The sequence below is a fragment of the Centroberyx gerrardi genome, chromosome 7, assembly GCF_048128805.1.
Source record: "Centroberyx gerrardi isolate f3 chromosome 7, fCenGer3.hap1.cur.20231027, whole genome shotgun sequence".
Classification (NCBI taxonomy): Eukaryota; Metazoa; Chordata; class Actinopteri; order Beryciformes; family Berycidae; genus Centroberyx; species Centroberyx gerrardi.
Window position 1 is genome coordinate 17,487,743 of NC_136003.1, and position 130,251 is coordinate 17,617,993.

The 130,251-nt window shown below is 43.0% G+C and overlaps 11 protein-coding genes across 15 annotated transcripts; 6 read left to right on the forward strand and 5 right to left on the reverse strand.

Moving 5' to 3' along the window:
• Nucleotides 1–478: 478 nt before the first annotated feature.
• Nucleotides 479–32,409, reverse strand: cyth3b (cytohesin 3b). Of its 3 annotated transcripts, none has more exons than XM_078284563.1 (13): nt 32,085–32,409; nt 14,324–14,406; nt 14,035–14,099; nt 13,113–13,179; nt 12,767–12,885; nt 12,226–12,306; nt 11,806–11,918; nt 10,064–10,212; nt 9,063–9,174; nt 5,875–5,951; nt 4,669–4,740; nt 4,335–4,489; nt 479–2,643 (listed from the first exon to the last, which is right to left on the reverse strand). In XM_078284563.1, exons 1-13 carry the CDS (start codon nt 32,101–32,103, stop codon nt 2,571–2,573), a joined length of 1,185 nt encoding a protein of 394 aa, XP_078140689.1. In that variant the 5' UTR covers nt 32,104–32,409; the 3' UTR covers nt 479–2,570. The 3 variants fall into 3 exon arrangements, with proteins under 3 accessions (XP_078140689.1, XP_071766542.1, XP_078140690.1); XM_071910441.2 differs by lacking the exon at nt 32,085–32,409 and adding an exon at nt 18,844–19,090; XM_078284564.1 differs by lacking the exons at nt 479–2,643; nt 32,085–32,409 and adding an exon at nt 18,844–19,090 and having other exon boundaries at nt 4,331–4,489.
• A 10,212-nt stretch (nt 32,410–42,621) lies between these two features.
• smim10l3 (small integral membrane protein 10 like 3) lies at nt 42,622–44,641 on the reverse strand. The gene is made up of 2 exons (XM_071910456.2): nt 44,293–44,641; nt 42,622–43,753 (listed from the first exon to the last, which is right to left on the reverse strand). The coding sequence occupies exons 1-2, from the start codon at nt 44,470–44,472 to the stop codon at nt 43,733–43,735; spliced, it is 201 nt and encodes a 66-aa protein (XP_071766557.1). The 5' UTR covers nt 44,473–44,641; the 3' UTR covers nt 42,622–43,732.
• Nucleotides 44,642–45,004: 363 nt separating this feature from the next.
• On the forward strand, nt 45,005–50,414 carry rac1b (Rac family small GTPase 1b). Its single transcript, XM_071910455.2, has 6 exons — nt 45,005–45,345; nt 46,545–46,616; nt 47,204–47,321; nt 47,590–47,652; nt 48,362–48,521; nt 48,625–50,414. Exons 1-6 carry the CDS (start codon nt 45,311–45,313, stop codon nt 48,753–48,755), a joined length of 579 nt encoding a protein of 192 aa, XP_071766556.1. The 5' UTR covers nt 45,005–45,310; the 3' UTR covers nt 48,756–50,414.
• A 150-nt stretch (nt 50,415–50,564) lies between these two features.
• Nucleotides 50,565–53,457, reverse strand: LOC139920447 (winged helix repair factor 1). 2 transcript variants are annotated; one of them, XM_071910453.2, is made up of 7 exons: nt 53,356–53,457; nt 52,789–52,884; nt 52,558–52,700; nt 52,234–52,469; nt 51,674–51,771; nt 51,373–51,520; nt 50,565–50,842 (listed from the first exon to the last, which is right to left on the reverse strand). In XM_071910453.2, the coding sequence occupies exons 2-7, from the start codon at nt 52,880–52,882 to the stop codon at nt 50,797–50,799; spliced, it is 765 nt and encodes a 254-aa protein (XP_071766554.2). In that variant the 5' UTR covers nt 52,883–52,884; nt 53,356–53,457; the 3' UTR covers nt 50,565–50,796. The 2 variants fall into 2 exon arrangements, with proteins under 2 accessions (XP_071766554.2, XP_071766553.2); XM_071910452.2 differs by having other exon boundaries at nt 50,566–50,842; nt 52,558–52,703.
• Nucleotides 53,458–53,528: 71 nt separating this feature from the next.
• Nucleotides 53,529–56,872, forward strand: dxo (decapping exoribonuclease). 2 transcript variants are annotated; one of them, XM_071910463.2, is made up of 7 exons: nt 53,529–53,763; nt 54,245–54,720; nt 54,887–55,113; nt 55,400–55,619; nt 55,753–55,888; nt 56,094–56,188; nt 56,308–56,872. In XM_071910463.2, exons 2-7 carry the CDS (start codon nt 54,251–54,253, stop codon nt 56,444–56,446), a joined length of 1,287 nt encoding a protein of 428 aa, XP_071766564.2. In that variant the 5' UTR covers nt 53,529–53,763; nt 54,245–54,250; the 3' UTR covers nt 56,447–56,872. The 2 variants fall into 2 exon arrangements, with proteins under 2 accessions (XP_071766564.2, XP_071766565.2); XM_071910464.2 differs by having other exon boundaries at nt 53,703–53,708; nt 54,249–54,720.
• A 1,434-nt stretch (nt 56,873–58,306) lies between these two features.
• On the reverse strand, nt 58,307–63,622 carry slc25a17l (solute carrier family 25 member 17-like). The gene is made up of 9 exons (XM_071910448.2): nt 63,312–63,622; nt 63,080–63,140; nt 62,758–62,824; nt 62,285–62,439; nt 62,028–62,144; nt 61,791–61,936; nt 61,007–61,102; nt 60,033–60,115; nt 58,307–59,917 (listed from the first exon to the last, which is right to left on the reverse strand). Exons 1-9 carry the CDS (start codon nt 63,384–63,386, stop codon nt 59,770–59,772), a joined length of 948 nt encoding a protein of 315 aa, XP_071766549.1. The 5' UTR covers nt 63,387–63,622; the 3' UTR covers nt 58,307–59,769.
• Nucleotides 63,623–65,246: 1,624 nt separating this feature from the next.
• anks4b (ankyrin repeat and sterile alpha motif domain containing 4B) lies at nt 65,247–67,807 on the forward strand. The gene is made up of 2 exons (XM_071910466.2): nt 65,247–65,407; nt 66,667–67,807. Exons 1-2 carry the CDS (start codon nt 65,247–65,249, stop codon nt 67,805–67,807), a joined length of 1,302 nt encoding a protein of 433 aa, XP_071766567.2.
• Nucleotides 67,808–71,106: 3,299 nt separating this feature from the next.
• Nucleotides 71,107–79,160, forward strand: LOC139920457 (kelch-like protein 24). Its single transcript, XM_071910465.2, has 12 exons — nt 71,107–71,148; nt 71,647–71,961; nt 72,212–72,346; nt 72,434–72,625; nt 73,214–73,357; nt 75,031–75,217; nt 76,943–77,089; nt 77,298–77,426; nt 77,814–77,990; nt 78,166–78,312; nt 78,480–78,645; nt 78,811–79,160. The coding sequence occupies exons 2-12, from the start codon at nt 71,668–71,670 to the stop codon at nt 78,977–78,979; spliced, it is 1,887 nt and encodes a 628-aa protein (XP_071766566.1). The 5' UTR covers nt 71,107–71,148; nt 71,647–71,667; the 3' UTR covers nt 78,980–79,160.
• Nucleotides 79,161–80,567: 1,407 nt separating this feature from the next.
• On the reverse strand, nt 80,568–83,752 carry snu13a (SNU13 homolog, small nuclear ribonucleoprotein a (U4/U6.U5)). Its single transcript, XM_071910461.2, has 3 exons — nt 83,616–83,752; nt 81,762–81,882; nt 80,568–81,280 (listed from the first exon to the last, which is right to left on the reverse strand). Exons 1-3 carry the CDS (start codon nt 83,616–83,618, stop codon nt 81,018–81,020), a joined length of 387 nt encoding a protein of 128 aa, XP_071766562.1. The 5' UTR covers nt 83,619–83,752; the 3' UTR covers nt 80,568–81,017.
• A 336-nt stretch (nt 83,753–84,088) lies between these two features.
• On the forward strand, nt 84,089–92,148 carry uqcrc2a (ubiquinol-cytochrome c reductase core protein 2a). Its single transcript, XM_071910450.2, has 14 exons — nt 84,089–84,197; nt 85,428–85,529; nt 86,154–86,303; nt 86,786–86,850; nt 87,004–87,060; nt 88,075–88,199; nt 88,386–88,483; nt 88,734–88,791; nt 89,416–89,511; nt 89,893–90,092; nt 90,300–90,380; nt 90,498–90,574; nt 91,049–91,202; nt 91,807–92,148. Exons 1-14 carry the CDS (start codon nt 84,165–84,167, stop codon nt 91,888–91,890), a joined length of 1,380 nt encoding a protein of 459 aa, XP_071766551.2. The 5' UTR covers nt 84,089–84,164; the 3' UTR covers nt 91,891–92,148.
• Nucleotides 92,149–94,736: 2,588 nt separating this feature from the next.
• On the forward strand, nt 94,737–114,969 carry mosmoa (modulator of smoothened a). Its single transcript, XM_071910460.2, has 3 exons — nt 94,737–95,419; nt 105,138–105,350; nt 112,312–114,969. Exons 1-3 carry the CDS (start codon nt 95,314–95,316, stop codon nt 112,494–112,496), a joined length of 504 nt encoding a protein of 167 aa, XP_071766561.1. The 5' UTR covers nt 94,737–95,313; the 3' UTR covers nt 112,497–114,969.
• The last annotated feature ends 15,282 nt before the right edge of the window (nt 114,970–130,251 follow it).

A 130,251-nucleotide genomic window follows, 5' to 3' on the forward strand; every position in this document is an offset into this window, starting at 1 on the left:
CTCCACTTTGGGCTTCAATGTCTTAACTAATTGTATTTGGAAACAAAGGTGAGTCAGAGTAGTCCAGTTCATCAGGAGCAACATGTAAAGATCTAAATGGGCTGCTGATGTGGACACTTTCCTCTCTTGCTGTAGTAGATTTTTGCCTCATATGTTGTTCCCTGATAATACCAGTAGAGGGCGCTCCCCCCTCAGTCATTCTCTTCCACAGCTCCCCCCAGCCGGATCTCCCACAGGAACCCAGGATGTTTTCCTTTCCTTGCCTTCATTTTCCTGTCTTTTTTTACCATGTAGTATTCAGGTACAATTACAACCCACTGCTCTGCATGAAGAGTGTTTTAAATGCCTGCGCGATGTCAAAAAGCTCGCCACAATGTCTCATGATGAATATCTGGATAATTCATTAGTGATAGCTCATTACTTATGCAAATATGTAGGTCAAGACCAGCATCAATAATAAATACACCATACATCTGCTGTAAGCTTTATGTATACTTTATGTAGATACACGTAATGTACAACGTGACCAATAGCTTTTACAGAGAATATAAAAGTTAATGTAACTATAGCCCACACAGGGCAGTAGAAGGTAATATTCTGCCCCAACCACAGGGCTTTCATTTTATTTTACAATCACATAGAAAACTACTGGTTTAGACTTAATAGTTTGTTGACATCATCATTACTGATATATTACCATCATCATCACTGATATTACTGTACTATCATCATCATCATTGAAATTACATCAGCACCATCTTCACTGTAATCATCATCAGAAATGCAAACATCTTCCTCAATCATCGGTCATGGCTTTTTTTTTATCATCATCACAGTTATTGTCCATTACAGCACCACTATTATTATTATCATCATCATCATCATCATCATCACCACCATCATCATCATCCTCCTCATATATTTTCTTATGATTATGTTTAAGGCTTTTGTAAAGAAGACCCCAAACTTCAGCTGATGCAAAGTTCTGCCAGTAGGCTCAAACATGTTACACAGAGTGTGCATACGACAACAAAAAGAGACCAAAAACCTATACATTATATATACATACATAACTTAAGCATATATTGTTTAACATTTACGGGTAGCATTAAACCATTTCACAAATGAAAATAAATACAAAAAGATAGTCGGTTATATTTTTCTCAAAGAAGAACACAAAAAGCAAGCAAGAATCTGTAGGATTACAAACCAAATGCATACAGGATCACATCAATACATCGACCTTCACTGACATAGGCCAACATGTTTGGACCTTGAGAGACTTGAACAGAAAAGCTTAATCTGACTGGTACCCTATTGGATAATTGCATAGGCATAGACAAAACCTACCTTTGAGACTGTAAAGAGTTTCTCTATTGAAAGGGCTTTCAGTCCAAAAGTAAGTTTCATGTTAAGCCTAGGCAACAGCCCCTTTACTACTCAACTAAAATAAAAGTATGCACATTTCAAAATTCTGTGCTCCACACAAATAAATGAAATCAGCCCAGCTGACTCAAGACTGTAATGCTTTGTCTGAACCTAAAATCAACCTAAATCTAACCCAGCACTGTTTTCTGAGGTTTTTCTGAGCAGAGCTTCTGTCATGGCACCTGGGGAGAAGACTTCAGCACCAGAGTGAGATGATGACATGGTCCAGGTGAGGTTATACTGCAATCTTCGTCTCGACTTCCCCACCTCCTCCCAACTTTCTCTCCCCTCTGTCCCTCTCTCTCTCACTCTTTCCATCTCTCTCTCCCCCCCTCCTTCGTTCCCCCACAATCTCTATTCATCCATGCCTTTCATCTCTGAAGAGGGACCGTCTTGCCCCTGCCTAAATGATTACAAACATACATCTGAACTCTGATTTTAGATCACAACATAATCTTTTCATAAAGCACAGTGGGAGGGAATGCTTATATCACTTATACACCCATACTGTAAATGCTGTATGCACTGACAAGATGCACACTGCTGCATACTCACAGAGAAAACATACACACATGTACAAACATATCTCAAACATATTGGTCTATAATACCTCACATGCATGCATGTGCACCTGAAAAATGGCAGTTGTGCTTTAGGAAGACCTAGAGACACATGGTATGAATGTAAGAGGGGGAGGTAGGGGAGTGTATGGGATGGTAAGAGCGGAGGGGAGCAAACAGGAGACAGGAGACTATTTCATATCAGCACACGCTGGCTGGCTGGTCTTGTGAAGGGTTGTTCATATGCTGGTCCACTGTGTATTAATATTGGGTCCACTAATCTGTGTGTCCTGGAGCTTTGCTGTCCACTCAGTAGTGTGTCATGTCTCCCCGGCTCCGAGTGCCCGGGACTTGGAGATAGTCCAGGGGAGGGATTGAGGTTTGCCTTCAAGATCGGAGTCTGCACTGGAGGAATACATCACCGAGGTTGCCAGTCATTTCTGTGGCGAATCCAGCTTTGCGGGACCAGGCTTATGTGTGTGTGTGTGTGTGTGTGGTTTATGTTATGTGTGCATGAAGTGGGGCAGGAAAGGGAGAAAGACGGAGGGGTTGGAGGTTGCACGTGGAGAAGATTGTCCCTCTTCACTTCTTGTTGGCGATGCGTCTCTTCCTGGTGGCCAACATGTCGTAGAAGGGGTCTCTGCTAATGCTGGCCCTGGAGAAGCCAATCAAAGGACAGCAACGAAATAAATAATAAGGCCACATGAGAGGAGGGTCTTGAGCATCTTTGATATGGAAATGTAGGCACATTTATACAAACCCCTGCCTTAACTAGATCAAAAAAAGAAAAAAAAGAAAAAAGTTTGTGCAGTGACCTAGTTTGGTTTCCATGGTTTCTGAAGAGAACCCCCTCCGTTCCCCTCCACCCCCCCAGTTTTTCCTTGGTACTCTGGTTCCATCACTCTGAGTTTCGCTGGAACCTCTCACTGATTCCCCACTCTAGAACTCTGCCAAGCACGTAGTAAAACACACACACACACACACACACACACACACACACACACAATTGCACACACTCTCACACACACTCTCTCCCGCCTGCCGTTGTGCAGGTTTATAGGTCTGAATGAGGGAAAACAATAGTGCTCAAGATTATTGACTCTTCGGCTTTCTCTCGCTCCCTTTTTAGGACGAGGGAAAGGCACTCTGTACAATGAGAGCGAGTGAGTCAGGAAGCCATTTGGGCTCTACTGAGGAGCCCAGTTTCACGGCTGCTAAATCCTGTTAGCACCAGCACAAAGCAAGAAGCGGCTCAACCCCCCACTGCGGGTTTCTCCGATTCCCTTTACACTGCCACGCGCTGAAGAATGGATCTGTATACGATGACTATTCCCCTCTTTCGTACGGCTTATTGTCATTTTCCACAACCTAATTTCCTGAAACAAAAACTCTGTAGGGTGCTGTAGATTCATTGAAGCATAGAGACAGATCAAATCCAACCAGGAAAGGATGCCATGACTCATATGAAATGCCATTTCCTCCATTGCCATCCATGCAAAATATGTGAATACCAAACCTAATATGTTCAATGGAATGGAAAAGTATGAGATATACAAATATAGAAATCTGTAGCCTACCAATGCATTGGATGAAGTTATGGCCCACTTTCTCCACTGACCCAGATGCCCACCCACACCCCCAAAATAAGGTATTTTATACAAAGCTCTAAAATTGTGACTAAAGATAAGCAGATAACGCACTGCGACTATAACCATCTCCATGCTAGCAAGAGGAGAAAATGATGATTTCCATAAAAAGCCTTTTATCTCCCCAGACCCCGAGTGCTCTTGGACCCCTCTGGTGAAGCGCATGCTGCTGCTCGTTAGCCTCCGTGGCTGCTAACGCATTAGCCCAGTTTGGAGCTGCCTCTCCTAGCTGGGTCTGCTGGGTCTGCTGGCTCACCCCCCGGGGTGCTATAAGCAGTGACTAATCCCCCGTCATTTCCCCAGTGAATACTCTTTCAGAATATATAGAGAGAGGGGGGGGGGGGGGGGGGGGGGGGGGATTGCACTATATTACAGTACACAAGCAACCAACTCTGTTCTGCTGAGCCAACTCTCTTTGACATTGCACCATCTTCTATGCAGGCAATTACATAGCATCCAATATTCAGGTCACTGACAGCGAGGTTATTACTGTAAGAGTTATGTGTGGTATCTGACATCTGCGACCATACTTTTTATGTCTATATCGCCCGTATCACTGTCTATTAAATATCCTATTGGCATACACTGCAACGCATCTGATACAGATTAAGTATGCAGAAAACCCGTATCAGTGTCCTTCCTGGGTCTTTTCTGGTAATGTCATGGTTCTTGTGTGAAGGCTACTTGTGAGGAGTCTTACTTGATGGATTTGATCCACTCCTCCTTCTCCTCCGGCGTGGGCGCTGATATCCTGTACACCACGTGGTTTCCCTCGACGACACGCCCATCCGCCTCCGTCTTGCAGGCTTTGATCACCTGGCCCTTGTGATTGGGGTTGTAGAGCTCAAAGCAGTTCTGGAGGGGGGGAGAAAGGTGGGGACGAAATGATCAACTGCAGGAAAAGTTGCTGTCAGGTAATTAGGTTCGACAGCACAATGAACAAGATCTGTCGTTCTAATGTTAACCATCTTTAAACATGGTAATTGAGAACAAGATGCTTGTGTGTATGATGTCTCTAATGAAGCAACACTCACTGGTTTCCTGGGCTCCTCCACCTCCCTGATGCTGAGATTCTCCAGAGGAATGATCCCACGAGGCTCCTTGTCCTGAGGGAGACAGGGACGAGAAAGAGAGACATGAAAAACAACAACCGAGTGAAGAGGAGGGGAGAGAGCAATTAAAGAAAGAAAGAAAGAAAGAAAGAAAGAAAGAAAGGAGGAGGAATGTATAGATGAGAGGAGCATCAATGGGAGAGAAAGAAGGGAGAGGGAGGAAAAAGAAAAGACAAGAGAGAAACATGAAAAGAGACATGAAGTGATACATTAAAGAAACATGAAAGAGAAAGATGACAGAGGATGAGACAAAGAGATAGAGAGACAGAAAGAGAAAAGGAAAGAAAAGAGGAGAGGAGAGAGAGTGTGTGTGTGTGTGGGTGAGGAAGTGAGGTAGAGACAGAGAGGAGAAAATACACTGTGACATGTTTTGCAACCTTGAACCCCCCCCGCCACCCCCACTCACACACACACACACACACACACACACACACACACACAGTGTTGGGAGCAGATAATGTGTGTGTGGAGCGGGCCGACCAGAGGACGGGACATAATGATAGTGTCCTGCAGGATAATACCAGGGTTGAGGGAGGACAGTGCTGATCTAGCAGCAAGCAGGGATGGAAAGGCAAATGCACTGATAAAAATCTCAAAGGGACACGCATACAAACTCACTGCTACAGAAAAGAATACAGATAGACAAACACACACACACACACACACATACACTACCAGACAAACATTTGGACACACCACATTTTCTTTATTTTTTACTATTTTCCACATTGTAGAATAACAGTAAAGACATCAAAACTATGAAATAACACAAATGGAATTATGCAGTGACCAAAAAAGTGTCAAACAAATCAAAACTATCTTATATTTTAGATTCTTTAAAGTAGCCACTCTTTGCCTTGATGGAAAGGCAAAGGCTTTGGGAAGAGATTCATACATAGGCATCAACTTCACTATTTATATTTGTCTAAGAAACACATTTCAAGCATTTAAGCAGAAGCCTTTAGATCAAAATGTCTTTAAGAGAATGAAAAACATAGTACATTCACTCAGGTGCGTCCAAACCTTTGACTGGTAGTGTACATACTGACACAGATGGTTGAGAGCAGGCACAGTAACGATCTGTAACAGGTATTACCGTGACAACACGGTCTTTGATGCCAGACTTACTGTCGTGTATTCAAAGTAGTAGAGGCAGTTGTCAGTCAGGATGAACCACCTTCTCTTCCAGGTTTTCACTCGGCCCCCTGACAGGAAGAGGAAGAGGAGACAGGAAGTGACACAATGGCCGCAGTGACAGACTGGCGGCCCGTCAGGAAGACTCCACCAAGACCCGGGACATGTGACTCTGTTGATTCTCATGTGCTATTCAAATTATATAGAGAGGGATTCTGTTTTTAATGAATTGATGTTTCCATTGCCATTTGGCTTTATGAGACTTTGTAAAAACTAAAAATGTTTAGATGAGAAAAATGTAGTATTTTAACTTTTGGTTCAATGTACTGTAGATTTAGTATCAAAGAGATAATGTACCTCTGACATTTTCACATGACCTCGTCTTTGACACGGTCACATGGTTGATCACAGGTCGCCCTTATCACACCTGCACTTAATTAGTGAATTGATGGTCAAACCTAAAGAACCTCTCATGTTTTTACTTGCCTAAATTATGAATAAAAACAGATCAGCAATCTGAACAAGTCCTTGTTGGATTGGATTGGATACTGTATGGCGATATTATCAATAGTACCAAGAATCAATATTTGGTGTGCTGTATTGTTATTATCATTGTGGCTGGAGGTTCAAATGTAAAGCAGAAGACAAGCAGAAGAATAGTGTTTAAAATGTGATCCACTTTGTGTTCGTGCATGTAGAAAACACCACCAATCAACCACCAGTATCTCTCCCAACTCCCAGCTTCGTTAAATGATGACTCACGCAACTGATAAATTATTACTGACTTTGCCTATTCATTTTTAAAGGCAACAGGATAAAACCCTATTGGATCTCAGGAGAGGAGAGCACACAGCACTTGATATGAACCTAACTTGGCACCTAAAGCACCCCTGAAGGAACACACACACACTCACACACACACACACACACACACACACACACACACATATGCAAACACACACACGTGCACAGACACACAGACAAACACACGCACGCCTAACCCCAGAGCAAGTTCAGCATCTCACGTGTTAGCTTGTGCAAACTACATCCAAAAAAGCGGAGAGGGGGGCAGGCACAAAACTCCAACACTTTGGTCTGTAACAGAATTCCCCCTCTGGCAGCGGACTCAGCCTGACTGCAGAGCCTTGTGTTGGAGGAAAACACCGCTTGGTTCAGAGAGGTAAGGCCCGGACACCGAGGAAGCTCTCCTGCTGGGAGACGTATGGACAGTATCTGCATGCAGGCAAGCAGAAAGCCACATACCTACACTTGCACGCACATACACACGCGCAAGCACATTCTGCTGGTTTCCTGTGTGTGTGTGTGTGTGTTTGTGTGTGTGTGTGTGTGTGAGGCTTTGACCTAACATTCCTGATTAGTTCCTCACTATACTACCCATGCCTTAGGGAAGTGTTTGTAGGACAACACTTCTGCTTCCAACACTTTTCACTGCATTTCTTCCCCGTTCCCATTCCGCCTCACATGAGTCTATATGGGCCAAACATAATTACCAACGCTCTGGGTTTCCTTTACATTTCAATAGACTCTGGCTATTGAATTAGCGTGGCCAAAACCCTAATTTCCGCTCCGCATAACGAGAGATTTGCTATAAAAAAAAAGGCATTTATTCCTCCGTATCCCCCAGGGTTTATTTTTAGAGAGTCAAATTAGAAATATTACAGTGAGAACTCGTGCGGGAAATGGCTCCAGGGAGGAACCGTACTAGAATGTAATCATGTTGGGTCTGTAAGCCACACTGGGGCTATTTGCATTCATACGTACTGGGTTAGATGAGACTACAGAGACGTTACATAGAGCTGCGGGAATGTGCAGGTCAAAGCCAGGTGTGTGTGTGTGTGAGTGAGAAAGAGAAAGAGAGAGAAAAGTCTGACCTCAGCCACCTGCAGTGAGTTTGCGCTGTCACCTTTGACAATTAATAGCCAGGCTATTATAATGTATGTTTTAAAAATACGAGAGAGAGAGAGAGAGAGAGAGAGAGAGAGAGAGAGAGAGAGAGAGAGAGAGAGAGAGAGAGAGAGAGACAGAGGGAGAGAGAGAGAGAGAGAGAGAGAGAGAGAGAGAGAGAGGTGAAAAGTAACTAGGTGTGTAAGCACTACTGAACAACAGGAAGAAACATATTAAAAGTTATAGTGTGGAAAGGGGAGCGAGGGAGGAAGGGAGCTTCAAATCAAAAACACATGCAAACAAACAAGAACATAAGCCAACACACATGAAGCAATACAGAGTAGAAACAAGACCCAAAACTCTATTATCTCACTGGGAAAGCATAACACCCCTGGTACACACACACACACACACACACACACACACACACATTCCTTTCCAAGCTGCCTTGGTTCCTTCGTGAGTAGTGCATTGTGGGAAAATGTGTGATCAACACTGCCCTCCATAATGGCAGTGCCATGGCAACTGGACCGCTTCACACCGTTGAAACAGTATGTAACCTGTCGTGAACCTGCTGTTTTATTAAAATCACTGGTTAGAAAATTTCATTGTCAGATCAGTCTGGATTTTACAATAAATGTCTCATTGCATCCTTTAGCGCGGTGGTTCTCCCACAGGGTCGCGAGATAATTCTGGGGGGTCACGAGATGATTTATGGGATAAGAAAAAAACATATTTCTATCATTCAAATTCATGGTCATAGGTATTTTTTCAGTTTTTTCTCAAATTTTTGCTTTTTTCTTGTGAAATACTGATTAGTCTTCAGCCTCTAGGCCTTCTCTGACATCAAATGAAACAACCTGAAAAGGGAAAATCATTCTCTGGTTGGACTGTATCAACCTTTATGAAAAGCATAGCTGTGGTCACTCAAATCTGTATATATCTGATATTACACACTGCACATTCTGAACGCCTCAAATACCAATCTAGTTGAAGTTCCAAGCGACAGTGCTTCAATCTGATTAAATTTTAAATCGGCAATTTTAAAATTTAACCAGTGACAATCTAGTCCCTGGTGTCTAAAACGTGATACCTCTCCTCCAGGCGAGATGGTGAGAGTGACACGATCCTTACAGAGTCTCTATCCTGCACTACGTACCTTAGTGAAAAAAACAAGCCACAGATTTAGAGAGAAGAAATGCAAGAGTAACCAAATAAAGTCAATCAGGATGTCTTGCATTCTGTCGGCTGGGGAATGTGCGGCGCTAGTCACTAACCTAATTTGAGCAGCCAGCCCTCTCTGTCTGGGTTGAAAAACGTGTGCGTCAGGTCATTCCCATCATCCTCTGGGATCTTAAAGGGTTCGCTCTTAATGCTCTCATATAGATTCTGGAAAGAGAGAAACAGGGCGAGAGAGAAACAGGGCGAGAGAGAGAGAGAGAGAGAGAGAGAGAGAGAGACAACAAACGGGGAGAAGAGGGAAGACACTGTGAAACAGCAAAGCATCAGTGCACATAACACTTTGAGATGAGCCCACACATCTCCCTGCATCTCCAAATACTCATCGCAGCCTTCAGATTAAGGGCGCATAAAACATGACATTGACAGATTCTATTTCAGTCTTGGAAAGGGAAAGTGAGAAACGCTATAATGATTCATGCCTCAAATGACTCGGGGAGCGGGTTTGGGTAAAAAGCATGAAAGTGTGATCGTGAGAGAGTGTATAACAAAGAGCTAGTTTTCCAAAGTTGTACCCTTTTGTACCTAACTGAAGCCAGGGGCACTTTGGTACAGACTTCACCCTACAGTATGTGGGTAGAGCGACTTTTTTTTTTTTTTTTCTATGAGAGATCGTGGAAGATTGTTAGCATCAGTATCTGGGGAGAAGATCTCATTCGGCTGAGCTGCAATATCTCAATTACTGAAGCATGACTACTTTATCTGCTTCACATAGAGGGAAAACTTCCAGCAGGTCTCTCTCTCTCTCTCTCTCTCTCTCTCTCTCTCTGTCTGTCTGACTCTCTCTCCACACAACACACTGACTGTGAGCTTTTTGTACTGAATCATAGCGTGCATTAGAACTGGCAATTTAAATGAATTTTAATTGTTATATAATGTTAATGTATGTCATGTAGGCTGCCATGTTTTTTATATTCAAGGACTTTAACGTATCAACCGTGACAATGATGCATTTTTTTTAGATGTTTTTTGTTTTTCCTATACATTGCATACATTCGTCAAAACTACCCGACTCACTACACTGAGCCGGCACTCTCACCCTGAGTAGCTCCTCTGGGAGGTCTCCCCCCTCGTTGATCCCTCTGTTCATGGAGATGAAGCGCTCCACAGGGGGCTTGTCTCTGACGTTGGGATTGTGCAGGCTGGTGTTCAGCATAATGATGGCAAATGATAGCACATAGCAGGTGTCTGCGGAGGACAAGACACACAGCGTCACTGATAAACATACGTATATAAAATACAGCATGGGCCTATGTGTTTATATGAATGCATGTCCCAATATAAAGTGTATGGATTAGTGTGGAAGTCTAGCTCATTGGTCTATGATATCATCCCTTCAAAGATTATTCACATATTCTCAGAATTAAAAAGAAAATCCACCCTAAAACAACATTTCCAAAAAGTTATTCCAGTGATCTTTGACAATGCAATCCATATTCATGATCACTGATATGAGCGGCTCTATCAAAGCTGGAAACATCTGAACTAACTCTCATCTGCGGTCATCAAAAGACACTTTCTTTGCATTTTCACAAATCTAGACCGAATTGTGAAATCCTGCATTGATTCCAAATTCTGATTCAACGCACCTCACCTCTATAGGAGCAGTGGCCGCACAGTCAAAGGTACTTAAGTCATTTATTCTAATGCCATTGGCTGAGATGGACAACAGGAATGATTTGTGATGAATCGGACAGCAGTCCATCAACAGATCTCCTCACTGACAAATTTATGACTTTGTCTAATAAAAGTGAGAAATTAATCAGTGAAGAGCCCCATGTTCTAGAACACACACACGCACAAACACTCTCTCTCACACACACACACACACACACACACACACTCTCACACACACACACACACACGCATAGCCCCATCCAAGGCTCTGTGACATTGCAGTCAGTGTGTCCCGGACACTTTGTGCAGTCATTCCTGTTCATGAACAGACATACACACACACACACACACACACACATGATCCACCGCTATGTGATTCCATATCATAACTCCTGTTAACCACCCTTCAAATGCACCTCATCCATCCACACACCTGCACACACTTGCTGCCCCAGTCAACATGCTACACACCATAACTCATGACCCAGCACGCCTCACAGCACCGATCCTGAGAGACGACCAATAACTAAGTCTGGGTGTGTCACCACTGCACCACATTAATATTCATGACCTGAGCTGCCACCAGCATCCTCATCAAGTCTCTGCTGGTCACCACAGGGACAGGAGACCAAGTGCGACTGGCCAAGACTGCTATTGACCAGTGATCAATTTCATTACCACTACTGGAGACACAAATACTGATTACACAGCAATTAGCCACCTAGCTGCTAACCATGGCAGGAATAGGAGAAGTAATTGGACTGGATGGTCCAGTCAAGTTCAGACTGATAGCGTACAAGAGGAAACCTCAAAGGAATTGTGTGAAAGAAGAGTTTAAGAGAGAGTTAGGATGTAGTCAGGAAGTGTTTTACACATCAACAACAACCACATCTGAAGAGATGCACTCTGTGGAACGTTTACTGTCCTACAGCAAGAGGTTTAGGAGAAGCTTCAGTGGTGTGGCCACATGCTAAAGATTTATATGGGCCAAGACGGGTCCCGCTGTAATGAGGGAAGACAGGTCGCCTGCTGCATTGATCTGAGGCTGGGGTGGTCTGGCTGGCCCACGCTCTTTATGAATGTTATCTGTCCTGGGGACCCTGTCTGAGACTGCCTCATATATCTGCCGCAGTGTGTGTGTGTGCGGGTGTGTGTGTGTAGTACCTGTGGACTGGAAGACGCCGGGATTGCATTGGCAGTACCTGGAGGCGAAGGCCTCCATCATACGATCAATCTTCTGGGCCTCGCCAGGAAGTCTGAAGCTCCACAGAAACTGCCTACAACAGCAGAGAGAGAGAGAGAGAGAGAGAGAGAGAGAGAGAGATTTTAATGAGATATCATGAAATATTGATATTGTGCAAATCCATTTCACAATCTATGGATATTCATGAAAGAACCTATAGAATAGTTTAAAGATAGCCATTACCCTGAAGGTTTTTAATGTTTCAAAGAGATGATAAACATAAACATAAAATCATCACATTGGAGACTTTGTTTCCAGCAGTCAATAAACACTCTGTTTACTGACACTTCAACAGGATACTATCTTCAGAAGAAACAGCATGAGACCGAGTACCAGCTCACCTTAAGGCTTGTACGAGGTTGAGGTCTGCAAACTCATGAAGCTCCACAAACGCCTGGAGGACCTTGATGTTAAAGTCATCCCTGGGGGAGAGGAGGGACATGAAAAACTATTTACACTGTCTTTCCATTCAAATGGAAAAAGAAGAAAACAGATATTCCACACACCCAGTCAATATGGAATTTATTTGGAAAACGTGCTGCAGTGTACATTGACAATTTCATGCATTTTGGGGGTCAAGGTGGAAAGGAAAATTGGGCGGCCAAGTCACAGCACCAGTGTGTTGGCTGAGCCAAGGGGCATGAAAGCCGTGTTGTTTTGACAGTCCCATCCCCACTGATTTCACTCCGATAAGAACCACATGTAGGTTCAGCTCTTTTACTGGCATGCTCTCCCGCCGCCGCTCTGCTCCATAAATCCAGACTACCAATTTCCTGGGGCTTTATGCCCATGTCTGAGCACAACCAGCGTAGATCTGACACAGAGATGGGGAGAGGAAAAAGAAAGGTGGAAGGAAAACAGAGGGAGAATTGGAGAGCTCACCGTTCCCCTAAGTAGTCCCCGATGACTGTTTTGTTGAGGCCCTCGCCTTTGTAGAGGAACTGTGCTATGTCCTCCGGGGTGTGCTGGAGAAGATCGTTCTCCAAGAGAAACTGGATCCCCTGTTATAAGAAAACACACACACACATACATGAAGAGCACACATCTACACCTCAGTCACCCGTTTTAGGCAGATTCATAGCATTACTTTTGTCCTTCTGGATGAATTGTGCATATTTTAAAACCTCATTCTTCAATCAAATTTCCAAGAGCATCATAAAAAGGAGGGTCAGTGTAATTAGCACTATCTTTTATTGATTCTGACAGACAGTTTGGGACAAGGCCCGACCTTTTTGGGGTCCATGTTGAACTTCTTCCTCCCCATGGCAATCTGTTTGTTTCTTTGCGTCGTTTTGCTGTAATGAAGGAGCACAGAAATGTCTATCACGTGACAGTTAAGGGTGTGGCGTTGTCACCAGACTGTTGTGTGTGTTCAGTGGGTCAGCTGTCAGGTTGTGTTGGTTTAGTCCAGGACGCGCCATGTCTTTGTTAATTTACTACTGTGTGAGCTTAATGACTGAGTTTGACGTGAGCTGTAAACAGGAAAAACAGGTAATACGTTATACATGGTTGCATGTGATGTAGCATGACTTCTATGGTACTTGTGCGTTTATAGAAAGGACTTAAAGGGGCATTCAATCTAGATTACATTTGACTCCCCTCAGTTTTAACCCACCCTTCAGCCATTTTGAAGAATTTTTAGTGCAGTTAACATTAGTCTACTTCAAAAGACATTTTGCATGTACCCCACAGGGAAAACTCCACCTGTGTGTGTGTGTTTGTGTGTGTGTTCCCTACTCTTCCTGTGTGCCTAAAATAGCCGAGCCCCTCTGCCAGCTGCACCTGAGACACACACAGCCTGACACACTGTCTCACTCCACCTCGTCAACCAATCAGATGAAAGCCTCTCAATAGAGAGTGTTTAGCAAATGTTTAGTCGAGGGACTGCCCCGCTTCACTCCGCAAACAAAGGGGGATTAACACACACACACACACACACACACACACACACACACACACACACACACACACACACACACACAAGGACAGGTGTGAGGCTCAATGGGGAAGCGACTGTATGGCTAAACGGCTTAGAGAAGGGGAAGAGACAAAAGACAGAATGAACAGTTGATGGTTTCTGCAGGGAGACAGAGAGAAAAGAAGGACGGAGCAGAGGGACAATAAAGGCGGTGACGACAGGAGGAACTCACCTCTCCCCCACACAGGTTAGCTGCTCGATCTCAGTCATTACCTCTGCAATCTCAAACTTCAACCGCTGCAGAGCAAAGGACAGGATATTGGCTCAGTACATTTTGTGTTTCATCCATTCCAATAAACAGACAGACAGAGGCCAACACAGCCCAACCCCGAAGTAAGGAATGAACACTGATTGGGATTTATAAGCTGCTCATTTGATATGGACATGCCATTTAATCGTGGGCAATCAAACAAACAAAAAACAGCGTGTTTCTTCCATTTCTTCCCATAATTGTTACTCACTTCAATATCATCCAGAAGCTCTTTTTTCCTGCGTCGTATGTTGGACAGCTCATCTCTCTCCTCCAAAGACAGGTCTTCAGGTACTGGAAATGATTAAAAAAAAGAGAGAAAGAGAGTGTGTGTGTGAGAGAGAGAGAGAGAGAGAGAGAGGGAGAGAGGGAGAGTTGTGTGAATGGACTAAATACATTCACCAACCAACCAATCAGAGAGTCGCACGGATTAAGCTGGCGGCGATTTCTGCATACCTATTCAATGAATCCGTCCCAATGACATTACTCATGACCTAAATTGTTACGCTTAAGGTACAATAGGCAGAGGCGTGACAGATCACAGATTCAGGGTCAGGTTCATGGATTCCCTGTCCTGGCCCACTGTAACTGCACGGGAAATTATCTACCAAAGGGAGCAGTTGTTGGAAGCGGGTTCCACCAAGCCACATACAAAGAAGGAATTTATTCACGAGAATTATCTGCCAGGCGAAATGAAACCGCAGAAACTTCCCCCTTGCAAAGAGATCTCCTCCATAAATTACGCCCTGTGTGTTTGACACACACACACCCTACCGCCGAGCATCTGGTGAAGCCCGCATCTTCAAATATTAGTTTTCTGATGGCCGACCCCTCGTCCATTCCTCATTTGGGGTAATTAACACCGCGGAGAGAGCGGCGTACCACACAACATACATGTTTTACTGCACAGCAGCTCTGCAGAGCACACACAACGCTTCTACTGTATATACACACACACACAGGTGAGCACACATGAATCTACATGTACACACACTGCTCACAAGCCCGTATGCATACATAAATCACGCCGCCGCACGCTGACATTTATTTTATTCTACAAGGTGGGTCCCCAGAGCCACCTACTTATCCTTCATTTAACCGTGCCACGTCAAGCTCTCCCCCGGACCCTCGGAGGACCTCCCCCTCTCTCCTCCACACATCAGAAAACGGCAATCCATTTGAGAGCAAGCTCACAGGAACTAGGTCATTTTCACATGGAGCCGTAGCAGATTGTGCTTCTCCTACACTGTTCTTCTCTCTCACACACACACACACACTGGCACACACACACACTAACACACACCCCCTCTATCTCTCTCTTTGTCCGCATCCACCCTAGTGCTTGAAGTGGGGGTGAGAGCAGATTCAAATCCCCCAACTGAATCATACCGCTAAGCAGCTTTGCAATTCAGACATTTCCCCGTTGTTTTTTTTCCCCCCACACTGTAAATAATGGAGGGAAAGAAGTGAAGTTGTTTTCTCTTCTCTCCACGCCCCCTCTCTGTCTTGCTCAGTGAGACAAAGTGACAGGAGCACGGACCATTAGGTTATTAGGTTGTGGGGGCACGGTGCTCATGCTCACTGACGGCTCCTTATCACAGGCGAGCAGCCAGTCATGAGACCACGAGCCCAGATGGGTGAAGATGGCTTTCATAAATGTGTGATCATCTCTCTCACACGCCGATGCTCACACAGCATCCACCGACTTTTACGAAAATTAAGCCAAATAAGAGAGAGAGAGAGAGGAGACAGAAAGGGAGCTGAGTGTTAAGCAAAAGAAACTTAGCAGTAAAGACATTTGAAAGAGATAATGAACATTTTAAAAAGTGACGGCAAAGGGGACAGAATGGGATTTATAAAAAGAGAAAAAAAAGTTGGGAACGAGAGAGAGATGGAGAGAGAAACAGAGAGACAAAGCCAGAAAAAGATGCTCCCAATGCCAAATAGGAAAGAAAAGGAAGGGAAAGAGTCAAGAGTGATGAAGAAACGGATGACAGCCCACAAAACATCCTAGCTCTCTCTGTCTCTGTCGCTCTCTTCCCCTGGTTTTCGTTAAGCAGCCTCATAAAGCGGTGATTGTGGAGCGAGAGGAGGCCCCCGCAGGCAGCCTACGTCTGTAATGCGCAAAACGCTAGCTCCATCCCTCCTCCACTCTGCCTGAAAGAGCCAGCTTGGACCAGAGAATGGGACAAATTGTCTGGGATAGATGGCCGCTGCGTTGGGTGACAAATCCCCCCCCACCCCCGCTGTGTGTTTTCTAGCATGTGGAAAACGCAGAGTAATCTGATATCATTGTGGATGCAACTACTACTGTACTACTGAGTCTGGACATCTGCTGCATTATACATGAACGTCTAGTGAGGAATCTGTGAGTGAGTGAGTGTGTGTATGTGTGTGTGTGTGTGTGTGTGTGTGTGTGTGTGTGTGTGTGTGTGCATATTCCCATAGAGAACTGCCTTCCTGAAAAAAATCCATATTAGGCTATGGACAAACACTCCATACTTAACCCCAGGCATCGCCATATAGATTACCAATACAGCACCACTCTGCCTATTTCATATTATGGCTTGAGGGTTCCAGGCTTCCCAGTAACAATCAATACATCATAATAATAGTTTAAACTTTGATGCTTAGCTCTTTTTCACTGGTCTTCAAGCTCCGTATGGAACAGTAACTGCCATTGTGTTGAGCTTTGCTTCTACAGACACTTAGTCCAGACTTTTCTCCAAAGGGAAGGGCATTGAGTTTGAGTTTGTGCCCTCCCATTTCCTTTCTCACCATCACTTTCTTCTTCTTCTTCTCCTGGCTCTCTCCTCCCCAGCCACCCGTAACCAGCGGGGTCACCACGATCTCCAGGGGTCAGGGAGAGGGTTAATGAGGTCAGAGAGCCCCGTCTAGTCAGGGTCACTAAGGTACGGTCGCTTAAACGCACCGTGACCAGGCATGTCCGCAATTACTGCACACCATGACAGGGTTCCCACCCAAATGAGACTTTATAGATTAAGTCGTTTATATATTTCTATATAGAGAAAGGTCCTATTGTTAGAAGGGTTAGTTAATCATGAATGAGTTGAACATGAATGAGTTGTCTTCAAAGTGCACTAAAGTCACCCAGTTGGATAAATTTATCAAATTCCAGTTCGGTTTCACAGCATTCACTGTCAGTTCTGCTCGCTAGTTAGTATACAATCCGCTGTCATCAATCTGGTAGCTTCTGACTATGCAGTTACATCTTATGACTCCATGACAACTGTAACTTATGACTTGACCTGCCCCAGTCAGTCACAGCGGTCACAACAAGGAAATCAGAGATCACATGCAAATTATTCACGCCATTGATAACAGAGCCTGTTTTTCAACTCCGCTCATGATGCACTCTTGCGCTGATACGATCTGAATGACATTCTTTGTTGCAGTCAGTGATCACTGTCTGGGTTCCAGGCAAAAAAACACAACCATTACTGATTGTTTTTTTTAGACATAGCGGAACGAGCGATGCTGACTGCTGCCCAAGCTAACCTTGCCCATCTGTGATTGAACCTTTAGACCCCAATCGCCTGATAGCAGAAAACTACTCAGGGTTTTGAATAATGTATTACGGTCTTGTTCCTCATTCCACCCCGCATGAGAATCTAGGACCGGCCCTGACAGACAGTCCAGACGGGAAGACCTCAGCCCTGGGACAGTTCACTGACGGATGTTTCTGGAGATAGGGGGAGAGATTGGGATCTGATCCACGTGCCTGACGGGCCGCTATTGGCAGATCGCTAAATCAAATGGCTAAATCCCATCGACGGTCACGCCTTCCCAACCTCCTTGGCACGGAGAGCAGCAGAGAAGCTGGACTTGCATACTGATCCCCCTGTTATATTGCGTGGAGGAGACAGAGTCGACAGGAGGGCATGTTTGTTCCTCATGATATGGTTACCTGGTTTATAATGAAAACTGCTCATGATGGCAGATAAGGTGCCAGCTGATTATACTGGAAAAGCACTAGAAACCTTTGATGTTTTCTAACTGATACACCACATTTTAACTACTTTAACTCAAATCTTAACCGTTACACTAATCTTATTCTAAACAAGACCCTTGATCGAGGACAAATTAGCTCATCTGCCTGCTAAAAACTTCAATCAGCACAACCCGTATTGTCCTTTCCAGAGTGACAATCTTGTGTCCAGAGTGATGAGAGCAAACCAACAGCAAACAGAGCCGGCGGAACACTTCCTGATTTTCTCCAGGTTTGCAGCGGGACAATGGAGAGGATGTCTGCTGTGATTAGGACCGCCGGCCCTGGTCTGCCCGTAACAATGGTAACCACACAAACATGGGCAGGGCAGTAGCTGTTCCCATCGCGGGCTAATTAAGGAGCACTTACACAAGTTCAGGACACAACCCATTAGCAGCATTATGGTGCTGCAATCGCTGCAAATACGTGCAACCCAGCTGAGTTAGGAATGATGTAAGTAGGTTGGATAAGTGTGTCAGGTTCTGTGACACGCCAACAAACAAACCCCATAGGGCTGATGTTAACATTTACTTCAGCCTACAACTTTTCTGTCAACATAGCATTGTGCAGTAGGTGAGAATAAGATATCTACTTCTTACTCAAGAAATAAACCCTGCATAATTAAGGCAATACACATTCTTATACTGAATACAGCTCAAAACATTATTATAGCTCTTTATCTTTGCCAGGACAGTTTTCTATTTCCTGAATAAAATACATACCACATCGCCCATTCCTCTGCCCTGGTCCCATGACTGACATTCCATCAGTAAGGATGTCTGTGTCCTTCTGTTGGTCAGTAAGGGTCAGTACTGTAGGTCAGTAGTCTGGTATAACTTCACACTAACACTGCTTTTAGCAGCTTGGTTCCCTCTCAGGTACAGGTGCAATTGTGGCTGGTAGGTAATTCTTTTTCTTCTAGCCTTACTTTGCCTACTTGCAGCTCCCAAGCATGCACAAACAAACAGGAACATGCCCATACACATACACACACACACACACACACACACACACACACACACTTTCTTTGACAGTTCCTGCCTCTTGACAGATGACGGTAGTGTTATGGAAATAGCCCACATTCCTCTGACTGCAACCACCCAGTCTGGTCCAACCAGCCCTCTGTACATCTCCACTAGTTTCTATCCATTTCTTTCATTTCTTCACTTTTTCTACAACTCTTACACTGTGCTCTTCTTCTACATCTCTCTCTCACAGAGTAAGCGGAAATCATTTTCCTTGTTATGTTTTTGAGGAGACATTCTCTCTCTGTCTCTCACTTTCACTCTCTCTGTCCCTCTCTCCCTCTCTTACACACACACACACACACACACACACACAAACACACACACACACACACACAAATGCACACAGCTGCATCAGCTCCTTTCCATCTTTCACCTGGAGAAAACTCTGCTCTACCATCAGCCCACCTAATAAAGAAATCAAACCACCAAAAGGCCCATCTTCACTTCGTAAAGCCTGTTGGATATTTATTACCCTCATCTCCTGGTCCCATAGTGGGGATGATGGGGTTTTGGCCTGCATTTCTCATCAAATCGGCAGCTGTGAGTGCACTCGTCTTAAATACTACAGTCCATTCACTCTAAGAGCATCAGCTACAACTTTTATGAGGCTGGAGTAGCAGCCACTCCGGTGCATAGTGCTTAGGTTACTGTCCACTTCACTGAGCCTCCTCTATAGTTAGTCATTTTCACAAAACACTATGTTGAGGTCCCATCCTCACTATTGCAGACCTCAGCTTCTGTAATTTTCACTGCTTCATATCTTTGTCTATGCCACTTTAATTCTTTAAAAGCTTTACATATCAGGAGTGACAGACCCAGGTTCACTGAAAAAGGACCGACAAAATAGAAAATGGGGACTGCCAACCTAAATACACCTACTGCATATGCTGGCAAAAACACTAGCTTGGAGTACAGACTTGTGATGGAGAAGAGAGAGGATTTCATATAATTGTTTTATTGAATGGATTCTGCTCAGAAGAGCCAAAATCTTCTCGTCCGTCAAGATCATTACCCTCCAAGAAGTCCTATCCTGAGATTTATAAAGATTAGCAAGATTAAGCTATGCCCTGGCCTCGCCGCTCTCCCACTTTATCACTGCACCCTCGTGACTCTGGCATTAGTACCAGTACCTAGTAGTGCCAAACCAAGCACATTTCAATTCACTCCCAAATTAATATCTTGGATGCTCTGTTCGGACACCTCAATCCCCCCCCCCCCATCAGTTCCTCTGTATTCCACTTTCACAGAAGTCAATTGAGGTCAATTGCCCCATTGTAAATCAGGAACCGTGATAAGGAGGGAGTCAAGAACCATAAAAACATAAGAGGTTGGAAACACTCACTGTCATCTGTAGAAATGGAAACAACAACTTCCCACTCGTCTCCGCAGGACGGACTAAAGCTGCTAAACCCTTCAGCCTGGTAAAGAAATCTCTGATGTGAAAGCATGCTGCTGTCCTTGGATTCAGCACTGGGTGAAAAATACCTGAATTAAGACAATATCTTGGAGAGCATGAATCAGCAACTCCTTTTTTATTGATGTAGCCTATGTGAAAAATATGTGAACATTTACTGGCTTGCATTTCAGTGATTTTCAATAAGAATTTGTCAGCTTTTGTCACCTAATGCTGACAACAAATGGGCCTGTTTCTACTGTTTGGCTCTGCCCTTAAAGTCGAGATGAAACGGCATTTCGAGAGTATCTAACTTCCGTATCGTGACGTATTTCCGAGTGAAACAGGAAAGACAGGCGGGACATAATGTTGGGAGGAATTTGATTTGAACGTTGAAAAGTGGGTGTGTCATAACACCCGAAGACACACCGAAGTACCATGCTGTTGCTAGCTAGCTAACTAATGAATCTTAGCCTCTTAGCTCTGTGCGCTAAAAGTTGAAGATTGATTGATGGGTGGATGTCATGATATTATTGGTTGAAATTAGTTACGGGCATGCTTACGTAAGCACACGGCATATTTTGTTTTACAGGAAGAAAACATGATTGAATTTTGATATAAGAATACAATGAAATAGATTTTTGGTATTTTTTTTGGCATATATTGTTAAATAGGTGCACAGTATGACCGGGGATGTGATCTAAAAGGGTTAAAAAGGCATTTTTCATTTCATCTCGTCTTTAAGAAACTGTCTGCCGAATATGTTGTTTTCCAAGTCTGCAGCAGTCACTTGTTGGTAGTGTTCGCTGTCATCTCAGAAGAGGCATCCAAAACATTCTCTCTATGAAAATTAGATTACAAATCAGAGGTTACATCAAACACAACATCGCCGTTTGATTCTCCAAAGCATCAAAGAGCCTATAACACAATCACTTGGAGCGTGAAAGTCTCTTCATAGCATCCACCAGTCACAATCACTTATTCATGGAGAAGCGCTGCGTTTGCCAAATTTCACTCTCAAAGAAACACTTCCTCTTACCCCTTGGATTTGAAAAGCAGCCTCTAATTGGTCTATTTTTGGGTCATCATATGTCATGATCCTCGGACAAATTAGATTAGCGGTTTTGGCAGCGGGGTCCCTTGTTCTTTATCTTTGCTCAATTACGGGCCTGACTGCCAGTGGAGTTGTCTTTCATTGTCATTGTTGATCTTCACTTCACGTATTATTTCCTCTACAGCAAAGCACTGGATTATTCCTACTAAATGCACATTTTTACTGAAACTGATTTTTGCCAGATTTTTGCATGTTTTGCGACCGATAAATGATCCGGCCATCTGTCTGTCTGCCATCTGTCGACTGCAGAAACCGAGACCTTTCCTTATCTTATCGCACAGTCTCCATCCTGCTCAGACTCCCGCCTCTGTTCCCAAGGAGAAAGCAGAGAACTTTAGGAGGAGGATGGTGATCTTGACAGCCTGCCCTTCAAACCTATACACGATTTGTAAGAAAGAGATAGTCAATGTGTACAATTCAGACTAGCCTGCATTCTGAATATTGCAGCTTTGTTTTTTCTCTCAACATTGTTGCACATAATGTCCTTTTTAATCTCACATTCAGTCTAGACCAGAGCTTTCCTAATTGACCAAGGATTCCACTGTTACACAATGACACCAACTCACAAGCTGGAAATCATGCACATGTGGGTGTATTTGGCCTAACTAAGCCCCGAGGACTTTTCAGTGTGCTGGGTGTAAGGCAAGCTGTGGTGAGATAGCAGCTATGTAAAGTAGCACAGCTCCCTATTGCTTTAACTGCAATCTCCACAATGTCACCCTTCCCTACAGCCATGCATCACTGATCACAGGACAGCCTGATCTCTGGATAAGGCTGTTTAAGGCACTGTAAAACTGCTCTTGGAAACCTGATAGAGCGGATAACGAGCCGGAGAACTACACAATAATCTAAAAGTTATCATTTACAATTATGTTCCCACATTTCATTTTGTTTCCCACTTCTACAAATGGTTAGTTTTCAGTATCTGATGGGCTATTATTAACTAACTTAACTTCAAAAACAGTTTGGGTTTTGACTGAAGCGAGCAAGTCGTCTGCGAGGATCTATATTCTGTCGATAAGCACAAGGACTCCAGAAACTCATAGCGGGGCCTCTGTGGGAACCCGAACCCCCACAGTCCTGTGTGACTCACTCAGGAAATAACTGGAGTGTCTCACCGGGCAAAAGTCTGATATGGAGGCCCCGAGCAGACAGAACCTGCATGTGACAGAGACACAAAGACCGCGGAGGAGGCAGCAGCATTGACTGAGCTGTTTATACTGGATTCAGGCCTTCCAGAGAGAATATCTGGAAAAGAGTAGGGCAGAGATAGAGGGACAGCGAGAGAGAGAGAGAGAGAGAGAGAGAGAGAGAGAGAGAGCAAAAGTGAGCAGGAGGCAGAGAGACGCTCCAGCTGCCAAGTAGGACTCTACTCCTGCTTTTGTTGTTGCGAGACAGCAGGAAAGAGAAGAGGCGGAGGAGAGAGAGAGAGAGAGAGAGAGAGAGAGAGAGAGAGAGAGAGAGAGAGAGAGAGAGAGAGAGAGAGGAAGAGAGAGAGAGAGAGAGATAGTTCATAGCATAGTTGAGACACTGAGCCAGAATCACTTTATTACACAGAATATGTGGGTGGTTCAGGTCAGACCATCACTCTTTCTCCAATTTCTGTGTAAAGGGGTTTTCCAGCTTGTGAGTTTCTCTACACAGAAGCCTTTTATTCACTCTCTTCCCTTCAATCTCACTCGCAGCACTGGAGCAATGAGGAGAGGTTCACATCTATGCTGTTTCTTGCATCAGCTCCACAGAGGAGCAGACTCTTGTTTTTCCTACTGATGCAGCTACAAGTCAGATGAAGACCTAAAGCATAACCCTTGGCGCCTTAGTATGGCATTGATGGTTCAATTCATTTGTGAAGTCGCTAAATGACCAACACCCAGTTGACAGTTGATAGAAGGTATGAATGACATTGCACCAATACTCAATCAATACTTCACTATTTCAGAATTTCCCTTTATTTGCATGAAATCAATTTGGCATGGGTCAAGTATTTTGGGGAGAAATAAAATGTCAGCCCCCTGAAGCTTAAAAGTAATATAGAAGCACAAGCTTTGATGCATAATCAATGTTGTTGCAGTGTAGCAAGATAGTGATCCGTCACCGCTAGACGTCATCCAGCCAGGATCAGTAGCGATTAAAGCTTTCTTAGCTCTTAGAGGTTTCTTACCAAAAAGAATCACTCCATTATCAATATATGGTAGAATACCTAACACTTAAAAAATAACTTTACTTTCTTTTTCAACACCCATCCTTGCTTGCTAAGTGGTTACTAGGTGGTTATTAGGTGGTTACTGCTAGGCCTACTAATTACCCCTTCAGAAATTAAACTTCTACATATACCCCCTAAGCTTATAGCCTTAAGCTCATAGCCCCCTAAGCTCATAGCCAGCTGTAAGCTAGGCTGATAATAGCTGAATACAGGGGAAAAGCTGACATGAAGGAGATATGAAAATAGCACCAGGGCAGACATGATAGGCCTGGCCAGCATACAGGATAAGGAATATGATCCTGGGCTTCCTGTTCAAATAGATCCAATTAGATAAAACCGTCACTGTTACAGCGTTTCCCATTTCGCTCATTTGAATAAGAACTGTTCTCATTTGAAAACTAACCGATTGGTTTCCTCATAGGTAAAGCAGAATATCTCTGGTAGGCACGTGATGAGTGCTGGAAATCCAAAGTCTGAACATGAGACTATGCACATATATGGCCTCCTGACAGCTTGCAGCACTATGACAGCCACATGTCCTCTGGGGTCTGGAGGAATGGAGAGCTGCTGATGTTTTCCATATCACAGCTCCACTTTTCCCTGAGGGAGAACAATAAGCACTCCTCATTTCTTTGGTTTAGGGATTTTTCAGTCCATTTCATGTTAAGATTCATGATGTAGCGTGTGGTTGACATTTGCATAGAATTGTGGTTGCTTTGAGGCTTTCTTTCACAGGTACATGCATATGGTCGACCCAAACACCCAGTTCTCTGAGTCCTTCTCTGTGAATATTGTGGAACCCTTGTTCCAGCCACAGCGAGTAACCTGAGCTTCCCTCCGGACATTATCAAGAGAAACTGACAAAAATACACAAAGCTTTTTGCAAGGTTCTCTGCAGTGCATGTATACTCTCCGACGATGATAGAAATGCAATATGACAGAGGTCAAAAAAGAGATTAAATATGTGTGTGAAGGAACCTGTACTTAAGAGCTACTGTAAATCTCTGACCATCTAAGATACCCCCAGGGCCACTTTGAGTGTGTGTGTGTGTGTGTGTGTGTGTGTGTGTGTGTGTGTGTGTGTGTGTGTGTGTGTGTGTGCGTGTGTGCAATACAGTGGTCACGACCCACTTAAGGCCACACTGTATTATCAATCATATGCGATCATCATCTCTGAGTGCAATGACATTGATGCATCCTGAGTTATGGGTTATGGGTATGAGAGTGTGGACAGAGAAAGGAGAGAGAGAGAGAGAAAGTGTGTGTGTATGTGTGTGTGTGTGTGTGTGGATACAATAGCCATCCTATCTCTGACCACTCTCCGTACACCGAAAGAAAAACAGTACAGATGGATTCAAAGGTCAGGGCAAAATGGAAAAGACCCTCAAAACTGAGGAGAAAAGAGCAGAAAATCTGGTGACACACCGTTCTATAAATCACATCCACAGATTGTTCCACTGACAGGAATAGAAAACACACAAGGGGATGGTATCTCTCTTTTTCCGCTCTTCTTTTTCTTTCTGGGCTGTCTTTCTGTCATGTTTGTATCCTGTTTATACGCGCGTGCGTGTGTTTGAGTGTGTGTGTTTGTGTGTGTGTGTATTTCCAGGGCTCCAATAGGGAAGTGACAGCCAGCAGCCCGAGCCCCTGACCTATAATCCACTAACTGTCATCCGTATCCCTCCCCACTTGATCTCTCCCATTTGTCTACGCACAGAGAGGGCTCGCAGCCCACACTAATCCTCTGTGTGAGCACACACGCACACACACCAATGCACACTCAACCACTCATATACACATACATGCCTGCATACACCATATAGTGGAAGTGGGGAAAACGTGAGGTATACACAGCTGGGCTGAGCCCTGCGCCACTAACCTACTTTGAGCATACTCATCCTACTATACACACTGCAGCATCCGCTTCCCTCTCAATCTTAGACTTACACATGTCTCTCTCTCTCTGAACCTGTGCCATCGCTGCTCCTCTCCGTCTCCATCTCTCTCTTATACATATCCAAACAGACTTACTGTACAAACACAGGCACTGACACAAGCATACACACACATACACATGTATATACACACTGACAGGTTGATCAAGAGCCCGTGTGTCACACGGTCATCCTGCTGTGCATCTTTGCAGCATTGCACTGTGACAAACAGAACAGCGCTGCCACTCTGAATAGCACAAAGCCTGTGTGGGGAACACGGAAGGAAAAGAGCACGACTGCAACAACCTGAGCTCTCTTCACAGCACCAGCGGAGCAGTCACAGCTCATCCCCTCTCCCTATGAAACAAGAATGAATTTTGCATGATGCAGCAGCATCTTACAGCGAAAAAAATAAAAAAAAGGAAGGGGGGGCGAGGGGGGACAGGGAAACAGTTGCCCAGTTTGCAAAAACGTTACGGCACGGACAGAGGATGTGCTGTAGTGGTTTACTGACACATTGACCCCAGAATAAGCCATTGAGCATTACAAATCCCTTCTTAAGAACCGGGTTGGCATTGGAGTGGCAGTGCCACGAGCCTCAGGGGGGGACAAGAGGGCTGGAAGAGGCTGGAGGCTGGCCAGATGCTCTACACACACACACACACACACACACACACACACACAGTGGAATGGGACAGAGCAACTCAAAAGTAGAGTGGACTATAGCTCTGCACTGGAACTGGGATTTTGTTGGTTTACTAGCATTCAGTAGCACACTGGGAGGAAGCATTAGGCCAACAGAAAAGGCTGGATAAGTGCGGCCTGTAGTAGAAGACTGAGACAGAGCTGGTGGGAGAACAAGAGGATAGCTGGAAAGGGAGATTCAGTGGTCCATAGCGACAGAACGATCAATATGTCTGCATGCATTCATTCCATGCAGGAATGGAGTAATATCACCCTATGAGTCCAGCAAAGTCAAAACTGATCAAAGGATTATATGACAAGTCACATGGACGGATGCAGGGCGATGATCAGAAGGTTAAACTTGTTTATTGAAAGATATTGTGTCTCTCTTAAACCGATGTAGGAGGAAACAGCAGGCTAGAGGAGAGTGTTGTGTTTCCAGTGTGAAGGACTGGACGTACTGGCAGCCAGAGGGGGATACACCTTTTTCCTGCATCTTCAGCAGGTCTAACAATCTGTGATCCCTTACATAATTGTTCCAACCCTGCCTTTTCCTGTCCACTCTACTCGGCCTCCTCTTCCCTTTCCGAACGGCCTGCACCACACACACACACACACACACACACACACACACACACACTAATGGAAGCCATGAACCCAGAGTTCCACAAAGACCTGAGCGGAGCAGGACGTTCTTTGCCTGAAATTCGTTTCAGCACATGACTTACGGCTCCTGGGACCTTCAGCACGCACTTACTTTTCCTTCCAAAGAGGAGAAAAATAGCTCCGCTCGATTTGCCTCACGCCTCCAACATTCCCCCCTCCGCAAGCCCCTCAACAGGCTTAACACCACAAAGTCTGATTCTAATCTGTGTCTTTTTTCAGCTGTAGACCTTTACTGCGTAGCACTGTCTGTTAAGCAAAGAGGAAACTAGACTTGGGAGAAATCGGACGCTTTATTGAAAACCCCTGTGTACTGTCTGCTCCAACAGTCTTGCCGCCAACGTCACAGACACTTAGAAAAGTACGCCAAACCCCCTTTTTAAGGCTGAGAAAACAGAGCGGAGGTCCAAGAGGATTTGCAAACGAGACCCCTGTTCGGTTGAAGCTTGTCTCCACACGGCTCTTACTGATGCCACTAGATCCTGTAGCTGAATCTGTCCAAATCCCAAATCCTGCCCCGAAAGACAGACAGTTGACCTCCATGTGGGTCAGTTTGTCCTGTAATCTTCTCGGGTCAAACTTTAAGCACTGAGGCGATGTCGTGGGTGAACACAGTGTGCTATCTGATATTCTGGGAGGTCGGCCTCAACAAGGGCCCTCTGTGTTCAGTGATCTTTCTGTCAAAGAGAAACACGCTGGCGTTCTCTACCTTCACCTCCCACCCAATCGCATCCATCGCTCTCTCTCTTTGTCTTACACACAGACACACACACACACAGACCATAATCTATACAGATTAGTCAATGCCATATCCTGTCTATCGCCCCCATCTACTTCCCACAGCAGTCATTGAGCCATGGCAAACCGGCCTGCCTGTGCATGGCCGGCAGTGCATGAGGCCACTGAGACCGCACAGCAGTCAAAACAGAGAGAATACACTCACCTCTGACAGAGGTGAGTCACACTGGGCCCACTGAGTCAGAGAGAGAGAGAGAGAGAGAGAGAGAGAGAGAGAGAGAGAGAGAGAGAGAGAGAGAGAGAGAGAGAGAGAGAGAGAGAGAGAGAGAGAGAGAGAGAGAGAGATCGACAAGTCTTGCTACCTGGTAACCCTTAGGCAAGGATAGAGGCACAAACAATGGTGACTGCAACAGATACTGATGATATCAGTAGTACACACACACACCATCCCACTGGTAACCTCTAGAGTGAAAGATAAATATGTGGGCAGTTGTACTGGAGTAAATCATGTTGTGTATATTGAGATATCTCTCAATCTAAATATCGAGAAGTGGTGGGAGGGAATTCCACAAAGGGGAGGGTGTAAGTGCAGGGAAAGCATAAAACGCTTTTGAAGGTAGTTTTGATCTGCGCCTCACAAGGTAAAATCCACACCGCACCCCTTTCAAAGGCTTCAGGGGAAGCACAGACCAGATGTGAATAAATGTAAGTCGTGCACAATGTCATCTCTGTACAGCTAGCTTCCTACCGCCAAGGGGTTTCTGCTAGCTAAGCGTGACTTGTTCTAGCTCCAGCCGGTCACTGAATCATGCTCCATGAACACTTCAAGACGCCCCTCTCTTAGCCACTTCACAGAGGGCGGGCTGTGGGGAAAACCATTCCAAAGACCAAAACATCAACACAAATCCTGAACATACCAGAAAGCTGTCTGGCCCTGTCCTGTAAGCCTGTGGCAGGCACACGAGTGGCTGTGAGCTCCCCAAACCCGGGGTGTGTGTCTCTCCTCGCCTCAGCTGGGCTGCAGTGTGCCATAACCCCATAGACCACACACACACACACACATGCACACACACACACACTAATACACACACTGAGCTGCCAAGTAAAAAGGCTGGTTTTCACAGTGAGTAAACAGGGCGGTCTGTGGCCAAACACACAAGCCGTCACAAGGCGTGCTGCGAGCCCAGTGTCTAGCATGAATGCTCTGATTCATACCATATGGGTATCACTCATCTAGTCTCCAATGAATACTCTTTTCTATAGACAGGAGAGGACTGTCGCATCACAAACTAACAAAACTGACACTCAAAACAAACGCAAAGCAAATGGAAAGGGGAGAGGTCTACATTTGATTTGAGTATTGCCAGTCAAGGCCAGACATGCAAGATGATAATGTGTTGAGCAAAGCTACACTGGTCTAGCAGTCAGACGGGCTTAGCGCTGCTTTGTGGCCTTTTGCTGGCCCATTGTCCAATGAGCAGCCATTGTGCCCCATTGCAGAAAGCATTGTATTGTTGACTGTCATGCGTGTCAGATGGATTACTATGGGCCCATTTTCTCTAAGCTTTGTACAGTATGGCCTACTGTGCGAAGAAGAGACCCTGCGTTCTTCCATGAGGCTACAGAAAAGCAGCTGATATCAGTGAAATACAAAAAGAGACACTGGAAAAGAAAGAAACCAAGAAGAGGCAGACAGAGGAGAAAGAAGGAAGGGAATCAAATGAAAAGAAAGGCCCTGCGTGTGAAAGGTACTGGTTTTAAGTCTATTTTTCCAGCGCAGACAAGATTTCATGCAGGTAAAAGGGAACAAAAATATTTGGAGAGAGATGGAAAAGAAATTGAAACGGAGTCCTGATGAAAAGTGAATGGTTTGGATGGAAGGCCAGAGACAGCGCAGCAGACGAGTAGCTGCTCAGTGAGTTAATCATGACAGAATAGAGGGAGTTTTATTGAAAGTAACTCCCGTAATACACTGGAGAATTGATTCAAGAAGAATATTTGGTCCACCCCCACTCTCCCTCTCCGTCTTTCACTGGCAGAGCTCCACACCTCTTTGGCCATTCTCCAACTTCGCTCCGTCTCTCTGAATCGCTGCCATCACTCTGGCACATCATCCCCCCCCCCGCCCCTCATTCCCTCTCAGACACCTCACCATCGTTGCTACTACGACTCGTCTCACTCTCTGTGGTCACACATTTTTTTCCCATCCATACGCCTTTCACACTTTCTGTTTTCACCTCAATATCCCATTCTGTCCGCCACTTTCTGTCCTCTCTCTCTCGACTTGCGGCCTGGCAGTGTGTGTGTGTGTGTGTGTGTGTGTATGTGTGTATGTGTCCCCCCGTGCGAGGCATGGGTGTGAGCCATTGATCAGCGGGGCACAGCGGGAACCTTGTCGACCGACCCGCACCCGCCCGCCACATCACATCACACGCCATATCACACTGAGTAGATCCATGCCTGTAATCCCAACCGGCACGATCACTCAGCCTTCGACTTTGTTCTGCTACTCCTGAGAGCCCACCTCTGCTGTGCGCTTGTGTGTGTGTGTGTAGGTGCGTGTGGGTGTGTGTGGGTGGGTGTGCGCTAAAAACACACATTCTAACTTGTTCTAATAAACAGTAGCAATTTGCGGATACTCTTTCCAGACCAAACACCAGTACAAAATCTAGGAGCGCTTAAGCCACCCCCCCCCCTGCAGGCAGACTCACACACACACACACAGCATAACACATCCAGGACACTATTTATTCCAGACGAGCAGAGAGACTGTGGCATAAATCGCTGACACACACTTACACCTGCTCACACGCACACAGACACACACACACACACACACTTATCAGGGTCATGATCCATCCATCTATCTATCTTCACTGCAGACAGAGCCACAAGGGAAAGAGGATAATGTGTATTTGTACTTGCATGTGTATGTGAACGACATGATTGCGTGTGAATGTCAATGTGCATGCATGCATCGATGCATATGGGTGTATGTGTGTGTGTGTGTGTGTGTGTTCATCCCCTCCTGGCTGTTGTCAGTTATCTCTGGTTGGCATCACAGGACCATATGTCTGTCTGTGGGGCTGTGGTGACGTGTGCCACCGCTGGAGGCCCGGCCCGCCTCACACAGCACAATGACAGCTTTGTGCCCGTGCGCCATGCATGCTACACTCCAACAAAATAGCCACATCCTGGAGCTCCGCGAGCAGTGAGCATGCGGGTCTAAATATCACAGATCACAGAAGAGGAGACGACTGGATCAACGGCGTCTGACCTGCAGGGTGCTATCTGTTGATTAAATCCTGACGAAGAGTTTGTGATTTTGTTCACAGCAGTTTATGATTAAAGGGCAGCTGAGTTGGTGGAGTTTGCTGAACCACGGGGGTGGCGATGGAGTCCGCACACTCATATAGCAGTGGTGGAGCTGTGCCAACACATTCTTCAAATAAACTATTGCTCAGCTTTTGTCATGAGTCAATAAACGAGTCCATTTCGTGGCTACGCTTGGCTGACTGTGAGAGACCTGTTGGGCCAGCGGCACATAAGCCCACAGTTGACAAAGGCATAGACTGACAGAAGTGAACTGGCCCGGGTAAGTATAGGGAGCGCTCGCCCTGTAGTAGTGTGACACTGATGCATCGTCAGTCATCATGCCTATCCATTCAAGGGAGATAACCATGTGGAGTCTTCTCAGCATCCTCTATGTAGGTCAATCCATACATCCTGCATTAGCCTTAACACATCTAGGAGGTTACAGAGGACACAAGACAGTCTCCTGAAACCATAACACAACGTGAGTAAAGGGGTCACTGCCCACCTAACTTCATAGCAGTGATCTCTAGCAGAAAATGCTGATGTGGGAAAGATGATAGTGTGTGACTGTGGGGAGATGAGGTGAATGTTGCTGCGTGTGGCAGCCTATGCTTGGGATACAACTCTGTCACCTATAACTCCATGCCAAGTGTAAACTACTACTACTATGACTATGATTGATGAAAATTATACAGCCGTAGTCCATCACAATGACATGCGTTATTATTATTATTATTGTTGTTATTATCATTATTATTAGGCTATTGTTATTATTCAGAAAAAGCCCAGTATAAAAGCACATGTCTGCAGCCATACAATGAGCTGGTTCTTAGTATTGTATAAAAAATACATGTCACCGGCATGATATGAATGGCACTGAATGAATCCTACCTTGATTGTCCTCGTCCATGGCTGCAACCTATAAATCAAGATCCCCAAATTCGTGTTACGGTCACAGAAACTTCCGTTGTGCGAAACGATGTCTAATTTTTGGCAAATGCGCGTCCTAATTTCTAGGACGCATTTGGTACATGGGTTGTCTCACAGGCAGCGTCTTCTTTTGGAGAATATTGTGGCCATTTGCACTTCAATCGCAACGCAATCCCTCCGGCTCCTCGTCAGCAGCGTATTTCAGACGCAACTGTACGAGCTGTGTCTTTTTTTTTTCCCCACAGTGGTCGAGCGTGTTATCGTTATCCCTCCAAATACGCCTTCACTCCACTAGTATCGGGAGAGTAGTTGATCCAGCTGCGTCAAGCTAGCTACACATAGCCAGAGTAATACAGGAAGTAAGGCGATGTCTGGCTTCAAAATAAAAGCATTACGCCTACTCACTCAAAGTTTTTTTGCGACACACGTGCGTCAATAAGGTTTTTTATTTTGAAAGTTGTGATTGGAAGTGTTGTTTTGTATTGTGTGTGGCTTGACACTGGTGGTTTATCCCATCCCAGCTCCGCTACACAGCCCGTCCTGCGCGTCAGCATTCATCACAGATCAGCCCTCACGTGACTGGAGGCAATAGTGAGATTACTCCAACGAAAAATCAATAGGCCTATAATATTGCTATAATACTCCTATAGGGACTTATAGTGTGTCTGTTGTAGCCTACTCAATAGTGAAATTACTTAATTTTAAGGTCACTATAATATTCATATGACATATTCTACATAGTTTATACTATTGTAGGATTACTATAGTTCTTTTTTATTTAGGTGTTTACATTAATTGCTAGCAAATACCAAGATCTGGTACCTCCACAACCGTTTCTGAATACAACTCAGTGTATTTAAACAAAGGGCTGAACTTAGTAGCCTAATTGCAGCAGTACACAGAGAGCCACTCTGCACCATGCACATCATAAAGTAGCCTATGTTACAGACACTGTGGCTGGCCTCTCCAGCAGGTTTGATTCACATCTGCTGCAATGTTAATTGGTACAGTGACTTGAATCCCACCAGCTGTCTGTATCGGTACAATGACGGGTCAAAGGTCTCCCTACTGCTGGAAAGTAAACTATAGTGTAGTCAATATGGTTTTTGAGTGCCAATCTGTCCCAACTGTCCAAACATGATTTATAGAATTAATCAAAATGAGTTTTTGTAAGAAATTGTAAATTGTGGAAATCCAACTACCAACCAATCAAAAACATCAAAGAGTAATTTCAGATGAAGTAAAACATGGCTGTACAAAGGTACAATGCGTTGCCATCCTTGTTCATGAGGACTTCTGGACAAGACTCTTACATAAGCAGAGAGAGCCAGCAGATTAGTGAGTAGGTAGTGGAATGGAGAAGACACACATACAGACACGCACACACACACACACACACACACTTGCAGAGCTTATTTCTACAACACGCGGTTTCAATTATAGCATTCCTGCCTCCGCAGAGAAGGAGGGGGTCTCACTTCCTGTGCACATTACTCCAATGGTCAAGAATGAACAGATGTTTTAATGTATTCATTGATTTGTTTATTCGTAGGCGTCTCCATTGGACAAATGTTTCATTCTCAATCCTCTGCTTTAAACAAAGAGACATATTCCAGACATAACATGAACAGTTCTCCCAACACTCTCCAATACAGCTGCGACTTTGGAGCAAGAAGACAAAGCATCCACATCACAAGGCTGCAACTTCACAATGCATTTGTTTGTCTGGGCAGAAGAAGTAGGGGCAGATGTTTTGCCTCCTTTGTCATATCAGATTAGATTTGATGGCTAACATTGTAGATTTTATAGTTAACTCTTACTGCAATAATATGCAAAACTGAACAATATTATTATTTATAATGCACATTATCATTACACTGCAGTAGGGGGCATACTGGCAGCTCAATGCGATGTGATGTTGTTGGTTCACCTCCAGCTCCCATCCTGCCACAGTATATCGCATGTAATTTCCTGATTTTTCTCCACTGTACACTGAAACAGAATGCCTTCTTCAGATTAGGTTCACTTTGCCATCTTCAAAAAAAAAAAAAATCAATGGAAAAATGGCATACACAGACACTGAGTGAGTCATTTTCTGCCAGTTCACATCAGCAGGGCCCCAGTAGGCTATTACACAATCAACAGAACCCACTGGATTCAGAGTGATCCAGTCTGGTGCGGTCTGGTGCCGGATGACGACCTCTCACGTCGCAGCAAGAGAAACTGGGGACCTACAGCAAGCGCCCCCCCCCCCCCCCCCCCCCCCACACACACACACACATACACACTCACACCCCTAAAGTTACACCTGGATAAACGCACCGCCTGCACGGCCTCAAGGTAGGGGGTGGCTGCGAATATATCAGCCAGGATCCAGCTAGTTGGCTATGAATATCCAGACAGTCTGTTTGTTTTCTCTGCACTGTGGCATATGGGCGTAGGTCGTGATGACCTAACCGCGTGTTTTAAAAGGAACTTAATTCCTGTCGCTTAACACAGTGAAGAGAAAGAGGAGAAGGTCCTGAGAGAGTGTGAAAATGTGTGCGTCGGATTTGTGGGGGAGTTTCAATCCGGTGGCGAGTGGAAAAGAGAGAGCGCAGGGAAATAGGGAGAGTGTTCAGAGTGTTCAGTGGGAGGTAAGTAGGGTACAGCTCCTCCAGTTTGAGGGTGGAGGGGGGATGGGGGGGTGGTGTTCCTGTTTGGGCCCCAGAAGGCCCATCCAGCGCAGGAACCTCTGTGTTTTCTTAAGAGTTTTCCTCTCTTCAGTTTCACTAGTTAGGAGTTTTACATAGGAGGTGGATAGAGGCAAAGCAGTTAGCACACAGAGCAAGCCATGATTTGAATATTTTCTGTGCTACAAGTAGAAAATAGGTCATATGCATAATCTTGGTGGTAGCTTAGGGAATACAGTTAGACAAATACAGGGTTACTGTCCATTTCTGTCAATGCTGGACCCGGTCAAGCACAGAATCCTAATTGAAAGTCGGAGTAAGTTGCAAAAAAAAAAAAAGCAATTAAATTTCTTTCTCTCTGTCACACACACACACAATGTTGTACTCCACATAAATGTCATGCTAATGTGTTTATGAGTCACAGTCATAACAGAAACCTCTCAGTGTGGCCCAGATATCCTCGGTGATGAGAGGGAATGTAAGCATGCGGTCGCAGTATTTCCAGCTCCAAACTAAACTAAATATATGTTTGGCTCAGTGCAGAGTGTGTTGGAGTCAACTATAAACCAAACATATAGTAGTAAGTAATAAATATGACACCCATCCCACCCCAAGCCATAGAGCGAAGGCCACAATGTCATCCAAACAAAAAGTCTGATTTAAAGCGAACATGTGCGGGGCTTTCGGGCTGTCTGGGTCTCTCTCTCTCTCTCTTTCTCTCTCTCTCTCTCTCTCCCGTGTGCCGCTGTGGGTGCATAATACCCCCAGGGAGGCACACGTCTGGCAGATTAGGCCGACCATCATAGGAAACGTCTGTGGGACTCCTGACCGACTTCACGTGACCTGATTGAGCAGTGAGAGAGAGAGATGCACCACTTCATATGCTCCAGTCTCCACGGCAATGCCCAGGGGCTGATTACCTCTTCCCTCAAAGCTGCTGACCCCCCCCCCCTGCCCCACACACACACACACAACCAAATAAGCATCCCATCCCATCCCATCCCTACCCCCTCATCCTCTACCTTCACCCACCCCCACCCCCCCCAAAAAAATCACTCACTTCATAGTGTAATCAAGTGGAATCACATTCCATAGCATTGACCCCCTTAAGCGTGCGCCCTCCCCCTCCGCTCTGCCCCGTGAACATCGAAGGGAATTTAGGGGCCAGTGAGAAAAGCTCCTGTCCAGACAGATCCAGCCAACAGAATGTTTGGGAGGAAATTGGGGTTTACTGATGCTGTCTCTTAGATGGAGAAACAACATAATAGAGAACTTATTCGTTTTTGGAGCATGCTGCACTGTATTTATTGAGTTGAGGGACAGAAGAGGTGGCATAATGCGTTTTACCGCTTCGATAAAGGTAAATACGATTTTAGCTGCTTGCATGATAATGATGACCGCACGTGGGATATTGCAGTAGAACTTGGGTGGAGTAGGAGGTGACATTTATTCCCTTCTGTGATGCTGGGGAGTTCCCAGTCCATCTTCCCCGAATGTGTTTGTACCTCAAACCGGGCGCAAAGAGCAGGGGGAGGGGGCATTCCGATCTGGGGGTTGTGACACATCCTTCCTGTTGTGGGGGTCAATCTTCGGGAGTGGGTGGGTGTGTGTGTGTGGGTGTGTGTGTGTGTGTGTGTGTGACAGAGGTCACAGGAAGCAGAGCGCAGCAGGATTTCCTCCCTCACTTTGGTTTGATATCCAACTCCACATCTCCGCCACCTCTTTCCTGCCGCCATCAGATTGGAGGGCAAATTTGATCGGATTTGTTAGATCCAAGGCCCCATATGAGTGGAGTCTTTATTTGGACTCTGTCTGCTGTGCACAAAGGCAGCAGTGTATGTCCAAGAACGTGCCGGTAAGTAAAGCCGCGTGTGTGTGTGTGTGTGTGTGTGTGTGTGTGTGTGTGTGTGATCTAGATTCCTCTTACATAACCAGGTGTCAACTAGAACCTCCTCACCCCAGGAATTTCCCTTCTGATCATATTGCATTCTCTAGCTTTACAAAGGTTTTACAATCCCATACAAACAATATGCACATAGCATGTCATTCTGTTATACTCTGGCTCTTCCATCATGAAATGAAAGGAAAATGACCTAATCCATGTGAATGATTATCAATAGACAGATTCTGTGCAATCTGGACACTGTATGACGGCATATGGGAGAGCAGGGGAACGCAGGATAGAGGATCAAACAATCACATGAGATACTAACATGATCGTCCCATGATCACATGATCGTCCCACCAAACGTCACCAGCTGAACTATGATCCTTTAATACCTATCTGCAGTATATGAATTTAAGCTGTGAGGCCGAAAGCTGTTATTCTACATTGAATTCATATTGGTATTATGTATTCATATTTGTTTGTATTACTGTATGAATTATTGTATGTATTATATTGGTGCTACTACAAAACATTTCTCCTCACACAACAGGGGTAATATTTTCAGTTTTTGTGATAGTCCAGCGTAAATCTTATTTACCATTCCAATCATTGTAATGCATAATGCCAATAAATCAAATGGAACAGTTATTCTTGCTGCTTTTTGCTGTTGTGCACAATACAACACTCCACCTCTCCAGCAAATGACAGCTGGGATGTACAAAATAAAAAAAGAAAAAACCACAATAAAACCTCATATCATGAAAACAGAAAAAGGTCATCATACTAACACCTTGTAAAATAGGTGCAGATTTGAATGCTCTTTTGCTTGTATGACCTATTTCAGTCCCACATGTTGGCTAGAGTAAATATAACACCACAAATCTCCCTCCTCCTCCTCCTCCTCATCTCTCTCTCTCTCTCTCTCTCTCTCCTGCTCCCCCCTCTTCTCCTCCCCCACTCCTTTGATTCAGTTTCGAGGTCAGCTTGGAGTGCATCTCAGCACCTGATCTCATCCATGTTAACGCTTTGCATATGCCTCTCTTTCCCGGTTAACAGTATGTAAATGCAAGGTCTAGATCCGGTCTATTTAAATAACCATAAAGAGGACCTATATTCACATTAACTTTCCCTGCTGCAAAAGCAGTTTCAAACCGCAGCATCCACTTTAAGCTCATACTGAGGCAGGGATCATACGCAATCACAGTTTAAAGACTAATGCATCAGAGCTGAAAAAGTGGATTAATGTTTGATTACATTTAGCAGTAGTAATCCATTCTCTATGCATGGACTTGGAATATTAATGTGTGTCATTTAGAAATGCACATGACTGGCTACCAGTCATGCTGATGGACATCATGTCCCAATACTGGAAATGGTCTGATGCTGTTTGTTAAGCAAATAACAAACAAACAACAGTCAGAGACTCATGAGAGGGGAAGACAGACAGGTCTGTCTCTGTCTCTCCCTCAGATCCCACTTTGTGTTCTAGCATGCACAGTCTTTAAATAAAGAGGTTTCCTACACTCACACCAATAACCAAGTCAATTCAAGCTTACACATGGTTTATTATTTCTTTTTTTTTTATCCTTTATTTACACAGGTAGTCCTACTGAGATGAAAAACCTCTTTGTCAAGGGAGAGCTGGCCAGATAAGCAGCATCAAGACAAACATCACACAACAATGCACAGAAGGAAAATATAATCAAACTCATATAGAAGAAAGAGAGAGCAAAGAAAAAATATAACCACAAGTGGCTATTGAGAGGTCCAAGCCCATGGGCCAAACACACACACACACACACACACACACACACACACACACACACACACACTGATACCTGAGATATCACAATCTGCAGAACTGCCAATTTGTCCTCAAAGCAACATTATAGAGCAAATGCAATCTGACACACTTTGGAACCCCTTCGCAAATTCCTATGGGACGTTTTATTGCTCTGGCACTAAATGTTTAGGTTTGCACATCTTTGCTGTCAGCTTCATTTGTGCTAAAATTCACCAGAATAGCCATGATGTAGGCAGCTGAAATATGCAACGTGTAAAAATTGGTGGTGTTTTTACAAGATTGATTTGATGGTGGTGCTATGGAGCACGACCATATGGTCTGACACACTTTGAGGCCCACCCCAAACATGAATTTAATTAATTTAATTAATTTATCATAAGTTTTGTTGCTCTAGCTTTTAGCATATAAAAAATATGCCTCTGTACATCTTTGGTGTCAACTTGTCACAGCCAAACACTTTGGATTTTCAAAATGCTGTTTAATAGCTGTAATGTAGGAAGTCCATGTATGCTGAGCGCAAAATTTCATGCCGATTGGACCAACTTTGTGAGAAATGCTTTTGCATAAATTTCAGAATGGTGGAAAAACTGTCATGGCCAAAATGAAAACCAGGATGTGCAATGGATTTGTCTTGAGCCAACGAACCTGAGGAAAAAGTGTTTGATTTTGCAACATTTAGTTCAGGAGTTATTGGCTAAATGTAAAGTAGCTTGTTATAGCGCCACCAACTGGCTGATTGGTACATTTTTTTTATTTGGCCTATAGTGGGAGAGATTTGAAACCTATCCACCAAATTTGGTAGCTCTGGGATTTACAGTTTATGAGCTTCAGATCATTTTATGGCAGAAAAAGAAGAAGCAGGTCAACTCAACTTTCTTGACTAAACAAAGCAAAGACAGCTCCATATTGAGTCTGCCAGAAGATCCTTCATTATCAGGTTTATGAGGTTTGAGAATTTCGATTTGACAATGTTTTTAAAACAATGTGTAAGCTTTGGAAAAAAGACTCAGCCAGACTCCGCTGTTTACCATCCATAATAAAAGAGAGGCAGTTTCCCTCATCTTACATGGAGTTTAAAACACAACATTAAACACAGAAGAGCTCATCTGTACTTGCACACACATTCAGATGAGTACAGTCCACGTACTATTTTTGTGGCCTAGAAGTCTGGTCTTTAATCCAACCTGGATAGAGGTAATATCACTAATGGACTGGTTCAAATAGTGAAATTCACAGTCAAATGAAGCCAAATTAACCACATGCAACATTCCACACAGATAAATTGTTAAAAGTTTCAGAATAATGCGTATGCAAGGGAGTTATACATACATCAAGTATACTGCATTGCAGGTTTAATTGAATCCCTGCCATATCCGTTTGCAATATGATTATCACTCTTTCACACACCATCAAATAAAACACATGCGAGCTGCTGCTGCCATAAATGCCAAAGGCTAGAACACTGTGGCATAATCTTTATTCTACATCCCCCTTTTTTTTCTGAGGGTACAAATGGTGGTTGGCTGACAACAGGGTAAAGATAACCCGACTTATCCTTCATCTATAGATCTCTCTCTGTTTCTGCCAGTCCTCTATGTTAACCCTATTAATACATTTTCCTGTGGCAAATCCCACAGAAATAAATCCTCTTTTTCCGGGAAGGGGGGGCGGGCAGGAAGGTTTGTCACATGGAGAATTTGCAGTTGCCTTGGCAACCCCTGATGATTTTACACAGGAGCCTGGCATTGGATTGACTGGTTGGGAAGTTTGCTGGGGACATTTCGTGCTGAGAGAGGGTGTCAGCAGTTTGAAAATCTACTTAAAAGAAGTGCACACCCAAGAGAAGTGCCAAATAGGCCTGACGACAAATACTCACCCTCTCCTACAACACAGACATGGATCACAAAGTTGTTGTTTTTGTTTTGTTTGGAGACAAAAGACAAAACAGATGCAAATGAATAAAAGAGTGTTAAGTCTACACTTCACTTCTAGGAGTAGCCATTTGAACTCTATGACTTGAAGTAAAATCCATGTAAAATTCTAAAACATGTCAACTGCAGCCCATTTAAATCGATGTGGGGGAGTAAAAAATGACACTAAAAACCAGGGAAAATGAGACAGCAGAATTAGCAGTACAGCAACATACCATATAGCAACTTTGCTTTACATTTACTGGATTGGTGATAGACTAGACAGACATTCTTGTGTTATACGTGCATTTTCATTGCACCTTCATTACCTCTGTAATTCCCCCGCGTCAGCCCATATCCTCTTCAAAGGACCTGACAGCTGATGATGCCTGTTTTCAACAGATGGGAAGGAGGATCTGTGTGCTGTGATGGCCTGCTTCCCCCGTGTGGACAAATCTGGAGCTACAGCTGAACCGCCTTCTAGGAAAGTATCAGGACAGTGTCTGAGCGTCAGGTGCTTCAGCTCCATCTTTAGGCATGTCATCATTGTTCACATTTGCAAAATATCCAGCCAGGCTGAACTCACCAAAGTGGGACTTGGCAGAGAAGCAGATGTAATCAAATCAGTTGATCCACCATATGAACAATCCATAGATGAATACTCTCAAGTTCATATGATAAACAACAAAGCCTGCACTTTACAAAAGATCACAAGCTAAAAGATACTGAATACTCACTCTGAAAATTGAAGATTTTCAGAAGTGAAAAGTTACCTCAAAGAATCTTTAGTGGTTCTTCATTTGTGGAAGGGCATTCAGGCTCTAGGTTTCTAAAGGAAGCATACTGAATTACATGGTAATAATCAAGGATATAATTGTATGCACAGTGCCATGGGAAGACGTGGTAGATGAGGAAAATGAGAGGAAGAAACTTGGGTACAGAAGTCAGCGAGGCTGGAAAGCCAGGGTAGTGAAGGAGAGGAACACCCTGGAGAAGTTGGGTGCTGTGGATTTGTACCCACATCCTCTATAGTTTACTCAGGGAGTTAGAGATCCGTGGTCCAGGACTACGACAGGCCACAAAGACAGCTTCTTGAGCTAAGAAAAAAATGCAGCCAGTAGCTCCGATTGAACAGAAAGGACACCATTTGGGGTCCAAAGTAGGAGTTATATGATTGCATAGCTATGGTAGCAGAAGAGGGTATTCATACATGGTTTTCAGCTCTTGGTGTAACTAAAAGATAATAGCTAACTCTTTTCTGCCTGTGATTGTTGATACAGTTCAGTTTTTGAACTGCTGAGTGGGATATTTCAAACCAGAAAGGTCAGCCATCCCATTAGCCTTTTGTTGCTGAGACCAATGGAGAGGCTAGAAATGATCATATCAAATATCATGGAAATTCCGCTTTAGTATGTCTGACACGTTGCCAATAGCTGTAATAATCTTGCTTGTGAGGCTAGGTGTCTCTGATATTGTCAATTCAAATGCACTCACATTTTTCACTGAGACATGAGCAGCAAAGCATTAAGATGGCCTTTGAACAAAAAACAATGTTAGACCAGTGATGATGATGCACACCAGTACTGGAGAGGTGCTGAAAGGTGAAAAAGTCTTCTTCAGGGTATTTTCGCAAATACCCTGAAGAAGACTTTTGTTGAAACGTTGGCTATAATAAATTGTTTGCATTTGAGGCTACCAGTGTGCGACCTCTCCATCCACTCCTGTGCAGTCATATAAATGACCAAAACATTCCACTGTTATATATGTGCAAGTCACATTTGAACAGGTTCTTATAGAAACCTTTTGGATCTATAAAGGTGCCCTAATGTCCCTGAAGCACACCCAAAAACACTGCAGGGGCACTTACAAGAAGCCCACCACCCAAGAGGTTCTGTAAGGAACAACAAGGTAGTTAAAGACAGCTTTGGGTTCTTCAGGGCACCTCATGTACTTCAAAGCATCAAATCTCAAGCAGAAAATGCCAAATGACTATATGAAACCAAAAGGAAAAACAAGCTCTCTGATAACTTCTGATGTCACTTTAGCAAACCTGGAAAATGTGAACACTAATTGATCATTTAATGTAATCATCCAAATTAAAAATAAACAAGTAATTCTAAGCAGTAACTGTGTGTTGAATTTGTGTGTCCCAATGAATCTGAAGGGTAAAAATAATTCAACTGTTAGTCCCCAATAGAGAAAAGGCCGAGAAGAGAATTTATTTCATAAATTTATTAGTTCCCAAGTTCAATTATCCGTACCCTTAATTCAGTAACTTCAAAACCCCACAAATATATCACAGAAATAGAAACATGGAACAAAATGTAGCAAACAAAAACAAATCATTTTGAAGGTAGCATTTCTCTAACGCCACCTTTCTAGTGCCACTGATATGCAGATACACAAAAGTGAGTGTGACAACCTGTGTAAGAACACAAAGACATGCAGTGATTCCTTTTGTGACTGCACAACACATACTGACAGACAAGTAGTGAGGGCAAAGGCCTCTCTTTACGCACATTTCCAGTAGAGCATTTGTGGAAACTCCATAAAAGGTAGTTGTACTGTATTATACAATAAAACTAGGTTATTTCCTAATGTAGGCCAACCGCTGGAAGACCATTCCTATTTTCCCATGGTTAACGTCAACATTTAATCTGCCCCTTATACTGCCAACCCTCCTTGACAACCATTTATAAAGGTCACAGACAAGGTACCCAAATCATTGAGGACAGAAAACATGCTTGTTTGTGTCATGCAGTGTAGATATTTATGTTTTAAACTAGAGCAACATGACATGGTTCCAGTTTTTCCTTTCTGTGAGATGTTTACATGGGAGGCCTAGTAAACATATGTGTAAAACTCAGACAATTAAGAGTAACTATGAAGTCCCAGAGCAACATTCATTCCATTTTCATGATCAAACCCATTCCTCGGTCCTTGTTGTCTAGACAGAAAAGGCAGTGTAAAATCCCACTGTTCATCCGTCACGATCTTGGCGGACAGGACGAGTGGCTCCAGAATCTCTGACGGCAAGTTAAAAGTGATCGTGAGGCGTCTTTCCCTCCCCCCTTCACAGATCACTACTCGCCCCGGCTCATGTTGAGGACATCATCTGCATCCTTTCCCCACAAAGGCACTGGGCTCTTGTGACAAGGGCTGAACGAGACACCAGCCATGTCACTTTGTTGCATCGTCATACCAATTCCTAGAATTAGTATCCTCTTCCTCCACATTGCTGTGTAGTGTCAGCTGGTTGTTTTTAGAGGGCTGCAAAATGACAATGCTTACAATAGCACGTAGAGGTCTTGAGTCCAAATGCAGGCATTGTAGACTCAGTGGATTTCAATATGGACCTGTGAATATACAAAGAGCACATGGTTGTCAGGCTGAAAAACACAATGCAGCCAACGAGTGAGTGGATAAGATAATTATCTAGGCAAATCCCAAATAAAGATATGCATGAAAATAAGCCAGGCGTGTCTTCATGACAGATCTTAACGCACACAATGTTAGTATGCTACCATCTGTAAAGGTGTGATTTTAATCTAACTTTAAATCGCTAAGGTTAGTCAAGTTAACGTTATTCTTCTGCTCCCTGACAACAAAATATTTCCCTTGCAAAAAAAGCAGCTGGATGTCGTGTCATTCATCGACCAGACAGCACAGCAGTCACACTGCCATCACCTCAGATAAGCACATGAACTACAGCTAACACCGAGCCATCATCAGCAGCAGCCTCTTCCTAGTCCGGCCTTGCCCATCAGCTGTTGCCTTGTTAACATTAGCAAGCTAACATTAGTTGTCCGGCTTAACTTACTCGTGCTTGCGGGAGGGTAGGAAAATGGGTTATATGTTAAACTACATGAGTTAGGCTAAATGAGTGCTAAATTACCTGTAATCTCACGTTGAACATCATCGACGCGATGAGGTAGATATATGGAAATCTGATTCGCAGTCGCCATGCGAGATCAAAAAATATCAACAAAGTCCTCGTCAAGCCTTTGGAAAACACTCCGTAAGTCCGACCAGCGGACCCCGAAAATCGCAACACTAAATATGACAGACCCGCCATAAGACGAAGTCTGTCGTGGCGGTTATTAACGCTACTACTGTGTTACTAAGGCTAACCAACTAGCAACGTGGTGAATGATATGTGACAGTGCATATTTATATCATTGACTAAAACCGAGCTCCGTTCTTCGCCTTGGCTAGTTGGCTTGGCAGCAGCTACTCCACCCCGACAGAGCTTCTCCCGTTATGGTCATTGGGAGGATTTATAACACTGTGACACACGGATGTTGGAAGAATTGTCGACGTGACGTAATGTCCTCACCCGTGTTACACTCAAAAGAGTCCGTCTTTCAAGCTTTCGAATGATTTGTTTTAGCTAACTAAGTTATAGTTCTCATATCAAAATAATCCCGGAGCCATAACTTCACAGTCTAATGGCATCCCCTGCATACCAGCAAAAGCGGCGTGGCAGATAGCTTGCTGTTTGTTTTGAACACCTTTATAATCGTCAAAGTTTGTGTGGGCGTAGCTATTCTAGCCAGCTAGCTAGAGCACCGGATGCAGCATCTGGTGGTGGTGTAGCTCCAGTTTTTTTTCTCAGGGGTGGTGGCCGCTGTTTTGCTCCATAGCCTCCAGATCAGCTCACGAAAGCATGGGAATGTTGTGAGGGAATTTCCAAGTAAACTTATGTAAAAGTGGTAGATAAGTTATTGTAAGTTTTCGACAAGTCGTTCCATATCCAGGGAACTCCGCTGTAGCATAAACGGCAGCCTGTAAGACGCTGTTGGGACATTTCTCCAGCGAGCAAGTTCGGACAAAGAAAAGAGTTGTGAGCTAACGTTAGCTGGCTTCCAAGCTAACTTAGCGGCCACAGACGACATTCTTCTAGCTACGGCGCAATGCAGGCCATAAAGTGTGTCGTTGTTGGGGACGGGTAAGTTAATCGAACTGGCCAGTGATTTGTGCCTCCCATCTGTATAATTAGCCATGTTTAGCAGAAAATCATGCATTTCGTTTCAGATTTTTTCCAAATGGGAGAAAGTTAGCTAGCTAACGTTAACTACCTGTTTACATTTCGTGAATGATATTTTGAGAATGTTACACACAACTATTTGTGTTAACGTAAAGTCATAGCTAGCCAAATTAGTCGCCATAAATCACATGAAAACATCTACTGACTTAAGTACGACATCGCCAAATAGTATGTCAGTTATTCTGATAGTTCTTTTTCTGATAAATGCCTCAAACGAATATTGGGCAGAATGTATTGAGAGGCATGTTGTTGGCTAATCTCTCTATTAACCCAGTTAAATCTTTTTCCTCGCGCCTGGGACGTGTGAATGAGACATAAGTGGACATACTTACCCTGTCACTGTTAGCCAACCAGATAGTATAAATCCATGTTTGCCAGTAGTTGGTCTACTGCTGAGAAATGTGCAAGGTTAAGCTCCTTGTTTGTGTCTGTTAAGTCAGCGGTGTTGTTATGCAGTGTCATTTTGCCCGTTCGATCTGTTCTCAGCTTTTTGAAAATTTGGACAGAAGTCTGTGGCAGCAAATAATTTCACTGAACACGGGGTCAAGAATGAGTTCAGACGGTCCTGCTTATGATATGTGGGAGGTTACATACGCTCATAGTATTCAACTTCTTGTACTGGGTGTGGTGGATACCACAGCAGGAGAGTCATTGATGGGCCTGTGTCTGTGTTAAATTGAATTTTTACTTTGCCTCTTGACGAAGGGAATCCTTGTTGTGGATTGGTTTTATATTCATTGTATAAACACACTAAATTATTGAAGTACTTTAAACTTTAGATTTGAAAAATAAAACCATAGGGTAGTGATGTTGTCAGTGGCGTTATGTTTGCATTGTCACTCGGCCTACTCCATATATGCTTGTTTTACCCAAGTTAAAGGTAAGAGAAGACCAGGGCCCACTTATCTTTTTCAGAGTAGGAGTGTCTTTCAGATTGTAATGGATGAGCTGGTGGAAGGGACCCTAGTTCAGTTGTCCTAAACAGGACAGCTTTATGAATTCAGACCCAGAATTAACATGTAGTGCATTATTGCACATTGGTCTTTGAGGGATAAAATCATAAACGACTGACATCATTGTTCTTTCCTTCCCCCATCCAGAGCTGTGGGTAAGACATGCCTGCTCATCAGCTACACCACCAATGCCTTTCCTGGAGAGTACATCCCCACAGTGTGAGTATCACTTCAGCCTTGGAGGGGGGGAAGGGGGGGCACAAAGTGGGAACCTCCCAAGACTAAAAGCTCACGAGCATCACACAGTTCAACTCCACCCTTCTTTCAGTCCCACTGTTTGCCATATAATTAATACATAGAAAAGGTAGTGGCCTATAGTCACTCTTTAATTGCTTTTTAGATGGAAATTTGGTAGCTGGCAGATCAGGTTACTGTCTCTGCCGGGCAATGGAACTCAGCCCAGAGAAACCAGTTGAGAAATGAGTGATTTCTGCGCCAGTTGTGGTAGCCATGTTGATCGGTATCACTCTCTGTGGCATGGACTGGCTTAGCAACTGGCTTACCAAGATTTTTATCATGCAGAGCCAGATTTCAAGTGGCTATATGACTCATTCTCAAGAGACAATAACGGTTAGACAAAACAACAAATCAAATTAATTGAGAACTGAAATTGAAATTTTACCCTTCAAGACTTGAAAGTGTGTGTTTGTTTATAACATGACTATTTGACCGTCTAAAGGAATATTTTATCTTTTCACATAAATTGCGATAGGCTGAATTCATCCTCTTATTTACTCTTTTCTCAGGTTTGACAACTACTCTGCCAATGTGATGGTGGATGGGAAGCCAGTGAACCTGGGCCTTTGGGATACGGCAGGACAAGAAGACTATGATAGACTCCGCCCACTTTCCTATCCACAGACGGTACAATAACAGTCAATGCCGTATCATATTGCACCTATTATACTTCTCTTTCATGTGTGGTATTTGCCATGGAGTATATTTTGATGTTTGAAGTGCCTGTGCATAACCCATTTGGGAATGTCTGGGATTTGTATGAAGAGTAAGGATGCTACAAGAAAGAAAACGCCACACCTTTGTCTGACATAAACACAGTCATTTTGTCTTTTGTACTGTTCCGAAAAGGAAGTGATTGCTATGGACTCTGATTGCGATATGTCTTTCTCACCAGGATGTGTTCCTCATCTGTTTTTCACTTGTGAGTCCTGCCTCGTTTGAAAACGTCCGTGCCAAGGTGAGTCGCTGCAGCGCCTGTTTGGTCAGAGATGAAAACTATGAGGCGTCTAAGTAGACCAGTGTCAGGGCAGAGGATGATAAGAGGCATCTCACAGTCTGATATTGATTAGTCTTCCTGAAAGTCAAAGGAGGAGAGGACACACAACCGGTGTAGTAGCCGCACACTCATGGCCACGATGCACAAACGTTTATATATTTAAACAAATTGATTAGTCTTCCGCCACAACTTGGATAGAGTTTTTCCACAGGAATGACTAAAACTTTTAATTTTCAACCATATACTCTTGTGTATTACTGGTACCTAATCAACAAGCTGAATACATTTCTTTTGTAGCGTTCTTTAAAATTTCATCTTAAAGATTGTTTTTGTCTGTGTGTTGTTACATTCATTTTCCACCATAACCTGAGATGGAATGTAGTCTGCTTGCCCGCCTGATATACATCCATTAATGAAAAGTGCCCAGGATCGCTGTGTCATCCACCCTTTGATTGCAGAAATTGTGTTCTATGCCAAGCCTGTGTTGATACTCCCTCATGTCGGAATAAACACTCAATGCATTGTTATTACTTAATGCCCTTCTGCTCACTAGTGCTGAATTCATTAGTATTGGTCAAAGTTGTTATTGGGTATCTTTTATAAAGATAACACAAACAGGCTTGGTAAATTTCCCCCTGCTGAACTCCTCACTGTTGTGGTCTCTGTGCAGTGGTACCCTGAGGTGAGACACCATTGTCCCAACACTCCTATCATCCTTGTGGGCACCAAGCTGGATCTGAGAGATGACAAGGACACCATTGAGAAGCTGAAGGAGAAGAAACTCGCTCCCATCACCTATCCCCAGGGCCTGGCCATGGCCAAAGAGATTGGTATCAGTACTTTTCCAAATTAACAAGTTTTTATGGAATTCTTGTCTGGCATAGTAGAGGCCATGAGAACTTAACTGGTGGTTTCTGTGTCCTGTTCCCTCAGGTTCAGTGAAGTACCTGGAGTGCTCAGCCCTGACTCAGCGTGGCCTTAAAACTGTGTTCGACGAGGCCATCCGGGCCGTCCTCTGCCCCCCACCCGTCAAGAAGAGGAAGAAGAGGTGCTCCCTCCTCTAAGACTTCACTGGAAAGGATACGGGGGAACATGACCGCTAGTGGTGAGGGTGGGAAAAGACAACAGGAGAAACACACAAACACACACACTAAAGCAATGTACTTCAGACTCTTTCCTTCCGTAACAGTGTAGCTACAGTAGTTATACCAAGAGTTCCTATGAAACATTTGACGCGCCGTCAGATCTAGGAGAAGGATTCTGATGATGGTAGACCCTAGTTTTTTTTTCCTAACATCCACTACATACATATAGACAAGACTGACTACAAAATGATTAAATTCCTGAGGCCTTCTGAAATGGATGGGAAGTTTTGTAAAATGGACCGTGGAATGTTTTCAATTTGTTCTTCCACTGGTAGTCCATCTTGTATGTTTACAGTCTTGGTGGTTTATTCTGAGTGGAAGAAATATTGCCAAATACATTCTGCAGATATCAGATGCTGTATTTCAGCTGACAAGAAAACCATTGTTGTTGTCTCAATCCTTAACACCTATCGAATACAGCTAACAATTTGCCGTTGTGCACTGCAGATAAGGGTTCAGCTACACGACTGATGGCATTTTATTGATTTCATTTACAATTTGTGAGGGCGGTCACTTGAGTAATCGCTTTGTTAACGGGGAACTTGAAGGAAACATCTGTGAAGTTCTTTTTGCCTCAAATTACTGTTCATGTACTATAATCTTTATACCGGTAGTGCTCATTAGCTTCCAGTCTAGCACAAGGATTCATGTTCATTCACTTATGTGAAGTGAATGAGACCCAGGCTGAGACATAATTCAGTTGTCATGTTGTTAATACTGAAAATTAAGGCTGGGAATAGGTCTGCTGATGCCAACAATGCTATTAATTCCTGAAAAATCACAATGATCCAGTATTTCATGTGTTTGGCTCCCACTGGACCTGTCAAGAGTATGGTATTCTTCCTTCTTTTTGCATCATGTCCCCAGAGTTGTCTCAACTGTATAGTAGAGTGCAAAGCTGAACACTTAATATTAGATATTGGATTAGGACTGTTTAGGTGTTAGAAATATTTGGGTGGCGGGGAACAAGAGCACCTTTAATGGTCTATGGGCATTTATCAGAAACCTTTGTGCAGCACATTCTTTCGTTGTGAGTAGCACACTTGATTTTAATAGCATCACTACTGGCTAAGCAATGTCACTAAGAAGAGCATTTATACCTGCTAAGTAATAACAGTAACAAAGCTACTGTCGGTTATGATGTAGTATACAGCATACTCATCCTTTTGTTATAATCATGTGATTGACTATTTTGTATCATTCTTTTTCTTCACAGAAGTTACACTTCACTCACTGTATTGTAAGACTAACACTATGAATATCCTTTGTTTATTACCTCCTACAGTTAACGCTACCTTAATCTCCCTACAAGCCTAGCTTTTTGTAATTAATGCTGATAGCATGTATGTGCAACATATACTGAAAACTAAGAGTAGAATTGCTACAGTTATATTTTTTTGCATATTTACAGATGTATTTGAACTACTAGATCAGGGGTAAAGTACATGATGTTGCTCATCTGTATTGTATTCGGACATCAAGCTGTGCTCCAATTCAAGCCAATGTTGTGACCCTTTAGTTTTATGGATAAAGCTATTGTCACTTTTTGAAAAAGCCAATAAATTCCAATAAAACCAACTGAATTTTGCCCTTTTTCTTGCACAATGTGCACCCATTTCTATATTTTCATAGATGTAACAGTACAACAACAGTAATCCAAACACTGGGAAGATTCATGAAACTGGTGGTACAGAACATGCAATTGAGGCAATAGCAACCATCTCAAATCAGCTTTATTAAACATAACTGAAAACCTGACAAGGTCATATTAACAGTATTAGCAATTCATAAACCCACAAGGTTTTATAATAAAGTTGGCAAAGAAGGAATTCCAAAAAGTAAATTCATTCACTTGAAATATAAATACAAAAGCTTATCACAGTCTTTTTGTACACCGTATGCCTTTAACATTTTCAGTGGCTCTTAACGTCTTTGATGTTTCATCAAAGTCAGTCATGGTTCAGGAATCAACAAACCGCAGCAGTGTCCCTGAAGTTGTAGGTATGCTAGAGAGAAAACAAAATGCTTAGTATAGTACATACATTAAGATTAGGTGTTGTCATACTTACATAACATATAAGGTTTGACAAGGGCCAGTTGAGTGGTCAGTAAAAAGTTTCTAGTGTTACCATTTTCCGCTAGCGATTGGCTTATTTTTTGCCTCTCTGCTCTACCACCGTCCCACTCTCCTCTCCTTTTTCTGACCGATCAAATTGGACGCCACAGCCGCTTCTTTTCTTGTGGAAGCAACAACTTCCTTTGACTGAAAGTGATTAATCAATCCCCCAAAGTTTTGTACCATTTTCATCAATTTCTGAGCAAGGCTGATCAAGCTGGTTCATTTTTCTTAAGGCATCGTAATTACTGTTAACATGCTCAATGCCCTTAATTTCTGCCTGATGGGCCAGTGAAAATATACTCGGGGCAAGTAGAACTCTGACCTACTGGCCCAACTGGCTAAATGGAAAAAAATCTGAATGTTGAATCCTGATTAATAAATCCCCAATTTTCAGAATCAATTGCATGCAACTCTTACCTTTGCACCAGCTCTGCACCAACAATGTCATGGATGTGATACTTCATCTGGAATTTGACTTGCGAGTTTGTTCGCCTCTCCTCTAGCTCTGCTTTTAAGACTTCACTATATTTGGACTTCTTGACCATGCCAAGCACTGCTTTACGACCTAACGTGGGAAAAGGGGAACAGGGTTGGAAAACAAACAAGCCTTCAATTAGCAAGACACTGCCAATGACCTCGAGGAATGAAGCCGTGGGACACCTTTAAGGCAAAGTGTTTTTCAGACTCTCTCCAGTTGTCTGTTGTTCATTACACCCACCTTGTATGAAGTACTTGGTAAATCTGCCAGAGTTGGGAATGGAGAACCACCAGCTGCCAGCGTCCCTCACAGTCAGGACCCCTGACTTCACCAGTTGCCTAGGTGGTGGGAAAATAAAGTAAGTGCTGATCTATGCACATGGACAAGTATGAGGGTTTCAAACATAAGGACTTTCAGACACTGTGAAAGTACAAAAGATACTTGGCACTTGATTAAGATATTGAAGCCTATTAAGCGTGTTTGCACTGACATCAGTATGAAGAGTAATTGGAGGGTTCAATTCTAAAATTCTTTATATTAATTTTGCAAAAGATTGCTACCTGCAACCCATGCAGTCAACATTTCAAAAGCATTTTTCAAGTAGTTTGCATACAATTGTCTTAAGATGACTCATAATTTTAATACTAATATGTTTTACTTTCATGCCAGCAATCTTATTTGAGAGTAAGTGTTAATACTTTTCAAAAAAGGAATATGTCATTTTGGACTGCAGTTATTCTGTTATTTCATAAAGAAAGGGTCAAAAACAAAAGAAAGTGAAGACTTTGGTTCTTTCATACGTTATCTCAGAGTCTGTGAAGAGGAACTCCTTGAGCATCTTGTCTTTGCTGAAGCTCAGATCAGTACAAGAAGACAACACTTTCTCCAAAAACTTCTCCACTGTCTCTTGAGTCACTCTGCCCTCTTCTCCTGCCAACACTTTGGCCTTGTAGTCCGAAGTGAAAACCAGCCCAAAAGCTTCTGAGTCAAAGCCTAGCTGGAACATCAACAGCTCTCCTTGTTCCCGTAGTTCACTCTGTGGACAAAAAGGAGAGAAGAGTGTTGGGTTTTCAAATTTCGCTAAAGAGAAATAGACAAATAGGAACATAGGAGCAGCATCTTACCAGCTGCCTGTCCACCATAGTCTTGTCATTGTGTATGCTGTAGAGTTGGTGCTTCAGCACAATTTGAGGCAGGGTGTCATTGAAGAGCTTTCGGGGGAACAGTGTCATGAGATACTGCAGGGTGGACTTGATCTCAGTCGGTCCTTCTAGATTAAGAAATGGATGCAGGTGAATGTTACATCTTTCAATAAATGTAAACATTGTAATCACCAATTCAATAGCCATACTTACCTTCTCCATTACTGCTAGCTCCGAACTTCTCTACACCAATTCTTCTTTTCTTCACTTTGAAAGTGTCTGAAATCAGACCCCTTTTCCTGTTCATATCTGGAAAAAATGTATGACATCATTATCACGACTTGCAGACTGGACCTCCAAATGACAGACATACAAAACCCTGCCACCTATTAACCCCGTCAGCTACACGTTTTCACGCCAAGCACCCCAGATCGATACACTTGAGATCCACAGACCCCATTTGATAAAGGTTTTGTCCCAGCGAAACCCATTTGAGATTTTTGTTTGGGTGAGGAGAAATGAAACCTCTGATCATAAAACTCATTGTTATCCTTGTGCAAACTTCTACTGCATGAAATGGCAGTGAACCTAAACTAATCCTGGACCCTGACCCACTGGACCCACTTTTAGCAACTCTAGCTTTTGCTAACCAAGTCGGTTCACTCATTTGGCTTTCTGTCAGTTGTCTCCGCTAACGTAAACCTAGCTAGCTAACTAAGCTACTTGGCTTGTACACTAAACAAATATTTCACCAATCATGTCACTCAGATAAACCCTTACCTGGTATTTATAGAGGTAGTATTGGTATTATCATTGCTTTAGTTTTGTCCAACACAACACTGAGTTCAAACAACCCAACGACTCAAAGATCTTCTTCTACGCTGTTGGCAGGAAACGTCTCGGTTAGCACTGCCGCCTAGCGGCCTGGGCAAGACCCTGCATATACGGAAGTGTTCGCTGTTAGCTAGCTTGCATTAGCTAGCTGGATAAGCCTAAGGAAGTTTTGTTTATTCTCACTTCACGACTTTGTGTTATTCGAAAACTACGTTGCAACACATGCTCGTAAACAAGGTTTTATTTGGGAATTTTTTGTCCGGAAGTCCTATTTTTTTACTGCGACGGGCTACACACGGGTAGCAGCTTACTTCACCAGTTAAGAGGTAATTTTAACGTTCAGCAGTATCAAAGGTAAACTCTTAGCCAAAGTTACTTGACGAGCTTGCTTTGAATCCGCCCAGTGCTTCAATAGCCAGTGTTTTTATTCTGCAGCAGATGCTTAGTTAGCGTCAAGTTAAGCTAGCTAGCTGGCTAAGTATCGCATTCCTGGTGAAATAAGGAAGTAAGCTAACGTTAGTTTAATTCTGACAAATTCACCCGAAAGCCTAACGTTACAGCATTGCTGTGTGCAACTGTTAATTGAAGAGGAGTGTATTGTAGCTAGTTAGTTTGATCCCATTCTGAAATTAAAGAAACAACCAGTTTCATTATTTTGTGTTCATTCACTAACAAAGGCTAGGGGGAGTCGTAGTACTGGCACTTCACTGATCTCATAAGTGACGATGTAAACGGCAGGTCGAAAACATAGGGCGCTGCCCTACAGACTGCCCAAAAAGATCCGAATAATGTTGTCATCAGTCAGTTTGTCACTCACTGCTCCTTTTCCCTGTAGGTAGCAATGGACCAACGCCACCACAGACCCCAGTATCCCAACTCCAGCCGCCACGACCACCAGTCGGCATACAAAAGAGACAGAGATGACAGCAGGGATCACTTTGAGTGTAAACGCTTCGGGCCAAACCACCACCAACACCAAGCTGGTCCAGCTCCTGGACAATCCTCCCTTACCTCCCAGGCTCTGAGCACCAGAAAGCAGCTGTACGAAAGAGACTTTCCTCTATACAAACAGCCCGTTGAAGTAGGAAGTTTTTCCCTGGACTCTGAACGTAGATTCTTCAACGACAGGAGGCAGATGAGATACTTTGTGGAACCTGACAGGAAACCCAATTTTGACCTAAGGGATGGATACAAGGACCGCTTCATAAAGAGAGATGACGGGGTGAAGGAGAAGCTGGACCACATCCTGCGGTGGGTCCTGGCCAACAGATCTAAGCTTCAGTCAAGGGGGACCACAGACTCATCCGCATGGTAAGTGTCACCAGTCTTAAGATTCATTCATTCATTCATTGTCTTTACCCGCTTAAATACAGGGCTGGAGCCTATCCCAGCATACATTGGGTGAAAGGCTGGTTTATAGCCAGAACGGTGTTGTCTGTTTGACATGTATTCTTTGATCAGCCTCTGCCCTTCCCAGTGCATTAGATGTGGACTTTGTGACGTGGCGTGGCCACCTGACGAAACTGCTGACCACTCCCTATGAGACACGGGAGGGCTGGCTGCTGGCGGTAACCAAGTTCAGAGGCACGCTGTACATCAGTGAAGTGGAAACAGAGGCCGCTCGCAGGGACAGGGAGAATCGCACTGAGAAGCATGAAGAGATGATGTATTGGGGATACAAGTTTGAGCAGTACACATGCACAGGTATGAAGGCATATACAATCAGTAATAATGGTTTGCGTTGTCTTCTTACAAACCCTGATTACTGATCAATCATCATAGTGTTTAAACGTCATATTACCTCAGCTTGGCTGGGAAGTTTCACAAGCATTTGTTCCCACAAGAAAAAAAAGGTAGTACATTTATTTATATCAGTCTGACAGGCAATGTGATAATATATGAACCACACACCAAGAGTACGCAATGGGATCATACTAAGTGATAAGCAGATGCTTGGATGATAATAAATCACCATTGTCTGTCCCTATAGATAACATCCACAGTTTCCCTGACCCAAGTGGAGTGGTTAACACTAACGAGGCCTTCTGCACTGTGGTCCAGACTCGGCTCGCGGATCACAGACTGCTGTTCTCCGGTGAGGTGGACTGCCGGGATAAAGATCCCAAGGCTCCAGCTCCTCCTGCCTGCTACGTCGAACTGAAGACCTCAGCGGAGATCTGCACCCCCAAGCAGCGCAGTAACTTCCACAGGTAGAAGTGTTTGATGAAACAGTAAATAATAACATAATCGAATCAGAAACATTTTCATCTCATGCTGCTGGTTGGCAGTTTTTTTTCTGCTCTGTGTTTCAAAATGCATTTTCCTTGTTTGGGTGTTTCTCAGGTTCAAACTGCTGAAGTGGTGGGCCCAGTCTTTTCTCCCTGGGGTGCCTCGTGTTGTAGCAGGTTTCCGGGATCATGAGGGAGTGGTTGTCGCTCTGGAGACTTTTCACATCTCCAAGATATCACATCTCATCAAGGTATGATGCAGTTGTTTGCTCTGATGAATCAGAACGCCAGCCCACCAAAAGCTTAGCAATAAATGAAAATTGTATTTGTCTTAGTGTGGGGAAGTGTCTTTTGACAACAACTGTTTTTACTGGTATAAGTAACTGGTCATGAGTAAAGCTAATATCATATGATTAATACAAAATATTTACACCCTATCTGTCTTGTCCCGGATAGAATGAATACAACTGCTGGAAGCCAACAGTCTGTATGAACTTCTGCTGTGATTTCCTGTCTTTTGTGAAGGGAGTGGTTAGGGAAGACAATCCTAGGTGAGTCACAATGATACAGACTGCGCTGTTAACCTTTTTTTAAGCTAAATAAATGGTTGAAGTACACTGTGCTTTTAGCCCTCCACATTGTCATTGAACGGTTATTGTTTCCCCTCCAGTGTAGTGCACCTGTTCTCCTGTGAGCCCCAAAGAGACGTGACCTACTCCATCCACAGAGACTCCCAGTATTCCTTCCTGCCACATTGGTATGTAGAGGAGATGACCAGTGCCAGTAGTCAAGACTCACACCACCGATAACACCAACAGTTCTGATTTACAACCAAGACCTGCTATAAACTCTGCTATTATTGCACACCACATGTACTTTTTGTTTTTATACCTGCCTGCAGATCAGTTGCCCTTTGGGATTCAATAAAGAACTGAACTGAACTGAACCTGGGGCCTGTCTCACGAAGCGAGTCCAACAAAGTCGGGCTATTTTTGCGTTGGCTTGCTTCACAAAACCTAACATTGGCGATCCTGGATAACTGGTCTCACGTAGCTGGTTATCAACTGGCTCTGTCAACCCAGGATTTACCTATCCAACTATGAGTGCGTTCACTTAATGTGCAACAGTAGACCGAAATTTCATTCACTATTGATAACTATGCCTAACAGCCCTTCTTACTATCTGTTAATTCAGTAGTTTCTGTCTCTATTTCTGTACATATCGGGATCCTGTAGGAATGTAATATCTAAAGACCATTACAGTAGTCTAATCTACTAGAGATAAAGGCGTGGATGAGCTTTTCTAAATCTTGATTGGGCATCAATCCTGTAATTCTTGCTATATTTTTAAGATATAATGGCTGATTTTGTTATTAATTTGATGTGGCAATTAAAATTTAGATCTGAATCCGCAACTACACCAAAATTTCTGGTTTTCAAGGTCAGCACTAACTTTCAGCCTTTCTTTAGGGGCGGCAAAGACTCTGTTTTGTTTTTTTTCTCTGTTTTGTCTTTAGTTGCAGGAAATTCAGGCACATCCAGTCATTGATTTGTTTAATGCACTGAAGCAGCAAATCTAATGGACCGTAGTCACTCGGTGAAAGAGCTGTGTAAATTTGGGTGTCATCCGCATATTTATGGTAAGCAGTTTTGTTATTTTGCATAATTTTGTTAAGCTGGCTTCGTGAGACAGGCCCCAGGTCAACCGGCACTTCTGGCAACCTCCAATGGAGGTTTCTATGCCAAAATACTTTGGCGTTTGATGTATATATCACATTTTTCTTGGTTCAACTTGTGTCAACCTCTGAAAATAGCTGAGTGGATACATTTGATGCCATTGATCACCCACTACTTCAGGATCTTGAGGAGGGATTTATATTGTTTGTTTAGTAGTAAGAATAGAATGTTTGTTTGTTTTTCTGGCATGTGATGATTTTAAATTCTACAGTAATAACGGCATGATATCAATTTTGTTTCAAACTTTTATTATGCCCAGGTTATAACAATAAGTTACCATCCCAAAAAGACTAGTATGTTAATTTAAAGAAATTAGAAAATGTTACACAAAAAAATCATGTCCTGTAAATTATGAATATGACTTCAAGTAAGTATTGCATCAGCAGTTTAAATATTTTCATGTAAACTGTTAAGACAACACAATGCAATGATGTTGATTTTGCTAAATAAACCAGGCTTCTGTTGAAAGAGGTATTGGAAATTAAGGTGAAGAACACACTCATTAATCCATGAACCCTCAATAGGTTGTGACCTCTCAAATGTGATGTGAAAAAGTAGTACCAAGACTAGCACCTCTTTAAGTCCCATTCATAGTAATGATTAGAAGTCACATCTTACTGAATAATCCCCCGGTTACCAGGTAAAACAATCAGTTTGTGCAACAGCAGCAAACTGAGTGACTCAACATCCAAAATTCCATTCATCATATCAGAGTGAGAACATAGTGACCACCGAACAGTCTTACAGCTAGTCTAAGCTCCGACATGTGACACACTTGCAAGACAGCTAATAAGAGTGTGGATGAACCTACTGACCGGTAAAATCATGAAGGCCACAGACAGATAATTCAGTGCATCATGGGTAGTTTACAGCTTCAACAGTCATTGCAGTGGTGGAGCACAAACTTCAGTTGCTGATAGTACAGGTTTTTTTTTGTGTAGAGGCACTCAGCACCAAGTATATGTACTCTAATGCTTATTACTTTGTTTACTCTCAAACTCTCAATGTAAGATGCTCCTGTGTACTTAAATCCCTCACCCAAATTATCCATTTATATTAAATTAATTGTAATTTCATATAAATTGTTAAAATCCAAACATACATTTATGAAGTGGAAAAGTTGTTTCAGATTTTACAATCTATATCCACAAATATTAATTGGGAGTTCTACACTTTCTCTCAACTTTTTTTATTAAAGAATGTAATGGTCTTTTACAACAGACCCTCTAACCAGTTTTCATTTCTGTATCCGTCAGTGTGTTTACTTGTTGCAGCTGTAGACGACATCTAATTTGCATGTAATACTGCCATCTTAAGTAAACATGTTAAAACATTTATCTGCAGATATTTCATGAGGTTAATGTCTTACAGTAAACCAAGGAGTTAAGGAGTACACTTCAGTTAAATTCAAAGTTAAAACAGAATGGTTCAGTAGCTTAGATCAAGACAATACTTGCCACAAAGAGGTGGGAGATGGGTAGGGAACCCTTTTGGTCATTCTTTGCAGCAAACTTCTGTTGTAGAAAAATACAAGTGATGTTTCTACCAACTAGTTTTAAATCTCAGATGATAGCTTTTGATAATGTTGTTATCAACAGTACAGATGGCATTAGTTTGATGGTTTTCAAGTGAAGGCACCAAACTTCACTGGCAGCTGGGACATCAGAAGCTACAAGCTGCCTATGAGGAATCTCTCTAAAAAGGTGATGACAGTGGTCTTCCTGGAAGGGAAGTTGGCCCACATAAGAGCTTTAAATACAGTACTCAGTAATATGTGCAAGAGGGTGAGAAATGACGCCCTCCATCAGGCTATGTTTTTAGATACGTGCCACTTCAGTAGTGCAATCAACAAATTGCTTTCATTAAACGTTTCCAGAAGAGCAGACAGGCAGAAGCAGGGGGTTAAACACTCTCAGCTTAATAACTCCTTCAGGTGAAGTGCCTGCAGTTAGCAATAATATTGAGTACAAAGCGACCAGCCACTAATTTGCTTTTCTCAAACACAGAAACCCTACTAAATTCAGCTCTTATAAGATCACTGACAACCACGTCAAGAGAGATTCAAGAAAAGACCAGTCTGCATAAACAGAACCACTTAGGGGCTGAGAGAGAGAGGGGGGGGTGTGTGCGTATTATTTGATAGAAGCCAACCACAGATCCCACCTCTGGTTATGGTGCATGTTATGGGTGAGGATGGGAATCTGTAGCCCTAAAGTCACCAATCCCAGTCTTTCATCAGCACACTGATGTGACTCAATTCCTGTCCTAATATATCAATGCCAGGCTACAGTAAAACCTCCCGACACCCTGTAGCTACCCACTGGCGGCCTGGCTCCTTGATCTGAGACGGGGCCCAATAACGCCAACGCATGTTACATTCAAGTAGGTGTGTGTTCTCAGTGCTTCAGTTTCTTGTTCAGGCCCATGACTTTAAAGGTGGCTGCAGTGATCTTCTCATACACCACAAACATGAGGGCAGCTGTCAGTACCGTCTGTAGGAGCTTGGCCTCCAGGCCTTTGTATAAGCCAAGCGGACCGTGCCTCCTGTACCACAGAGAACAGATACAAATGAATGAGCAGCTATCATAAAATCTTTGCCTGTGGGCTCATTGTGTAAGTGTAAGTGGTTGTGTGTGTGTGTGTTAGTAGTTAGACTCACTTGATTCTGTCCATCAGCAGGTGGAATACGTTCCGCAGGCTTCCTAATACACCGCCCTTGCCATCACCTTTGTACTGGCCAAACTAGCGAGAGAGCAGACAGCAAGTTATTGCCTTGAGATATGAAGGATCATTCACACTGTGAATGCCAATAAAGAATTTATATTATCATGATATGGTCCTTTGGAAGGTATTCTGCCCCACTCATGTCTGCATGTTGTTCTACAAAATGATTTCAGAAGGCATTAGTGTTTCTTGTTCAGTTCCTGAGGTTCCACGAAAAAACATCAAAACCTTCTTGCCACAGTATGTGAAAATACAGATGGCTCACTTTTAGTGAGTTTAGTAGTTTAACTTGTCTGTACATACATTGTCTCTATTTTTACATACAGTGGCTAGAGGTTGAGGATTTATTTTTTCCTCTTGAGCTTAACGAACTGGTCTTAAATGCTATCAAAATGAATCCCATGTTCCTCACTAGCTATTATATACAGTATTTGTTATTGTACAAAACTGGAGGGAGGGGCAAATAAAGCTTTCCTGGAGCAATCAGCACCAATGAAGGAAAATGAATATATGCTTCAGGACTGTCATGCCTTCTCTGGCCCCACATGGCGAAGTTGCCACATAAACTGCTGATTCACTAGTTTTGTCAAGTACACAGTAAAATTTGCACTACAATGTAAACATACAAAGGAGCTAGATTTAGAATTTAATATGGTCAGTTTTTAAGGTAAAGAATGTCGTTCACACAAAAGGAGCCCAGTGGTACGATCAGTCGTTTAAGTGCAAATTTCTTCATCTGCTCTTAAACACATTGACGTTTCAAGCCTTTGCCATATTTTTGATAAGCATCAAAAGTAACATCCCTGCCCAAAATCCTTTACTACAGACTAAACTTGAGTAACATATGATGTTAAAAGCTGAGAATATTGTAGCCCCTTAGAAAATAAAGTCCAAAAGTAGAGTGTTTACCCTTAGGATGGCCTGAACCGTCTGCAGGGGATATGTCGCTGTGGTAGCAACGGCCTTGGAAATGGCTCCAATGAGAAAGATCTCTGCTGAGGATATCTGCAGAAAGACAAAAAGTATTAACCCACAGGCTGACAAACCTGTCTAGTGTTGTCACTGATTTTCAGAATAGCGTTGTCGAACGTATATTCAAATCTTCTTTCAAATATTCTTGAAAAGAGCTTGATTTATCTCAACACACACTCAAATTCAAAAAAGAACACCACTTGCAAGAATGCCATATTCAAAATGTATGCATATTCAAAATGTACCCAACTTTCAGGGTCAGGAAATTAACTTTTTCTCTCCATTGGCCACAGTAGCTGATTGATTGCTGAATTCACCAGCCACTTCTACCCTTTAACCCACTAAATATGATTACAAACAAACTCTGAATGAGGGAGGTTACCTGTCAAAGTGGCTGGTACATTTTGTGATGAATAATTAACAGCATTTACATCACCAGAACAATTGTTGTTGGATAAGGCCATACACTATACCCTAGAAAGGTCCCCCCCCCTTCAATGGGAGTAAGCTTGTTTTCAGTTAATACATACATTGCTTTGGCTCTGAGTTTAAAGGTGAGCCAAAACTACATAGCTCACAATTACTTTACTGCTGAGGCATTTGCATCTTTCTGATAGAGAAAAGAAATAACAAAATAAATTAACTGTATGAATCTAGTCACACGAGGCTCATAGATCAGATTTGATGGTGTAGCATTCAAAAACCATTGTCTTCCTCTCACCTTCCTCCCTCCTGTGCCTGCCCTCCTCTTCATAGCCTCATAGAACATGAACTGCACAGCCGGGTTGAAGACGAGGACCAGAGAGGGCAGGGTGCCGTTCCACAGGGTGCCCACCCCCTCGTTGGCTATGATCTGGGAGAAGGCATCTGGCAGGGGAAGCACAAACATAGCGGGGTTTGACAATGGCATGCCATCAAAGAGAAGCATGTTTGAAGACAGACACACATACACACACACCAAATATTCCCTTGTAGTGGGTCTGCTGGAGGTCTTCATTTCTGAACTTTGCCCCCTGCAGCTTCAGGCGAGTGTTGACCACCCACATGGGCGTGGTCAGGATCACATTCACTGCCCCTGAAGGAAGAACAGATAATTAGCTCTCTTGAATGCACCCTTCATCCTTAGGTCTCTCAGTCAAAACCTGTAGTCTTCACTTGACGTGTGTTATCAGGTCATTAACAACATATAGAGTGATTCGTTTTGAGAGCGCTCACCTGATATGACCCCCATGAGCAGGTCTTTGCCAGGTCTGGACTTGTGCTGGCCAGCGGCTGCCAGCTTCTTCAGCGTGTTGAAGGTGTAGAAGTAGACAAAGTTGGAGACGCAGAGGCTGGAGATAACTGGGAACCAGCCTCTGTATAGAGACAGACTGGGAGAAGGGGAGAAATATGAGTATGCGGAAATAGTCTGGAGAGATGGAATATAAACATAAAACTACCCAGTTATGGTGACAAAGTATGGAATTACAATTGAGATGGAATGTTTGATCAGGTGCTTTTGGTCCCATGGGTGCAACAGCAGTGTAAGCCCAGTTTGAGGCCACATAAGGGTGTCTGGTTCAGTCGACTGCTCAAATCAAACTAAGGGGATTGGATTTCAGAACAGTTGCGCAAAACAAGAGCCGTAACTCTGGGAGAAATTACTGCAGCCAGCAGGTTATGTGACAGTACGGCACAGTGAGACTTACAGGCCCTCTTCCTTTGCTATCTCAGACAGGATGATGGGGGTGGATTTGGACTTCCGATTCTCATCCACTGAAACAAAAACAAAAGAAGATATGAATCACTGCTCAGTGACGCCAGGTGCTCTGAACAAGTGACAGAACAGGGTGAATTTTACATTTTCAGAATGCAGTTGGCACCAGTAGGCCAGCTGTTTATCACACTCAAACTGGAGTTGTGCTTCACACAGTTGCAGCCTATGATGAACTTTGCTACTTGAGGTTTAGAGGTCGGTGCTGCTATCAGGTGTGTGTGTGTGTGTCCATTCAGACAAGACCTTCGACTCACCCTGTAGTCTGATCCTGGCTGTATCCAAAGGAAAGAAGACGCTCATTGCTGTCACGCTCCCCTAAGGGCCAATGCATATAATGTTACTAACAAACATGCAAATTTCAAAACTGTAAGAATCTGTCGGTTCCCTGCACCTATTATGAAACAATTCATATGCCAAGACGACCAAGTTCAAGACAAACACAGCTCAGATATTTAACATTGGGTTGATGACATTTCATCTGCTCACCGCTGCACCTGCCAGAGCATGAACCAGCGTCTCGTAGGACAGGAGGCCGACAGCCGAGCCGCCGTTGTCGGACATCTCTGCAGCTTCTCCCGGACTGACCGGCCGAGCCAAACGCCGGGAAGTAACTGAAGAGCGACCTGGTCTAAACAAAGTGGTCGGTCGGGTGGTCTTTCTCGCTGCAGGGCTGGTTATGGATTATTAGACAAACATCTATCTACAACTTCATGATGTTTTCAAGGAAGAAGGCACGCTGAGAGAGACAAGAAGCAATGCAACGCAGACAGTTGTCTAATGCCGAATCTGCCGATTTGCGTTTCCTCCCAGTTCTCATTCGTTGGTGGTTCAGTCGGGTTGAGAATGAGATAGCCTACTAGGCCACATCGCCATCTACTGTAAAGGAGTCTGTAGTGTCAAAATGGCCTATCTGTGCACTTGACATATTTTGGTGCGCGCATGCATTGTAAATGTACGCGCCTTCATGACGAAGAAGCCCATCAGTGTGTCTTGTAAACCGAGGTTGTTTGATCTTGCTCACCGAACAGCTTCCTTTATTTTATCACATGCGTTAAAATGGGATGAAAGGAACAAAAATAGCACTGGAACTCAAAAACATGTGTAGAAGGATACTATACAAATATCACAACAAGTCCTGAGAGGATAATATTATGATATTATAGGAATATTATAGTGATACCAGAGAAAATCATAGTTAATAGAAAATACCACAACGTAAGATTCTTAGAAAAGATGTGTAATTTTTAACATATCTGTGTGTCTTCTTTGGGACTACACACACGTGTTACTTTTCAACACAACATATGTTAATGACAATACATTGTTACACAACGTGTCGTTATTAACATATCTTGTGTTGAAAAGTAACACAAGTGTGTGTAGTCCCAAAGAAGACACACAGATGTGTTAAAATGACACATCCTTCTTAAGAGTGAAGGTGTCAGCTGGAAGAGACAGCATGTAGAAACGAGAATGAGGCAGAAACTCCCCAAGATTAGGGAAGAGACAGCCTACCAGCAGCCTATTTCCTCTGTAGTGCTCTTTATTGTTAAACTTGCTTACGAAAAAGAACTATAGCAGCCTAATCAGATAGGCTAATACATTTTAGAAGGATACTATAATATCACAGCAAAACTATAATTCCATATTGGGATGTTATAGAAATAACACAGTTACGAGATAAACGAAATACCACGAAATACGAAAATAACAATAAACTGTAATAAGAAACTTTATTAGTAGTTATTAGAATTTACAATGATTTAGCAATCAAGAAAACATCATAACTCCTCATAAAACAGGTAGCCTACAAGATGACCGCACGCAGACAGATGAGAATAGAGGGTAATAAAACTAATCGGATAAAAGACATAACCTAACATGGAATCAAGTCTTTAAAAATAACTTTTCAGTAATGATTTCTAAGACGACGTCATTATAAACTCATAATTAGGTACCACAGACATATAAGTCCCTGTAGAAATATTATATCGATTTTTAGTTTGGGAGGTTAGGTGTGTGTATGGTAGAGCGCCCATTTTTTTATTATTATTATTTTGGATTACTTCGATTACAATGCTTTTTTTTTTTTTTTATAACCTCCGGTTAGTTGGGTGACGGAGTAAAGACACCTTGGGATTCTGGTCTGCTGGGCCCACACGTAGGCCGCTGATAAAAGCAGGAAAGGCGTTTAAGTGAATGTGGCAACTGACAGGAGTGAACTGGACTTTGCTTTTGTTTTATAGCTTTGTTCCGCAGATATGTTGACGCCCAGCTCTCTGCTTCGGGACTGCAGTCTCCACTGTGCATCCGACGCGAGTGGGAAAAAAGAAAGTGCCAGATTTGTATTGAACTTTTTGTATTTTTCCCCTATCTGATGTTGAATGGTAGTGTTAAATATTACTTACAACGAGGTAAACGATGTCTCGGTACCATAAAGCGGCGATTGACGGCTACTTGGACCTGTTGAAGGAGGCCACGAGGAAGGACCTGAACACTCCGGATGAGGATGGGATGACACCCACCTTATGGGCTGCTTTCCACGGACATGTCGATGCCCTTCAACTCATATGCAGCAGAGAGTGAGCACCAACAGCCTTCGCTATATCGCCTGTGTTTAATCCCATCGCAGTTTATAGGCTTATTGTTAACTCAAATGTTTAGATTTTGATATCTTAAATGAAGAATACTAACTTTGGCATGCACACTTATCAGTTTGGTTAGATTGTGTCACTTAGACATAGAGAAATATTTTTGATACAATTTCTGTTATAATAGTTTATAAGTGTGTAACTTCCCTACAATAAAGGAAAATAAAACTACTCCAAGATATACAATACTACTTCCAGTGTTGCTTGTAATCAAAATAAATAGTTAAAAAATTATTAATAAAAATTATTGTTCACTGAATTTTATGGATGGGGTGTAATGTGTTTTATAACTTATTATATCATACTGTGAATCAGTCAATAGGATCCTAGATGGACTTTGACAACAACTGTGTTCACATGTTGTCCACCACCATACTATGCGGACCTAAAACTATACTCCACTGTTTAGACTGCACTCTCCCATGAGCTGAGCCAAATGTTTAATCAGCCAAAGCCATTCTGTAAAACAAAAGAGCCTTTATCCATCCCCACCCCCACGTCCCCTTCATCTCTGTCAACATGACAAAAGACAGGCTGCAATGCAGCACAACATTTGCACTGAACTTTCTTTCACTCTGAGGTTGAGTGAAGATATGGAAGATATCTAGAGGAAAGTTAGATTCCTGTAACCCATTTCTCACCTACGTGGCCATAAACAACCTAAGTGTTTTCATTAGCTTACAGGTTGGGATTTATGACAAGCTGTTGCTGTGATACCGCAATCAAGACTTTTATTGCTGTAACGATGGGACATGGCACAGGAGGACTTTAAATCTTAATAGCTTACCAATTATCCACAGCCATGTTTGGTTGATATTTTGCCAGTATACTGTCTATGTGAAGGCCTTTTTGTTAATTCATTATGAATGAACATTTTGTTACATCAAATTTAATGTTACTGCAAGCCCATATTGCTTCATTGTCTTTTAAAAGAAAATGGTTCTCTGTTAATATGCAATTTGTACTCAAACTAAACTCAACTAAATTGATCATCTTTGAGATTCTTGTTTTTCTTGATCTTGGTAACACTTTTGGTGATAAGCGCTCATTGCTGTGGTCAGCAATGAGCGCTCTCAGTCGGAGATAGAGAGTAGCAAAATAGACATAGACAGAAATGTATTTATATGAAAAAGTTGCAGATTATTACTTTAAGTCTCTTATTGAACTGTGTTTTCTTGTGTGTTACACAGAGGGGACCCCAACAGGAGTGACATCTGGGGGAACACACCACTGCACCACGCTGCCAATAACGGCCACATGCATATCCTCAGCTTTCTGGTCAACTTTGGCGCCAACCTTTTCGCCTTGGACAATGAATTCCACACAGCCATGGACGTTGCCGCTTCACGCGACCGCATGGACTGCGTGCGCTTCCTAGATGCCGCCGCCTCACAGCAGACCAACCAGAATCCCAAGAAGGTGGCCAGTCTAAAGAAGGAGGCCAGCAAGGATGCAGAGAGACGGGTGAAACTCTGCGAGAAGGTCAAGAAGAGACACCAGACCAAGATGGATAAGATGTACCGAGGAGTAAGCAACAGCGGGTCTGTTTCGGAGGCCAGTGTGGCACCGTCGTTCTCAAGCGGCGGCACCATGAGCGGCATCAATGAGCAGTTCTCCAAGCTCATTGCCTCGGACACATCTGGCTCACTCACAGCCAGGGTTAAGGGCACGCTCCAGAAGAAGTTTGGCAAGAAAGATAAAGGCACACTGCAGAGAGTGGGAGGGGATGGGAACGTCATCTTCCTCAAGCAGGAGAACGGAACGCCTGACAAGCCAGAGCTCGCGGACGTCTTCAGTGAGCAGGATGAGAACGAGATGGATGAGGACGGAATGGCAGGCTTCCAAGATGATGATGATGACGATGATGAACCCGGCCAAACCAAACAGTCTATATTTAACCGGCCCGGTCTTGGGGGTCTGATCTTCATGAAGAAGATGGGGCTCGAGTCAGAAGACATCCCTAGTGCGAGCAATGAAAATCTCGGCTACCTCGTTCAGAACGAGATGTTCGAGACAGAGGGAGATTATGCCGGCTTTGCGGGGGACGGTGATGCGGACCTGCCTTGGAACCAGGAAGAACTGGGATTCGATGACGACGATGATGAGGAAACCTCTCCTTTGGATGTCTTCTTGTCTGCAATGTCCTTGCCAGAATTTGCCCTGGCATTCAGCCGGGAGCATTTGGACCTTGAAGCCCTCATGCTTTGCTCTGACGAAGACCTCAAAGGCATTCACATCCAGCTAGGACCCAGGAAGAAGATCCTGGAAGCTACCGCCCGCAGGAAGAACGCATTGGAGGGTCCTGTCGTCATGAAGGACAGCTACCTGTGATCAGAAAACATAGTAACACTGATTAGTAATACTTTTTGCTATCCCTTGGAAAGAAAATCAAGAGTTTGATTTTTGGCACAAGACAAAGATGATACAGCAAACATTTTGTTTTCCTTCCAAAAATAATTTCCATATTTGAAAGTAATTATACTTGACATTGTGTAATGCTATATTTATACTCTCTGTGATCCACATTGTAATTGTAGACAGCATGTCATGTGACAGGACCTATCAAACAGCAGCAGCCTCTACAAGCCAGGTTCAAATAGGCAGGAGAATGGCTGTCACCATTGAAAACGACACTTAGGAAATGAGGTGATTAAACATCTGGATGGATCTCAGAACTGCTTTGCATGAAAAGATGCAGCTGCTGCTTAACCTATTAGCAGAAAATAAAAACATGGTAGAAACATGGTCAGGTAGTCTTTGTTAAATCCATAATATTATCATGTAGACAAACAACAAGTGTTGTTTCACAATATAAAAGATGTGTTTTTCTATGGCTATGCAAAAATGGAAAGAAATAGATTAAAAAAAAAATGTTGGGTGATTCTATTGTGCAATTGCATAGCCTAAGGATACTATAAGCATGTTTTCTAATTTGACAACATAAAAGACAAATAAATAAAGCACATTCTAATTAGTGTTCTAATTAATGAATTGAATTTATCCTCTGTTGAAAGGGTGATTTGCTTTAATTTCTTGTGTGTGTTTGTGTGTGCCTGTGTGTGTCTGTGTGTGCGCGTGCGTGCATGTGTGTGTGTTATGAACATAAAAGGCAGTGGGTATTTAAAAGGCTTACAGTGTGCCAAAGTCCTGAGCCCATCCTCCAAATGATGGGGAGTCACTTGGCTTCTGATGTAGACAGAAGTGGGTTTGAGGGAACAGAGCTGTTTCAGCTGCAAGTGTGACTGTATAGTGTCTGGTGTTCTTGTACCAGCCTTTGTAGTCAATCAACAGTCAACAATCAACATTTACTGTTTTTCTATTCATTTTCCATTTCACATGCAGCCAGTGTGCCACGCTAGTAATATTCAGGAGCCCTGATTGGCCACCTGTTGAGCTGTGGATGATGATCTCTCCCAATCCCTCAACACAGTCAGTATAATATTTCGATTAGTGTATTGTGACTTTGTATTTTATTATAGGCCGATAAAGACTTGCATCTTCCAAATAAATGCAATACTTAAAGTTATAATTTATTTGATGAGGAAAGTTTCTTCCATTCGTGCATGCTTGGGCTGTAAACTATAAAGTTACTCACCTACCATCTATTATATTTCAGGAACTATTAAAGGATGAAATCTCATAGAGTTTGATTAGCTGATTGAAGCATGAACGTAAATTTAGTTCAGATGTATTTTCTCTGCTGTCTGAGAATCACCGACTGCTATACACGTGCTCCAGGCGAGAGACGAAAGACTTTTACTTTGAAGGCCACGGAGAGGCAAAGCGGACGTTAAGAGTTGTTAATGCTAACCAACGAACAACAGAAACAATGTGTGATTTTCCACTTTCGAAGCGATGGGAAAAAAATTGGGTACACTTAACGACTATTGAAATTGCCTACTAAAGTCTTGGTCGAGTCTCTAATCCTGTGTCCGTGGTCTAATCTGTGGTTTCTGAGAGCTAAAACTACTACCAAAGACTACTGAAGGTAAAGAGACTTCACCAGCCTCTGGGAACCTTCGTCCGCTACCCGGGACAAACATTTTCATGTATTTGTGAAAAAGGCTGTTTTTGACCTAGACCATATATTTTATTGTGTGTATAGAGAAAAAATAGTGAAATCAGCCTTTACTCTGTTTTCACAAATACATGAAATGTTTCACAAATATAAAATAGTGTAATACGTAGACTAAAGGCATTCAATAATAATCTTGTCCAGGTTGGACCAGTCTAAGTAAAGTATTTTGTGATCTAAACCTTGTCTTTTGTGGTGTGTATAGAGAAAAAACGGTGAAATCAGCCTTTACTCTGTTTTCACAGATAGATAAAAAAGATTCACAAATCTGGAAAGGGGTTTAAAACAATCTTTAGGCTCTCACTGACAGTTGGCCCAGGTTGGACTTGTGAAATCCTCTGAATTTGAATGTCAAACGAATATCAAATTTCATGCTATCTTTACCGCGGTGTTTTACGACATCACTCTGATACAGTTCCTAAAGTTACATTCTCTTATCTAGTTTGGCTAGTATCTAGCACTCTATGGATATGCGAAAGTGGCGCAGTTCAGATACAGTTAATATGCTCGACAAAGACATTGCTAGAATAGCATTTCACTAAGTACAGAGACTGTGTAGAAAAACATTGCGGAGTTATGCGCGTCAAATCAAGCACACCCTTCCCATTAATTTGTGGTGAGGCGAGTCATTCATAATGTGCATGAGCTGATGTGCAGATGACTTGTTTGATATCTAAGGGTTTTTTTCTGGGCTGAACAAAGAGCACTTTATGTTTATTTAACAGGCTTATGAATATACTTTATGTAGCAGGCTTACAAGCATGGCAAAAAAAATCATATGATAGTGCGCTGTCTGTCTCTGGAGATAGAGGGGGTAATATTGAATTATAAATAATGATTATAGTTGGATCAAGTTCATGGAAGTGATGTCCATTTCAATAGATATTTCCTACCTGACAGAACGAGCTACTCTACTTTTAACCACATTTATAGAGGTAGTAGTCCATTCCGATAGATATTTCCTACCTGACAGAACGAGCTACTCTACTTTTAAATACATTTATAGAGGTAGTAGTCCATTCCGATAGATATTTCCTACCTGACAGAACGAGCTACCCTACTTTTAATCCCATTTATAGGGGTTGTATGTCTGCTTCTCACACATATCTGACCTGAGTAGCTACTAAACAATGTTTTTTGCTGGGGTAGGTCATTACGAGTGAGAGGCTTAGTTCATCAGACTAGTCTGACAGTATGAGCTACTGGGAGCTCATCCTGAGTGGGTAGCGCAAACACCGGCAGAGCTGGAGACGGTCCCTGTTGTCTCTGACTGGGCTGCATCCAAGACCAACAGAGAGCCACTGAAGAACAAAAAACACACTTTTGCTTGGTAGTGATGTTTTCATGTACTGGTGGTAACATAGCCTCAGTGAGATCTAGCAAGGAGGGATTTGATGAATCATGAAGCTGACAGCCAGTCGGGTTTAAGCGAAAAAGGAAGTAGGCAGAAGTGAATCCTCTTGGCTCGTGCGGCGGGAGGAGTTACAGATGGGAGGAGCTCAAGGTGAGAGGCATTTCAAGCTGCTCTTGCGTCCGCCGCCAGACTTACGTGGGGAGTGTATTTGCACTGTGTAGTTGACACGATTATGTCTACCAGGTAATATACTTCGCCGTTACAAATACGAGCAGTTTATTATAACCTGTCGCTGCACCGTCTGCACTTTGGCGAAGCGACAGATTTGCATGACTGAAGTGACCGTCACCATCGTTAGAAAGCAACTATCACTGCGCCGCCAAACCCGAGCGATACATCTGTGTTAAGCCTCATTAGTTAATAACGTTAGATATTAGTCTGAAGTGGACTCTTGTTGGCTGTGATAATGTCAGGTATTGTTCTTCTGTGTAGCCTCTTCATTTCTGCGACTCCCTCGCAAAGGCAATTCTGTTTGCTGAGTTTGCTAAATCAGGGCTGGTTGTTAGCCACTAGTTATTAGACTGGTGTGGTGGCGCTGCCTAATAATTCCTGCATTCATGTAACGTTAACTCGTTGGCATTAGTCAAACTGTACGCTATATTTCCCTTCGATAATACTACGGGAGTAAAGTGAAGATTTGACGTGAAAGTGTCACAACTATCTGACCGGTTCGCCTTGCAGACTTGCCTAGCAGAGTGAGATATGGCTGAAATTGTTCCAGTCAACGCCGGTTTGCCCACTCTGAACGTTACCTTCCCACCCCGGGAGGAAGCCACCGCCGCCGCCGCTGCTGCTCCTGCTCCTGCTCCTCCAGCTTCTCTGAGTCTGGGCAGCGAGGACTCTCTGTTCGTGGAGGCGAGGCACCCCAACACCGTGCTACAGGGCCTGAACAGCCTGCGGCTCAACAACGCCTTCTGTGATGTGACCCTGTGCTGTGGGGGACAGGAGTTCCCCTGCCACCGCATTGTACTGGCCTCCTTTAGCTCTTACTTCCAGGTAAACAAAGATCCTCAGCTGTTCACATTAGCCTGCATTGATCTGTTATGTATCTGTATCTGATATGCCAGTGCAATGCCATTCTGCTTTAGCTTTCACAGGCACAAGGAGTCAGGATGCATGTTTATGTGCTGCATTGCCTTATGCAATCAGTGCAATAAAGTGACACAATCATGTTAAAAATAGCAGAACCATGAACACACAAAACAACCATGAACTGTCCTTTCACCCCCTCTTCTAACCTCTGCAGGCAATGTTTTCCACGGACTTGATAGAGTCCAGACAGGAACGGGTTGCCATCAATGGAGTTGAACCTCAGATGATTGGCATGCTGGTGAGCTACGCCTACACATCAGAGGTCTTCATCTCCAAAGCAAATGTGCAGGTGAAGTATATCAGCCGTTCTCGCCTTTCTTCATTGTCACCCTTCCTGATTAGCATCCGTGCTAAAACCCTGCTTAATTTGCTCTAGGCCCTGCTAGCAGCAGCTAACCTGCTGGACATTATGGCTGTTCGAGAGGCCTGCTGTCGTTTCATGGAGTGTCAGATGGATGAAATGAACTGTGTGGGGATCCACTGCTTTGCCGAGGCCCACTCCTGTAAGGTGCTGGAGAAACGCAGCATGGACTACATTCTCGAGCACTTCAGCAGTGTTTACCAGCAGGTGAGAGGCTGATGGAGCCATACATTGTCAAGGTTGTCTGTCAGTAGTGATGCTGCTATGTTGACATGTTTCTGGTGGGGAAAAAAAACAAAACAAAAAAACGGATTCCTTAAACTGATATAACCATGTCAGAAGCCAGCCTATAACAGGAATGTCACTGGGCTGAATCCCTGGATAGTCTTGCTGAAGGGTACATACTCCCAGTTGCTGCAGTGGAGCTGCTCAGTGGCCAATAGAAGGCTGTGGTTGTATTGGGGTGCCCCAAGTATAAGTGTGTGTACCTGTATGAATGTGAAGCGGGGCGATGCAAAGGAGCATTTGTGTTCAGACTACTTTCCCTGGATAAATAAAGGTTAAAAACCACAACTAAGAAGCTGTGGGTAAACGCTGAATCTGTAATGTGTATGTCATTGAATAGCACAAACAAAGCTAATCTACACTGACTGATCACCAGTCAAACCAAGACCCATCAGTTATCACTTCCAAGCAGAAAAGATGAGTTTAAATAGTATGGGAATAGAGTCAATAGTTCTGTTCTAATTTGGTGAATTTGTCCTGTTCTGACTCTTGCTATGTCCTTTCCCCCAGGAGGAGTTCCTGTCTCTGTGTGTGGACAAACTGACAGAGATCATTGCCAGTGACCATGTCAACGTGCCCAAAGAGGAGATGGTGTTCGAGGCCGCCATGTTATGGCTGAACAAATGCTCTACCCGCAAACAGAGCTTTGAAAAGGTCAGTTTGGTTTTTTGTGACTGCAGTACCTCTGTCTTTCACCTGATTTTCGTGAGGCCTTGGTTGAGTTAAGGCAAGGTCAGGTATTTATTGCAACCTGCTACAAATAAACCATTGTTTGTGTAAAATCATTCATCATCACCTATGGGTTATTGTTTATCTATTATAGTCATACACTACATGGCCAAAAGTATGTGGACATCTGCTTGAACACTTGAATCGGCCATGTTGGCCGGTTAGGCCTGGCTCGCAGTCTGCGCTCCAGTTCATCCCAAAGGTGTTGGATGGGGTTTAGATCAAGGCTCAGTGCAGGCCAGTCAAGTTCTTCTATACCAATCTTGACAATCCATTTCTGTATGGACCTCGCTTTGTGCATGGGGACATGTCATGCTGAAACAGGAAAGGGCCTTCCCCAAACTGTTGCCACAAAGTTGGAAGCACACGATTGTCTACAATGACATTGTATGCTGTAGCGTTCAGATTTCCCTTCACTGGAACTAAGGGGCCGATCCCAAACTATGAAAAACAGCCCCAGATCCTTATTCCTCCTCCACCAAACTTCACAGTTTGCACTACGGCAATGGCGGTGAACTTTACACCAGTCCAGCCGATGCTTGGCGTTGCGCATGGTGATCTTAGGCTTGAGTGTGGCTGCTCGGCCATGGAAAACCATTTCATGAAGCTCTCGACGATCAGCTGACATGGCTTCCAGATGCAGCTTGGAACTCTGTAGCGAGCGTTGCAACCGAGGACAGACGATTTGTACGCGCTTCAGCACTCAGCAGTCCTGCTCTGTGAGGGCCTAACACTTTGCGTCTTCGCTGTTGTTGCTCCTAGATGTTTCCACTTCACAATAACCTCCACTTACAGTTGGCCACGGCAGCTCCAGCAGGGCAGAAATTTTATGAACTGACTTGTTGGAAAGGTGGCATCCTATGATAGTGCCACGTTGAAAGTCATTGAGCTCTTCAGTATCATTCTACTGCCAATGTTCGCATGGCTGTGTGCTTGATTTTATTTACCTGTCAGCAATGGGTGTGGCTGAAATAGCCGAATCCACTAATTAGAAGGGTTGTCCACATACCTTTGGCCATGTGATACATTTGTCACATCAAAAGAATGCACACTAAAGAATCACATTTTCTAACCTTGTGTCTAACTCTGTGATTAGCATGTATAGATTACTTGCTTTGGTGTGCATGCATACATATTGCAGACTTTTGAGCTGTGAGCATGTGTTTGTGTAGTCCACACTTATGTGTTATGTGCTAATCCCAGGCATATCCTGTAGAAGTGCATGGGTAGGGGTTTGGGGTCCAGTATAATGAAGCCCTCAGCAGCTGTCAGTCATTAAGAGCTGCATAAATCAAGAGGATTACATACCACCATTGTCAGACACTACAGTCATGGGCTTGGCTCAGGACCTAATCTGACCACTAAAGGCAGCTGTCAGTGTAATAATAAAATGGTAACACCCTCCATTATGCTCCTTTCATGTTAGATAAAAAATATAGAGATATCGCACACTTGGAGTACAGTGGCATAAATTATGTGCGCGCTTGTGTCCTTAACTTGCTTTGTGGCAGAAATGGGGAAATCTGAGGACAAACTGTGTTGACCCTCTGTCTGGATGGACTAATAAATCATTCCTCTCCTGTCTTGTGTTCCTTAAGGTCCTAGAGCATATTCGTCTGCCTCTTATCAGCCCCTACTACCTCCATGACGTGATCGAGTCTCTGGATGTGGTGAAAGAGTACCAGGGCTGCCAGAAGCTCATCTCCGAGGCCAAGGACTACCTGCTGCTGAAGGACCGCCGTGGAGAGCTCTACTGCGCCAGGGCGCGGCCACGCAGGTCCACAGGTAAACACACTTACATACACATGCACAGTGCAACTGATAGCCATGCACATGCATTTTGAAACTCATCAGGGAGTTGGATTTCTATCCATCCATTTTTTTCTTTTTAGTTAAACTTAAGTTAGTTCAGCGCTTTTTTTTTAGTTAAAACTTGAGTATTTCAGTGATTGTGAAAAGTGCGTGTAGTGTCAGGTTCATATGCACATAGTTGCCTTGGATGGGTATAGTTTGTATCGATGGTCAACTCCAGTCATAACTGCAAGACTGTCTCCACTGCAATAATTATTGCACAGTGAGTTATCAAAATACAAAAGCTGAAAAGATTTCATGTTCAATTTTATTGTATTTCCTTTATTTAAGGATGTACACATTCTAGTTTTTTATTTTACTTTATTGTAATGTAACGCCACCGTGGTACATTGTATGCAGGACATTATGTCGTCATGGTGATGTCTGTCGCTGTGTACACACATTCTTGCGAAAAACAATAACTCAAGAACAATACTTAATAGAAACTTCATACTGACAGGTTTCTTCTGTAGAGAAGATGATCTGATTAGATTGTGGAGCATCTTGCTGCATACATTTGCAAATTGAGGAAAAACAGATTTTCTTGAAACTACTATTAGTCCTTAATGCTTTAAGACAGGGGTACTCAAATACAAATCTTAAAGGTCCACAAAGAAAATTTTCAATAAGACAAAGGTCCGTTTATTAAGGTCAGTCAAGCAAAATAAAAATCACCATTTCCCCATTTTCCCCATCCCCCCCCAACTGGTTCACACACCCACCCACCAAAGGTGAATCAAACCATCCCAAGAATCAAAGTCCAAATAAGTCCAGAACTATTGTACATTGTGTCAAACACTGTTGCTTAATGAGAGAAGTGGCATCTTTGGTCTGTTGCCAAGACTTTGAACTTTAACGTATAAATAAAGTTTGAAAAAAAAGCGCGGCTCTATGACGTCGCGTCTGCGACCCATCGCTGTCATGGAGATGACGGGATGTGATTGGACCAAACCAAAGCAGAGTAGACATCCTCACACAGACAGTGGAGCAGTCGGACATTCGGAGCGCTGCTTGCGGTGGAGAAAGCGAAGAATTTTGACTTGTTGCGTCGCGGCGATGTCTCGCAGATAATACAACTAATACATATGAAAAGTATAATTTGCTCAGAGTCCGGAGACAGTTGTGGTTCGGTCCGGATCCGGACCAGAGTCCGGACTTTGAGGATGACTGCGTTAAGATATGGAGTTCATATAAATAACACCCATGTGTTATGTGAAGACAAGTATTTTGACAAGTATGTTAGGATAGGAATATTTGCTGATTAATGCATTAATTAGCTTAATTATTTGCCTTATTAGCATAACTGGTTATGTTCAGTATATCATTGTGATTATGGTGGGACTTTAGGCAGCTCAAGTGCCTCTTGTTTCACGCTTAATTTTGATTTCAGATAACTATAATAATGTAAGACTATACTGATTTCCTCCTGTATTCATTCAGTGAAAGACGGTTTGCCATCACACCCTCTCACATGCTCACACTCTACTATGCTACCTACCATTCTATATTAAACGGTGCCAAAATGAAAATAAACATCTATCCAAAGGCCAGCATGTCTGTGGGCTGGTCCTTTTATTTAATAAAGTTAATAGCTCCCCCTTGGCTCAATACTGTCTGTGTACCCCTACTCTTCCCTCCCTCTTGTTGCCATGGCAACAGGGACAGCTGAAGTGATCGTGACAGTGGGCGGGGAAGATGACAAGGTGGTGCTGCGCAGCGTTGAGAGCTTCGATCCTGTGACTAATCAATGGAAGAACCTGGCCTGCCTGCCCTTCGCTGTAAGCAAGCACGGTCTGGTGGTGTCAGGTGAGAGAACACTGCCAGGTTCAATTAGATTACAGGCAAACGCATTCATAACCGACTGTGTGGTGGGTTCCCTTCTCCATACTGTTTCCCCTCTCAGTGCACATGGAAAGGCAATTGTGGAAGCCTTGAGAGATGTAAAGGTATGCGGTGTGTTTTTCTTCCCATCTATCTGATTCCTCATTTTATTTCCATTCCTCTCCCTCCATAGGCTCTACTCTGTATTTGGCCGGAGGAGAATTTCCTGATGGCTCAGCCAGCAGGGAGATGTGGCGCTATGACCCCTGCTTCGACTCATGGTTGGAGATGGCTCCCATGAATGTAGCTCGCTCAGAGTTAGGTAAGCCTGTCAGTATGTCATTTAATGTAACGCACAGTATACTACGTCATACAATGCAGCCGGCCAACCTTGTTACAACAAGAGCATAGTCACCCCCCAATATTCCATCATACACTGAAAACTCACATCTTCAAGAAATACCTTATATCTCCCTTGAATGATTTCCCGCCATCTACTCACTGTAGTTACTCCTAAAAAATCCCTTTTCTCTCTCCTTAGCTGTTATTCTTTTTAGAAGATGGATAGAAGCTTATTCTACTGTTGCACTTACTGTAAGACGCTCTGGATAAGAGTGTCATAACATGTAAATGTAAAATGTCATGGCATAACCACTGTTATCTTCAATTACTTCAATTAGTTGCTTCTTTCCTCCCCCTCTCTTCCCAGGCCTGGTGATGCTGGACGGCTACGTGTTTGCGGTGGGCGGGTGGGAAGGCCGCTCTCGCCTAGACTCGGTGGAGTGCTACAACCCCCACACCAACTCCTGGCAATTCATGGAGTCTGTCAAGATGGCCGTCACCAGCCCTGCCGTGGTGTCCCTCGACGGACTGCTCTATGTTACTGGTATGGAATGCGGGTTACACACCTGCAGGGTTGTGCTTTTTTATTTAAAATGTACTGGTTTACTGTCAGTGCCTGCAAATTTCAGCTTATTAACAGTGTTTGGCAGTGTTCCATATTCGTTGCTTTCCTGTTGGCAATGCATTCATGTTTTGCTGCATGTCCTCCCGGGTCGTAGGTGGTGCGGTGCTGGAGGACGGCGATGGCACAGATCTAGCCCAGGTGTACAACCCTAAAACCGCTGTATGGGCAGAGGTGGCGCCTATGCAGATTGCTCGCTCTGGTTCAGCTGCCTGTACACTCAAAGGAAAGATCTACGTTATAGGTATTATACCGCATGGCACTCTGCTAGAACATTGTCTTTTGCTGATTCACAGTGGTCCAAAAATGCTGCCCACTAATCAACAGCTTCAGTAACCACTCTGCTGAAATTAGGGAACATAATTACACTGACCACTGTTACGTGGTTCATTCCCTCTTTCTGTCTTCCAGGCGGCTGGCATGCCTCAACAGAGAACACAGATAAGGTGGAGTGTTACAACCCCAAGACCAATCAGTGGACCATGTGCGCCCCCATGAAAGAACGGCGTTACCGGCCCGGTGTTGCTGTGGTGGATAGAAAGATCTACGTTCTGGGCGGAGAGGAGGGCTGGGACAGGTGAGAGGCTATTCCAGGAAAATCTGACAAAGACAGTAGCTTGTGCATCCAAGGTTAAAACTGGAGGACAAACACAACTACAGTCTTTCTGTGTAATGAAAAGCGAAGTGCCTTTTTGTTGCTGGTGTTGGAAGAATAACTGGTCACTGGTCACTCTTCATCCAGGTATCACGACACCATCGAGCGGTACTGCGATGAGACGGACGTGTGGGAGATCGTGGGGGAAATGCCCACCAGTCGCAGCTGGCTCAGCTGTGTGTCCCTCCAGCTGAAGAAGGACGCTCACATGAGCAGCAGCCCCGGTACGCCGTCAGACACTATCATTATTGACTGAAAAATGGAGAGAAAGCTCCAGGTTACAATCTTTACGAAATTTTCCCAGCCAACATAGTGTATTTTTGTATCATTCTTATGTAATGTATTTATTTGGGGTTTGTTTAGCTGTGAGGATGGCCTTTTACGTTTTAAAAGAACATCAGGAAGTGTTTTTGTTTGTTCTATCAGAAGATGCTCTATGGGCCAAAGAATATAATTGTGAATGAATATTTTTGAAAGTTACTAGTGAAAAAGCTAACTGTGTGTAGTGTTTTGTACTACTACTACTTGTTCTATACTACCTGTTACATGTTGAGTATATTTTTGTAATGTAGTGTGCTTCATGCAATTTAGTGACCTTTTATGGATATGGGTTCTAATAAAGATGTTTGATTCCTATACCATGAATGCTGGTCTTTCTTTCTTTTTAAAAGATTTTTCACTAATTCATGAGACGGGCTAGATAAAGGCAAATATATTGAAGCTTAACAACTATAACAGAATCTTGTGATGAATCATCTCTATTGTCACATAATTTCCTCCAAAATTGCACCCTCAGGTAAGATAAAATCACTGCTGATTTTGAATGCATTTCAAGTTGCTTCTCTTGTGTATGTTACGCTAAATGTGGGAAATATGCATTTACCTGCAGGGCATTGAATTTCCAGAGGTAAATGTGTACATTTCCCAGTCGATGGGAGTGGAAAGCGCTGCAGTTGCGAGATGCTCTCTCACAGTCCTGTCACTAAGTTTCGTTCCGGGCCAAATTACCTCTTCCAACTACATTATAAGTTTACCACCGAGACGGTGTAAATCTGTATACATAAACCATTTCACCATAACTTACATAAAATGCTGGTTTTTACTCTGGTGTAGAGTGTAACTGCATAGTTAGCACTGTTTTTAGAGTTGGAGGTAAAATCCCTATTAGCTTTTAGCCTGCTTCCACTGTGCTGAATATGCATATTGAATACTTAAGAATGAGGTTTCCATTTGCCTTTCCATTATTCCAACTGTCCAGAACAGTTGTATTATTTGTGAACATGAACAAGTGTCACCCAAGGCAAGAAATTGTGACATTTTTTGCTTCCAAACTGTTAACAATTTTGTACAATAAAGATCATTTGGGTATAAAAAGTCAAACATTTGGGGAAATTATAACCCCTTGTTCAATGTCTGTGGAGCAGCTTCAGATTTTACATGTTAATAACATTGTAGCTCCAAGCCACAGTTCTCTGCTCTCTGGCTTTGAGAGAGTAGTTCATGTTAACAGGATTGATTGGTCTGTGGTAGACAATAACATGAATTATTAAATTCAGTGGTTTCCACATTTAGACCACTAGCCCATATATGAAATTCTTATACTCCCCCCTAACAATTTAATTAAGTGTCCCTTATTTTCATTTGTTAAACACTGGCAAGCCTAGTCACTGAAAATAACATTACTTGCCAACACACAACTGACAAGCATTTAACTGGCACTAAGCCAAGTTTTCAGCTGTTCAACTGTTATCAAAGCTGCCAATAATTCTGGAGGACACCAACATAAACCAACATGATGTGAAAAAAAGACAGACACATTCTTACATAAGCATGTTGTAGTGACAAGAATGTATTTCATCAATTTGTTCTGATCACAAGTGTTTCATTTAAAAACTACAATCTTTTCAAGTCAACTTGAAAATTACCAACAATAAAACACTGCAAACTGGAATGATCATAATCCTCCTGGTAGTAAAGCTTTTTAAAGAAAAACTATCTGTGATTGCCATGCTTAAGTGACACAATCAAATCTGAGTTATATAAAAGCTCAGAATTATTGGCACACATGCTTTCCCTGTTCATAAACTTTCTGTCACAATTTATAGCTTCAGATGAAAATACATTCAAGTGTTGCAGTGTAAATTGAAACAGAACCATGCACTGTAGGTTTGAGAAAAGATAAAAAGATAAAACGAAAAGCATTTACAAATAAGATCATTGCTTGTTCCATGTACAAAAATATCAGTGACAAAACCTAGGAACCTTTTGCACTGCACTTCCCAGTGAGCCTCTGCTTACACCAGCAGTCTCTCTATAGCCATCTGTACGGACTGAATCTGAGGCTTGAGCTGGGAGCCCTCCTTTATGGTGACTGAGGTGGCGATGACGGGACGGGACACCCCACAGGCACGCCCAAGAGCCTGCTTGGAGCGCACAAACACGTAGGGGACGTTCTTGTCCTCGCAGAGCAGAGGTAGGTGAAGGATGATCTCCAGCGGTTCAGCGTCAGCCGCCATCACGATGAACTCGGCGATACCACGGTTCAAGGTTTTAGTGGCTGTGGAAAAGATGGGGGACAACTTAGTATTGGTGATGAGAGACAGAACTGACAGACAGTCGCAACAAAATGACAGAAGCTGTAGGCAACGCACCACAACCACCGCATCGTGCTGAACTATATAATAAAATTTGCTTGTCATCATCAATTTAGACAGCAGATTTGTGTCACGATATCCCCAAAAAAACACCATATCATCAGGATATGATTCCACTGAAAGACGATAAACGATAATATTGAATTATTGCCCAGCCCTAGTCCGCAGTAACAATGTGTTCCCTGTCAATATTCTAACACAAGGTGACCAAGACAAACTGTTATCTGCATGTTGCAGAAGGCTCCTGACACCCACTTCATAAGCCTAAATATCTCCTTGGCCGGGGGTTCGGATCCAGTCTGCGTCACCTGCATGCCAGTGAAATAACTGTGTGTGCAACTATATTCGCCACTACAAAACAAGTCAGACAAAGGTTTGATTTACCTTCATTAGCTCCTTTCCTGAGCTGCTTGTAATTGGCAGCTTGCTGTACAAGATCCAGGATGGTTTTGGTCAGAGTGGCATCAGCCAGTGGGTAGGCCTTGGGGTTCACTTCAGGATCAGCCTGGAAACAATTATAGTACAAGTTTATCTACAGTGCTCTGCAGAGTTATTAGCGTACTTGGTAAAGATAAGTTGAAAAGGCCTTTACTGTTTAATTCAGAAGTTTCAGAATATTATATTTTTATTCAAAGATAATTGTTAAAAAAAGGTGAGTTTCCAATGCACACTGCGCAGTAACATTTAATTTAAAAAAAATAAACAAGTCATCCCATCTGCTGCAAAGCTGAAGGTGATCCTCCGTGCTTTGAAAACTCACATATAAAAGTAGTGACTGACAGATTGCTTGTATTTGTAGTTACTTCAAAATTAGAGTCATTTTACTTGTGTTGTGCCTGTTATTTTGTCCACTGTAGTTAAACACTTGTAAGGAGCAACTTTAACCCTGCTTTTACTTTGCTCTATAATTAGAGTGCCAATAATTGTGGAGGCCACTCTAAGTAGCTTTTTTTTTATTATAAAGTTTGAAATATTTCCGAAAGCCTGGGGCAATTAAACTATTTCTAATATTGCTGGGGAATCCCTGAAACCCCTCCAACCACCCATCCCCAAACTGTAACATTGTAGTGCAACTTTCACTCAGCAAGTACATGGAAACAACAACAACACTACTAGCAAACCAACATTACATCCAGACAACAACCTTGTCTGTAAACATGTGTGCCGATGATCGTATCGGCGTGATCGCGATTATATTAAATAAGGACGATTATTTTCTATAATCGTCTGATTCCATAAACTACCTCATAGTTTCAGTTTAGTTTTTGTTTTCTCTTAAATAAATAAACCCACATAAATAAACCCAAGTGTGTACCTGTCTTCCAAATAGTTTCACTACTCTAACAAGCTTTTAAATTAAAACACTGCACTGCAGATGAAGCTGAAGTTGGCTACTTATTCGTGGGCTGTCTGCAGAGGAATTCCTCTGTATTGAGAGTGTTCTTTGCCTCATATATTAGAATTCTTGGAAAAATACAAATTCTCTACCAGACAGGACCTGGACTTTTTCATAATTATGTTTAGGTGTTGATCCAAAAAGTTTTTTATAGTTTAATTGACAACTGTTTTAACTGCACTTTCTGCCTATTTGCTGTGGCCATATATCTTGATTATTAAAATGTCTCAAGACTCTGACACTGGGGCATCATAGACAATGTAACAGAGTATCCAAATCCTGAATTATGAGAAATGTAACTGTAGCATTATTGTATTATGGCCCCCTGAACATGGCATGTGAGACTATGCTCAACCTGTAACAAACCGAATGTGATTGCACTTTCTGCCTATTTGCTGTGGCTCTACCTCTTGGTTATTAAAATGTCTCAAGATTCTGACAGTGGGCCGTCATAGTAACAGAGTATCAAAATCCAGAATTTTGAGAAATGTTACTGTAGAATTTTTGTATGAGCCCCTCTGATCCGGCTCCGTTCCAGATTGGCAGCTTGATGCGTGCGCAGCCAGCTGAGCAGCTGCTAAGTAAATAGCTGCGTACCCTTCCGGCGCGAACAGACGGAACAGAAACGCACCCTGTTTAACTGAGCAGTTATACTGTAATATTGTTAAAAACATAAATAAATAAATCGCGATTATTTGTGTGACTTATAATCGTCAGCTAAAATTTCATAATCAGCACAACCTAGCTCGCTGGCTGCAGTAGCACTGATGGAGCTGAGGACCGTGCAATGATTTGGTCTAATCTGCTACTATCTGCTACTGTGGTGCCATGAGTTTACTCACCATGTTTTTCTCGGATTTCAAGCGGGTTTGGATATAAGTAACCTAACTATGTGCCCGTGTGTCCTCTCGGCGTTCGCTTCACGGAGGACAGAAAACTAACTAAAATGCACACCGCTCTTCAGTCAGTTCAAATAACGTACGGCACACGTTGGGAAAATGAAAGCGACGGTCTGAAACACGTCATCACTACGCGTCTAAGAGATAGTTAAATTTGCAAGACAGTTCCACACCAGGAGCTCTCCGACGTTTTCTTGCCGTTGATCCCCAAATAGACACACACAGGCCATTTGTCAAGATTTTATCACAGCCAGGTACGAAATCAGATGCTGTAGTGTTTGGCTGGAATGAAAACCTGTAGTGTGTTCGGGTTATGACAGCATGTGACTGAAAACCACCACAGTAGCTTATCAAACCCAGTGACAAACCTTTAGTTGTATCTTGACATCGCAAAATATCTTTGATTTGCTGCAACGGGCAGTGGATTGTGGGTAGGACGTCAATCCGCCATATCTGTCTTTTAGCACCGGCTGAAGGAGAGAGTCGGGAGTCATGAGAGGAATCCGGTCTCTTAATCATCTCTCCGTGAGTCTTATGTTTTCCCTGTTTGATCTGAGCTGTGTAGCCAGTTGGATTTAAACTCCAATAGTTGTGGTTCGTTGTTTCCTTTGAAGGTGAAGCCACATCTCACCACTGTTAGCTCGCTGGCTAGGCTCTGTGCGGCTAGTTAGCTTGCTAGGTGGGTAACTTAGGCGAATTTAGGCGTTAGCTAGTTAACCATGGTTACAAGTAAGTTACCAACGTCTCCCTGAACCATTCGCATGTACAGTTAAGTCCAACCAAATTATCAGTTAAAGTGGGAGTTAGGTGGGCAGCAGTTGGTCCGGCTGAGATGACCATTGCTTATAGTATTAGTTGTAGTACTTAGCTCAGCTGGATCCTGCGCAACCTGAAGGTCATCTCACAACCCATGAATCTTCAGATTGATTTTAATTTATTTCCTTTAAGTTGGTCGAAGTGTCATGTAGCAGACAACATTATACACAGGTGATATTTCCTTATTCGAGTGTGTCATCGCGTTTTGTGTCGGCCAGGTAATCTTACAGACTTTACTCTTTCAACGAGCTGCCAAAATCCTCATAATCGATATATTGGGGTTTTCCTGGAATTGAAAGCAGGACATGAACATGACAACATACAGTATATTGCACGCAGCTACAATAGCCCCGCGTGTTGTTGACATGGCAGATGCATGACGGTTGTGGTCCTCTACGCTGCTAAATTTACATATGTCACTTCAGGTCACCCTACTCCACTACACCCAACCTACTTGTTTTAATTTCCACTATGATAAGTAGAAAAAAAAATTGGCAGCTTGGTATAGCCTAGATAGAATTGAACTGATAGTAGACAGTTAGACTGATGTTGTTTATAACGGGGTTAGGTAGTTGGCAGTAACTGTTGTGAAACATTATAAATAGCATTAATCTTTGTGGAGTTAAGATCACTCTGTTACCAGACTGCTCTTTGACATTATACACTCAGGGGAGAAAGGCAGCAGGGATACAGCAGGGAAAGGCAAGAGGAAACTATTTCTTTCTCTAACAGCCTGTTAAACTCGATCCTGATATTTTACACCTGCTGAAGCTTTATCGGGAATTGGAATTTAGGGTCACTCAAGGATAGGGGAAGTAGTTTTGCACTTTCCTGCCCCTCTTTGCCCATTACTATCAAAAAAGGTGCCCTCAGAGGAGAAATAAAAGAACTGCTGGAGAAGTAGCATTGGCTTTAATTTGGTGTTGCTGTTTTCCACAGAAACGATGCTACGCCGCTGCCAGGAGGAGTGAGGCTCTAACTGAGCCCTATGGAGTCCGCAAAGCAGCCCCCGCTGCCCCCCTCCCTGCCCAGGATGTCCAGGTAGGTGCTGCTCTGCTCTACATACAAATAGCTGTTTCAGTCCAGATTCACACTTAATCCGTAATGCATTTATGTTGCTGCAAGCTATGTGCAGTTGTTGTACACAAAGGTCCTGCTCACACGTATTGAGATGAAACTGATTAGACGTGGTTATTAATTGTGTTTCAGCATACATTATTTGATCAACACACAAAATATTTTTGTCACAAAAACATAAACGGAGGCAGTAAAAAATGGGGAAAATGACAGTCGTAGTTTATGCATGCATAACGAGTGCAAATAGAATGAGTCCAGCACATGCAACACTTGCATCATGACAGTGCATCTGCAACAGAATGATGCGGCGGTAAAGGATTCTCTCATTTGAAATCAATGAAGTTCCATCTCAGAGTAACACATAAATCATATTCAAACATACATGCCCACTACTTCACACAGGGTCCACTTGCTTACGTCACAGCATAACATTTTCTGACTCTTAAAACCGAGTCTTAAGACCTTTTGTCTAGACAGTTGTCACCACAAAACTCTTCTGTTTATCTCTGCTGCTTCCAGAACAAGAAGGTTCAAAAGCTTGAATTTTTTCCAGATTCTCTGTAACCTTCTTTTCGTTTGCTGCCTCAGGTGTCCAAGCTCCCAAACGGTCTTGTGATAGCATCGCTGGAGAACTACTCCCCCTTGTCCAGTGTCGGAGTGTTTGTGAGAGCTGGGAGTCGCTATGAGACAGCGGAGAACCAGGGGGTTTCTCATGTGCTACGATTGGCAGCTAACTTGGTAATTTGCAAATGTGTGATGCATTTGTCAAAGGGGCGGCCTGGGAGAACTGTGACCCATTGCTTCTATAGCTATTTTAATTTTGTGCATGAGTGCCTTTACTTACTACTGTATGGATATTCTTAATCTGGTACGCTGTATCAAAGATGCTGCACCAAGGCAAGGGAAGGCAAACTTTATTTATATAGCACATGTCATACACAAAGCAAATTCAATGTGCTTCACATAAAACACAAAAAATCAGGCAAACTAAAACACATTTTTACATGGGTGTCTTTTCTACAATTAATTGTGACAAATGAAGGACTGGGTTTGGAAGATATTCAATGCACACTTCCCTCTCACTTCCCTTTTGCAATGTAATACAGTTTTGTTTGTTTTGTCAAGGGGCATCTCAACCCTCAGCCCCAGAGTTTCTTACTCTTATACCACCAACTTGCAGTGGGATCTCGCTGAATAATGGTTGTTGTTATTTTTTGTAGACTAATAAGGGAGCTTCTGCCTTTAGGCTCTGTCGTGGTGTGGAAGCAGTCGGGGGCAGCCTAAGGTGAGTCAGTGTCGTCTGTCTCCCCCCTCACTCGAACACGCACACATCGAATGTCACCGCTTATCCTGCTATAAATAAACAGGACAGTACTCGTGTGACATTCCCACAGCCCAACTCACTAAACTGACTGTGTTGTCATGTGTTTCCCTGCAGCGTGACATCATCGAGGGAGACCCTAGTCTACTCTGTGGACTGCTTGAGAGACCACCTGTGAGTGCTGCCATGGTTCTGTCAGTCCTGTAGTGTTGGTCCCACAGCTCGAGGCTGACAGTGGAATGATGGATGGGGTTGTGGTTAGAAATGTAGTCTTCTTTTTGTGGGTGGGGAAAAAAGTTTTGGAGGCTTGAGACAAGTCATAGCATCAGTGTTATGGAATCGCTGTCATGCTTCACGTTCATTAAGTAATGCTCCTTGCCGATGTTGGATGGATGGATGGGAAGTGTAAGTGGCCACTTTGTCTCTCTGGCAGATTCTGCCAGATTGGCTCGTGGATAAGTGACGAGGATCGGGGATAGTCACTCCCTCGGGCCACAGAAATTCCTCTCCCACTTAATGATCTGAAAAAGCAAATCACAGCAACTGTGGAACACCCAGAGCGCACATAAGCTATAGGACAATGTGCTCACAATGTGGGCGATGCACAATCTTCTCACTTTATTTTCACACATTTATCTTTGTGTTGACAACACTTTCCTCTCGTTCAGCGAGAGCTCTGGAATCGTCAGATGTCAGCCAGTATTTAGTTGCCCACTATTTATTGTATTGACCTGCTCATATGTTTTATGCATGTTTTATTATAGCTCTGCTGAACATGGGGTCATGTTTAGTGTTGAAACCACAAGTCAATTAATTGATTATAATTTTGATAATCGAGTAATCGTTTATCATTTATCAAGTAAAAATTTGCTGGTTACAGCTTCACAAATGCTAAGATTTGCTTGCTTTTCTCTGTTTCATATCATTATAAATTGAATGCTTTGGAGGTTTTTGACTGCTGGTCAGACTAAGTAAGCAATTTTAAGACAATTCTCTGGGCTCTGGTAACTTGTGATGGGCATTTGTCATTATTTTCGACAATTTAAAGACTAAATCATTAACCGTTAATCTAAAAAAATAATAATAATTGACAGATTAATAGATAATGAAAATAATCGTAAATTGCAGCCCTAGTCATGGTGATGCATCACAGTTTTACCAGTCCTGTATTGATGTGTGTGTGTCCAGAGACTCAGTGTTGGAGTATCTGGTCAGCGTGACCACAGCTCAGGAGTTCCGGCCATGGGAGGTAAATGACCTGACCTCCAGGGTGAAGATTGACAAGGCACTGGCCCAGCAGTGTCCACAGATAAGTCAGTACAACACCTGATCACCTGGATTTTCATGTTGAAATGCTACTCATCCGTAGCATCATGTCATGTATTTTAATGATGAAATATGTTATTCAGTTGAGTGTTTTGGATCATCAGTATTCAAAGTATCTACCTCTTAGTTGTCTAATTCTCTTTGACTGGACTGTTTTCTGTTTTCTCCTGCAGGTGTGATTGAGAAGTTGCATGAAGCAGCGTACAAGAACGCCTTGTCCAACTCTCTGTACTGCCCCGACTACATGGTTGGTCGTGTCTCCTCTGAACAGGTATGGATCTGTGCTTGTTCTATTCCTCCATATAGGAAACTAGTCAATGCTATGGTCTTGAAGGGGGAGGTTAACTCCATTGCTAAGTCATTCTCTGGCTTCTGGGGGGAATGGTAGCAACTGACTGAAATTAGCAAGATATATGAATATGTTTTAAGCAAGTGATTTCAGTCACCCTTCCAAGGCCTTTTTTCTTAGTTTGTGCATAGCTCTTACACGCCTCTCCTCCTCGTTATCCCTCCCTCTGTAGCTGCAGTCCTTTGTTGAGAACCATTTCACCACTGGCAGAATGGCTCTTGTAGGACTAGGTGAGTCTCCACTAGTGTTGTTACTCAAGGACACCTATCTAGGCTCTGCTCTAGTCTTGCTTTATCACAGCTACTCTCTTTCTAAAGAATATTCCCGGCAGGCTGTACTTATCAAGGCTCCATTTTGCTAATGGTTTGCTGGCACTGTGAAGTCCTATCTCAGTCTTGTTGATGTAAATATACTTTGTGTGTGTGTGTGTGTGTGTGTGTGTGTGTGTGTGTGTGTGTGTGTGTGTGTGTGTGTGTGTGTGTGTGTGTGTGTGTGCACGCACAAGCACGTAATGCAAGCATACGTCCTTGCATACACCCCTGCCTGCCTGCTTACCGCTCAAATATCATTTGGCCTCTGTCCAAAGACCCAGAGGCATTCAGTAGATGCTGGTATGTGGGGAAGAGGTTAGCAGTGGTACTAATGGTTTGTGTACGTGTGTGTGCGTGTGTGTATGTGACAAGGCTGACTTGACTAGCATGCATGTGTTGGCATGTCTGAACGACAGCATATTATGCGCTGACACCAGTCTCTGTCCTCAGAGTATGTGGTGTTTGTGAGAAAATCTTGCTCATGACAGTGCTTTGTATTCCACTTCCAGGCTAATGTTAATATTCTCCAACTTATGTGTCCAGGTGTGAAGCACTCTGTCCTGAGGCAGCTAGGGGAAGGGCTCCTGAGTGTCCGCAGTGGGGCCGGAGCAGCTGCGGCTAAGGCTGTGTACCGTGGAGGTAAGACCCCCTGTGTTACAGCAGCATTACAATTATTGAACGGCGATGGGTGGAGCCGTGGTTCTTAAGCTTTTTAGAGCCACAATACAATTCCAAGGCACACCTTATTAGCGATTGCTCAGAAATGAGCTAAAACTTGGCATGATCATAGTAGAAAAATATGAGAAAATTGCATGACCTTTTGAGACCTTATGATGGATGCATATTAACAGATATTAATGAGGTGAATGTTTGACAATAGATTATTTTACATGACTACTGCTCAAGGTCATTGTCATGATGGTGCTCTGTGTGTGCGTGTGCGTGTGTGTGTGTGTGTGTGTGTGTGTGTGTGTGTGTGTGTGTGTGTGTGTGTGTGTGTGTGTGTGTGTGTGTGTGTAGGCGAGCTGCGGATGCAGAACAATGATGGCCTGGTCCACACACTGATCGCCAGCGAGGGTGGTGTGACAGGTACGGCTGAGGCCAATGCCTTCAGTGTGCTGCAAAGGATCCTGGGAGCTGGCCCACATGTCAAGAGGGGCTCCAACATCACCAGCAAATTGAGCCAGGGCATCGCCAAAGCTACCGCACAGCTGTTCGACGTGAGTTACTTCCCCCACGTGCTGACAAGCTGCGTGCGTTAGGAAGAGGAGACAGAAGCATTTGTTTTGGATTCTGGAATACTGTTGTTTTGGATTCTGGAATACTGTTGTTTTGGATTCTGGAATACTGTTGTTTTGGATTCTGGAATACTGTATGAATGCAGGGAGTTTTGTCCTAATGGCTAATGACCTCTTGCTGTCCTTCAGGCCACAGCCTTCAATGCCTCATACTCTGACTCTGGCCTGTTTGGAGTCTACACCATAGCACAAGCTGACTCTGCAGGAGAGGTGATTGCCAGATTACAAGTCACACCTTCAAAGATAAATGAAACCTCATCAGAAATGTTGCATGACTTTAGAATCTGCATTTCACTGTACTCGTGCTCGCTGTCCTTCTCTGTACAGGTGATTAAAGCTGCCCTTGCCCAGGTGACAGGTGTGGCTGAGGGAAATGTCTCTGAGGCGGACGTCACCAGAGCAAAGTGAGTTCACTGAATAATGTTGGCCTGCCTCATAGGTGGTTCATGAATGGCTTTCTAGCAGACGTCACGGTGGGACCAATAATTCCATTTCTGTTGCTGTGAGATGGTTACTCATGCTTTTTCATCTGGAATCGATTTTGTATCAGACATCAAGGCATATTGTATGTTGTTGATAGAATAGTCATCACGAGCACGAAGGAAGAAATAGTCCAGAACAGAAAGATCTTTTACATTTCTCTTTGCCCTTTTTCTTAATTAATTTTAAGAAGAAATTGATAAGCATTCTGCCTAAAAAAATGCACAGTTCATGCTTTTTCATTAAGACAGCCAAGAAACTTGCTCTTAAGCCTATCCACAGTACAGCCTAATTTAAATATAGGCCTTTCTTGAGACAGACTAGTTCACTAATCGTTGGACAACCCGCCGACAATTCGACCTTGAAGAAATTGACTTTTGCACATCTGCTTTGTGTAGGAACCAGATGAAAGCAGAGTACCTGATGTCCATGGAGAGCTCCGAGGGCCTGATGGAGGAGCTGGGTGCTCAGGCTCTGGCCACCGGAGCCTACCAGGCCCCTCAGGCCGTTCTCCAGGGCATAGACACCATCTCACATGCTGACGTGGTCAATGTGAGTACATGTATATATGACATGCCTTCATCGTCACCATGCGCCTTCACCAGGACATTGTGATATATTATAGTAGCCAAGTATGGAGCACTGGATCTTGAAAAATCAAAAATGAATAAATAAATGGTTCAATAAATAAAAGTATTTAAAATTCAGATAAATAAATCAGATAAATAAAAACATAAATCAATCAATAAAAGATGACATAAATGAATAAATAAATGACCAAGGAAGCTGCACAATGCATGTTTTTGAAACTAGAATTCATTAAAATAGGTCTGGAAACCTACTTTGACCAGTGACAGTGTTTAAGTTATTAATTTACTTGTGTTCAATGAAATGTTATTTTTTTTTTATGTATACTTGATTTAAAGGTGGCAAATGGAATACTGTCCTGTTGAAATTTTGGTTGTAACTCGCAACAAGGCCTTAGAAAAGAAAAATGAAAAATATTGCGATGCATATCATGAATTGTGATCATATTTGGAAAATAATGCAATATATTTTGTCCATATTGCTAATCACATCTCTTCAGAGATTAACTGAGCAGTGAATACAAATGTTCAAACTTCGAAATTTAAACAACCTTTGTTTCTTTTCACAGGCTGCGAAGAAATTTGTGGACGGCAAGAAATCCATGGCAGCCAGTGGACACCTCATTAATACTCCCTTTGTGGACGAAGTATGAAAACAGAATATAGGAACCACAGTTATTTTAACTTGGGCACATTAAGCCCGGCTGCTTCAAAAGGAAAAGGAAAGGGGACCTCAAACCCCCGGCCTCCCGCAACAAACGCTAATCGGTTTGATGTCACCAATCATCTATAGTCTGTCCTGTAATAAGTGTAAACACCGACAGGGAGCTGGAGAATGATGCGTTGTTGTTTTTTTTGTCCATTTCACTGTATATCTGATGTAAATTCATTAAATGGTCTATCTACAGTAATGACAGCTGGTTGTCCTTTGAATTTGTATCTAGGAATGAATCCAGAACTAGGTTTCAAGGTTGAATTCTGGGGTGTCAGAGTGACCTAGTGGATAAAGAGACTGTCCTGTTGAAGTCACTGAATCCCTGCCAGCTTCAGGGGTGCTGTTCAATTCACCCTATACTCAGACTTAGTAGTAGTAGTAGTAGTAACAGTAGTAGCAGCAGTAGTATTTGAGGCGGCATTTCCAGCTCAAAGAAAATGTTTTGTTCCATTTATCGCCAGTAGGGGGAGACATAAGTACAAAAATGATTAGGCCGACACCAGTATGTGTGAACAAGTGTGGTTTCCTTGGAAAGAAAGTTACCTTTGATGCCATGGTAAGCATCCTTACTTTCAAAATCAATATGCACTGCTAATTATGTTGGTTGAACGTATAATAAACATTAACTTTGCATCTCGATTTGAGAAGTTTCTTAGATTTGTGAGTTTTTTTGGGGGGCCTATGCATCGCTGTTTTTTTGCATGTCCAGCCAGTACAGTTGCTGCAGATTTAGTTTGTGCTATTTTGAACAAAAGTGCTCTCGGGCTTGCCTCAGCCGCTCCAAATGCATATAGAAGATCATCGTGTTGTGTTATCAGAAAACTAGACCGTCATTTGCATACACTTAAGTGTCATACATGAACAGACAGTGGTTTTGTCATATACTCGGTAAATACAGAGTAATAGAGTGAGATTAGGACAAAGCTACGCAGCACTGCGTCTTGCACTCCTGCATGTCTGAAACATTTCTGCAAGATGAGCTGATCCTGGACTGCTCAGACCAGCTGATTGTGCTGCTGCTGCCAGCAGAGGGAGGTTACATTTCTGCTGATTTCCCGCCGTTATAATAAAAGCTGACCAGCAAGTACTGTGCTATCTGACATGCTTTCAATAAAACAAGTGTTTGAAACTGTGTCCGCTTATGTTGGAACAAGAGTTAAGAACGCATCAAATCAATGTGTGTAAACAGAATTTCTCAAGCTTAAATGATTGTGAATACAAACATACAGTATATGACAGTATAGATGTGCATCCTCAAAAGAAATGCTGTGAGAGCTCAGTTTACCCAGCTTTTTATTTGTGGGATAGAGTGTACACACCTTTTTAGTTTGACATAAACTTTAGGTGGCATATATTATAGTAGGCTAGTATCAAACTGATGTTATGTGATGATTTGTTATTTGGTATGGAGCTAAACTTTACTCTAAAGTATTGTAACCATACTCAGGAGAAATGTAACTGCAAAACAGTAATCATGACTGAACTGAAAGAGAGTAACTGTAACTGTATTCAAAAGTATTGTAAGAACACGATTCGCAAGTGTAGCCTATCTTCACGTATGCGGTGTTTGCATAATCATGGAAATTGCACACGCCATTGCAAATTGTAATCCTTATGGAACTTGACACTGCACCAAGAGAAGAAATGCAAAACTGCCCTAAAACTGTGCAAACACACCAAGATTTGGCACTCACCTATTACTCGCCACGATTTCAACAGTCTCCCCACATTCCCACAGCCTTTACACCCTCAATTCTTTGAGATGCTGGCTGTGCAAATTGTGCCCAATTGTCAGTTGAGGTGCCACTTTCGATTATGTTCATGGCCATAGGCGGGACATGGCTACAGAGATAACTCATTTCCATGCTTATGTAAACACCAATGTCACATATGTGCACACTTACGAATCAATTTCTTTCAGTTACAATACTTTTGAATACAGTTACAGTGCCGAAAAGGATTAGGGCCACATATATGGCTTATGTGAAAAAAATATTTGAGTTCTGAGAATAAAGTCAGAATTCTGAGTCTAAAGTCAGAATTCTGACTTCATTCTCAGAATTCTATTCTCAGAATTCTGACTTTAAATTCAGAATTCTGAGATTAATGTCGGAACTCAAATTTGTGGCCCTTATGTAGTTACAGTGACTCTCTTGCAGTTACAATTCCTCCCCATTCCATAATTTTATATTTTAAGGAATAAAAATCATAAATTAATGCTATTCTGAAATTGAAATGAATTTTGTTTAAATGGGTTGTTTGTCTTATGATAATCACCGACTGGAGGTACTAGTTTTCCTACATTTTCCATCTGCCACTACATCACTGACCCTCAATCCACAAACTCTGCCAGGGCGACTCGACCCCCTTCTTAACGTTTGCATAATATCGCGAGAAGAAAACGAATGCCCCCTGAACGCGAACACACCGAGAGCTGCTGTGCGTGTGTGTGTGTGTGTGTGTGTGTGTGTATGTATGTATGTGTGTGTATGTGTGGAACGCTCTGCGTGGGGGTGTTCGCCTGATGTCATTTGGAAGAAAGAGGGGCTGAGCTAACGGTGGGCATACGGGGGAAAGCACAACAATAACGCATCATTTACCGTCCAGAATGGGTCCTGTAACACCGCACTTTGATTGAAATACCTGCTTTGGTCTCCTCGCCGCGGTCCCAAGAAGAGCTTGTTGGCTAACGGACTTCGTACAGATGCTATTCCAGCGGAGAAGGGGGCATGAATAAGCAAGAGGGGGAGGATGGGTTCTCGTTTTCCTGACGGGTAACGTTAGACCTTCGCCGAAAACAAGGATACCGTGAAGCGAGGGAACTTGTTTGGTTATTTTGCTCCTCCGTTGTGTGACATTGTTCTTGAAATGCTAACGCAATTGGGGTCTCGGGCGTCGAGCAGCCTCTGGGCCGCGGCTCGGCGTACTGAGTCCGAATTTGGGAAATAGCTAGCAAGCTATCTGCTAGCCGCAGTTACCCAATGCTGCTGCTGCTAAACGGACCCAAACGACAACACGAGCGGCTGGAGTCCTGGGCCCTGGCGTTGAGTGAGCTATTGCTTTATCAGAGGAAGAATCTGGGGGAAACAACTGGCAATTGAGATGTGATGCTTTGTACGCCGTCTTTAAGCCTTTTGTAGCTGAAGGCTTCTCTGCTATCGACGCGAAAGACCTATTGCTGCAATGTGTGGACAAAATGCACGGCAGAGCCACAACAGCAGGCTCCCTCTGAAGGGGGCGAGGTAGACTGATAACCAGCCTCTGTCTGTTCCACCTTTTTATGGTTTGGGGTCACATTTGGACCACCACGCCACAGTTTCACGTCATTCACCACTAAACACCCAAAACTTCAGCTGGCGATATGGATAAACTAACGATAATTTCAGGATGCCTGTTCCTGGCAGCAGATATCTTTGCAATAGCCAGCATTGCAAACCCAGATTGGATCAACACGGGTGAATCAGCAGGTAATTTATCAGGCCATATCTACCACTGCCAATTTCTTTTGTTTATCAGCCTTTTTGTTTTGCAGCATTTCTTGCCACTGTCCCTACATCCCAGCAACATTTGCCATACGCTTTCAGATAATCTACATAACAAAGGTTTATCCTATTGTTCAGAGGGTTTCATCTGCTGCAACATCTTTTGTCCACTACAGCATTCGCTTTGGTTGCCCGCTACTACTTTTCTAATTTATCTCCAGATCGATATACCAAGGCCAAATCTTATAATTGATATTTTTTAATTTTTGCTCAGTCGTATGGATCTCTGCAGCTTTAAGCCAACCTGTGTTTTTTTTCCCGAGTGATGACTGTTTTCAGTTAAGGTAATGGTGATCTTGCATTGCAGATCTGTCATGGTAATAATTTAACATATTTGAACTGAACTCGTCACCCTGTGATCCGGGGTCAGTCAAATTAGGCACCAGGGAGAAACTGTAGCCACTGGAGCAGGTGCTGTATGTGGCTTCCCTACTGCTTTGCACAGAAGTACGCACTGTTGTTCCCATGTTTTTTTCGCGTCACTCCTCAAAACACATCTATGCTATTGATAGACAGCTGCTCCTCTTTGTTCCCTCTGCAGGATGACAGCTTAGTAACTGGGTCAGGGAGGGTTCATCCACCAATGCACAGCCAGACTGTATTAGCTCCACAGAATAGGCATTCTGGACAAATGTAATAATAGGATGCAAATGAAATGGGGGCATGGTCCGCTATACAGTCCACTTGACTGTTTTGGAGAGTAAGTAATGTTCTTGCTTGTTAGGTCTCTAGCCATGGTATGCTGTTTGAGATTAGTTGCCTGACTTTATGGCTCAGTTCACACCTTAAATTAGCCTGTTACAGCCAAAACAACAGGGTAACATCTTGCTAATACCCTCAGTTCTGCATTGCCACTTACAGAAAGTTAAAGTTCTGCCCGTTTTACAATTTATTGTGAAAAAAAAACCCAAAAAACAAACAAACACCAATTCTTAAACACCATTCATTTTTGCTGGTGTTGTCCTTGTTTAAGAGTGGTGTTCTATAGCTACCAACCTCCATCTCTCACCTCTCGCTTCCCCTCTCCAGCTTCCACAGCTCTCTTTGATGATTGCGGTGGGTCTTTTCTTGGATGTTTTATGAGACCTGTAGGTGACAGACCACTCACATTTTTGACACATCCCCATCCTCCACGCACTCTTTTTTTTCTTATCACCTTGAGAATGTACCAGCCACTGTTTTGGGATTTACAATACTAAACTCATTTTGGTTTTATGAGAGGTGTTGGCTTGTATTCTTTAACATTCTTTGGTTAAAAAGGCAATTGTAAATTTTCAGCTAGGATAGTAGGTTACTTTGTCTTGGCATGAGTAGCAAAGTAGTCTTAGAACAGTCCTCAAGATTAGATTAGTTATTCAATTTGAAGAAAAATGCAGTTGTGATTTTTTTTTCACCATATCTCATTTGCTGTCATACACAGAAATTCAGCATCATTTGTACCCAAAATGTCAACTGTATTATCAGTTGTTTGTGTCAGAACATTGACAGTAATATACATACAGTATGTTCATATTCTTTACATACATATTTTGTCATCAAATTAAGGTCAAATACGTTTAAGTGATGATCTCCTCTTGTTCTCATGGGGTTGTTCAAATTTGACTAGATGGAATCTGAGTCTGCTTTCTCTCCAGGCCTATGGTTGGCATTGCCAATCAGTAACCTAACCTCACAGACATTCCACAGACCAGTGTATTGTGGGTAATTGTGAGAGGTCATTTCGAAGGCAGAGCACTTGATACAAGACTCCCCATAAAGTTGTGTCTCTAATCAGCTGACCTCCTGATTCCCAGCCTTGCTGTTGTGATATAAGAAGACATTCTGAACGGAGGTTAGTGCTTGACAACCTGTGCTTGTAGGGAACTCAGCGTGGTGTCTTTGTACTCAGAGTGTGGAGAAACAGACATGTTCCCCAGGGCAGTTAACAGTGATGAAAGCCGACTGCACACAAAAGCTTTCATGTGTGGCTTCTGCCTCCGAGTGGTTTTGGTCAAGAGATTTGATCTAGGCTTTTTTGTCAGCTGATCAAACCAGGAATATGTTAACAAAATGTTAAGCTTGTGCAGGAAATCATTCAACAATGATTGCTATTTCTTGTAATTGCCAACACGGATATTGGAAATAGAATAAATCTTTAAGTCAACATTTAACATGTAAAAGGTGTGGGAACTATGGGCGAGTCCAAACTCCTCTGGATATTGAATACTTGAGGCATGTTCAAATAGAAGTAGGAGTACTGTCATTCAACACAAAAGGCAGAATGTGGAGCCCTGACATTGTCCTCACTTCAGTGTGACATCCCCAGGCAATAACGGCTAAGTTGATTTCCTGCCTGGGCTTCAACACAAAGCCATTGTTGCTGCAGTGTCAGGGAGAAACCGTGACTCTCCCGGCAGCCCCACTGACAACTGCCCTCCTGCAGATACTCGTGTCATCACAGTGGATGTCATTCTGTTGAGCCCGAATGACCTAGTCCCCAAAACACTCTTTGTATGCATGCACACACACACTTTAAAAATGCAAAATTGCATCCAGGTACAGACCGCCTTTTCAGCATGCTGCTGTATCAAAGGCCGGTGATGATGACAGTCTTCCACATATGCTGTCTTTACATGGGAGCGGACGTTTCTGGGAAAACCTTTAATTTCTGCATCAGTGATATCAGATCGTATGTCTAACACTGAAGGTGACCGATCCCCAAATCAATATTAGACAAGTGTCCTTGACATCTCAGTGTTTAGCCTCCCCTTCTTTACTGATGTGCTTCTCAGCTGCGGTAAAGGCATAAGTCAGTTAACCTTTTCCTTGTGAACGGCATCAGTTGGATTTTGACACAGCAACACAGACAGACAACAGAACAATTATCATTCTCTGTTGAAGAAGGAAAAACTGAGGTTTGCACTTAGATTTCCAACACAGTGTCGCGTTTTATCGTATGGAGCAGGTTGTTGAATGAGGGGAAAATGGAAGAGTGCTATTATAGAGGAACAGAAGGTGATAGTCGTGACAGGTCAGAAAAGAGAAGACTGCAAACAAGGCCACCACAGCACTGAAAGTTTGTATGTTATCACGATGGAAAAGCAATTATTTGCTCTCTCTTTCTCTTACCTATTCATCTGTGTTTACGTGTGCAACAATTGTCTCCCTGAAATGATTTTTGCTGTGTGAATGGCAAAGCCAGTAGTGAGCACTAGGTGGAAAAATGTACAGTTCTGGTTGCAACAGGAATTATTGGTTAATACAGGCTTTGCTTAAAGACAAGATGTTTTGTTGTGAACAAAGCTGTGCCATTTAACAGTAGATCTTAAGTGCAAACCACAACTGGAAATAGCTTGTGGAATTGCATTGTAGACAAGTATTCTTGTTGCTTGAACAGTATGATAAGACGGCACTAAGACATTAGATTATAGACTCAAGAGTGGGGCGGATAATGTGTATGGAGATGGTTTTGCTGTAGAGGCAAGTTGAGTTGCTGCAATAGGACTAGGTGTTAAAGGTTCCTTTAACCAAGCAGGAGCCAGATTTGAGTTAATAGCTAGCCATTTGTTGCATTTTCTTCATTGGCTCAGTTACATTTACCATTGCCAATTACAAACGAGCCATACCAGATGAACAAAATGTTCAATGTAATGTGGTCGATAGATGGGTAGATAGTTTCTTTTATCTTTATTGTCCTTCAAGATGAAATTTGTTGTCACAGTCTGTACAATACACAGAGGTAAACACAAAGCAACATCCCCCACATACAATTCACACCCCATGACATACATACATAAATTCATACATACAGTTGCATATATTGTGCTTAACGGGGAGCTTGTTGAGAGCTGATATGGCAGAGGGAACAAAGCTCCAAAGTGTGCCCTTTTCCTGTCGTGCAGGTCGGACATCTGTTTTCCTATCTGTTTTCTTGTTTTGAATTCTAAAATGAACATGAAAACATAAAAAGATATAATCTTGTCATTTCCACTTCACAAAGTAAAACATCCAAAGACATGCTATTCTTACGGTTGACCAGCTCACTGACAGTGATTGATTATGCATGTGCTTTTGTATGCAACTTGCTTAGTGTTTTATGTTGTTGCTTGGCCAACAAGCAACAGCAAGTTGTGGTCTTCAAAATATTTTGGAAGGTATGTCAACAAAAATCGACCAATCGTCTTCATTAAATGCATGATTCCCTGGCTGTTTTCTCATCTGTAACCTAGTTGCATTCTCACATCATATAAACCACTTCAGTGTTCAGTTGGAAGCAGCCTGTGACCGGGGAGCTCTTCTTTGACTCACACCCTAATTCAATTGGGCTGTTCCTGCCTCCCTGTAAGAACTAAACAAAAGCAATAAACCCTACAGGATTGTATTCAATTGTACCAAACAAAGCAGCTGTGAAAGCGGCCTTAATGGACAAAGTTGTTACCAGGAAACATTGCCAATTTTAGTGAACTTATAGAATGGTAGCTTAGCTTCTTTCAGAGGTCAGTCTCTTCTAATGGATGTTCCTATCAGGCATTCCCGTTTTTTAACCATATGTCACTATTACCTAATTAACCTAATGAAGATCAACATATTCCAATGCAAGTTCTTGATTGACACCCGATTCTGGTTTGGACACAAAGATGAAGATGTGCTCAGCTGTTGAAAAGTATATTACTGGTTCGCTGCACAATGTTAACCTGCAAAAATATAACCTGAAACAGAAGTCACATATGCTATTCTTATTATCTCGGGTACCATTTATCCATATTTCTGTACAAATTTCTCCCAAACTTAGAAACAAGGCAGCTAAGACCCCAATCTGTGACATAATTCCTCAACACTTTCTGGAGCTCATCTATTGCCTATAAACTGGGAGCTGATTGTGAACACTGACAGTAAACGGGTTTAATTTCTAGGAATATAAGCACTTCAGCACTGGTAGCATTTGGCAGTAAAACCTCAAACACATTTTCTATGACTCTACAAAGTCAGCTGCACTATGCTTTGTCAGTAGTGTAGCTCCAGAATGTGGTTTGATGGCATCTGAGATTAGAGTTTAGGTTTGTGGTTTTTTAACTTTGGAAGTGTCTTGAGACAGCCTGATATCTCCTTTACAAGAGAAACTTTGGGATATGTATTAATTTAACTATCTAAAAATAGAATGCCAATTCTGCTATAGGGTGGGTTTCCCTTTAACACACTTTATGACCTCAAAATTGTGGCCAAACTTATGTCTTATGTTATTTTTGCCATGGAAAGTGGAGTGAGTTTTTTTTTTAAAGAAATGTTGAATCCGTTTATTGGATTGTTTCCCTCCCTGGGTCTATCTTTGAAGATGCTAGTGTTTGTTATGCAAGTCACTGAAGGATGTTTTCTGATGTTTGAGATTGTACCTCGTTCTATTTGGGCTTGTCTACCGATGTCTGTGCAAGTTTGGAAAGTATAAAGCTGTGCCCCTTCAATGTAAGTGGGTGCTGTAAAAGCCTCTAGCAGCAGAAGCAGTGGCTGTTGGCTGCTTTTGCTTGCCTGTTTGCCGCCCACCACAGTTCAGAGGCCTGTTTGACTCATCCCTCCAGCGCTCACAAACAGCAGCACCCCCTATGCTCTGCTAATGACAGCATCACCATGCCGAAGATGAGCAGACACGGCCCTCATTTCCTCTCATTTAGACTGAGACAGGGTGAGAGGAGTATTTTGATCGTGGCGGGGTACAGAGAGGACAGCGGGGTAATAGGACATGAAGGGAACGCTGAAGTGAACAGGGGCACAAGATGGAGAATTGGTCTATTGTTTCCATGTGTGAGAGACAGAGGAACAGTCAGAGCAATTTGCATCTGTAAACTGAAACGCATTAAGCATAATGTGCTTTGGTGGTTCCTCTTTTTAGCAGGCTTATCTAGCTCTGACATCTTGCTCAAGATGAACCCCCCCACCTCCCCCATCACAGCAGCGGGTCCTGCCACCTCCCCACCCCCACCCCTTACCCAACAGTCTGCAATAGGGTGGAAATGAGGCATCGCTCCATTGCTCATACTTTTCATTTTCTGCCCTCAGTTAATTCAACTGCATGTGTAGCGTTGCAGAGCCAGCCGAAGTTTGTGTGTGTGTGTGTGTGTCATTTGCAAGATAACAAGACTGATAATTACTTAGTTTACGTCAGTTGGAGTATCTCCCACTGTGCCCACTTACTGTGCAAAAGTCTTAGGCACATGTAAAAAAAAATATAAAGTGAAGATGCTTTCAAAAATAATGAAATGAAAAGTTTCTAAATATAAAAAAAATACTAAAAAGAGCAGCCTACTGACACACTAATGCAGAAAACAAATACACATCTAAGACAAATTGTATATAAAAAATCTAGGGTGCCTAAGACTTTTGCACAGCACTGTACGTCCGCATTTGTTTAAAGTGTGTGTTTGTCTGTGTGTGCACACTCAGTTGTTTACCTGTGTCTTGACCAGACTGTGTACCATGGCGTGCCTGCCTGTTGTAAGGCAGGAATTCCACTGAGAGCTAGTGAAGCAGCGGGAGGCTGGAGGATCCAGGGGAAATGGTCATAAAACAGTGCCATTAACCGCAGCTATCAAACCTTGCCTAATGTTCTCCTGTTCCCAGCACCGGTCCCGGCTTTCTTTACCTCCCTCACTTCCCGTCCTCAAATGTGTTCAAGGTTACTCAGGAATATGTGGCAGACTTCAGAAATAGGCTATTGAGTGAGCCATTCAGGTGCCATTTTAGTCGGGCGAGCCATGACCTCCATTTTTCTTTTCTACTGTTATTGGATAAGACGTCTGTACAGAGAGAATTGAACTGCCATAGCAATAAGGCAGAAGATTAAGCAATACAATTTAAGATAAAGAACATCCGTTCAGTTATGCCTTGTCCTTAATAAAACATGAGCAGACACCAAGGACGGCATTCCAGTGTGTTGGGTCTAGAAGGTAAGCCTTTATCTAGGAAGCCCACACAGGACTGTGGATACAAAGACTTCAGTTTTGCGGTTCTAGATGTGACTTATCTTTTCTCGGCTTTTGTAGACTGCCAAGGCATTCCTTTTGAGCCACTGGCATTGTTTGTGTGGTTTGGGAAGGGTTGAGTTAGTGTTTGGTTGTTATTGTAAATGCTGTGTTTTCACTGGGTGTTATAAAGGGGACAGGATTTCCTCTGGACAGGCTGCAGGACTGTTTGGCTGTGGGACAGAGGAGGCCCACCCTGCCCCCAGGGCAACAAGTGCACGTCTTCTCACAGGGTCTGTCCCTCGATTAGGATTCTAGTTTCTAGGCCACTTCGTCCACATTGGAACTAAATGGGTTGGTAGCAGAATCATATGTGCATTACTTACATGTACGTAGGTTACAGCGGGGGAGTAAAAATGTCAAGAGTGGGGTGCCAGACAGAGCGAGTAACAGGCTCAACCTTGTAAAACTCCTGCTTGCGTGCTTGTCTCATGTACATGTCCACCCACCCGCTAAGCCAGTGTTTCAACTTTTATGTTCTCGCCCACACGGGCTTGCCTTGTCAATGAATGGTTTCTTTTGTGGTCAATGAAATGAGTGTTTACTATTGGCTCAGTCATTAAATGTTTCAGTATATGGCTCAGACATGTAGAGAAATTGATTTCTTCACGCTTTGTTTTCCTCTGAAGACATATTTGTGACATTAAAGCCTCAATTTAGAACTAAGTTGGCCATATGCAGTACATTTTCTTGGTACATTCACATAGATGTAAATGTGTATGGAAACTCATTTTCAACTTTCATAACCCATTGTAATGCAGATTTAAAGCCTGTTTTACTTAAGTGTATCTGTTGTGCAAGTGGGGGGGGGGGGGGTATCAAGTAGGCTGTCTGACATGTCTAGCTATCCTAATTCCAGCTGTTGTACAGCACTTATGGTTTGTTTTCTACAGTAAAAGTGTGTCTCATGGTTTGCCCACACATGGCAAGTTTAACAGAGAAGCGGGGAGTTGTAGGACAGCTCTCACCTGCCGCCCAAAAAGACCATTATTCATCATGCAAGTACGCATTACCGAAACACCTCACATTGACGTCCCCACTAATTTTTCAATCGGAGACCTCTCGTCCCCTACAGTCTGTTCGGCGTACTCCACCTTTAATTGCCCGAGACCTGTGATCAGCAAAGGCCTGAATGATGCGACACTGTTCTGCTTACTCAGGTAGAAAGTCTCCTATGAAGACATGCACTAATTGAATGGCGTCCCTCCAGAGTGGCTCTACCACTAGAGCATGTTTCTACTCTGAGCGCTGGCCTTCACGCTCCGGCTCTGGCACATCTCCGCCCATGACTCAATCTGTGGCATAAATCCATTCTTCTCCCCGTCTGATCAGTGATGGATAGTTACGGTAGAATGTCAAACCCCACCATGTTTCACGATAGCAGATGTGCACGCTTACTGCGGTCAAGATCCAAGCCAAAACTCTCCACTTCATAAGCAAAACACAGAGGGAGGGGATTTCAAAGATGTGAGGTGGCGGTGGTGGTAGTGGGGTTTGGAGGATCCAAGAGGAATGCTTGTGTTTTTTTGCTTTTTTTTTTCTCAGAGATATTGAGCCACAGAAGCAGGTGCAGATTTCTGTTATGTTATTACTATTTATCACAGGCTGTCTTTCCTAATTATCATTATTCAGGGATACAACCAGGTGTTACACCTGTATGGGATTGATTCAGTTATTGGCAGGAAGAATTTAGTCTCTCTCTCTCTCGCTCTCTGTCACTCTCTCTCTCTCACACACTATCTCTCTCTCTCTCTCTCTCTCTCTCTCTCTCTCTCTCTCTCTCTCTCTCTCTCTCTCTCTCTCTCTCTCTCTCTCTCTCGCTCGCGTGTGAGAGAGCGAGCAGAAACGTCAGCCACTGACATAATTGGGCCCACTAGGAAGGAGAAAGGCGCTCCACAGCTCCTCGCAGGCACTGAATCGGTGACAGATTAAAGGAGCCTCTCTCTGTCTTTCTCCATTCCCCCCTCTCCACCTCTCCCCTTTACTTCATTGCTTTGGTGTCAGCTGAGCTGCTACGCTTGAGTCCTTCCCTCCCCAGGCCTTGTGAGTGATTGAGGCACAAACTCCTTGCCTCTTCACTGTTTCTCCTCAGTCTCAGGCCCTCGGTCCTTCTTGCTCTTTTATAGTTTTTCTCCCTCACTCGCTTTCTCCCTCTTTTTCCAACCCTTAGGCCCACTTTCACTCTCAAAGATGTAGTCTGTTAAGGCTGCTGTTCCTGGGTGTGGGATCAAGTGCTTGTCTGTGTCACATGTGGGCCTCTGTGTTGGAAGTATACTTAGGATTCAGGGCTCTTTGGTTGCCTTTCCACAGTTTGTTGTTATGCCTGCTGGGGCATAGATGTACTGTGTAGATAGCACTGCTGCAGCTGAGAGAGTCTGTGTATTTTATGGGCCAAAATGAAAGAAAATTTTGCAGGTGACATACTGCTAATACTGCTTCTAGAATTTATAGTTTTGGCCCATTTTAGAATGAATGTATGTGGTGTGCATTTATTGGTACTCTGGAGTGTATTGTGTATGTGCTTGTTATTAGCGGTGTTGCATTAATGTCTCATCTGTTATTATTTAACTCCTAACCCCAAATATGCTATTTTATGTGCACATTTACAGATATATTATAACATTTCTCTCTCTCTCTCTCTCGCTGTGTAGGCGCCCTAACGGTTGGTCTTGTCCGGCAGTGCCAGACCATCCACGGACGAGACCGGACCTGTATCCCGCCACGGCTGCCCCCAGAGTGGGTCACCACACTTTTCTTCATCATCATGGGCATCATCTCCCTCACCGTCACCTGCGGACTGCTGGTGGCATCGCACTGGCGCCGCGAAGCCACCAAATATGCCCGCTGGATCGCCTTTACTGGCAGTAAGTGATCAGTACCAGCCAGGCCACTGAAATCCACACTAAATTGAAATATTTAGTTGTTTTTTGTTACTAGATATACCATCTACACATTCCCCTATAGCTTGCTCACTTTCTTTGCTCTTTCGCTCTATCTGTCATGACAATCTCCTTAAAGACACCTTTTGCCACAGTGGTATGTTCATTTCAAGCAGTTGTACCCAATCTCTTGAGGGGAGGAAATAATGAGTAGAGGAGAAGAAGTGGGAGGTGAGAGGGGGTGATGTGTGAAGATATTGGTTTTAGCCCAGTTATGCACAACATTTCATGGGTGCTGCTAATTTAGATACGGGTGTGTGTGCCTCTCTGTGTGTGCCTTTGCGCGTTAAAAAAGATTTGAGGCTATGCGCAGTGTGTCTGTGTGTGATTGTGTTTCTGAGAGTGACGTGAGATCCTGCGTGTGGGCGTGTGTGTGTTTGCTTGCGTATGCACATTTGTGAGCATCTTTTGCATGGTTGACGGCTCCTCTTGCTCCCTGAAGCTTATTGATTGAGTAATGCAGCTCCTGTGGCGCCCGAGTGGGTGGCATGTGCCACAGTGTTTCTCTCCCTCTTTGCCTTGAACATCCCCCCTCTTTTTCAAACAGGAATTCTGTACAGACGTACTTCCACCTCTCAATAATAACTCAGCATCCATCTCATGCACTGTGGCCGGGCTGGTTTCGTAAGGCTGTGTGGGAGGCTGTAGTTTGATTGGTTGGTTAGTTAAGGGAATAGACAGCCTCTAGCACACACACACAGATGGAGTAGGCTAGATGGAGTAGTGGTGTAGCCTATGAAGCCATGATACACTGTACGGCTGTTTGAAAGGCGGAGCTGCTTTTTTCATAACAATGTGACAGCTTTGTTCTGTAGAGGAAGGCTAGCCCATAGTTTTGAACAAGCACCCAGTGCTTTTGTCAAGCTTTGCAAGTCGGGCCAAATGCGGATTCACAATTAGGTTTTGTAACTCTTGCTAATCACTTGCAAATACCCGGTGAATCACCCCATTACAGAATTCCAGGCACTCTAAAAACTGTCTGTCCGTTAAGCACAAATCTGTGTCACAAGCTAAATTGGAAGGCGTTGAGTCATTGTTTAACGATCACACTCAAGGCAAGTAAGGAAGTTGCCATGGCAACAGGGAGCAATTGTCACCCTTGTCCCTTGTTATGGTTCTGTTGGCCATATTAGACATTTGGTATATTATTAGTAACTGTTTTACTGCAGGTAACAAGATACAGATTGACATGCAGAATGGCAACAAGTAAAGAGGCTTAAGAGAAAAAAACAAGCTTGAGAGAAAAAAGAGTGAGAGAGGGGGAAGAGGTAGAAAAGCATCACTTTATTCTGTTTAGGATCCCCATTAGCTGACGCCTCAGAGACTGCTGGTCTTCCTGGGGTCCACTTGTAACCTGAGAGCCTTGTTTCTGGTGGAGGAGAGGCACAGTAAAGAGAGAGGAAAGGGGCAAAGCCAGGACTTTTTTTCCCTGACGCTGCTGAACTCTAGCTGCGATGCTGAACACTGCACCTCTCTCGGCTGATGTGCAGTGGCTCATAATAATCGGCTGTGCGGGGGAGAGGGTGAGAGGTTGAGTGAGGAAACAAGAGTGGGGCTTTAAGAAGACGACGGGCAAGGAAGGAGAGCTGAGTGAATAATCATGTTCGCAGAGGTCAAGAGCTGAAAGCGTTAGTAAGTGCGAGATGGATGCCAATATAAAGACAGAAATGGAAAGAGAGAGAGAGAGGAAGAATACAGAGAGGTCGGTGATGGTCGCCAGGAGACGGGTGGTTCACTCGGGGCAAACAGGTGATGAAGGCTGGGAGAAGGTGGGCAGTCTGTACCAGGGTTCGTAACTGGCCCCGGGCCACAGGCACCTGAATGGGCAGCTTTGTATGACCAGCACAGGCTCACCTCTGTCCCCTGTATACTACACACACCAGTCCCTCTGCAGTCCCTTGCACTCTACCCCAGGCCAGGCACAGTACACCTTCGCCAGTGCAGATCAGCATACACACAACCAAGCCACATTGTTGATTTAAGATAAGATGACTTTAGTGATCCCCGTGGGGAAATTGGGTTGTTGCAAACAGTAATAGGATACAGCAAAGAAAAACAGAATAAAAATGGAAATATAGTATATAAACAAGAATATAGCAAATGGGTATATAAACGTACACACCAGAAAATGTTAAGTAAAATGTATCAATGAAAAGTAAGGAGAAAAATTTAAGATTACAGCATTATTAGAGTGTGCACAATAACTACAGTAATTACTATTAATTAGTAATGATCTCATCAGCTAAGCCACTGTAGTTTGACCAGCAGCGGGTGAACAAGACACATACGTCATCAGTTCAGGTGTTACATGTTGTTACGTGTTACATGTTGAAACGGTGGCCTATGAAGCACACTTCTACAGTTAACTCATTGGTGAAGCTAGCAAGAAGAATGCTGAGCCAGGTGGTTCTGGCTCCACTAGCTTACCTTTCCCAGCATCCTTCTGCTATCACGGCTGTTTCTGCCCCCCCTGTGGATAAACACATGGCCAGAGCAATGAGCAGGGAAGGGGACAGACATAAATATTAGCTATGTCTGCCTGGCAAGGCAGGTTAGCCAGACAGCACTCACTTTGCTAGCTGGCAGACTGGAGACATTTAGCCTGTTTGGGTTATCAAGAGCCAGCACAACATGTATCAGATTAGCTATTCAAGGACTGTTTTGGAACATACTTTCAGCAGCTGAACAACTTACAGTCTCTCCAGTGGAAATTTCTACTTTTATAAAATCGAATGATCTGTTGTGATAGCTTACGTGTCACACATGACAGGCTTTTTCTCTCTCTCTCTCCGCTATCAGAAAAAACAGGTGAGCGGTGCTGCAGCCTGTTCACACAGAGGCTTAAAGGATCATACCAGTGTCAAAATGCCATTTACTAATCTCATCTCGTTCACCTGCTAGCATATATAAATACCTGCTATTTACTGTTTTTAAACAGTTTATTAGGTAGTCTATTAGTGTAAATAACTGCATGGTTGTCACACTCATATTTTAGGCTACTTAATTAATTAATACGTTAAGAATTTTAGATGTTATTGCCTGTCAGATTGCTAGCCACTGGAGATTGGCAAAAAATGTGATAGTGCCATTACTATCCTTTCATTCCTGTGCTATTACAAACTTGGCTTTCTTATAGCTAAGGCAGTTCTGTTGACTTGACAAGACAGAGTGAGAGAGAAAACTAGCTACAAAACGCCTAAAGTTGTGTGTGCTATCATGAAGTTACACTGTCTTGATGTAACCAGAATAATTCAAAAGAGCTTCTTTTGCTGCACAAATATCAGCCAACCTAACTTTAAAGGCAGTCATACCTCATGCTGTGTTGGAGTGATTTTGCAGGATAGCAAGCTAGTCAGTATTCATAATTCATGTAGCAAACAATACACAATACACAACACACAACAGGGCACATCACTAGTACATGAACAAATTTCCCTCACCCCCACCACTGCTACTACATACAAACAATCCAGGAAGAAACACTGCTTTAAAGCACATACGTTTCCATGGGAGAAGAACAGCATGTGTGGGAATATTGTTGGTGGACTATGTGGAGCTCAGTATGGAGAAAGAGAGCTAGTCATTGCCCCAGTTTTTTTTTTTTTAGAATAATGCCTAAGCCTGTTTTGATTTCCAACTAACTGTGTTTAGAAAATGTGTTAGACAACTGAGCAACCCTTAAAATTGACGGTTTTATCTCAAAACCTCTGATTGTGCTCTTTTAATAGGAGCGAGTCTTGATTAGATTTAGCTATTCCACTTCAAATTTAGCCTAGCTATTGAGCAGTTATTCACAGGAGTCTCACAGTGCGCTTTGTTGTTGTGGTGGAAAGTCAACAGTACGTTACATTAGTGGACTCGGAGCTGGACTAGAAGCTTCCATTAATGTCTTCAAAGGAAGTAGAAGAAAAAGAGTGGTGATTCTAATTAGCGATGACTTGTTGTCCGAACACAGAAGCAAACACGCTGAAGTGAGCCATATGATGGGGCTCCTTAATGACTTCACCCCTGACCTCAACTTTGCTCTGCGGCTGTTGAAAAACTTGACATACCGCCTGCCGAGTAGTACATCACAACATGCTCTCTATTCTTGAGCGCCCGGTCTGTAATTATTCTCGGCATGTGATCAACACACCAGGCTAATTGATCCCTATGGGTGCGTTATGGTCTTGAGGGCTCCATTTGGCCGCAATTTGTGACACTTTTTTCCATTAGTGCCAGTGGATTCTTTTCTTTTCACACCAGTGCGGCTGAAAAACCCAGCAAGTCAAATTTGATTCATAATTCTTCCCAAGAAAAAAAATACTAAAGGGATGTTTTGTGGTTTTCTAAAGCTATTAAAGAACATAGTCTATTTCTGATAAAGGCTGCTATGTTTTAGAGTGATAGTGCTGGTAGAGCTCCCTCCAGAACTGCTGTCGCTCTGGCTTCAGCCTCACTAAAATCACTTAATTAAATGTGTTTCACTTTGGCACGGTTCAAACACAACCTCTATGCACATGGCCCCAATGTAATAAACACAAAATACACTGTTGCTGGTAAATAATAGCCTATTTTGGGGTAATAATCTATCTCTCCCACGACTTAAGCTTGTAGAAAGATTTAAAAGTATTATAATCAGCCAGAAGTGATATAGAGGGCTTGCTTTTGGATTTATGGAGAAACATTTACTGAAACTAATGCATTCAAGTGCAGGTTGAAGTCTGAAATAGTTGAGCGCACATGAATGATTCAACAAGGACACTGGTGCAGTAATTGTTGTCCTGGATCTAACATCAGCTTGACTTTATTGACCTCAAAGCTGAAATCAGTTCCCCTACCTGAGGCTTTCTCTCACAAGATCTGCATAAACGTTTGACTCTCGAGGAATGCTACCTTCAAGTGCTGTCGGAAAGTTGACAACACAAACTGATAGCCGAGTTGCTGAGATTTAGGGGGCGGACAGCAGGGAAGCCTGGCCTATATTATGTTGTTATGTAACAATAACATAATAATGTTGCATCTTATGTATATAATTACTACTATTAATTATTTATCTAATAATTAGTAATTAGTAATGACAAATTATACAATGGCTTTATTAATAAATTAGTTAAAACATAAATTATTTGCCTTACATAGCCAACTTTATTACCTATTGTAGCACACCCTCTATGCTTACAATTGATACAGCACAAGAACACATTCTAGGCACAACATTAATTTCAACATATTAACAATCAACAATCTCAATAGACAACATAGAAGTTACTGTGTGTAAAGCAGTCTGTAGACCTATGACACCACCAAACAAAAATTAGATTTTTAGTACCAAGCTGCTCTATAAACATCTGTGGTATGTGTGTGAGTGTGTGTGTGTGTGTGTATAGGTCTGTCTTTGTGTCTTGGATTTTGTATGTGAGGTTGTGTATACATGGTGACGCTCAAGTGCATACTGGCTGACTATACAGTATGTGTATGCTGTCAATATGTATGTGCTGTGTCTCCTCGGTCTGAGTAGTTGCAGGCCTGCACCGCTTTACTGTTTGTCTGAAGCGATGATCCCCGACTGAGTGGATTATGAAATTGCCTTCACAACGAGGATCGTCTGAATCTATTTAGCCAACTCACTTTATTGTTCTTTTCCTCCCAAGCGCTCTCTCTTCAGTTCTCCTTACACTGGTAACTCTGTTTAAGAAGTCTGTTATCAGCAGAGATAAATGTGAACATGATCAACAGGATTCTTTTATTACCGTTTAGCCTGTGGACCATGTCGTCATTCCACTTTTATACGCACTAGTTACGCCTGCATTTGAAACACGTAGCAGAAACACAGTGGGACAGAGCAAGAATAACTCAGATGACCTTGTTGGACGGCTCTTCATCTTTACACAAATTGAAGCACCATCACAAGTGCCTTGTTCCTTCATCTAATGCTGCATTCACATTGTGACGGTATGCGGTAGACGGCAAACCGAATGTTGATTATTTTCAATAGGAGATCAACCATTAACTCTGCCAGAGCTTACAGAAAGTGCCACCTACTACACCGGCAGACAGAACTTGGCAGCAAAAGTTGTTTCAACTCTTGTCTTCATCCGCAGTGGTGAAGAGAAATCGGATGTTGAAAAGTCTAGCAAAATGGATGCACCTACGTAGGTTTGTGCACTTGCTCTTCTTGTCTCGTCTTCCAATGAAGACATTGTAAGCAAGAACCTTCATCTTCTGGCCTTTTTGCTGTCTGGGAGAAAAAGATGTACTGACAAATTTTGGCCGGCTGGGCTATTCATAGTCCTTATTTGGCTTCCTATTAATTTATATTATGGATCATGTTTAATCATTTATGCAAAATATAACCTATTTTGAAATGAAATATTGTAACAGTCACACAATGCTATTTAACGGATCAGATTCTATCTCAGCGCATGGGACTGACATCCCATGATGCCGATCACTACGGCTTTTTTTTTTTTTAGGCCACAGTGTGAACGCAGCATGAGTGCTCCTCGTGAGTGTCTCTCTTCCTCTCTCTCTCTCATCTCCACATTCCCAGCACACACACACGCACACACACACCGTCTGATCACGACGCATACCATGAGTCCAGTTTGTGTAATTGCTCCTTCAAAGCCATCTGAAAGGCACCATTGTATATCGCTAATGGACTTGTTAAAATTGAATTCAGTTTGAGCGGCCTGTGCTTCCTGTGTCTTCATGGGCAACTTTCTGTACCTTGTCTAGAGAGCAAAGGCCAAAGTTAGTTTTGGTTCGCATTCAGGATTTAGATGTAAAAAAATAACAAAGCAAATGAACTTGTGTGGCTATACATATCCATAGGAGTCATCTTCTTTGAGTGTGTACAGTGAACTAACATTTTCTCTCTCACTCCTTCCCCCCCCCTCCCCAGTGATCCTGTTCTGCATGGCGGCGCTCATCTTCCCCATAGGCTTCTATATCAACGAGGTGGGGGGCCAGCCATACAAGCTGCCCAACAACACAGTGGTCGGCTCCTCGTACGTGCTCTTCGTCCTCTCCATCTTCTTCACCATAGTGGGACTGCTGTTTGCAGGGAAAGTTTGCCTCCCGGGCTGAGGACTCGACCACGCCTGCCTCTGGACTAACACAAGAGGCTTTGAAAAATTTACGGAATTTAAAAAACACACAACGACTGAAAAAAAACAAACAAACAAACTGGCCAGGGAGTCTGACCCAGGGAAGTCTCTGATTATCTGTCCGTCTGCAACAAGGGACCGCAGCACCACGGAGTACCTAACCATTAAAAGACGAGAAATGAATCAACGAACAAAACACTAAGGGGGATATGGGCACGATGGGGTGGAGGAGTGTAAGGGAGGGCAGCTGCGGCTGTCAACGCACCCTGCCACTGTTTATTTAAAACATGGTCTTCTGTTGTTGTTGCACTTTTGGAGCGCGATGGGGGACAGCGGGCAGCCGTGCAGAGGCAGCGAGCGGGGCAGGAAGAACGGGGATAAGGGGTATCACTATGAGACCAAGCAACAACCGTGCTTATTATGCCGCTGTCATGGCAACCACGGCCATAATGTTGGCGCACATTACTGAGGACCACTACAACCACTCCTCGACTTGACTCCTGACCGCCCGCCCGCCCCGCCGCCCTCAGCACACATCCACACATCCCCCAGTGAGAAACCGTTGCCGTCACTACCGCTCCTGTTGCTATTTTTGGCTTCTCTTAGCTATTTCAGTTGTGTGTTTTTATGTTGTTGTACATTTTGTGTTCTTTTTTTCATCCCCCCCCCCCCCACCCTCAACCTTTCCACTGAAATAGTTTGAGTGTAATTGAGGTTCACTGAACCCTTGAGGGTAAGGGGGTTTCTGCCAGATTGGCTTTGGAACAGGGTATATTCCTGCCTGTCCCGGAAGGCCCCAGGTGTCGGGTTGGGGAGAGCAGCTGTGATCCCAGCTGTCTGGGCCAGCGCACAGGCTGCTGTGGAGGAGACGAAGGGTGCAGGTGTGCTGCCTCTTGGTCTCCAACCAGCCCCGACTCAGGAGCAGGTAACTAGGAGAGGAGCGAGGGATGCATGCAGGGGCGCAGAGAGCGACCTCACTGGGCCTTGAGCGCGGACCTCGCACTCTGAGCCCCGGCAGACCAGGGGAGTCAGGCACCTTAAAGGAGAATGCCACTCAATCTGAGAACTTGCATATTGTTATTTATAAGGTCGAGGAAAGTGTTAGTGAACGTAAACAACTGTCTCGCTAAGATGAAATGAAGGAGGTTTAGACTAATCTGTGATGTCACACTGATGTGCGTCCTTTGCCAGTGAATAGAAGACTGTGAACTTACACAATATTCATCTGAACATAAACACTCATATCTCAACAAACTCAAATGAGCTTGATATTATAGTATTACTCTTAGTTTAGTTAAGTACAGCCACATTTACCTTTTTCAAGTAATTTCCAAGAGCTGTACATCACTGTGATGTTACAGTTTTGGGGTCGGGATTATCTCTTCTTTTATTGCTAGCTATAGCAGACAGTATTGAATTTTACAAATAGAGACTGAAGTTTCCTAAGGTGTGAGAATAACATATGTGAATGCTGAAATTCAGTGGTATTCTCCTTTAAAACTGGTCCAGCAGGAGGGGAAATAAGGGAGCCAAGAGCATTTTTGTCTTGTTTTGTATAACGGTAAAGGCACCGGGACTGCAGGTCAGATCCATACATGAGGCAGTGCCTCAGTGTGCTGCTCTTGAGGCCCGTGAATGTAAACACACACACACACACAGACATACACACACACACACACATATATACAGCCACCATCCTACCCTGTACTGTATAGATACAGCCACACACACACACATACACACTCACATACACAGGTAACTCCCATATAGGCTTGTACTGTACAGGTTTACACACACATACACATTTGGGGAGCATAAAACCTACTGAAACTCAGATCTCCCCCAGAGAGGTGTGTGTTGACGCAGTCACGGGCTCAATCGCTAAGTCTTAGAGAGTTCTTTGTATTTTTGTTTCCTGCTCAGCTTTTCTTACTCTTGGTCTGATGTATACTGCTAACTATAGATTCTGCAGTGCCCTGTCTCGGTTGATTCAGTATTGTGCCATGACCTGTTTTTGTTTAATAATGTATAGACACAAAAGGCGGGATTTCTGTATTAGGAAGCACTGTGCATTCAACAGTATAGGTAACAGAAATAGAAGCACCACAAATGTATAAAAAAAGAGAACTTCTTACCTCATTGTTTTTGTTTCTGATATTATTTTCTAATGGTGGCAATGTGTGCCCTCTAATTTGTCTCTTGCCTTGATCAGATGTCTACACATAAAGCCTATGATCATAGGAAATTATTTATCACTGAATAAAAAGAGAAAAAAGATGGGTGTGTGTGACTTTGACACAGTCAGTCTGTATGATTTTTCTGCTTATTTAAGGGTATATAAAGCATTTCTAAACTGTAGTCTGATAGACATAACAGTATGAGCCCAATCAGTAGCCTAGATGTTACAGTTAGAGGAATCAGAAAAGATGTAATAATTTAATCAAATGGCAAATTAAGCCTACTGTTTAGACAATATGTTCTGTATAATATCAGCTATCATTGGCTCTGCTTTGCAGCTATGAAGACTGTTCAGATTAAAATAAGGTTTATTTGTAGTTAGCTACTAACCTATACATCAATGTGGTGCATCTGCCTATCTGTGGGACGAGGCCCAAATGGCCTTCCCATCCTCCTTCATGAATTCTGAAAAGCATTCTTAGACACAAACCTACTGTGATTCAAGGGCAGCCACCCAGGATGCATTAGTGGAAGGGCTATCAGTGTGCAGAGTACATCTGTTAAATGCAAGACAGTCCACAGATAGCCAAGCTGAGAACAAAACCTCCTGTGCTTCAGTATTGATAGGCGGTCTAGCTAGCGTTTCCTGTGGACATTTGAAGAATGATGTTTTTCACTTTGTTGACTCACCTATCAGTGACCTTATAAATCCTTTTTTTTTTTTTTTTTTTCAGAAGAAGAATAGTGTTGACTGGGAAATTGGAATAATTACTTACAGTTGTCAATGATTTTAATCCTTTGCATTTATAAACATTTCACCACAGCTTACCTACTGCTTTTTGGCAAAGTCCATTGTTAATAAAAGCCTCACATGAATCTTCACCCTTTTAATTTTGGGCACATCAGAGGCTTTACACATATGCCTTGGACAAGAGAATTGTTACTTTTTGACTTTGCTTAACAATGTTCCAAGGACATGCAGAGGTTGCTTTATTTTCACCTTGCTAGATCGTCATAGTGATTGGATTTGTTATTGAAAAAGTTTGACATCATGCATCATAATATTCCCCATGGCAGCTTCTGGCATTACTTTTCACTTGTATCTTCAAAAAGTTCTGAATGACTTTCATGGACCTTAGGGTCATGAAACCTGCTCTGTATGTAAACCCTGAGCTCAAGAAAAAACATGAAAATCACTGTTTTATTTTTTCCACAACAGCAGCAGCTTGGTTTGGATGCTTATATTTAACATATCAACATCTAGAGAAGTTAGTTATAACATCTTAATGCATGAGTTCCTTCAGTAAGGACTCCACATAACCATCAGATCTGGGTAAAGTTCAATCTCAGGATACCTCGGTAAAAACAACACATTTTCTTATATCTTGTACAAGTCAGCCTTTGGAAAGCACGGAGATCTGGAGGCAGTATTCACTTCTCTGTGGTTTCCCACAAAGCAAGTTCGCTACAAATGGGTCTTTCTATTCATGTTTGTCATGCATTCAGTTGGATGGGTCTGTTGCATTCATTTGTCATTTTCTCACCATCAGTGTGCAACCCAGATAAGACGGCATTCTTACTCTCAAAATTGCACCTCCATTAGCTTCTCAATGACCTGCAGCCTGGTGTTGAGCATGAATGGTGGTCCATTTAGGTTTTGGAAAGGTCACAATAATTCAGTTTGGCGGATCACATCGGTCCAAATGCGCTCTGCTCTCTAAAGACAGCTGTGGGCTGTTTGGAGAGCCGCTTCACATTGTTACTTCTATCCCATATTACAATAAATAGTGCTACAGGAAAAAATGCACTTACTATGCAAGACTGCACTGCTAATGAATATTTGATCTCAACCATAATTCTAACAAAGGCTCCTCACACATACTTCTGTATGGAGCAAAGGCTGTGCTCCTTACTTAGCCTTTGCAGCTTGCCTTGCATATATTTTCTCACACTGATAGTAATAACGCACCTTGTACTGTAATGCATTGTAGTACTGTAAGCCGAACCCTTTATTGGCTGATGGAGCCGATCACTGATCATGGTTTTATGGAAATGTTAAGGATATCAATAGTCAACTTCGCCAAAAGAATTCCATGACAGTTACGGCTAAATTTGCGTTCCAACACAACTACTACCATCCATTATGTGACATAATGCCTCTCTGTCATCACATTAAGTGCCCACCTAATGTTTGTTAATTACTGGGCATTGTCCTGAAGAGCAGCCACAGTGTATCGCCCATTCATCTCCACCTGTTCAATCGTGGCTCTTTTTTTGTCTTGTATTAATTCCACTCATTGCTCCTACAGTGTTTCTTTGTTTGCTATTATCCAAACTGGTACATCATTTTACTTTTTTAGCCTCTCTCTCTCTCTTGCTCTCTCTGTGTGTGTGTGTGTGTGTGTGTGTGTGTGTGTGTGTGTGTGTGTGTGTGTGTGTGTGTGCGCGCGTGTGTTTGCATGTGTGCGTGCATGTCTCCCTGTGTATGTGTATTGAGGGGACAGGTTATGAAGTTAGCCAGGAAGATTCACAGATGAGTGTGCTACAGTTGATTTAGTCAGTTCTCCTTGAGGGTCGGCAGATGCTTAATAGTGAGTTATTGAAGGACTGATCAACACTGACAGCTCCCAGAGCAGTTCTCAGTCCAGATGGAGGAGAGACTTCTCTCTGGTCCAAACAGCTTGGTTATGACTAACCAACCAGTCCAGTTGCAGCCTTACTCAACTCTACTAAATGTGACTGAGGAGAAAGACTCTGTTTTGTTTTTAAAGGTGAAGCAGAAAGCGGTTTCATTGCTTATTAGCTCTCGGGGAACACATTTCTACAGTACAATTGGCTTTTCTGTACGTTAATTATGAATTAAAATGGGCAGTTGCAAGCCTGAGTGGTAGAGCATTATTAGCTGGGTGGTAATGAATTGGACAAAGAGCTGGTTTATGGTTGATTGCTGAGTCACTATTTAGAGCTTAATTAGGCTTAATTAATGGAGTGATCATTTTGAACAGTATTGCACTAAAGTCCAACAAATAAGACTAGGCCAATGGCTTTGCAGTGCATCATGATGGATCACTGTGCTACAATTAGCTGATTTTTCCTGTGAAAATATTACAATTACTGCTGGGAGCACAATATGTGTCATAGGACAATTTCGTCAAGCAATGACTCTCATCAAATTTTGTGCCAATGTCTATCATTAGCAAGAGTCTGCCATCTGTTGAACTGTTTAGCCCTACTAGGAGTGCAGAGCTGATTAAAGCCATATCTGCTTCACATTTCATATGGTTTTATTACACACAAAATGCTATCTTGATGTAGTAACAGACTCCTTGCTCTAGTTTGTATAATTTTGTTTTCACATTTACAGAGATAATGAGGGTTTCCTAAGGAGAGGATCAAATTCAGTGGACAACTGGTTTCACTCACCAAGCATCCGCTTTGAGAAACTGATCTGGAATTGCTTAATGGAACTGACTTAATAGACAGTATTGATTTTGTGCATCATTTGGCATTTCCATCCAAGGTTTTGAGTACTGTAAATCACAGCTGTCTGGTTTTGTGGTGTAGTCTGTGATGTGTCACAGGCGGTATTGTTAATGTATTTATGAATTTCAATTTCAGAAAATGTTTTTTTTTTGTTTCTTTTGAGTTGTGATCACAAAGCAAAAAATCCTTTTCATCACCTCTAATTATGTTATTAAGCAAATTTACCAAAATAAATCTTCTGATAAAGGATGTTATCACCTGCTATGTTTTCATTTGCTGTGTTACATGTATCTGTTTCTGCTGATACCTCAGATGAATGAATCCTGTGATTAACTGACAGAGTGTGATTGATTAAACACCAATCTATCTGATAGATAATGTGTTACTGTGTGCAGAATTCGCTCTTGGTGCACATTGCATAGATTGATAGGTGGCTTAACGTGACATAAGTTGCGTGGGTGGGAAGAACGGTGGGAAAATTCTCATCGGATATGTTGGAGGACATATTCTTATTCTATACGTCCCGTTTGCAAACGTGCGTACAGCGCTCCGTCCATAAATGTTGTTTTCATGGGTTACAGTGTGGTGTCCTCCTGCCCACCAAGATAGATTACTGTCAGCGTGCTGCCAAGTGCACTTAGATGGAAATATGGCCGCCATCTGTTCATCTGAGGCGCTTCCAGCTCTTTACTCCACCTGAAGAGGAGATAGGCTTTAGGATGGAGAGAACTTGGGATCAATAACATGTCCTTCTGCCAATGTCAGGCAAGAACAGGTGAGGTGGTGAGATGTAGTCTATACTGCATGGCATTAGGTATGATAAAGCCAAGTGTTTTTATCTATCTATCTATCTATCTATCTATCTATCTATCTATCTATCTATCTAATGATGATCTTCCTGATGATCTTCCCAACGTATTTTCCCAGTGTGACTTTTTTTTTCTCAAAAAATCTGTCCCACACAGCAAAAAACATAAAATAAAAACATTTCACCCAAATGTATTGATGTTTCATAATATACAAAAAATAACCAGAAAAAAATGTGTTCATACATGGGCAACATTCATGTCAGATTTTGGACACTGGAAATACATTTTCGCTTTTGACAGCATATATTTGCAAGTATTTCTTAAACATATTTTGGTATATTTCAGTACTGTGAACCTCTCTGAATTATATTGTTAGTGCCAACTTACTGTATGTGCTGCCTTTGGTAGTGATTGGTTAGTAGGTGAGAGATGCAGACAGAGCCTTTACAGGACTTTGATAGTTCCTCACCAGCAGATGGCTGTCCGGTGGTTGTCAGCATCAATCACACACAGGACCTGCTGCTGAGGCAGTGGCAGCTGAAGACAAGAGAAATGAAATCCGTCCGTTAAGCGCTGTGAGTCCCAAAGAATAATCACAATATTCCAAGATAAGAAAATGCAATGAATTCTTCTCTTGTAATGCTGACAATAGCATTACCTTCTATTTTTAATGGGTTCCATTAACGCAAACGAGACCAACGTTGTAATGAGGCAAATCATTTCAGCTGTGTTTTCCCTCTGATGCTTGAGGAGACTTTTTTCCCTTTTTGTTTATTTTTGGAAAACTTTAATTCGCTTTCTTGGGCACGATCTGTGGTGGAGTGTCAGTGGTGTTGTCTTCTGTGTGTGTGTGTGTGTGTGTGTGTGTGTGTGTGTGTGTGTGTGTGTAGGGGGACAGGGGCGACATCTATGCTGTGCATCTTATTGTTTATTGTTTATTTTATGTGACCTCAGGGATCACAAAGGTCAGACAGTGTGTGTGTGTGTGTGTGTGTGTGTGTTCATGTCAGTTTCATTTTACTTTTTTGTGTGAGTTTGGTAGTTTTAGTTTAGCTTTATTTTCTACAAATGTATAGTTTTAGATTAGTTTTTATTTAGGTAAAATGATATAAGTTCAGAACAGGTATTTTTTTTTTTTAGGTATATAGGTATTGCAAACAACAAATCATAAATTATTTTTTAAAATCTATTTACATTGATTTTTCAACACATCCTCTGTTGTGTGATGATATTGATACTGGTCGATCTGATCAATAGAGGTTTAATGATGCATCACTGGAGAGAAACAATATGAACAAATCAGTGATGTCAGTCTCTCTCTGTACTGAGAGAGACCAGTGATCTATATAGTGGTCAGTTACGTACATGATGATAAATGAAACTCATGTCTCCATACGTCTGATAGCTGATGTAACAGTTGACGCTCGGAGATGAATGGCCTTGTAGCAGGAATCCTGAAACTGGGTCAACTTTGGTCAACTAACATGACCACAGTGTAAGTACCGTATACTTAAAGTTGGAGCCACTTCAAAATTCTCTATACCTGCACATAAACAAAAAGCCAAATACTGAAAACATTTCATGGATATAGTTTTAGATAGAGATAAAGATAGTTTTAGTTTTAGTTTTTATTTCAGTCTATGACAAAACTTTGTAACGCCTCGTTGTCGTCTTAGTTTTAGTTTCCAGTCACAACCTCGGTATACAGACATGTATGCGGTGACAGCGCTGCAGCAGTCGCGCGCAGCTCTTGTTTCTCGGTCCTCTCCCACTCACCTTGCTCTCAGGCCTTCTGTCTGCGCTGCAGTCAGGCTCGGGATAGACGGAGGCATCGCTAGACAGCTGGAGTTTTCCTTTAAGCTCCACCAGTGAGTATTGCTGAAAATAACAGTAGGCTACACCAATAAACACAAACATATGTTTCCGCCACACGTTGAATAATACAGGAATGCAACAGACATCTGCTGTCATTTAGGTGTACCCGACCCGTGTGTACAAACAGATGCTGCTGAACGCATGCACATGCACACACACACACACACACACACACACACACACACACACACACACATGTATCTGCTGTCACATGCAGCAAACACAGCTGCCACAGCTCCGACACACTGCACCTGTGACTATAGTGCCTAGTTCACTACAGTACTATATGGTTTCTGAAATCACTGTAGACAGACTGTATACAGGTTTATACATCATTTAATTCATTATATAGTTTTTAGAAATAAATGAGAACATATATTAGCTATATACATGCAAGTAAGTTGAGTGTCTTTGTCCAATAAGAGCCAAATATTTAGAGACTACAGGGGTTGCAGAGGAACTAGGTCTAGTAAGATATTGTAAGATGGATCTCCCTGACCCAAGCTCATTGGCTACTTTATTAGATTATTAGTATAGGATCTTTATGTGTATGGTGTGTCTATCTGATGTCCTGTGGCTCAGAGAGGCTGACAGGTCAGCTCCAAAAGGCCAAATTAGGTCAAAGGTCACTCTGTCTAAATCCTTCACTGATGGAATGCTACCAGCTGATCAATAGGCTTTTTTAGGCTTTTTAAGGAAATGGTTCAGTAGGCTTTTTTTTTTCTCTCTCCATGCAATTTACAATTTTGGCACTTAACAGATGCTGTTATCCAGAGCGACTTGCAATTAGTGCAGCAATAAAATGACATAACATCCCAGAGCAAAGCAATATCCTAAATAAGATCTCCTCTTCCTCTTGTTTACTTCTCCTAGACACAATGAGTTTCATTTAAAATCAGTGTGAGATTTTAATTTGACCATTGTGTCATACTTATTCATTCTTCATAATTCTGCGAGTGAGAAGCAAGCCTTGAATTGTCTCACTCTGGTACATCATGCTTCTCACTTAGCTTTTTTTTTTTTTTTTTTTTTCATGTCAGATGTCTTAATATGCACCCATTCTCATTCTCATTCATTCTTTAATGGGACAGTAAGGAGAAACGGCTCAGAAGTCTGTCAGCAATCGGTGAGTGAAGCCATCTATGAATGAGATATCATGCTTTTCTTATTTGTCTCGAGCACTTCTTACAATTAATGCAGTTGGATATTGTAATGTGCATCTCTTTATTGCTCCTAAGGGGGGATTTAGGAGAAAGAATTCAGATATCAAAGATCCTAAATGAAAACAATATTGAGATGTGCTGTATTTCTCCCGAGACAAAGAAAAGGTGATTTTAAGCAGCAGATCTTTCCTATGGGATTCCTCAAGTGTCAACAGTAGCCAGATAATTGCCATGAAAACGTGGCAAAAATTACAAAATAAAAGTAAAGAAAAACATCACTCCTATCAGCAGTTATGTTAAGTCAATAAGCAAGTGTATGACAATCTAATAACAGCGACAACTAAGTGCCTAACTAGTGTGTGTGTGTGCGTGTGTGTGTGTGTGTGTGTGTGTGTGTGTGTGTGTGTGTGTGTGGTTCAGGCAGGATGTTTGCCTCTGTACTGGAAGATAATCCTTGTAGACTACACTCTCTCAGAGAACCTCCTCTCAGTCTCCTTTCTTTTTATGTTTTTTTTTTTCTTTCATCCAGCGTTTTACCTTTACCCCAGATGAGCCCAATCAGATAGATTTCCACAAAAGCCCTCTAGAATTCCTGTCATTCATCAAGCCCCGGATATTATTGCTGACACATATCCCTTTAAGTGTTATGCCAGGGTGAAAGCCCCTATTATTCATCAGACAACCTTGCGGTATTCTTAAGAGCTGTCCAGTCACTTCGGCTTAAGTCGCCGGTTGATGTCGATGTGCCTGGAATGTTGTTGTAGCAGTGGGAGCTGGGGGAGAGGCTGCAAGCGCTGCACTCTCACGGCCCGCAGACCGGCCCGCTGACCGGCGTTTATTTCTGTTGGGCCCCGCCGTTTATTTTCATTAGGGTATTAATGTCTATTTTGATATGCCTCTTGTGTTATTTTAGATGAGTCATTGGGGAATGTGTGGGTACATGTGAGAACAGTTTGTGCCTGTGCGAGGCGAGTGAGACGCAGGCACAGAGGGAGACGATTGTGTGTGTGTGTGTGTGTGTGTGTGTCTTTCATTCACTCCGACACACACACACACACACACACACACACACACACACAAAGAGACAGGGTAATGTTGGGGACAGTGAGCGCTTCTGTATTCTGTTCAGTGGGGAAAATTGTCTCTTTATCTCTGGTCAGCGCCGCTGCCAAGAGATAAGAATAGAATATCTGAGTCAAAGTCTTTTGTATGATTCACAATTTGGAACTGTATTGCTTTGTAAAGATTACATAATAGTTGAATTCAAGTAATATTTCACCGCAACGATAGACTGAGCTTCGTAGTTAATGTACCCATGTGAGTGTTTATTTTTTGTGTATTGTCTCTGTCGTGGAAAAGCAGAATGTAATACTCGCTGGGCGTCTTAGTGCTGTGGATTTGTCTGTAGTTGAACCTATCTCGGGTTTCTCCCAGACTCCAGCAGGCCCAAGCCCGGGTTAGAGAGGGGGGAGTCCCATGGGAAAGTGGAACCTCCTCCAAGCCCTAAAGAGAAGCCTGGAGCCGGCCTGCTGTCATCATCCCTGCTCATCACCCTAATGCCTCATAACGCTGTCTATGAAACAGAATTTACACATTTTTCTTATTTCCTACATTTGTTTCCTGTATAACACTGGTGCATATTTCTGATAATCAGTCTCATCCTCACTCTCCCTTCTTGTGTACTTTCCTCTCCTCCTTCCCTTCCCTTCCCTCTTCTCTAATTCTCTCCCTCCACATCTCCTCCCCTCTCTCTCCGTCTGTAGCTCTGAGCAGACACCATCACTGACTACGTAGAGCGGTGCATGCTGGGAGAGGACTTGTTGTTCCACGTTAGCGTCCGACTGCAGCAGCAGGCCTGCCACTATTATGAGCAGACCTCTGTGTCACGAACAATAAGGCTTGAATACACAAAGGAAATCTTGTTGTTGTTTTTTTTTACCAGTGGATATGAATGATTTACTGTGGCTCTATTGTAAATAGAGAGCGGTGAAGAGGCTTGCTGATGTGACCCATGGCTGCTGCCGCTTCTTCTCAGCTTCACTTGTCACTGTGTGCACGCACCTGTGCGCCTGGCATGCACATAAGATCTTTGAGCCTTTTTTCCTCTCGTCTTCGTCTGCACGTAGGGCGCCGTGTGTGTGTGTGTGTGTGCGCGTGTGTGTGTGTGTGTGTGTGTGTGTGTGTGTGTGTGTGCGTGTGTGTGTGTTTCAGGGTGTGGTAGATAACAGTACAGATGTCAGTGTGTTACGGAGGGAGATCTGCAAGGCTGCAAGGAGCTGCTGAGCCAGACTGACGCTCTCTGTCAGGGACGACTGGAGGACGTCGCCGTTACTGTGACAGGACAAGAGGTGACTGTAATCTGTCTGTCAAAACTTGCAACACTTTCACTTTCACCTACTTTGAACTTGGCAGAGGACTGGGCTAAGGCACAAACTGTACTAAAATGTGTTAAATAATTACTTAATTTTCATATGTTAGTGAACCAACAAAGATTATAGGATTTTCTCTATAATAATGTAAATGTTTTCACCAAATATATGCTTTTTTTTGTATTTCTGGTGATATTGAGCCACAGAAGCAGGTGCAGGTGCAGATTTCTGTTATGTTATTGCGATTTATCACAGGCTGTCTTTCCTAATTAACATTATTCTGGGATACAACCAGGTGTTACACCTGTATGAGATTGATTCAGTTATTGGCAGGAAGAATTTAGTCTCTCTCTCTCTCTCTCTCTCTCTCTCTCTCTCTCTCTCTCTCTCTCCCCCCCCTCTCTCTCTCTCTCAATTAAATTCAATTCAATTCAATTCAATTCAATTCAATGAGCTTTATTGGCATGACATACACATGTTGCCAAAGCATAGATCCAAACATAAATGAGATTATTATTATATTCATATCATATTCATATTCATATTCAATCATATTAAATAAATAGATTCTTCACCTCTCTCTCTCTCTCTCTCTCTCACTCTCTCTCTCTCTCTCTCTCCCTTTCTCTTTCTCTATACCAAAGTATGTATGTGTGAATATAGACTGTTTGGTGGTACTGGCTAAATTTTTTTGTTTTGTTTGTTGTTGTTTTTTATACTTCATTTGTTGTTTGAAAACTCCAGATATCTGCAGAGTCACGTCGCCTTTCGCTCCTACCCTCGTGCCCCGAAGCCAGCCAATCAGAGCTCTCCCCCGAGCTGAGCATCAAGCCATCATGTGGAACCAGGAGAAGCTGCTTGGCTGATTGGCTCGGGAGCGATGGATTGAAAGGTAACTGCCAAATATTGATTCCCTGCAAGCCTCTGACCTTAACAAGAACAGGCTTAGAGTAAAACCTCTTTGTCAGATTCTGCTAAAATCTTGACTGTGCTGCTTTTCAGCCGTGCGTTTGATTTTAAGAAAATATTGACTGGGCAGATTAAGGGAATGGAGTACGCTGACAAAACATCAGAATGAATGCCAGAAAGCAGCTGAAATAGTATATATGAAATTAGAAGATTAGAAAATAATATATATGAAATTAGAAGATTTAAAGGTCTGTTGGTTAAGCTAATAAATTATTCACCCCAAACATTGCACTGAACTCTTTTTCCCATCATGTCTATCATATTCCCTGTCCCCTAACTAAGAGGCTGGATCTCCTGATGCCCATCCACAACAAAACAGTCAGTTCAACGGTCCATGGGGCATCAGCAGCCATTATTTCTTCTCTCCTCTTCTCTTTTTCTTTATCTCTGCTTGAAGCAGTACTGCTATCATCTTTATCCCAAGCGTCCATTTTCTCCTTCCAAGGAATTATGGACTTGTCTGTCACTTTCTCCATTTCCCTCTCCATTATCTGTAAGCAAGGCAGGAAATAAGCTTTTACATTCGCTGGCCACATTGGCTGATGGATTCCAAAATTCATCAGCTGCTGCCACTATTCTACCAAGTTTTTTTTTACCAGCCAAGAATAAATTTTAGAATAAAAAAAGACTGTGCTGCCTGCCAGAATTTACCAGGATTTGGCAGGTGGCTGATTGTAATTTCCCTCCCTATCTGTAAGGTTCACTAAAGGTTACTGAGCTACACTTCTTCCCTCCCTCTCCCCTCTTCTCTCCTACTCTCCTGTCTCTCTTCTCCCACAATCTCTGTCTCATTTCTGCAGTGCAGACAGTCCTCACACTGCTCATTTTTCTGTATTTATTATTAACTTTTGTAAGTGACACAATGGAGCAGAACCCAATGTTTTTTAGACAGGGTCTAATTAACTCAATGTTCCTTTATCAATACTTCCTGCCAACTCCCAATCACTCATTATTCTGAAGGACAGGCGAGCTGGAAGGAAAAAACATTCAGAGGAATTACACTTGACACAAATGGTTATTAGTGAGATTTTTTTATTTCTGGCTGTCTTTTAGAATTTTAGTAAAGAAGGAAGGGATGTAGGTAAAGAATGGGTGGAAAATGGACCCTGATGCCAAAAATTTGTTCTTTGTAACTGTTAATGGCAATAAAAATGTTTGTGTTGGATTTACTTCTGCTAGCTCAGACCCAGGCGGCCACAGTTCAGTTTGAGTGTTATGATGTGACGCATGGTGAAGGATGTTCACGCGTGTTTACGAATGTCTCAAAGATGTTTCTAGCCCTATTTTTTGTCTCCTTTCGCTTCCCTACCTTCCCTCCTATCTCTCCACTCTCTGCTCCGGGCCGCAGTGTGTGTGTGTGTGTGTGCGTGTTGGAGAGCAGGTTGTGGCTGAGCAGTGGAAACAGGCAGATTTGGGGAACAGTTCATGAGCAGAGGCAGTGTAGATAAAACTCTGAGACTCCCCCCCCCCCACCCCCGCCCCCCCCCTTTCCCTAGGGTCCAGATTGTGGCGGACATATCAGCGATGAACTCTAGCCTCTCCCTCCAAATCCAGCGGTCCCTAAAGGCGCTACTGGAGGATCAGCAGGCCAACAAACACAGCTTCAACATCATCATGTAGTGCCACACACACACACACACACACACACACACACACACACAAGCATGTACATATGCACCCGCTCTCTCTCTCTCTCTCTCTCTCTCTCTCTCACCCTCTCCCAGACACGACACACACCCACACACACACACCGTCAGAGTGTCTAATCATGGATCGAGCGTCCATAAAGCAGATAAAACTTCCATCTTATTTGATGAAAAATAAATGCAGACACTGCCTTGCTTCCCATCTCCTCGCTTTATGTAGCTTTCCCCTCCTTCCTTCCTTCCTGTCCCACTTCATCAAGCAAGTGATTTGGTGAGGTTATACATAAAGTCAATCTAATTGATTTAGCTTAAAATCCTCTCAGTGCATTAGCATGTCACGCTGCTTTTTCAGAGCATGACCTCAGAGCCGCCGCTTACCAAAATTAGCATGAAATGAGATGACTAATCCACTTCAATTACTCTCTTCAACAGAAATACCTGCCAACGTCGAAATTTCACCACAACTGCATAGTTTCACCAAGGGATGTTAAAAGCAAGGACGTTGGGCTATTGTTTGTTCTATTTATGGTTCAGTGGGTTTCAATGCGGGATGCACTTAACAACTATAATATTCTTTGATGGCATAATTATATGGCACGCATCATCGCCTATATGGCGGTGTTAAACTGTGTCTTAGACCATGTAATTGGAATATGTAATGCCTTTATCATCGACGCTCAGGTACAATGAACAATTAATGAAACTGTGTGCAAGATTTATTGTGTGTCATTTGGCTTCATGTTATTTTCTTGATTCCCTCCCTCCCTCATTTGCTTTCAATAAGTTCTAGGTTCTAGAATGCTGGAACGGCAGCCAGCTTCATTTTCAGCCACCATCTGTCACATCTTTCTGTGTGATTTTTTTTTATACCATGAGTCTGCTTCTTTGTTTTCTTTGTACCTGACATCTCTTGCCAGTTCCCATCCTTGAAAGAAAGAAAAAAATCTTGATAAATCCCCAGCATTGCATTTTGATATGCTATCCCTTTTCATCTCTCATAAAGAATCAATTTCAATCATGTTTTTCACCCGTCTTTGATATCCTCCTTGCATTCTCTTGACATCTTGGCTGTCAATCATGAGCGTGCTGCAAAGTATATTAATGTGTACTCTTTCCTCTCACTCTGACAGGTTTGGTTTCAACGTGACACTGTGTGAGAAAGGATGGTCCCCTCACCGCAGTAAACCTTCCAGACGCCTGGGAGTAACGCCTTGTCGTCTGTGTGTGTGTGCGCGCGCGTGTGTGTGTGTGTATGTGGCTGTGCTGCACGATTTTGTTGTTTTGTCTGCTTTTCATAGATCTTCATAGGAGTTTCACTCTCTTTCCCTCTCCACATCTCCTTAAGATCTGCTCCTTCACAGCTGTCTGCTGTCGGAGTCCTACTTCACATGCTTCCTAGTCTAAATTCATCACTCAGACTATTTCCAACTCATCCGCCTTCAGTCCCCAGTCAAACTTTCACTGGAATTTGAGTGGAGTGTGTGTGTTTGAGTAGGACTGTAATGCCCTCATTAGACTGGATTTTGGCTTCTGTCATATCATAGAATTAAATATACCATCAACCTTTATCCATTTGACTGAATGCATGTCAGTAGGCAGAAGCCATGGGAAGTTGTACCTCCTTCCTTTCCAGTGTGTCCATATAGTGTTACAACCCGGCTCGTGTAGGCCGTAACAAAAGGGAGACGCACGCCAAAGTAAAACTTAACACGATCATTTATTAACTAAAACCATGGAAAAACAAACAGGAAATATGAGATGTAGGAGGTCTGTACTGTCAGTAGCATAGTGAGTGGATGCATGGAAAGAGTGTAGTGTGTGTTGCAGGGTGCCAAACATAAGCTACATCAACTCAAAAGAACCAAACAAGAGTGTGCAGGCAGAGGTGAGGAGCAAGAGAGCCACTGATGGTCCTCGGGCTTCTTAAACGTAGGAGTGCACCTGGGCCCGGTGCACTCCTACGTTTAAGAGAGCAGGAGGGGTTAGGAGAGCAGGAGAGTCGTCACAGTAGCGATATTTCTGTCTAGATGGTTCAAAAAGCCTCCAGTGCCCAGGCAGGAGGAACATCCTGGCCTGATACACCCTCTAATCCTCTCACTCAGGGCCTTTACCTCTTCACCAGCAGACTGCCAGACGAGGAGATTATGAGCCACTGAAACAGCATCACTTTTACAACTCGTGGTACAGATTACTATAAACTATCTGGCTGACACCGACTAATTGTGACCCTGAGTCAGAGAGAGAGAGAGCAAAAATAATCTTTGCTCTTTGAAATAATCTGCAGTCTGTTGGGGCTCATAGTGTATTTAAATGCTGTTGTCTGGCGCCCTCTGCTGCTTGAAACTGCTCATTGTTGAGCAGTGTTTGCACTTGGATCGTTTCTATTCTCTGATTCAGTGGTTTTCAATCCTGGTCCTCAGGACTCAGAGTCGTGCTGTGGTGCGTTCCATTTGGCCAAAATGCATCTTATCCCCCTTCCTCCGGGCCTCGACTCCTCGCTGTCTCAAAAATGAGCCGCCATCATTAAAGAAATAGTTCACCCAAAAATTCTAATTCTGTCATTATCTACTCACCCTTGTGTCAGTTGAAACACAGGTGAAGGTTGTTAGTCCATATAACACACAGGGAGCCAGCCCAACTTCGCAGCAGCCTTCTGCAAAACAACTGAAGTCAGTAGGGTCGGTTCTTTAGAGTCCCAAAGGGCAAAAATTACCATAAAGTTACTCCATACAGCTCCTGCAGCACGTCTGAAGCCAAATGATTGCGCAGTGAGTGAAAAAGACCTGTATTTACACCATCATCTAGCCCAAATCTTCACTACAGTTGTTGTTTTCGAAAATGTTCCCGCTTGCGCACACCCAGACCTTGTGTCTACACTCTTATTGTGTTGCATTTCTGTTGTTCAGGATGTTGTGTGTTCACATGTGTCTGAGTCCTGCAGGGTCAAGCCCCTGCGTCCGCATGTCTGTCTGTTCGTCAGAGAAGAGACAAAGAGACAGACAGCTGCCCCTTTGTTACGTCGAGACAGCTAAGGCACTGACAGCGCTGGCACAAGCTGTCAGGAGGACACTTTCTCTGAAGCAGGGAGACAATCACATCACATTTCCACATCTCTCACCACAACTACAATCAATTGCAGTAAGACAAGTTGCCCTCTACGCTGCACTGGCCCTCCAGGGAGCTGCCAGCTGATCACAGCTAGCTGCCCTTCCCATTCTGAGGCCTCGCGGCGAGTTCACCTGT

What these genes read in the sequence shown, in the direction of transcription:
- slc25a17l (XM_071910448.2), bottom strand. Translation starts at nt 63,386, where the DNA reads ATGTCCGACAACGGCGGCTCGGCTGTCGGCCTCCTGTCCTACGAGACG. An exon ending in AGCCAGGATCAGACTACAGG is followed by an intron (nt 62,825 to 63,079) that starts GTGAGTCGAAGG and finishes TTTTTGTTTCAG; the next exon opens with TGGATGAGAATCGGAAGTCC. An exon ending in ATAGCAAAGGAAGAGGGCCT is followed by an intron (nt 62,440 to 62,757) that starts GTAAGTCTCACT and finishes CCCTTCTCCCAG; the next exon opens with TCTGTCTCTATACAGAGGCT.
- LOC139920447 (XM_071910452.2), bottom strand. Translation starts at nt 52,882, where the DNA reads ATGAACAGGAAAAGGGGTCTGATTTCAGACACTTTCAAAGTGAAGAAA. An exon ending in TACCAAGTACTTCATACAAG is followed by an intron (nt 51,521 to 51,673) that starts GTGGGTGTAATG and finishes TTCCCACGTTAG; the next exon opens with GTCGTAAAGCAGTGCTTGGC. An exon ending in GGTGCAGAGCTGGTGCAAAG is followed by an intron (nt 50,843 to 51,372) that starts GTAAGAGTTGCA and finishes TTTTCTCTCTAG; the next exon opens with CATACCTACAACTTCAGGGA.
- snu13a (XM_071910461.2), bottom strand. An exon ending in CAGGAAAGGAGCTAATGAAG is followed by an intron (nt 81,281 to 81,761) that starts GTAAATCAAACC and finishes TCTTTTCCACAG; the next exon opens with CCACTAAAACCTTGAACCGT.
- uqcrc2a (XM_071910450.2), top strand. Translation starts at nt 84,165, where the DNA reads ATGAGAGGAATCCGGTCTCTTAATCATCTCTCC. An exon ending in CTACCGCACAGCTGTTCGAC is followed by an intron (nt 90,093 to 90,299) that starts GTGAGTTACTTC and finishes GCTGTCCTTCAG; the next exon opens with GCCACAGCCTTCAATGCCTC. An exon ending in AAGCTGACTCTGCAGGAGAG is followed by an intron (nt 90,381 to 90,497) that starts GTGATTGCCAGA and finishes TTCTCTGTACAG; the next exon opens with GTGATTAAAGCTGCCCTTGC.
- cyth3b (XM_071910441.2), bottom strand. Translation starts at nt 18,883, where the DNA reads ATGTCAGTCATGGGACCAGGGCAGAGGAATGGGCGATGTG. An exon ending in GCAGAGGAATGGGCGATGTG is followed by an intron (nt 14,407 to 18,843) that starts GTATGTATTTTA and finishes AATCATTTCCAG; the next exon opens with TACCTGAAGACCTGTCTTTG. An exon ending in TCAACATGGACCCCAAAAAG is followed by an intron (nt 12,886 to 13,112) that starts GTCGGGCCTTGT and finishes TTCTTATAACAG; the next exon opens with GGGATCCAGTTTCTCTTGGA.
- rac1b (XM_071910455.2), top strand. Translation starts at nt 45,311, where the DNA reads ATGCAGGCCATAAAGTGTGTCGTTGTTGGGGACGG. An exon ending in CACTTTCCTATCCACAGACG is followed by an intron (nt 47,322 to 47,589) that starts GTACAATAACAG and finishes CTTTCTCACCAG; the next exon opens with GATGTGTTCCTCATCTGTTT. An exon ending in TTGAAAACGTCCGTGCCAAG is followed by an intron (nt 47,653 to 48,361) that starts GTGAGTCGCTGC and finishes GTCTCTGTGCAG; the next exon opens with TGGTACCCTGAGGTGAGACA.
- mosmoa (XM_071910460.2), top strand. Translation starts at nt 95,314, where the DNA reads ATGGATAAACTAACGATAATTTCAGGATGCCTGTTCCTGGCAGCAGAT. An exon ending in CAACACGGGTGAATCAGCAG is followed by an intron (nt 95,420 to 105,137) that starts GTAATTTATCAG and finishes CTCGCTGTGTAG; the next exon opens with GCGCCCTAACGGTTGGTCTT. An exon ending in CTGGATCGCCTTTACTGGCA is followed by an intron (nt 105,351 to 112,311) that starts GTAAGTGATCAG and finishes CCCCCTCCCCAG; the next exon opens with TGATCCTGTTCTGCATGGCG.
- smim10l3 (XM_071910456.2), bottom strand. Translation starts at nt 44,472, where the DNA reads ATGGCGGGTCTGTCATATTTAGTGTTGCGATTTTCGGGGTCCGCTGGT. An exon ending in TGTTCAACGTGAGATTACAG is followed by an intron (nt 43,754 to 44,292) that starts GTAATTTAGCAC and finishes GTATATTCACAG; the next exon opens with GTCCATATTGAAATCCACTG.
- anks4b (XM_071910466.2), top strand. Translation starts at nt 65,247, where the DNA reads ATGTCTCGGTACCATAAAGCGGCGATTGACGGCTACTTGGACCTGTTG. An exon ending in CAACTCATATGCAGCAGAGA is followed by an intron (nt 65,408 to 66,666) that starts GTGAGCACCAAC and finishes TGTGTTACACAG; the next exon opens with AGGGGACCCCAACAGGAGTG.
- LOC139920457 (XM_071910465.2), top strand. Translation starts at nt 71,668, where the DNA reads ATGGCTGAAATTGTTCCAGTCAACGCCGGTTTGCCCACTCTGAACGTT. An exon ending in CCTTTAGCTCTTACTTCCAG is followed by an intron (nt 71,962 to 72,211) that starts GTAAACAAAGAT and finishes TAACCTCTGCAG; the next exon opens with GCAATGTTTTCCACGGACTT. An exon ending in CGGACTGCTCTATGTTACTG is followed by an intron (nt 77,991 to 78,165) that starts GTATGGAATGCG and finishes CCCGGGTCGTAG; the next exon opens with GTGGTGCGGTGCTGGAGGAC.
- dxo (XM_071910463.2), top strand. Translation starts at nt 54,251, where the DNA reads ATGGACCAACGCCACCACAGACCCCAGTATCCCAACTCCAGCCGCCAC. An exon ending in AGATATCACATCTCATCAAG is followed by an intron (nt 55,889 to 56,093) that starts GTATGATGCAGT and finishes TGTCCCGGATAG; the next exon opens with AATGAATACAACTGCTGGAA. An exon ending in GTTAGGGAAGACAATCCTAG is followed by an intron (nt 56,189 to 56,307) that starts GTGAGTCACAAT and finishes TTTCCCCTCCAG; the next exon opens with TGTAGTGCACCTGTTCTCCT.